This window comes from Lycium barbarum, chromosome 4 (assembly GCF_019175385.1).
Source record: "Lycium barbarum isolate Lr01 chromosome 4, ASM1917538v2, whole genome shotgun sequence".
Classification (NCBI taxonomy): Eukaryota; Viridiplantae; Streptophyta; class Magnoliopsida; order Solanales; family Solanaceae; genus Lycium; species Lycium barbarum.
Genome location: NC_083340.1, coordinates 76,768,846 through 76,913,024, shown reverse-complemented (window position 1 = coordinate 76,913,024; position 144,179 = coordinate 76,768,846).

The following is a 144,179-nucleotide window of genomic DNA, read 5'->3' as shown; positions in this document are numbered from 1 at the left end:
TTTCGAGGCCGCGGGTGGATTCGTAGGGCGTCTTTTTGTATGTATGCATGTTTTGTTTTGTGTTTTTGAGGCCTTGGATGAAATGTGGGGGTGATGGGGGGAAAATTGACAGAAAATCGAGCTCACTGCCCAAAATACACTGCTGTGGTGGTGGGAGTACCGCTGCAGCGGTACCTGTAGCGGTGGAAGCGGTCAGCCACTCCCTCTTAGGGCCGCTGTGGTGGGCCATTGCCCGCTACGACGATGCCGCTATAGCGGGGTGGTGACCGCTATAGCAATGAGCAGATTTACTCTCGATCCGCTATAGCGGTGGCTTGGCCGCTATAGCGGGACCGCTGCAGCGGTGTAGCGACGGCTACAACGGTCGACTGGAAGGTAGAATAGGGTTTTTAATGCCTTAGTTTTACATTTTCATTCATAACACACCAACATACTTCCCAACAAGCACCTAGAGTGGATTTTCAAGCTAGGGCAAGTTAACCTTGAGAGGTAAGTCTCTTTGCTTTCCATTCTACCATTCCATTACCTCCGTTATTGTAATCATCTTCATGGGTCTTTAATGGTGAAAGTGCAGTAGGAACCCTAGAATATTAATAAACCTTCTAAACTTGATGAGTTGGGATTATTACCGAGTATTTATCATTTAAATGGATTGATTAGTTGTTATTTGTCATAAATTGAACATTTAGAATCATAAACTAAGTGATTTGAGACCTAGGGTTCTATAAAAATGGTGTCTTTGCTATAGAAAATTGTTTGTAATGGGAATGTTTGATAGAATGTTGTATAAATTGATGATAAATGAATACTAAGGGCCTTGATAAGTTGTTTATCACCTAGAAAATCATCCACCCTTGGAATGGGGAAAGGGAACGACATTCTTGCTTTGGTGTTTGTAAATTGAGCAATATGACTCATTGAGCCTTATATTTTTAGACAATGAACGTATTGAAGCTTTGATGAAAGGAAAGGATGTAGCAGAGTAACCTGTGCGTTCCAGGTCTACTTTGAGGTAGGTTACAGTTTACTTAACTTAGACTTTGGTTAGTTGATTGTATGTTTGGTGATCTCCGTAGGAAGAAGCATGTCTAGTTTTCATGCATGGTATTATATGGTTTAAATTCCTACGTGATTGTGATTGATTGATTGTGTAGGCTGCGTGCCATTATTCCTGTGTGATTAAATCTACAATGGATGTGTTGTGATGAGAAGCTAATATAATCTTCTCAAGGATATTGTGACATGAAATGATGAGTTGATTCTTGGTATTGGAGAGGTAAGAAACACTGTCCTGCAAGAGGTATGAAAAGGCACTCATGTGACCTAGATTATGGGCTCCTGGTCCGAGGATCATTCCAGAAACGAGAGGTACTATGATATGTCCCGTGACCGAAGTTTGTTCCGGGGCGGTGGTTTGTGCTCGGGTCCGAGGGGTATTTCAGAATGAGTGATACATGGACACCATGGGTCCCCTACAGGTCATGGCTATTGAGCTAATACATCAGCTAGCATGTATGTATAGTGCGTGCGGTTATTGTGGTAAATTTGTTTCCGTTGTTGACTTACATGATTGTGATGCTTGATATCTTGGTGACTGATTGTGATTGTTCTTGGTTGACTTGCTGTGATTTATTGATGTTCCTGACTGTTGACTGGCTTGTTTTATTCTATTGATTTTACGAAATATGCATGATACTAATCTTAGACGGCCTATGATGCTTACCGGTACATAGTGTTTGTACTGATACTACCTTGCTGCATTCTTTGAGTGCAGATTTTGATATAGAGACCGCTGATCGTTCTCACATCTAGCGTGGAGGATATTTGTTAATGGATTTTGGCGCGAGCTTCTACCCATGCCAGGCCGCCCGAAGATCTTCTTGCTTTGATGTCTTTTCGTACTCTAGACATTATGGATTACTTACTTGTTAGACTTCAAATTCTTAGGCATGTTTTTGGCTTAGAGTCATGTACGATGACTTTCGGATTTTGGGGATTGTAATAGTTGGAACTTCCACTCTTACTATAGTATTTATGGCATGATGTACTTGTTCTTTTGTTGTTAAATGAGTAATAATTGTTTAGCTTGATTAATATAAAACCGGATTGAATGGATAGCAGTTTTGAATGTTGGTTCGCCCGCTAGGATTTAGATGAGTACCAGTCACAGCGGGTTGGGTCGTGACACTTGGAGAAAACCTTTTTCAACAAGTTACATAGAGTCTTATTGAATGTTTCAGCTAGACCGTTGGCGGCAACATGATACACAAAATTTTTATGCTGCGTGAAACCAAAGAGATCGCAAATTTTGTTTATCAATTTGTTATAAAAGGCTTGCCATTGTCCGTTATTATGTAATGAGGACTGCCAAAGCCATAGATGATATTTACTAGGATGAAGTTAGCAACATTCTACTTCTTTATTTCTTTTAGAGCGAAAACTTCAGCCCATTTTGACATGTAAACTTTGCAGGAAAGATGTACAAGTGTCCACTAGAAGATTTTGGTAACGACCCAACAACATCCAATCCCCAAGCGTCGAATGACCAAGACGTGACACTAGGGTGTAGTGCTTCGGATGGCTGATGTATAAAATTTGCATGAAACTAGCAAGCTTTGCATCTTCAAGCATAGTCCAACCATTCTTTCACCATCATTGGTCGACAATATCCCTTCTTTTTTATATAAAAGTGGAGCTTCCATCCAGATTGATGCGATCCACATACTACTGAATGTGCTTCTCGCAAAGCTTGGATTGCTTTATCCTCCCCCAAACATCGCAAGAGTACTCCCTCAACTGACCTTCTATATAAAATGTCTTTGTAGTAAAAGAAGCGAGGTGCATGATGACGGATTTCAGTCTTTCTTCTGGAATTTTCTAGTAATATCCCATAACTCGAGTAATCGATGATGGTTTGTCTCTAGTCTTCCTTCTCAGCTTTAGAAACAACAATACGGAGATCAAGCTCATTATCTATACCTTCATCTTCATTTGGCAGCGATACTACCCATTTTTGATATATAGTAGCTTGTGCTTGCTTAGGTAGAGTTAGCATTGAAGATAGAGCAGCTCAAGCATCAACTTTCTTATTTTCCGTCTTGACTTCATAGCTTTCTAAGAGTTTATTGATCACCAACTGAGTGTCACCAAAGACTTGTAACTGCAACTGCTTCATGTCACCAACCATTTCAAGTCCAAGCATTAATGCTTGATATTCAACGACATTGTTGGAGAAACATCGTGTCAAAGTAAAGGAGTATGGTAGAATCTCTGTCACGACCCAACCCCGTAGGCCGTGACTAGTGTCCGTGCTGGACACCCAAACGTACCCAATAGCCTAAACTAGAATATTAGCAGAATATATCAATACAAAAGTCAATTGGCGTTACTAGATATCGCATATGCACAGGTATAGTACGTGGAAGCCGATAGGGCCATCAGAGATCATAACAACCCAAAAGCATATACAGAACCCACATGCATGTCTACAGACCTCTACAGAACATAACAGAATCATAAGACGGGACAGGGCCCCATCGTACCCATGAATGGCGTACATATATACAATAGCAGAAGACTGTACCAAAATATAGGCTCTAAATAAAAGAGCGCTCCAAAATAGCAGAATAAGGTCCTATGCGGGCCGATCAGCAAACCTGTCGTCTGTACCTGTGCGGCATGAAAACGCAGCCCCCGAAGAAAGGGGGTCAGTACGGAATATGTACTGAATATGTAAAGCCGGAAGTACAGAAATAAAATCATAACCGGAACAGAAGGTACAGAAAAATGAATGTAATATCCAGAATGTCAAATGCATATTTTCAAACATAAAAAGTGTGTACAGAAACATATGCCATGTCGTATCCGGCCCCTACCAAGGGACTCGGTAGACAGAACGTGGTCACCCTCCCGACATTGGTGCCACAACACATAATGCTCAGAATAGGGAATAACCCGTAAAATAACATATCATATTAGATGGCCATATCAGATCATATCACATCATAATGTGTGTACATGGCACAGCATACTTCACAACCCATGTACATGTATACCTGCCCCCTCACATCGAGGCACGACGAACAATGCAGAGGAATACGCTTGACAACACATCCTGGCCCGGGCTCAGTGTGGGAAACATTGAGGCATCCACGAGTGGAGTAGTGGGAAACTAAATGCAATAAAATACCATATATATTTCCAGGGACTCAATGAGGCATATCGAATGACAAATCAAATCAATGAAATCGGACGGAATCATAGTAAGTGAATTTCGGATGTCATAATGGGTTACGGAGGCATAATCTTTCCGAGATCGTTTCCAAGATCCAAAATGATTTATAAGACGTAATGGAGTATTAAAAAATGACTTTTATTTAGTAGTTAAAGCATTTCCTTTAAAGCCGCTAAAAGACAAGTCATAAACACAAAAGGGTAAAATCGGAAATAGTGGGCCCACCTCGGGACAACCGAAGCGGTGGGCTCAAATTGCATATTTTAAGCTTATGGGGTCACCTATAGAGGTACTAGGGACATTTCATAACTTTCTAAACCATTTGTGAAAGTTTGCCTAATTCTTCCAACAATGCATACCTAAAGGGTTCAATTCTATTGAATGAAAAAGTGACAATTTCAAACGCGGATTCCGATGGACAGAATATATTCCGAGGCTCAAATCCGATCCTAGTACACCTAGGACATGCCAAAAGAAGAATCGGGATAGCTTTACATACCTTATATGCTCTTTACGCCTTTCCAAATTCAATTCTCGTTTCCTTCAAAATCTACAAATGGTCACAATTACCAAATGTCAATTTCAAGTCTTTAAGAATTCGATCTTAATTCATACTTGTCTACAGAAATTTGGGCAGCATCTCCCCTATACATATAGCGTCCCCGAGAATCTAACTCGGCCAAAACAATCAACAACAACCCAACAACAACACCAACAACAACAACAATCACTACAATTCACAATATAACACAACTAGTCTACTTTCCGACATAATGCAATAGTTTTCATTCCGACTTCACATTTTTAAATCAATACCAACATACTCATACTCATTACTAACCAGGATCATTACAATATAATTCGGAAGCATTTCATATCATTTCTACAATATATCCACAAGATATACAAAATACACAAACTTCCCACCAAAACCATAATTCATCCAAAACTTCTAATCTTTAACATACTTATTCATAACATGTTCCCATCTTCTAATTTCATCAAAAATCATCACAATTTGCACCTTAACAACTTCATTTCCATAATATCATAAAATCATACTAAGATGACATATTCTTCTACATTCCGTTTTAATGGCAACTTAAACCATTTTGCCTTCATTTACATTGCAAGGATCACCACAACACAACTAACATATTAAACGAAATTAATTCATTCCCATTCCTATTGCAATATACCACTCGGCCAATACATATATTTCCAACTTCAACCAAATTCATTCAACTTTCATTCTCAATATAAATTCCACCCTACACACAACTAGAATACAACATAAATCCAACTCACCATAGGTATACAACATATATACACACACGGCCACATACCATATTACATACCCACTTTGCAAACTTCCATTTTTCCATACTTTCAACTCATTTCTACATACCACAACACAAACAAACCTTCATAACATAATAAAAAGGAATGAATTCTTACCTTTCTCTCCAATCTCCTTCACTTGAATATGTAGTCAACTTGATGAACCAAGTGTTCCTTCTTCCAAAACAACTACACCAAGTTGTAAAGGACACTTAATTTAGAAGGGAAATCACAAGATAACAATTTTTGGGACAAGATTTTTGAAGGTGAATTCTTGGAGCTAGGGCCGAATGGCTCTTATTTTTGCTCTTCTTTGTATTGGTTTTTCTCCTTCTCACAATTCTCTTGAAAGTTCTATTAGATAAGGACCCCTATAAATTAATTGGCACATGGAAAATTAATTAAGGCCATGGGTTGGGCCTCACCATGGCCGGCCACCCCTTAAGCATTGGGCCTTAATTTTCATTCAATTATTTTGGCCCAATGACTTATAGGCCACATTTTGTAATTCCCGAAACTAATTTCAAAAATTCCAATTTTTGCCCTTGGCCTTCCTCGGCACTTCCACATTAATATTCTTTCACAACAACTCATGTGCTAGATGTAATCAATTATAACCTTATTTCTTACAAGTCACAATTATTTCTAATTTTCCAAATGTGCGAAAACACGGGATATAAGAATCTCTCCTTGAAGAGTTGTCACGACCCAGCTGGGGGCCGCGACGGGTACCCGGGGCTAACCACCGAGCACCGCTCGCTCTATTACTCACCTTACTCGAGTAATGCCCCTTTCATTTCTTTTAACTCAGGCACGGAAAAGTCATAGTTTATAGAGAAACATAAATACTTATATATATATATATATATATATATATTATATCAAAATAATAAGTACACATATACATGAAAAATGTGAGACCATACTACCCACACTGTGCATCTACGAGCCTCTGCTGACATATTGTACATATAGACGGAACAAGACTCCGTCTTGCCCAAAATGTATATACACCAAAGGAATAATCATAAGAACCTCCGAACAATGGAGTGCTTTCAGTCCGCTGTCAGCTCCTAAGAATCTGGATCAAGCTCGCCTCCCTGTTTACCTGTGGGCATGAACACAGCGTCCAAAGAAAATGGACGTCAGTACGAATATTGTACTGAATATGAGAGGCATAAATAATGAATAAAGACATTAATAGTATAATGAGAACGTCAATGTTAAACATCTGGACCCGACTGACATTCATAAATGAAATAATGCATGCTGTCTTACTCATACTTATCATCATAACATGTATGCATCATATGCAAGCTGCCCGTCCATATCGAAACGGTGTGATAATAAATAACATTAGCCGGCATCCAGGCCTCCCGCGTCCGGGGTACCATCTCATGCCGCCCACTAGTGGTGTCTGCCCATGCCAGAAGGTCATGGTGTAACCGTATAGCTGCCCGCCTCAGCGGTGACTGCCCGGCCAACTAGGCCCGGTGTGAAATGCTCATGCCATGCTTATCATAAAATAATCATAATAATGTGCTCATTATAACATACTTATCTTATCATAGTACCTGCATAAGAGTCGAGATTGACTTTACTCTATCGGGGTGACGTAAGGTCATGATCCCCCGATTACATTATGGAGCAATCATAGACATTCTGCCTCACCTTGAAAGAAATAGCACATAAGGTGAGTGTAGGCAATGAATAACATCATCATCATTCTAGCATCATCATATCGTGTCTCTTATCTCATATAAGAATTTATGGAAGTAGGCTTTTAACTTTTCGGAATATAGGAACTCATGAAGAAGATAGGGATTCGAGTTATAAGATTCATGCCGTTAGAAGGAAAGGAATAGCCTCACATACCTTGTCGCTTAGCTCCGTTATCGATCCCTTGTCTTCCTTCAAGGTCACGTCGTTACCTTCACGAGAGAATTGGACTAACATTAGTTAATCGACTTAAGAGAATATGTCACTATTTCTAGAGAAAATTGGGCAACACTTCCTTTATTTGTACTACTTTTCCCATCGTCTATATAAATTCCCAATGTTCACCACAACATCGACAATATTACAACCAACAACTATCATTTATATCTATTCACCATATTTCACCATTTCCCTCCAATTTTCCCACATTTATCCGTATAGCTCATTATTGTGTTCTTGCACCTTTAATACTTGTTTCATGATATAAACATCATTAATATCGTATTCGTAATCCTAACAATTCAACATTCATGATTCAATCCCACTATCATCCAATGATGACACTATTCATCTATTCAAGACCCATTTTCCGTGTCTTTCTACCATTCAAGCTTCCTAGCCTCCTAATACCTTAAATAACATGATAAAGTCATGAAACATACCTTAGATAATAGTTGAACAAGTCTTGAGTTGGAATGCTTCACTTTGGCCAAACCCTGGTTCCACCTTCTATGGAATTTCTTGCCTTAAATGATCCTTTTGATGTGTTCTTACACTAGGTTTTTGTGGATTGATGATATTGATCCTAAATTTCTACTTGAAGTCTTGTTTTGGAAGAGTATGGAATTTTCTAGAGAGAGAGAGGGTCGTGGAGTGAGAAGAGGAAATGAGAAAATGAAACTTGGATCATATTTTCATAAAATGCAAATCAGTCCCGATGCCATTTTACGGTCCATTATACGGTCTGTATAATGGACCGTAAAACTGATCGAGTGGCCACTCTTCTCTGTGTCAACTTGACGGTTCATTTTACGGACCGTCAAACCATTATACGGTCCGTATAACCTACCGTAAAACTCACCCTTCAGCAGTCTCTTCTGTGACACTTCTGCGGTTCATTATACGGCCGTAAAACTCTTTTACGGTCCGTATAGTTGACCGTATGACCCACCAGTTCACTGAATCTTATTTTCTTCACTTCGTTTCATCTCCGATCCTTATGGAACCTTCTTAACAATTGTTCAACACTTCGATACCAATCTACAGGACATTATCACTCGTCTCCAAAACGCCGCAGACGCTTTGTCCTTTGCTAGCCTACTCATTGTACACTAACGAAAAAATTTCTGAGGTGTAACATTCTTCCCCCCTTTTGGAACATTCGTCCTCGAATGTTAAATACTCGAGATTCTACAACAATTTCGCCAGAGCTTCCCTTGTAATCTGGCATGACTAACCTGTCACAGCAACCCAAAATATCATTGCCTCACAAGGCTACATCACAATATCAATACATCTATGGCCACACACGACCAAAAACATAAAAAAAAAAAAGCATACATACCTTATCTCGTCGACATTTCATCTTGAATCTCTTCCGGGGATTGGAACAAATGGGGGTACATAGATTTCATCTACTCCTCTGCTTCCCAAGTCATTTCTTCCCGATTGTTGTTCCGCCATAAAATTTTGACTGAAGCAACCTCTTTATTCCGAAGCCTTCGTACTTGTCTATCTAAAATAGCAATAGGCACTTCTTCGTATGTTAGCTTCTCCGTCACTTGCACATCGTCAACCGGAACTATTCTTGTTGGGTCTCCGATACACTTGCGGAGCATAGAAACATGAAAGACTGGGTGAACTGCTTCAAGCTCTGAGGGTAAGTCCAGTTCATATGCCACATGACCCACTTTACGGAAAACCCTATAAGGTCCAATATACCTTGGGCTCACCTTTCCTTTCTTGCCAAATCTCGTCACTCTCTTCATCGGTGATACTTTCAGGAACACCCAATCGCCAACTTGAAATTCCAAGTCTCGTCGGCGATTGTCTGCATAAGACTTTTGGTGGCTTTGGGCTGTTAGCAATCGATCTCAGATCACCTTAACCTTTTCTACCGCTTGCTGAATCAATTCGGAGCCTATCAATTGTGCTTCTCCTGTTTCAAACCATCCAACTGGAGATCTACATTTCCTTCCATATAAGGCCTCGTATGGAGCCATTTGAAGGCTGGAATGATAGCTATTGTTGTACGCAAATTCAATTAGCGGTAAGTGATCATCCCAGCTTCCACTGAAATCCAGCACACATGCTCGCAGCATATCCTCTAAGGTCTGAATAGTGCGCTCGGCTTGTCCATCAGTCTGCGGGTGAAATGCCGTACGAAGCTTTACTTGAGTGCCTAGACCTTCTTGAAAATACTTCCAAAAGTTGGTTGTAAAATGTGCCCCTCTGTCTGTGATAATGGCCAAAGGAATTCCGTGAAGTCGCACAATTTCCTTGAGATATAACCTCGCATAATCTTCGGCTGAGTAGGTAATCCTAACTGGGAGAAAATGGGTTGCTTTTGTCAATCTATCCACAATCACCCATATAGAATCATACTTCCCTCTTGAACGGGGTAATCCCAGAACAAAATCCATGTTAATGATTTCCCATTTCCACGTAGGAATTTCCATTGCTTGCAATAAACCTCCTGGCTTTTGATGCTCGACCTTTACTTGCTGGCAATTCGGACATTGTGCCACAAATTCTGCTATGTCCCGCTTCATGCCATCCCACCAATATATTAATTTAAGATCGTGGTACATCTTGGTTGCACCTGGATGAATAGAATACCGGGAATAATGTGCTTCATCTAAAATCCGTCGGCGCAAATTTGCCACATTCGGTACACATAGCCTGTCCCGATATCTAAGAATCCCATCTATGGAAACTTCAAATGGAGACTTTTCCTTTTCATGAGATAGATCTCGGTAGCGGCTTAACTGGGAATCTTCGTAGTGTCGTTCCTTCACTTCCATATTCAAAGATGAAACTGTGGGGTCATTGATGTCGATACTTGCATCACCCGAATCAATTGCACGTACACCGAGACTTGCTAGTCGATAGAGCTCACGAACCATTTCTCGCTTTCCCAGAGGAACTCCACACAAACTACCCATCGACCGACGGCTAAGTGCATCGGCTACCACATTTGCCTTTCCGGGGTGGCATAAAATATTCACATCGTAATCCTTCAGTAACTCTAACCATCGCCTCTGCCGCAGATTCAACTCCTTCTGTTTGAAAATGTATTGAAGACTTTTGTGATCCATGTAGATGTCAACACGTACACCATACAAATAATGTCTCCATATCTTCAAGGCATGAATAACCGCAGCCAATTCGAGATCATGAGTTGGATAATTCTTTTCATGCTTCCGTAACTGTCTCGAAGCATATGCAATAACTTTACCATGCTGCATCAATACGCATCCTAATCCGACGCCGGAAGCATCACAATACACAACATAGCCGTCCGATCCTTCTGGAAGAGTTAAGACCGGAGCTGAGGTCAACCTGTCCTTTAACTCTTCGAAGCTGCGCTCACAAGCATCATTCCATTGGAATTTGGCTGACTTTTGGGTTAGCTTTGTCAATGGGGCTGAAATAGATGAGACTCCCTCTACAAATCTTCTATAATATCCTACTAAACCAAGAAAACTACGTACTTCCGTAGGTGTTGTAGGTATTGGCCAAGTCTTCATGGCTTCTATTTTCTGAGTGTCAACTCGAATGCCGTCATCCAAAATAACATGACCCAGGAATGCCACAGAATTAAGCCAAAACTCGCACTTTGAAAACTTTGCATATAATTCCCGAGCTCGAAGAACGCCAAGAACAATTCTTAAATGATCTGCATGTTCCGATTCTGTGCGAGAATACACAAGAATATCATCGATAAATACTATCACAAAGAGATCCAAGAATGGCCTGAACACATTATTCCTTAAATTCATGAACACCGCCGGGGCATTCGTCAACCCAAATGACATTACTCGGAACTCATAGTGCCCATACCTCGTCCTGAAAGCCGTTTTGGGAATATCTTCTTCTTTAACCCTCACTTGATGATAGCCCATCTCAAGTCTATTTTAGAAAACCACTTGGCACCCTATAGTTGATCAAATAAATCATCAATCCTTGGGAGAGGATATTTGTTCTTTATCGTCACCTTGTTCAACTGCCTATAATCAATGCAAATTCGTAGGGACCCATCTTTCTTTCTCACGAACAAGACTGGTGCTCCCCACGGTGATGAACTGGGCCTAATGAAACCCTTCTCAAGCAAGTCTTTCAATTGTACCTTTAGCTCTTTCAATTCTGCTGGGGCCATCCGATAAGGAGGAATAGAAATGGGCTTGGTGCCCGGCAATACATCGATGGCAAAATCAATTTCCCTTTCTGGAGGAAGACCTGGTAGTTCATCTGGAAATACATCTGGGAATTCGCTCACTACCGGAACTGATTGAAAATCTAGTGGCTTTGCCTTGGTATCATGAACTCGAACTAAGTGACAAATATAACTCTTAGCTATCATCTTCCTTGCCTTAAGGTAGGAAATAAACCTACCCTTTGGAGAAGCTGTATTACCCTTCCATTCAAGTATGGGGTCTCCCGGAAATTGGAATCAAACTACTTTTGTCCGGCAACAAACATTAGCATAGCACGATGCCAACCACTCCATACCCATAATTACATCAAAATCTATCATCTCGAGTTCAATTAGATCAGCTTTTGTCTGACGATCACATATAACAACTACACAATTCTTATATACTTGTCTCGCTATCACGGGATCACCAACCGGAGTGAACACCTCAAAAGGTTTAATTGGCTCGGGTCTCACCCCAATACAATCAGCAATATACGGAGTAATATATGAGAAAGTAGAGCCCGGATCAATCAGAGCATATACATCACGGGAAAATATAGCCAATGTACCTGTGACAATATCTGGGGAGGACTCAAGATCCTGCCGCCCAGCTAGAGCATATACGCGGGGCTGGACAACACCTGAAGTAGATGCTCCCCCTCTGTCTCTACCTCTACCTGCTGATGTCTGGGGAATCTGTGCTATCGGGCGTACCGAAGAAGAATCCGCTGCTGAACCTGTAGGCTGAGTCCCAGCCCTATCTCTTGCTGAAGGACAGTCTCTCATCATATGACCAACTTGCCCGCAGGCATAACAAGCATCCGAGCCTTGACGACACTGCCCGGAATGCAATTTGCCGCACTGGCTGCACCGCGGTACTGGAGGTCTCCTATGACTAGAATCTCCCCTAAACTGAGAATATGGGGCCCTCAAACTATGGCCCTGTCCCGACTGGAAAGAACGATCAAACCTCCTATCTGAGAATCTGGGAGGCGCACTGGTCGCTGACTGACCTGAGTGCCTAGAATGCATCTGTCTCGGTCCCCCTCTATGCTTACTGCTCGTTCCCATAGATCTAGCCCTCTTACCTTGTCTTCGATCATTATCGCGATCACTCCTCTGCTGCTGTTGTCGTTCCTCAAGATTCTGAGCATGAGCCTGTATCCGGGAAATATCCATCCCGTCTTGCAAGGAGGCCGTCAAACAATCTCTGAACAGATGTGGCCCTAGACCACTCACAAATCTATAGACCCGGTCTCCCATGTCGGCCACTATAGTTGGAGCGTACCTGGCCAATGAATTGAACTGCATACTATACTCTCGGGCACTCATGCTTCCTTGCTTTAAATTCAAGAACCTGTCCGCTCTAGCTCGGCGGACCTCGGGTGGCAAGTAATGACGAATAAAGGCATCCACAAATTCTTGCCAAACGGGAGGTGGTGCATTCTCTCCTCTTGATGCCATCCAATTTTTGTACCATAACACCGCCACATCGCGGAGTCTATAAGAGGCCAACTCTACGGATTCGGTCTCGGAGGCATGAATAATCTTTAAGGTCCTCAACATTTCATCAATGAAGTTTTGCGGATCTTCATCCGGCTTCGACCCAAAGAATTCTGGGGGATTTAAGGTCATAAAATCAAGGGCTCTCGTACTAGCTGAATGATCACTTGGGCCCGCAATCTGTCGTTGTGCCTGAGCCGCAACCAATTGTGTCAATAAATGTATGGCCTCGGATACTTATTGACCCGAAGCACCTGGTGGAGGAATCGGAGCTCAGGCTCCTCCTTGCTCTTCTACATCGGGCACGACCTCATTTGGCGATTCACCTTCCTCTACATTCAGCGGAAGCTCTTGTTCTGCCTGCCTTTTTGTCGTAGCCTTGCCCTTCTGGGCGGCGGTAGCTTTTCTGTTATGTCCCGTGCTTTCGTATACTTGGAAATCGAGAAATAAACAAGACTTGTGTGTTATAAGGAAATATTTTTGATTTTGGTGAATATGACTATGTTGGTTGTGGAATCATTAATGTTAAGACATTGGGGAAGGCCGAGGGTAAATTTGGAATTTCGGAAATTGGTTTTGGGAATTATAAAACGGGACGTTTAATGAATTGGGCCAAGAAAAATTAGAACACAAAATGAGGCCCAAAGTTTGTGGGGTGGCCGGCCATATTGGCTAGGCCCAAGCCTTTTTAGTGATCATGTGCCATGCACATGATCTATATTTGGATATATATCACCTATGCCCCTTTGAATTATCTAGAAACCAAATCAAAAAAAAAAAATTGAAGAGCACCAAGAAAAGGGCTCTCGGCCGAGAACCATACAAGGAGAAAAAAAAATTCCATAGCCTTTGTTATTAATCCAAAAATCTTAGTTTCTACATAGTGGTGAAGTGCTCAAGACCCTCTTCAACGGGGTATAATTTGTTTGGCACAAGAGCGACGTTTGCGACAAGTCGGGTTTTCAAGAAAAGGTGAGAATTCTTCTACTTATGTGTTATGGAATTGATGTGAATATGTTAAGAATTGAGAATAGACGAGAATCCCGTAACTTTGATGTGTGAATGAAGCCATGGGTGTGTGTATATTTTGCATTGTGGCCGTGAGCCTTAGGAAGGAGAAGGAGTGTGAATTTGATCTTGTTTAGTTTGTATAATGTGTCGTTGTGACCTTTATGTCATAAATGATTGATTGATGAATTGGATTGGCGTTGGGAAATGATTTCGAAACGTTATCGGAACGTATATACCTTTGGTATATTTGTGTATATCATTGTACATCGTTGATGCTAAAGACTTTAAATGTGACATGTAGTTGATGTTAATGAATTCAGAATGAAACGACGCAAGTTAGAATGTTCGTCGTGACTTTTGATGTTTTGAATGAAATATGGAAAATAATGAATTTCGGGAACTTTCGTATATGGTTAGGAATATATTTGGGATGTGATTGAATGATCTTGAATGAGTAAATGAATATAATGATGTGGATATAGATTTGGAGTCTTGGAAGTTTGAATGAAAAGTTGCCAACTTGTGTACTAAAGTAGAACTTTGAAGCTAGAGTGGTTTGATTATGATTTGTGTTGTTGTTGATGTGTGGGCTGTTGTTGTTGATGTATTTTGAGCCGAGCTAAGTCTCGGGGGTGTTAGATTTATAGGGGAAATGCTGCCGAAATTTCGGTAGACAAAAATGAAGTTAATGGCATTTTTAAGCCTAAGAATCTCAATTGGTAACTTTGACCATTTGCAGATTTCAGACGAAACGGGACTTGACTTTTGGGAGAGCATACGACGTCTGTAAGGTATGTAAAGCTTCCCACTTCTTCGTTTGGCATGTCTTAGTATGCTAGGTGAATATTGGAACCTCCGGAGCATTTCTGCTCCTCGAAACCCGATCCACAGAAAAGTTACTATTCATTCAATTCAATTGAAGCCTAAGGGCTCTATTTTGGCTAGAATGCCACCAATCGTCCGAAACCTATCGAAATGTGGTCGGGTAACTTAGAAATGATTATGTATGAACTTTTGGCCCCTAAATGTTCGTAAATTATGTTCGCCACCTCAATTCGACTCGAGGTGGGCCCGCTAACCCCGAGACGCCCTATTTATCTTATTGGGCTGTCCTTTTGAATAAAGTTTGATATGATACTTTCGGTTTTGGAACTTCCTCCTACGAGATATGTTTTGAATATTATGATATGCTAAGTTACATTTTGAGCCATACGTAATATTTTGGAAACGTTTTGTGAAATGAAACTTTGTATCGACTAAGTATTCGATTATTTTGTACTATGAAATGACTTATGAGACTACTAAGTTTTGAAAGGCTATTTTGAAATATGAATTGCATTTGTTTGCTCACGACTCCGCTCGTGCTATATTATGACTTCGTTCACCGGTTCCCGGGCCGGTTATGATTCGTGCGCCTTACAATAATTCGGCCGTATGCTGTGTTACGGTTCCCGAGGCTTCGCCATAGGGCCGGGTTCCGTTTGGAGTTATACTGTGATATGGCTCGTGATGTGATACGCTCACCTATGTTTGTGTTCGGAGATACGGAGATTTGAAACCTTCTGGTGTTATGCTGTGTGTGGCGCCAGCGTCGGAGTGGCGACCACGTTCCTAAGCGTTTGCATGATTTCGTTTGCATTATGTATACGTATATGATTTTGATACGGATTTTGACATCCCGATTTGTACTCCACTTTGTTATCTGATTTGCTTTCAGTTTTGATCCATATTTCTGTACTCCGTGCTTTACATACTCAGTACATATTTCGTACTGACCCCCTTTCTTCGGGGGCTGCGTTTCATGCCCGCAGGTATAGACATTGGTGATCCTCCACTGTAGGCTTCACTTTCTGCTATTTTGGAGTACTCCTTCTAATCCGGAGTCCACTTTTGGTACAGACTCCTGTTGCTATGTATATACTCTGTACATTTGACTATTTGGGTACGGCGGGGCCCTGTCTCGCCATATGTCTTTGTTTTGAGTTCGTAGAGGCCTGTAGTCATATATGTGGGGCGAGGGTCCTATATATGTTTGTTTGATTTTGTTTTCTGGTCTTAAAGCGGTCCGTTTGGTTTGATGGCCCTAAATGGCCCTTATGCTTATGTTTGCACTTTCGACCGGCGATGTCTATTCCGCCGCTCAGTTTGTATTTGATATGGCATTTTGATTTGTGCGACCGCTTAAGACATATTTGATAAAGATTCAGTTTGATATGACTTTTATGAATTTTTGGAATATGCTCGGATTTGGTAAATGAATATGCGGTTTGGTCTGGGTACCCAGATAGGGTGCCAGTCGCGGCCCACGGGGCTGGGTCGTGACAAAAGTGGTATCAGAGCAGTTTGTCCTCGGAATGTCTACAGGCCGTGTCTCGTAGAGTCTTGTTTATCGATGTGTTGTGCACCACATCTATAAACAGGAAACTACAGGGCATTTAGGGTGTTACTTTCTTTGGAATCTTAGATCGTGCGATAGAGCTGTGCTATTAGGGTCATCCTAATCTGACCCGTTATTGTGTTTGCAGTGATGCCTCCGAAGAAGGCAACGGCGCCCCAGAAGGGCAAAGCGAGGATGGGAGAGACCAGTCAGGCACAGCGATCTACCCGGGCTCGTGTCTATGATTTGCCCGAGGTTGTGCCTCATTCTGAGGGGTCTGCTACACCCCCACTAGTACAGCCTGGAGCAGGACCTTCAGCAGCTCCAGAGGTCCGTGTACCCGCTCCTGAGGCTCCAGCTCCTCAGCCAGGGGCGGAGGATAGGACCCTGAGGGAGGTTGTACAGTTGCTGACTACACTAGTAGCAGGTCAGGCTCGCAGACGCGGGCGGAGGGACGATGATGACGATGACAGGCGGGACAGCCTGAGAGTTCGGGAGTTTCTATTATGTGGCCCTCCAGAGTGTTTCGGGTCTAAGCCCGACGAGGACCCCCATGACTTTATTCGGGGGATGCGGCGCTCACTGGACTTAGTCAGGGCCTCAGAGACCGAGTCGGTCGAGCTGGCTTCGCACAGACTTCGAGATGTTGCTGCCCACTGGTATGAGACTTGGGAGTTGTCTAGGGGAGAGGGTGCCCCTCCCACCACTTGGGATCAGTTTGTGACAGCATTCACCCGCCACTTTCTGCCCCCAGAGTTACGACGGGAGCGAGCTGATCGGTTTTTAAATTTGCAGCAGAGGGGTCGAAGCGTTCGTGAATATAATTTGGAGTTTGATTCCCTGGCCCGGTATGCACCTGCCGTGATAGCTGATATGTCTGATCGGATGCATAGATATGTTATGGGGTTGGATCGTTACCTGATTGACGGTTGTATGGTGGTGTCATTGTAGACAGATATGGACATTGCCCGTCTACAGGCCTACGCCCAGGGGATGGAGAACCGGCACCGAGCAGATCGGCCCCGCCGAGAGTATGATGGGTGACGGCCCAAGAGGGCCAGATCAGCGGGGTATCCTGGAGATTCTCTGGGCGGGCAGCCTCAGTATCAGTCCAGTGGATACTTCCCTCCGTTAGGCCGGGACACGCAGTCTGCTAATAAGCGATTGGATAGTGCGGGACCGTCTGGGGCCGGTCAGGGCCCCAGGGTGGCAGGTTCACAGGTATCCAGGGGTCCCAGCCATGCCAGACCACCCAGGCCCCGTTGTTCTCATTGCGGGAAGTCTCATCCTGGGGAGTGCTATCGAGCGATTGGAGCTTGTTTTTCTTGTGGTGGTCAGGGCCACTTTATGAGAGACTGTCCGTTGGCTAGCGGTTCTGGTAGTGTGGCTCAGCCGACAGGGTAAGCCGCCGGTTCATCATCTGCTCCATCTGTTGCACGCCCTGGAGGGCGAGGTATGCCAGCACCGGCAGGACGCGGTCGAGGCCGCGGTGGCGGTTCAGGTTCTAGCGGTCCCTCGAACCGCATATACGCTTTGACTGGTCGGCGTGACCCAGAGGCATCACCAGACGCAGACCCAGGTATATTACTACCCTTTTTCTGAATGAATATGTGCAATGATAGGTCTGTATTCTAGTATATTATGCGATATTCTCTTTCTGCGTGTCAGTAAAAGTAGGGTAAGGATCCGAATCAATGAAAATATTCGAGGCGGCTATCTATGCATGTAGGGGGCGAATATAAGGAGTTTGGCAGGCTAAAATGAGAACCACATAGCCAGGAGGGCAAACGACCTATTTGGGTCGGAGTGGGACTCGCTACGAAAACTTCCCGAAAAATTTGCTAAGACACCGTTTGGCCCTAAAATTTCGTGACAAAGGTCGTGCGGGGCAATTGATGGAATTATATCGGCCCTAACGCGTCAAAATGCATGAAAGTTCCGGGGTTAAGCGTGTTCAAGCCAGAACAATTCTGGGATGGGTGACCCCCTGGGAAGTAATGTAAAGTTTTTCATAAGTGACAGTGCGATAAATATAAATGGAAATTTGGGGTAACCAAAAGGTAAATAGAATGTGTGTGGAGTAATTAGTGCCCTTTCGGGAGTCGCGCAGAACGAGGCGGACTAAATGGGCAAAAAGAAAAGGTACAACATCGCTCAGGAGATTGAGCGAATTCGAATAACGGTCAGAGACGCTCGCCAGTAAGATATGAGTAAATGTATGTGTATGTGAGTATGTGTATGTGTATGTATGTATGTATGATTTTCGTTTGGTGCCCATGTGGGTTAAGAGCCGAGACCCGGCAACTAATGTTGTGGTAGACGGAAGGTTTTACTAAACCGAATACATGGAGCGAAGCGGGGGCGACGATCTGAAAGTTGTCAAGGGATAGGAAATCCCTAAGTACATTATAATTCAGTTTAGAATGACAATGTCTGAAAGAGAAAATGAGTATGGAGGGTAGGAAGATGGAAGGTAAGCAGTGTGAACAAGTGGAATCCTTGAAAGAGTCGATACGCGAGACGTAAGACAATTTGTGTGACAACTTGGCGGATAAGTTTACCAATAAAGGGGAAATTCTCATGGATTATTGGAGCCTTAACAGGAGCGATTTGATTCTAATTCGACATTCTATCTGTTGTGCTTCTGCACTCCCGATTCCGATAAGGCTTTGTCTAGTACGCCTCTGTATTTCTGAGCTCGATTATGTTCCCTTCTGATGAATCTTTGTGCGTCTGATTCTGGATACGTTTCTGTCTGGCACACCTCTGTATGTCTGACTCTGGATATAAATCCGTCTGATATGCTTCTGTGCGTTTGATTTTGATCACGCGTATGTTCGATACATTTCGGTCTGTCTAATCACGACTCTGTATGATACAATTCTGTACATTTGATTCTGATTTCAAACCTGTCCGATATGATCTTGTCTCCGATTATGAATCTGTCTGGTATATCCTCGTGTGTTTGATTCTGATTACGAATCCGTCTGATACGCCTTTGTACGTCTGACTCCGATCTCAGACTTGTCTGATATACTTCCGTACCTCTGATGTTGACTATGAATCCGTCCGATATGCTTATACGCGTCTGGCCCTAGTGTTGAATCTGTTTGGCATGAAGTGTCTGGTATGAAGTAAAGTGAGATTACGACGATGTGGTAAGAAACTCAGTAGTGTAACAAAGAAAATGATATTGACTATGATGTCTGGAAAGCGTTCGTTTGTTATAAGAATATATCTTATGGTTCGATGATTACGAGGGGTATGAGAAAATAAATCAGGAAGGCGTTTGAATCAGTGATGTGAAAATTTCCCCATGACGTGGTGAAAGGGGCCATGTCGGAAAATCAATAAAGGACATCTATAAAGAGAACCCTCCCGGAGTAGTATGACACCCCATGAGGTCAATTTAACATTCGAGGACGAATGTTCTAAAGGGGGGGAGAATGTTATGTCCCGTGCTTTCGTATAATTGGAAATCGAGAAATAAACAAGACTTGTGTGTTATAAGGAAATATTTTTGATTTTGGTGAATATGACTATGTTGGTTGTGGAATCATTAATGTTAAGACATTGGGGAAGGCCGAGGGTAAATTTGGAATTTCGGAAATTGGTTTCGGGAATTATAAAACGGGATGTTTAATGAATTGGGCCAAGAAAAATTAGAACACAAAATGAGTCCCAAAGTTTGTGGGGTGGCCGGCCATATTGGCTAGGCCCAAGCCTTTTTAGTGATCATGTGCCATGCACATGATCTATATTTGGATATATATCACCTATGCCCCTTTGAATTATCTAGAAACCAAATCAAAAAAAAAAATTTGAAGAGCACCAAGAAAAGGGCTCTCGGCCGAGAACCATACAAGGAGAAAACAAAATTCCATAGCCTTTGTTATTAATCCAAAAATCTTAGTTTCTACATAGTGGTGAAGTGCTCAAGACCCTCTTCAACGGGGTACAATTTGTTTGGCACAAGAGCGACGTTTGCGACAAGTCGGGTTTTCAAGAAAAGGTGAGAATTCTTCCACTTATGGGTTATGGAATTGATGTGAATGTGTTAAGAATTGAGAATAGACGAGAATCCCGTAACTTTGATGTGTGAATGAAGCCATGGGTGTGTGTATATTTTGCATTGTGACCGTGAGCCTTAGGAAGGAGAAGGAGTGTGAATTTGATCTTGTTTAGTTTGTATAATGTGTCGTTGTGACCTTTATGTCATAAATGATTGATTGATGAATTGGATTGGCGTTGGAAAATGATTTCGAAACGTTATCGGAAAGTATATACCTTTGGTATATTTGTGTATATCATTGTATATCGTTGATGCTAAAGACTTTAAATGTGACATGTAGTTGATGTTAATGAATTCGGAATGAAACGACGCAAGTTAGAATGTTCGTCGTGACTTTTGATGTTTTTAATGAAATATGGAAAATAATGAATTTCGGGAACTTTCGTATATGGTTAGGAATATATTTGGGATGTGATTGAATGATCTTGAATGAGTAAATGAATATAATGATGTGGATATATATTTGGAGTCTTGGAAGTTTGAATGAAAAGTTGCCAACTTGTGTACTAAAGTAGAACTTTGAAGCTAGAGTGGTTTGATTATGATTTGTGTTGTTGTTGATGTGTGGGCTGTTGTTGTTGATGTATTTTGAGCCGAGCTAAGTCTCGGGGGTGTTAGATTTATAGGGGAAATGCTGCCGAAATTTCGGTAGACAAAAATGAAGTTAATGGCATTTTTAAGCCTAAGAATCTCAATTGGTAACTTTGACCATTTGCAGATTTCAAACGAAACGGGACTTGACTTTTGGGAGAGCATACGACGTCTGTAAGGTATGTAAAGCTTCCCACTTCTTCGTTTGGCATGTCTTAGTATGCTAGGTGAATATTGGAACCTCCGGAGCATTTCTGCTCCTCGAAACCCGATCCACAGAAAAGTTACTATTCATTCAATTCAATTGAAGCCTAAGGGCTCTATTTTGGCTAGAATGCCACCAATCGTCCGAAACCTATCGAAATGTGGTCGGGTAACTTAGAAATGATTATGTATGAACTTTTGGCCCCTAAATGTTCGTAAATTATGTTCGCCACCTCAATTCGACTCGAGGTGGGCCCGCTAACCCCGAGACGCCCTATTTGTCTTATTGGGCTGTCCTTTTGAATAAAGTTTGATATGATACTTTAGGTTTTGGAACTTCCTCCTACGAGATATGTTTTGAATATTATGATATGCTAAGTTACATTTTGAGCGATACGTAATATTTTGGAAACGTTTTGTGAAATGAAACTTTGTATCGACTAAGTATTCGATTATTTTGTACTATGAAATGACTTATGAGACTACTAAGTTTTGAAAGGCTATTTTGAAATATGAATTGCATTTGTTTGCTCACGACTCCGCTCGTGCCTTATTATGACTTCGTTCACCGGTTCCCGGGCCGGTTATGATTCGTGCGCCTTACAATAATTCGGCCGTATGCTGTGTTACGGTTCCCGAGGCTTCGCCATAGGGCCGGGTTCCGTTTGGAGTTATGCTGTGATATGGCTCGTGATGCGATACGCTCACCTATGTTTGTGTTCGGAGATACGGAGATTTGAAACCTTCTGGTGTTATGCTGTGTGTGGCGCCAGCGTCGGAGTGGCGACCACGTTCCTAAGCGTTTGCATGATTTCGTTTGCATTATGTATACGTATATGATTTTGATACGGATTTTGACATCCCGATTTGTACTCCACTTTGTTATCTGATTTGCTTTCAGTTTTGATCCATATTTCTGTACTCCGTGCTTTACGTACTCAGTACATATTTCGTACTGACCCCCTTTCTTCGGGGGCTGCGTTTCATGCCCGCAGGTACAGACATTGGTGATCCTCCACTGTAGGCTTCACTTTCTGCTATTTTGGAGTACTCCTTCTGATCCGGAGTCCACTTTTGGTACAGACTCCTGTTGCTATGTATATGCTCTGTACATTTGACTATTTGGGTACGGCGGGGCCCTGTCTCGCCATATGTCTTTGTTTTGAGTTCGTAGAGGCCTGTAGTCATATATGTGGGGCGAGGGTCCTATATATGTTTGTTTGATTTTGTTTTCTGGTCTTAAAGCGGTCCGTTTGTTTTGATGGCCCTAAATGGCCCTTATGCTTATGTTTGCACTTTCGACCGACGATGTCTATTCTGCCGCTCAGTTTGTATTTGATATGGCATTTTGATTTGTGCGACCGCTTAAGACATATTTGATAAAGATTCAGTTTGATATGACTTTTATGAATTTTTGGAATATGCTCGGATTTGGTAAATGAATATGCGGTTTGGTCTGGGTACCCAGATAGGGTGCCAGTCGCGGCCCACGGGGCTGGGTCGTGACATTTTCCTTTTGGCGGCATTTTTCCTGAAACCATAAGACACACACTTTTAGGAAGGATGTAATCTTAGGCACGACTCTATCGCACGATCTCATGAGAAGAAGGATGGTCATTTTCCTAAATGCCCTGTAGCCTCTTGTTTATTAGCGTGGCGCGCAACACACCATACACAAGACTCTATTAGACACGGCTCGTAGATACTTCCTAGGACGAACTGCTCTGATACCACTTTTGTCATGACCCAGCTGGGGGCCGCGACGGGTACCCGGGGCTAACCACCGAGCACCGGTCGCTCTACTACTCACCTTACTCGAGTAATGCCCCTTTCATTTCTTTTAACTCAAGCACGGAAAAGTCATAGTTTATAGGGAAACATAAATACTTTTATATATATATATATATATATATATATATATATATATATACATATCAAAATAATAAGTACCCATATACATGAAAAATGTGAGACCATACTACCCACACTGCGCATCTACGAGCCTCTACTGACATATTGTACATATAGACGGAACAAGACTCCGTCGTGCCCAAAATGTATATACACCAAAGGAATAATCGTAAGCACCTCCGAACAATGGAGTGCTTTCAGTCCGTTGTCAGCTCCTAAGAATCTGGATCAAGCTCGCCTCCCTGTCTACCTGTGGGCATGAACACAGCGTCCAAAGAAAATGGACGTCAGTACGAATATTGTACTGAGTATGAGAGGCATAAATAATGAAGAAAGACATTAATAGTATAATGAGAACATCAATGTGAAACATCTTGTTATATCCTGCATTTTCACATATTCGGAAAAATTCGAGATAATTTTGACTTGTAGCGAATAAGGCCGTATTTGGACTTTACTTATTGGGAACGTGACGGTTATGGAAACATTGGTGCGGAAACATCGGGGAAGGTCAAGGGCAAAAATTGGAATTTCGGAGATTGGTTTCGGGAATTACAATTATGGTCTTTAACTAGTTGGGCTAAAAAAAAAGAGAAAACAAAGGCCCAATTTAAATGATGGCCGGTTATGGAGGGAAATAAAATGGGCCAAGCCCATGTAATAATTTAATTAGGTTATATAAAGCAAGGGCTACTAGTCTTGAGCACATTTTAGAAGTTTCAAGACCAAAAAAAAAAAAAAAGTTGAGAGCAAGCAAAGGGCCAAGGGTTTCGGCCAAGTGGAGAAAAAAAATAGTTCATCTATCTTTGATCCAAAAATTCAAATCTTCTTGTATTTCTACTAATCTCAAGGTGCTCTTCAAGATGATATAATTATTTTGGCAAGAAATTACCTTTTGCGGCAAGTGGAAGAATTGAGAAAAGGTAAGAGCTTTGTCATTTTTATACTATGGAAGATATATATATGTTGTAACATGTGTAAAGTGCATGAAAATCTTGGAATTTTGGTGTAAGTGTGTGTGTATGTGTGGCCGTGTGGTAACTTGTATGAAGGAATATGAATTAAATTATTTAGTATGTTAATTGTGTTGTTGTAGTCTTGAGATGAAAATGGAAGGTTAATGGTTCTAGTTGGCATGAGAAAATTGTTGTTAAGTGGTTGTCGGAAAGTAGGTGATTTTATTATCGTTTATGATATTATGGAAATGAAGTTGTTAAAGTGTGGATTGTTGTGGTTGAGTATGAATTTGTAAGTAGAAAATGAGTTGTGATGGTTTTGTTGTATATGTAAGAGTTTTGGATGGAATATGGAATTGATGGAATTTTTGAATATTGGATATATGGCTTGGAATATTCTTGGCCTATGTTTGAATGATCTTAAATTAGTGTATGAATACGAGAATGTCGATATTGATTTGAAAATGCGAAGTTGGAAGGAAGGTTATGAAATTATGTTGGAAAGATATCTAGTTATGCTCTATTGTGTTTTATATGATAATTGTTGATGTTGTTGGATTGTTGGGTTGCTGTTGTTGATATATTAGGCCGAGCTAAGTCTCGGGGATGCTATATGTATAGGGGAAATGCTGTCGAAATTTCGGTAGACAAATATGTACTTAAGTTTGGATTCTTAAAAGCTTGAAATTCATATTTGGTAATTGTGACCAAGTGTAGATTTTGGAGCAAACGGGATTTGAGTTTGGGCAAGCGTAAGAAGGGCGAAAGGTATGTAAAGCTCACTCTTTCCTTCTTTTGGCATGTCCTATGTATACTAGGTCAAGACTTGAGCCTCGGGAACAATTCTGTCCATTGAAACCCGAGTTTGATTTTGAATACTATTCGTTCAATGTAATTGAACTATAATTCTTACGGTTTGTTGGAAAAGTGTCTAAACATCCATAACTTCCACAAGCGTATTCGGATTGCTTTGAAACTTTCTTGGATGACTCCATAGAGTCCAATGGTTGTAATTTATATCCGCCACCTCGACTTGACCCGAGGTGGGCCCACCAGTTCCGAAACTTCCTTCGCTTGTCTCACTTGAGCTATTCTTGTATGATATAAAAGTAAGTATTCTGATATACGATTCTTGTGTGATGCATGATTCTGGCATGTGTGACTTATGTTTGGAAAGTAATAAAGTTGACACTTGTATTATTGTGCACACTGTGTGGTATTGACCGCTGGACCCCTGACCGCGGTGTGTGCGACATTGACCGCTGGACTCCTGACCGCGGTATGCCGCACTATGTGATGTTGACCGCTGGACCCCTGACCGCGGTATCTGCGACATTGATCGCTGGACCCCTGACCGCGGTATGTCGGGTTTGGGATACTAACCGCTGGACACTTGGTCGCGGTATGTGTGATAGTGACCGCTGGACTTTTGGTCGCGGTAATTGTGTGTTTGATTTTCTGTGTGTATGAGACGGAGATGTTTTTCAAAAGAAAGCAAAGTATTTTGACATTTTGATTGTCGTATTTGTCTTCCGGAACCTTATGTATGATTTGTACGTCAGATGCACACTTTGGTATTCTGGCTATTGTGCTCACCTTCTGTACATTTTACTTCGGTTATGTCTTCATTTTCTGTACTTCATGCTTTGCATACTCAGTACATCTTTCGTACTGACCCCATTTCTTCGGGGGCTGCGTTTCATGCCCGCAGGTACAGATTCACGTTTTAGTGACCCACCGGCGTAGGATTTCCCTTTTGCTGTTCGGAGTGCTCCCTTTGTTCCGGAGTCGACGTTTTGGGTACATACTCTTCTGATGTATATGTTTATGTTTATTCAGGGTACGGCGGGGCCCTGTCCCGCCATCTGATTCTGTTGTTCCGTACTAGAGGTCTGTAGACATAGACGTGGGTAATGTACAGTTTTGTTTGGACGCGTTGTGTAAATTATGTTTGGGCGGCCCATCCGCCGTGGCGGCCCTATCGGCCGCGTGCATGTATGTTTCGGTACGTTATGTATAGTATGATAGCCTTGCGGGCTTCTATGCAGTATATATGGTTGTAGGCACCAGTATGGAGCCATGTCTGATATTCATTTATATACGAGTCGTCTGTATGCTGAATTTGGTAAATAAGCGCGTAGGGGAGCCCAGTTCGGGCACTAGTCACGGCCTACGGGGATGGTTCGTGACACATCTGGACCCGACTGACATTCATAAATGAAATAATGCATGCTGTCTTACACATACTTATCATCATAACATGTATGCATCATATGCAAGCTGCCCGTCCATATCGGAACGGTGTGATAATCAATAACATTAGCCCGCATCCAGGCCTCCCGCATCTGGGGTACCATCTCATGCCACCCACTAGTGGTGTCTGCCCATGCCAGAAGGTCATGGTGTATCCGTATAGCTGCCCGCCTCAGCGGTGACTGCCCGACCAACTAGGCCCGGTGTGAAATGCTCATGCCATGCTTACCATAAAATAATCATAATAATGTGCTCATTATAACATACTTATCTTATCATAGTACCTGCATAAGAGTCGAGATTGACTTTACTCTATCGGGGTGACGTAAGGTCGTGATCCTCCGATTACATTATGGAGCAATCATGGACATTTTGCCTCACCTTGAAAGAACTAGCACATATGGTGAGTGTAGGCAATGAATAACATCATCATCATTCTAGCATCATCATATCGTGTCTCTTATCTCATATAAGCATTTATGGAAGTAGGCTTTTAACTTTTCGAAATATAGGAACTCATGAAGAAGATAGGGATTCGAGTTATAAGATTCATGCCGTTAGAAGGAAAGGACTAGCCTCACATACCTTGTCGCTTAGCTACGTTATCGATCCCTTGTCTTCTTTCAAGGTAACGTCGTTACCTTCACGAGAGAATTGGACTAACATTAGTTAATCGACTTAAGAGAATACGTCACTATTTCTAGAGAAAATTGGGCAACACTTCCTTTATTTGTACTACTTTTCCCATCGTCTATATCAATTCCCAATGTTGACCACAACATCCACAATATTACAACCAACAACCATCATTTATATCTATTCACCATATTTCACCATTTCCCTCCAATTTTCCCACATTTATCCGTATAGCTCATTATTGTGTTCTTGCACTTTTAATACTTGTTTCGTGATATAAACATCATTAATATCGTATTCGTAATCCTAACACTTCAACATTCATGATTCAATCCCACTATCATCCAGTGATGACACTATTCATCCATTCAAGACCCATTTTCCATGTCTTTCTACCATTCAAGCTTCCTAGCCTCCTAATACCTTAAATAACATGATAAAGTCATGAAACATACCTTATATAATAGTTGAACAAGTCTTGAGTTGGAATGCTTCACTTTGGCCAAACCCTGGTTCCACCTTCTATGGAATTTCTTGCCTTAAATGATCCTTTTGATGTGTTCTTAGACTAGGTTTTTGCGGATTGATGATATTGATCCTAAATTTCTACTTGAAGTCTTGTTTTGGAAGAGTATGGAATGTTCTAGAGAGAGAGAGAGGGTCGTGGAGTGAGAAGAGGAAATGAGAAAATGAAACTTGGATCACATTTTTATAAAATGCAAATCAGTCCCGATGCCATTTTACGGTCCATTATACGGTCCGTATAAATTTATACGGTCCGTATAATTGACCGTAAAACTGATCCAGTGGCCACTCTTCTCTGTGTCAACTTGACAGTTCATTTTACGGACCGTCAAACGATTATACGGTCCGTATAACCTACCGTAAAACTCACCCTTCAGCAGTCTCTTCTGTGACTCTTCTGCGGTTCATTATACGGCCGTAAAACCCTTTTACGGTCCGCATAGTTGACCGTATGACCCACCAGTTCACTGAATCTCATTTTCTTCACTTCGTTTCATCTCCGATCCTTATGGAACCTTCTTAACAATTGTTCAACACTTCGATACCAATCTACATGACGTTATCACTCGTCTCCAAAACGCCGTAGACACTATGTCCTTTGCTAGCCTACTCACTGTACACTAACGGAAAAATTTCCGAGGTGTAACAAGAGTGAAAAACACCATACTAGCACCAGCTCCACCATATTGTGCAGTAGTATCAAAGTACATCTTCCACCGAAGTTGACTTTTAATAACCATTGCATATTCATCGGGAAGTTCATCGATTAGCTCCCAATCATCAGGTATCGGGTGATCTGTCAAGAAGTCCGCCAATGCCTGTCCTTTTATAGCCTTTTGAAGGATGTATGTAATCTCAAATATTGAAACTGGAGGTGCCACATTGCTAGATGATCACAGAGGGTTGGGTTTGGCCTTACAAACTTGATGGGATTTGCTGTGGAAATAAGGTGACAAATATGAGCTTGAAAGTAGTGCTTCAACTTTTGAATTGAGAACACTAGTGCCAAACACAAATTTTCAACTGGCGAGTAATCCAGCTAATTTGGTGTCATCATTGTTCTCAAGTAATAAAGAGAGTTTTGTCTCCCTTCACTATTCTCTTGGGCCAATAGTGCTCCAACCGACCTTTCTTGTGCTGAAATGTATAGTATCAATGGTTTTCCCTGTACAAGGGCTACTAGAGTTCGAGGCTTAATTAAATATGGCTTGATACTCTCGAAGGCATCAGTACATGTTTCTTCCGCTTGAAAGGAGCATCCTTCTTTATGAGATGGCTGAATGGTTGGCATCTTCCAGCTAAATTCCAGATGAATCTCCTAATGTATGCTAGCTTCCCGTGCAGACTTTTTAACTTATGAATATTTCAAGGCTCGGGCATTTTCAAAATCGCATCAACTTTGGCTTGATCAATTTCAATTCCCCAATGTCGAACAATGAAGCCAAGGGACTTTTTAGAAGTAACTCCAAAGGCACATTTCAATAGATTCATTCGAAGTTGATATCTCCAAAGTCACTCAAACACCACTTTTAGGGCTTGAAGTTCTTGATTTTACCACCAAGTAATATACATAACATTCAAAATTTTGTGGAGCAAGTCATCAAAAATATTCTGTATAGCCCTTTCTTACGTGTCACTGTTGGGTTGCACGACCTACTTCCTATCCTATGGAGTATCCAATTTTCGCCTATAGGATGGGACATGTTACTCTACTTGTTCTATGCTTATGTCTTGGAGAATATAAATTGCAGGTAAGTAAAGAACACAATGATTTTTAAGTGGAAACCATCCGACTCACAAGGGCGATAAAAACCACGACCTATAACTCTATAGTATTTAGCACAAAACCCACTACAATGCTAAACCTCTGCGAATTCAAGTTTCAGAGTTTGTAACTTATGAACTAACCTCTAATCCGTATCTCACTAATCTCCCTAGACTAGTAAGCAACCTTCAAGTCAATCCCCAATTTGAATTTGAGTTAACAATGTTTTTTTATCTAAATGTAATGTTTCTAATAAAGCGGATAAATATACAACTCGATAAACAACCTAATAGAAAAATCTAGACTTGAGAACTGGAAAACATTGGACAGTAGAACGTCTCCTTCAATCTTTCTTCATGTACAAAGGACGCTCGCCTATGAGGACTAAGATCCTGATTTTTCCTATTTCCAATATGGTTCTTCTTTGTTTCATTTGTCATGCCCTAAACTTGGGAAGGCGTGGCTGGCAGCCGGTGCCATACTTGACTCCGAGCGTACCACTCTATAACCGTAAACTGTGGAGGTAACCCTCAACTTAGGACGACAGGGCCTGGCTGTAAACAGACAATACCAATCAAGGCCGACAATGCCATATCCTGAGTTATCTGAAGATAACATCTATCTCATCTGAAGGGTAAACACACCCAAAAACATATATACATCACTGTGTAGGCTGATGAGGCCGCCATGAATGTCTACAGATAGGAATACCAAAAGATCATATACAAGGGCCGAAATGGCCACTAGACTGACATACAAACATACAAGAATAATCTACAAGCCTCTAAAAGATAACATAACTTTACTGTGGCCAGGATAGGGCCTCGACCTACCTATTAAGTCTGTATACACATAAAGACTCACAAAAATCTAAACCTGGTAGCTCCCGATGAAGTGGAGCTTACCAATCAAGCTGATATCTAGCTCTGTCTACTGGGGTGGTCTATCCGGCTATCTATCAGAATCTGTAAGCATGAAATGCAGCACCCCCGGCAAAAGGGATGTTAGTAATAAATAATGCACTAAGTAAGTAAGGCAACTGAATAACTGAAAGCTGAAACTGAACTGATAAATCTAGTAAACTGAAAGTCAAGGAATACTATGGAATATACTTGCCTGCTCTGACTCAACATTTAAACATATAGCTCTAATAAGACTAACCGGCCACATATGAAGCTTAGTGTAAAGGATACTCTCTCTGGCTGTATAGATCGGGCATAAGGATACTCTCTCTGACTATATAGGCCGAACATAAAGACATTCTCTTCGACCATATAGGCCGGCCATAAGAATACTCTCTCTGACCATATAGGCCAAGCATAAGGATACTCACTCTAGCCATAAAGGCTAGGCATCAATTTGTATAAATAAAGATATAACCTCTGTATATCATGTGTATTAACAAAAACGTACAACAGTATATCTATAATCTGCTATCTCACTATCAACATGAAGTAGACATAAAGTAGATAGGAACTCTCTCATCGACATGATGGAATATACGGAAAGGGTAACACCTATTGATATAAGAACTCTACGTTATACGTCTCTCATATATGATTCGTCTAACTCTCTCTTATTATGGATTGATGCTAACAAAAGAATAGATAGCCATTACATTCCTCTTGTTGTCTATACGAACACAACAACAAACTCAATTCGAGTATTACTTTAACCTATAACAATGATAATACGTTCGTCAACTTAAAGAATATTAGTGTAAGGTATATATCAAATGATAACTAGTCTTTAAAAGAATCGAGAAGCATTCCCCCTACTTCACACACATCCACAACTCCACCACAAGATCAACAACATCAATCAAAAGTTACAATCAATACCCCTGAAGTTTAGTCATGCAGCAACCCAAAAACACATTCAAAACAGCCCAATATACATGAATATACCAACATTTCTATACACTTTTTTCATGGCTTTCATCAATAACAATTACATCTACCTTTCATTTGAACATTCATCAAAATAGTCCACAACCCCAACAACAACAAGAATGTTGTATGCGGTATATCTTTCGTATTTTCTTATCAATCGACTTGGCTAAGACTTGGAAAAGCTCAAATATATGTAGAAAGGCTGAGATCTTACCATTAGAACACAAGAGCCTTCCTATATGGAGATTACTTCACCTTGAAACACTTTTCAAATTCAGCACAAGAAGAAGACCTAGGATTTAACAAATACCACAGAACTTTTAACGCTTGAATCACTTTAGTTATCTTTGATTCCACCTTGGATTTTCTTAGGATGGCTTGGAGAGGGTCTTAGGTGAGTGAAAGGTCTAGAGGAATGGAAAAATGAAATCAAAACTGATCCAAACGAATTATATACAAAAAGGTAACTTGAATCAACCTGGATCTGTGTTCGGGTCTGCATCGCAGATCACCATCTGCGGACACAGAACCTAACACATTTCCAAGCAGAAATTCCCCAAATTCTTGGCTCCAAATGTGTCACGACCTAACCAGAGGGCCATGAAGGGCACTCGGAGCTAACATACCAAGCACCTCTATGCATACATCTCATAATCATTTTTGGGTGGACCATAAAGATAGTGTTACACCTCGAAAATTTCTCTGTACTTGTATGATGAGTGGAATGATGAAAAGTTGAGTGAATGATGTTTTATTAAGTCGGGAATGGCTAATTAAGAATTTTTGGAAAATAAGAAAGTTGCGGAAAAGTTTCTGTCCAGTGGTCGTATACGGCACTATATGGCCCGTAAAGTGATTTACGGACCGTATAGTGCAATCGTCCTCCAGCTTGTCAAAAATCCCAACTTTCTGTAAATGTTGAATATGGTTAAATACAACCCAGTTTACGGGCTCGTAAACTGGTTTACGGACCCTAAACCAGGTCGTAAACTACCATGTCCATCAGCCAAAACTTTCTATCTTTGAAATGGTTAAATACGACTTGGAGGACGGCCCGTAAACTGGTTTACGGACCGTAAACCTCAGTCGTAAATTGCCATACTCCCCAGCCAAACTTTCTGTTTTTGGAATACTTAAAAACGACCACAGTGGACGGACCGTAATTCAAAATACGGTCCGTATATGGTGGTTTATGACCACTGTTCATCCCGACAAAAATTCATTAAAGATCAGATTTTGTGATTTTTAAAAGGGACTTAAGCCTCATTTCACGTCATTATTCATCCAACAACTCAAGAGACCTCAAGAACATTCCAAATAATTCCTCCACAAGAATTCAAGAGAATTAAAGGGAATATCAAGACCAACAACACTAATTTCATGGAATCAAGTTTAAGAACACCATAAAGGATCATCTAAGTGAAGAAATTTCAAAGAAGGTGGAACTAGGGTTTTGGTTAAGTGAAGTATTTCAACTTAAGGATCGTTCAACCATCATCCAAGGTAAGTTTCATGATTTTTCCATGTTGCTTGAAGTATTGGAGAGCCTAGACACTTGAAATGTGGAAGAACATAGAAATGGGTCATTATTGAGTGAATAGTGACATAAATGAATGATAGTGGAATTGAATTACGAATGTTGAAGTGTTGAAGAGTACAAATACATTATAAACAATGTTTATATCATGAATCAAGCATTAAATGCATGAAAACGCAAAGACGAGTCATAAGGCTAAATATGGGGGGAAATTGGAGCAAAATGGTGGATTTTGCTAAATTTACGTAAATGACGATTGTCGATGACGATATTGCGAATAATATTATGAATGTTGGAGTTGAGATAAAACATGAGAAAAATGGCATGAGCGAATGAAGCGTTATCCAACTTCTCCTAGAATTTGCGACGCATTCTTATAGTTAGTTTACTAATGGTGATACGAATTCTCTTATGAAGGTAACGAAGTGATATCGACGGAGAAAAAGTGAGCGATATCTTAGCTAAACGACCAAGGTATGTGAGGCTAGTCCTTCTTTCCAAATGGCATGAATCTTTTAACTTGGATCCCTATTCCTTTCATGAGTTCTTGCATTCTAAGAAGTTAAAAGCTTATGTCTATGAATGTCTATATGAGATAAGTTATGTGATATGACGACACTAGAATAATGATGATGTTATTCCTTGCCTACACTCACCTTATGTACTAGTCCTTTCAAGGTGAGGCGGAATGTCTATGATGGTTCCATAATGTAATAGGGGGATCACGACCTTACGTCACCCCGATAGAGTAAAGTTGATCATGAGTCTTATATACGCATTATGATAAGATAAGTATTTTATGATAGGTATATTACTATGAGTATTTACATTAAGCAAGTCATGACTACATTCACACCGGGCCTAGTTGGCCGGGCAGACACCGCTTCGGCGGGCGGCGATACGAATACACCACGACCTACAGGCATGGGCAAACACCACTAGTGGGCGGCATGAGATGGTACCCCGGACGCGGGAGGCCTGGACGCGGGCTAATATTATTGATTATCACACCGTCCCGACATGGACGGGCATCTTGTATATGATGCATACATGTCATGATGATGAGTATAAGTAAGATAGCATGCATTACTTCATTTATGATTATCAGTCAGACCCAGATGTCTCATGTTGATGTTATCCTCATATTATTGATGTTTCCTTTCATTATGTATGCCTCTCATACTCGGTACAATATTCGTACTAACGTTCTTTCTTTGGACGCTGTGTTCATGCCCACAGGTAGACAGGGAGGAGAGCTTGGCCCAGGTCCTCAGTAGCTGTCAGCTGATAGATAGCACTCCATCGTTCGGAGGTGCTTATGGCTATTCTTTTGATGTACATTCATATATGCATATTTTGGGCATGACAGAGTCTTGTTCCGTCCATGTATTCATTATGTTAGTAGAGGCTCGTAGATACGCAGTGTGGGTTAGATGGTCTCACAAGATGTTTTCATATGTATGTATATTATTTTGATGGCCAAGGGGAAAATGTATATAAAGTATTTATATTTTGATTAAATATGATTTTCCTACAATTGGTATGTAAAATTGATAAAAGAGGATTAAATGAGCATGATAAGTTAAGCGGTGCTCGGTAACCAGCTCCGGGTACCCATCGCGGCCCCTAGCTAGGTCGTGACAGATAGCTCATGGGTATCATAATCTGCAAGGACATACAACACAACGTAACGGCACATCTCTATATACTACTCAACAACTATGCCCATCATCGCCAGCCGACAAGGCTACTAAAAGAATATACAAGAATATGAACCGGTAGGGATATGAAACGTCTAACTGTACACACATGTCTACGAGCCTCTACATAGAATACAAGTAACCATAAGGACTAATACCAAATAGACTGCAGCTCCGCAGTAACTGAAGTGCTCCTGAGAATCCGCTGATAACACACCTACGGATCTGATCCGTCTCTCTGCCTACCTGCGAGCATGAGCGCAGCGTCCACAAGAAAGGACGTTAGTACGAAAAGTGTACTGAGTATGTAAGACATGAATAACAACATAACAAGAAATATGAAATATAACATGAGTTAAAGAGATAACCTGCACATTTGATTGCCTTTTGAGGCTAATATCATGCATGCTTAGCTTTCTTTTTAAAAAAAAACATTTTTCATACATATATAATGTAATAGTGTTGCGGAGCGTGCAGCGATCTATATATCATATCATCATTATATATGTTACCGCGGAATGAACGGCCCGATCCATTTAACCATATATCCCGCGTCCAGGACGATATCATAGTATACTAGCTGATCAGGTGGTTATGCATATATAACGCCTCACCTTTCCCCATATCCCATATATACATATATAATATAAGTAGCATGAATGAGAGCCCAAATAAAAGCTACTACTTTAACAGAGTGCATAAGGTCGGTGACCTCCGATTTATATTATAGAACAATAATTATCGCTATATCTCACCTTGAAGAAACAAGTAACATAAAGTGAGATCAACAACAATGAATAAAATCAAGAAAGTCATGAAATAAACTCAATAATCTCATAATAGCATCAAAACCATCAGGTTTGGAATCTCCAAAAATGGATTAATCATCATTATGATTACCATAATGGGACATACTTATCTTTAGCATCATAAGAAACTCTAAGAATCATGAACTTCTAGATGTTTGGGAACAAGGATGTTATGGAAAATATGTACGGAATCATAACATAGGAATCATGCCTTTCGAAAGAAAGGGACAAACCTACCATACTTTTTGGGTCTCCTTAAATACTTAACTCTTATCCTCTCAAGCTTGTAAATCTATATCTAAGAGAATTCATATGATTGTTAGGCTTATCGTCATATGCTTGTCTTAAGCCTTCAAATTAAATCCCCTTAGAATATGCCGAAATTCGGGCAGTATTTCCCCTGTATTATCTACTTCCTCCAAATTCCAAAACAACACCTAAACATGATTAACAACATCAAACGTAATGTAATAATTATACTACATGACAAACGTAGACAAATCTGTCCGAAACTTCCTTTGAAAAGCAGTCCATAGGCCAACAACATAAACATATATATATCTACGACCTTTATGCCATGTTTTCCCTTACTTTAAAACATTAAAATCTTCAAAAGGTACGACTTAATATCAAACTCAAGATGAAAAACATACCTTATAACTTGAAGAACTTCACCTCACACAATTTACCCTAAAGCTTATCCACCACAACTTCAATTAGAAGTACAAACAAGCTCCTTCCATGAACTAGTTAAGGATTTTATGGCTTGATCTTCTCTTGATGTGATTTGGAATGGTTTGGAGTGTTGGAGAGAGATCATAGGGTCTAGAAGGTTCGGTTTCGGTGAAAATATGAGCCCCAAAGGCGTGGCCCTTCTTTGATTCGTCAAGATTCATTGTTAATCTTACAAACCCGAGCTTAATTTGGTGTAGGAACTACTAAATTTGCTATGTTTTGGTGTAAGGATATAGGATGAATGTTGTGGGAGGTTCTAGAGAAGTGTGGAGATGAGAAATGGTGAACAAATAGGTGATTTAGGTGACTTATGGGGTATATATAGTAGTCCAATTCAGTTTGGAAAAATGAGGTGATTTAGATGACTTAAGGGTTATATAATAGTCCAATTCGGTTTGGGCTACTGGGCCAAAATTGGTGGGCCTTTTTAAGTGGCTTTTAGAGTTTCCACGTAGGTTCGCGAGCTTCTGGCAGTCCATTTTAAAATGCCCATAACTCCCTACTCCGATGTTATATTGACGAACGGCTTGTTGCATTGGAGACTACACTCGATGAACTTATTTTTAGGCTCTTGAATCACCTCAATACTCCTGATATACCTCTCTAAAGTTGACCCAAAATTTCTATCCAAAATTCTGCAATAATTTTCCAAATTTTTGACAAACTTATTTTCTTCGATTTGCTTGATTCCGAAATCTTCTAAAACTTTCCATACATAATATTTATCATTAATTATACTTTATAGGGGTCATGTCCTTTGGTTCCAAGGTTGTCCTTCCTGTTACGACTTACGAGATTATAATTCATCCTTTACTTCATTGTTACGTACTTCCCATGGCTTGTACCTTTCAAAACTTCACGGGACGTCTCCGATACTCCATTAATATGGTGAAATATGTGGTGTGCTCATGCTATTAAAGTGCGAGGTGTAACATCCTTCCTCTCTTAGAAATATTCATCCTCGAATGTTGTAGCTTGCCAGCTTACGATGTTTTCATTGATTTCTTGAAATGGTCATCATCCTTTATACCCTGATCTTCATACTTTTATAAAATGAGCTCATCAATCTTCTTCCATGTTCTCCTAACTCTTTGTCGAACTCATCCATTAGTTTCATATCCTCATGTATGTAACTGGTGGTCAACTGATATCCAGCTATCGCCTTGTTCTCATTAAGGTGGTCTTGGCTCATGATTGCTACGGCTCTCTGTCGATCTTGCGAGTATTCTTAATTGTGGTATCCTTTTTACTTGCTTTTTATTTCTCTACTAGTGAACAAACTCTCTTGTTTAGATATGGCACCTTTCCTTGCTTACTTCTCTAGTGCTATTTTAGATTATCCCTTTTTTTGTACTAGTCGACCTTATATACATACCATATCATCTCCTTTTAATTCCTTGGTTGGACCCCTTAATTCCTTACAATATCATCCTATTCATATTTGAACTTTTCCCCCAATTTCCTCTTCTCAATTTTAACATAATTACAAAATAAACTCATGAACATGGAACTGAGATAAAATCCTACTTAATCGTAATTTCCTTTCAATACAAGTATGCTTCGCTCCTTAAGTCCTTGGCTCTCTTATACCGGTGACTAATTGAAACTTAAACTAACCTCCATTCTTCTTCGGCTCCTTATCGTTGTCCTTGCACCATTCTGTTGGCCATTTCATCATGGGGATTGTTTATATAGTTCTATGTCATACACTCTCACAATTGATAACCGGCTATTTGGAATTTCATGACTTATGGGGTACTCTCTAATCTCAGGCAATACTGTTGTCCTGCTATCCATAAGCACACTATCTTCCTTTCCTTTGAAGATTATTGAACTTCCTATAAATAATCCTCTTTTAAAGCTTTCATCTATTCTAGTGCTACAAGTTCTTTTTAGTAGTCCCGATTATCCCTTATACTTATCCCTGGTCACATGCGGCCTTTCTTACTCCTTTTGTTACCCCTTGTAGCACTTTACTGCATATCTAAATGTACCTCAAATTTCTTCGGTGCGAGTGATTCGAGTCATACTCCGGAATACAACATATTGCATTGGCGAAACTTATTCTCCTTTCCATATTTGTCTCATGATATACTTGCATTTAATCCATTCTCACTTTTCTTTAGCACATTCTTCACATATCGGTTCATCTCGAATTTTGGCTCGTTCAATCCAGTATATTTCCTTCTTTTGAGCTTGAGAATATTATAGTTCATCTTAGAATTGAATTTGTTCTTCCCCCCTTTTAAAGGATGTTCTCATATACCAGTAACCTTCGAGTATTAACCGTCTTTGATAATCATCTGGCCGACCTTAGTGATCCTTCAACCCTTCTATTCCATATAATGTTGGAGTTCTTTTCATCGCATGGTTTAATTTATTTCCTTTTTTTTTGGCTAGTTGAGTTGTTGTATCAAATCAAAATGCTTATACATATCGGATACAATTCAGATGCCTTCTTTATTGACTTTTCACTTCTACCTTTCATGACTAGTAATTCCCTAGGCTAAGGAATTAATGGGGACATCGAAATTCATTAGGCCCCTTATGGAGTGTCCGACTATACCACTCTTCTTTAGCTCTAGTGTTCCTCCACAACTATCTTCCTAATATCCTTGAAATCCTCCTTACTCTAGGTTCCCAATTCCAATTTATGTCTATACTATACTATTAAAATTTGATATTCCACACCATCCATTCCCACGACTCGTCCTTTCATTAGCTTAGCTCATTTTGTCCCTTAATTATTTTTAACTACTTGTTTGCATCACATCCATGCATCATAGTCCTTCTAGTGTTATGTCGGTTCTTGTTCTTATCATGAAATCCTCACAAAGTACACCCTTTTTCTTTCTCCTTTCATCGAGTCTTCATCTTCCTTTAAGATACTACAACTTGTACACACACACACACACACATACACACACACACTCACACACACACACACACATATCTCGAATTTTCTAGGTTTTCTTCACAATCATATCTTTGTATCTGTCACACAATCATTGTCTTATAATTTGAATTTGTTTTCCTTTGGGCAAGCCTGCTGACTCATTAATCTTCTCCTTGTTGTCGGCGACCACATAATTCCCTTTCACCATTTCGTTGACACCTCCTCCTTCCTTTAGTCCTCATAGTTTATTTTGTTTTCTTTTACTCATAAAACGCCTGTTTCCATTAGTGTCACAACCCGTCTAGAGGGCCGCGACGAGCGCCCGGTGCTAGCCCACCCGGGCACCCCTTGACTTACACTTAAGCTTACATCTAGGTGAGCCACATAATTAAACACATAATTCTACTCATTCATCATGCTAGTCCCATTGGACGACAATGCCTTTATATCATAATTGGTACCTATGCCACGTCAACGTACATGAGCCAACAAGGCTATCAAAATGACATATAAAATATAGGCCGACAAGGCCAGACATATCTAACCATATACACGTGACTACGAGCCTGTAAGAAGAGTATAACACATCACATGGGCGGGACAGGACCCCGCTATGCCCATAATTATATACACAAAAAAATAAGTACCCAAAAGCTATGGCTCCGAATGAAATGGAGCTCTGCTATGTAATCTCTGAGAAAGCACCTATGGATCAAGCCTGTCTCCCTGTGCACCTGCGGGCATGACACAGCATCCACAAACAAAAGGACGTCCGTACGAAGAATGTACTAAGTATGTAAAGCATGATCAATATCAATATAGAAGCATAAATAGCAACATAAGAAATAGCATAGAATGGGAGATGGCAATATCATCGTCATATGCACTTACTTGCCTTTCTTAGGAACTTTCCATTTCTAATACGTGTTTGTAGTACATACATCATTATCCACATTCATAATAGTACCCGTTCCATATTTGTGCTCGTATTCGTATACATGCCCCTTATTCACATTCATATACATAGTCATATCATATTCGTATTCATATCATATACATAGCATTTACATAGCATACCCGACCACGTAGGATCGGTATCTCATACATACTTGGCCAACCAAGGCTCAAGGTTACTCATACCTGGCCCTACCAAGGCTTTAGGGTTACATCTACTTGGCCCTACCAAGGCGTCAGGGTTGTCCGTACCATCTGCAGAGGTGTGCACGCGTTACGTAATCATATACATACTTATTTACATATCTTACCCGGCCTCATAAGCTCGGGGTTCCATAATAGTCGTACATAGATACATATACATCATGGCTTATAAGCCTCTTTACTATTAACATCATTATCATCATCGTCATCGTTATCGTCATCGTTATTACCATTATCATCGATATCATTATCACTATTATCGTCATTTACCACATCTATCTCTATAGGCTTACTCGCCATACGAGGGATTAGTACAATCGTAGCGAGTCAAGAATCGTGAGCTTACACGCTCGGAAGATCAAATCATTTGAAGGATATCATAGCCTCATAGAAGATTTAGACGTTTGGCCAGAGAAACATGCCTTATAAAAGAAGGGTTAGCCTTACATACCTTTTCCGTTCAACTACTCTACACTTGCGCGCTCTCCTCCAATGCTAGCGTTTCTACCTTCATTGAAGTCATACTATCATTAGAATCGATAGCTATCATATATGACTAAAGCTAGAGAAAATCGGACAGCATCTCCTTTATTTATACGACATTCCTCCATAACGTATATCAACTCTCAAACGTCAACGATACATTCACAATACCATAACAATAGTCATTATTCATCCACATTATCCACATTTCTCAATTTACTTTCGATCACTTACATCTATGGCTATAACACACGACTATGTCCATTACTGTACATTACTCATCTCATGTTCTCCACATCATTTATAACACATTTGCATCACAATACTTCAAGATTCATAACTCAATTCAAACTATTTCTCAAAATGACACTATTCCATATTCATGACCCATTTTGCCATACCTTTCTACAGTCCAAGTATTTCAACTCTTAAATACCTTAAACAACATAAAAAAAAATATCATGAATCTTACCTTAGATGTTGTAGGAACAAGCCTTGGTTGATAATACTCCACTTGAGCAAAAACCCTAGTTTACCTCCATGAGATTTCTTGACTTTGAATGATCTTTGATGGTTTTCTTACACTTGATTCACTTGGTTTATGTTGTTGATCACCAAATATCCTTGAATTCTTGTGGAATATATGTAGAGAGATGTTTTAGAGAGAGGGGGTGTGAAGTGGAAGTGAAATGAAATAACCTTGGTCCCTTTATTTAATTCACCAAAAATCTGCCCCGACCACTTAAACGGACCAACATACGGTCTGTATAATTTATATGGACCGTATGTCTGGCCGTATATTTGGTCCAGAAACTTTTTGCCTTTCTGGGATGATTATACGGTCCCAACCATACGGACCGTATAATTTATACGGCCAGTATGTTTGGCCGTATAACCCCCAGTGGTTCCGAAGTTCGTTTCGTCGATTCGTTTGATCTCCAATCCTTATGGAACCTTCTTAACACTTGTTCAACACCTCAATACCAATCTAAGGGACATTATCACTCTTCTCCAAGTCATCATTTAGGCCTTGCTAACTCGTTACTCGTATTTCCTTTCCGATATCTATCGTATGCCTTGCCTCATCTTAGCCAACTTTCTCGTCTAACATCGGATGCCCTTGAAATCTCACTTAGGGTCATCAAACGTTGTTTCTTACTTATGGAAATATCGTATACTCGTACTCCTCACTAGTTCATTCACTTGCGTACCAACGGAAGATTTTTCGAGGTGTAACAATTAGTCATTCTTTACTCTTAGCTTAGGAGACTTTGGAGTGTTTCGTTACGAGTGCGAATCCTTTTTGATGCTAAAAATCTCTTCTTGGGGTACTTTCTTCCCTTAAATAGGCTTACCAATCATGGGTTAACACCCATTCTCCTAGTTAAATCTCAGGAGTTTAAAATTTCATCGTCGCTCTCATAAGACCTGTTTATTTCTACTCAAGGATGCACCTTTGTCCATTATTTACAACCTTCTTGGCTCTGGTTATGAAGACGTATAGGTTGGTTCCGGGGTCCTCACATTCATCCTTTGTCACGTACAACATTACTATATCTCCCGTTGATTTATTTAAATTTGATCCTATTATCTGCTTTCCTGCTTTCATCCTAACCTTTTCCTCAAATATATTACCTGATTCTCAATTGGTATACGTTTTTCTTGTCCAAGTTTCTCTCCCCTTCATGATATCATAACCTTTTTTTCCTAATGCCAGTGCTTACATATTTGGTCACGTTACCGCTATCTGACTTTAATTCCTGAGAAAACCCAATCCTAATTCTCTCTATAGCTCTTGCTACCTCAATTTTTGACATACAGCACAATCAATACTTTTAACATGTCGCAAAATCAATAATAAGGGTATACATAATACTTGATGTAGCACCTCGTGACGTATCTTTTTATCTCTTTTCAACAACTTTTGTTGCGAGATATCCCGTTGCCATTTGATTTTGTCCTGAATCTATGGCTTTAATACATCTCCCCTCTCTTTCTGCCCAGCTAGCCAGACTCATACCTTGCGATCATTTCGAAATTCTAATTGTAAAGGTCATATGCTCCTAATTTCCCTCGGGCTATTCTGGTTTCTCATTTTTTTTTCATATGTCTAAATATGTAGGTCTTCCTAGTATGTCTTTCTACATCCTAACTGTAAATCCCGGCGATATAACTTTACTGAAAAATCTTTACTCGTACTTGTACCCTGTCTCTTTGTCTAAGATAATCAACCTCGCATCCTTTACTTTCCTGTAGCAACTGAATCGATCCTTGCGATATTTTATCTTCACTTGTACACCTACTCTCTTCTCTCCTTACACATAAACTGACATCGCACCTAATTTCTCTATCGTCAAATAACCTTCACAACACCTGTCTAAAAAAATTGAGGTGAATTCTTCTTATAAGGATTGGATAGAAATACAACACATATTCCTAAGGTTGATACAATCTCTACTTCCTTCGTTGGCCAAGAAACATCACATTTAGAAGTTATATAAACAATCCAGAAGACAATCATAATTGCAATTCAACTTACCTAACCATTTCTCATTCTTGAGTTCAAGGTCATCATAATACCCGATGTAACTCGGCCATAATGATTCTCAGAATAGTACCAACTATCAAATACTCAAAATCCCCTTGAGGTCGAATGAATGGTGACTTCTGAATCCCAATGTAAACTCAAATCATATAGGAAAGTCTGATAAAATGAGTCTGCGTGCCTGTCATCAACCTGTTCTGATCTTATGTATATATATAAACTTCTAGAGTAAAACTTTCCCCTACTCGTTAACTTTCTTTCCCATATCAATATCTTTTCGTTATCTCTTACTCACCAATCTATAAATCGTAATACTGCATTTAAATTCTTTGTGTCAACTTTCCCTATATCTTCAATGAGTCTCAATTCTCCGAAATCTCGAATGCAACTCATTCCAGGTCCTTTAATTACTCATCATTTTTCCCCTCCAGGGTTCTTCCCTTAAATTAAATTACAATCGTTCTAAAACTTCTTTTTGAAATCTTCTCATAATTGTTCATTCAATCATAACTTACCAAACATCCGATGGTCACATTTTCCCTTCATTCTTTCTCTATAGCATAGACATTCAATCAATTCAATTTGTAAAAATTTCGGTAGAGTTTCCTCTATACTTCTTACTGCCTCATTCCTTTCATAGTATCAACTTCAATTCTCATAAATTACCTCATAGCAGCATAATCAACTTCTTATCCATAACCAAAACATTTAGGGTTAGAATCAGGGACATCACATCCTATAATTTAGCCCTACGGCACGATCTATGATGAGAAGGAAGGGTCAATGATTCCTAAATGCCCTGCAGCCTCTTGTTTATCGGTGTGGTGCGCTTCACACCCATAAACAAGGATATACTGGACACGGCTCGTAGACACTCCCTAGGACGAACTACTCTGATACAACTTTTGTCACGACCCAACCAGAGGGCCATGACGGGCACCCGGAGCTAACATACCGAGTACCTCTAAGCATACATCTCATAATCATTTCTTGGTGGACCATAAAGATATCGCATGGATACCATAATCTGCAAGGACATATATCACAATATAACGACATATCTCTATATACTCCTCAACAACTATGCCCATCATCACCAGCCGACAAGGCTACTAAAATATTATACAAGAATATGAACCGGTAGGGTTATGAAATGTGTAATAGTACACACATGTCTACGAGCCTCTACATAGAATATAAGTGACTATAAGGAATACCAAATAGACTGCAGCTCCGAAGTAAGTGGAGTGCTCCTGAGAATCCGCTGATAACGCACCTACGGATCTGATCCGTCTCTCTACCTACTTGCGGGCATGAGCGCAGCGTCTACAAGAAAGGACGTCAGTACGAACAGTGAACTGAGTATGTAAGGCATGAATAAATACATAACAAGAAATATGGAATATAACATGAGTTAAAGAGATAACTTGTTCATTTGATTGCCTCTTGAGGCGAATATCATGCATGCTTAGCTTTCTTTTAAAAAAACATTTTTCATACATATATAACATAATAGTGTTGCGGAACGTGCAGCGATCTATATATCATATCATTATTACATATGTTACCGCGGAACGAACGACCGAATCCATTTAACCATATATCCCGCGTTCGGGACGACATCATAGTATACCAGCTGATCAGGTGGTTATGCGTATATAACGACTCACATTTCCCCGTATCCCATATATAATATAAGTAGCATGCATGAAAGCCCAAATAAAAGCTACTACTTTATCAGAGTGACGTAAGGTCGGTAACCTCCGATTTATATTATGGAACAATCATTATCGCTATATCTCACCTTGAAGGAACAAGTAACATAAGGTGAGATCAACAACAATGAATAAAATCAAGAAAGTGATGAAATAAACTCAATAATCACATAATAGCATCAAAACCATAAGCTTTGTAATCTCCAAAAATGGAATCATCATCATCATCATTATCATCATGGGACATACTTATCTTTAGCATCATACGAAACTCTAAGAATCATGAACTTCTAGCTTTTTGGGAACAAGGATGTTATGGAAAACATGCATGGAATCATAACATAGGAATCATGTCTTTTGAAAGAAAGGGAAAACCTTAACATACCTTTTGGGTCTCCTTAACTGCTTAACGTTTATCCTCTCGAACTTGTAAATCTACAACCAAGAGAATTCATACTATTGTTAGGATTATCGTCATATGCTTGTCTTAGGTTTTCAAATTAAATCTCCTTAGAAACTCCCGAAATTCGGGCAGCATCTCCCCTGTATTATCTACTCCCTCCAAATTCCAAAACAACTCCCAAACATCATTAACAAAATCAATCATAACGTAATCAAGATACTACATGGAAAATGTATACAAATATGTCCGAAATTTCCTTTGAAAATTAGTCCATAAACCAACAACATCAACATATATATATCTACGACCTTTATGCCATGTTTTCCCTTACTTTAAACCATTAAAATCTTCAAAAGATATGACTTAATATCAAACTCAAGATGAAAAACATCCTTATAATTTGAAGAACTTCACCTCACACAATTCACCCTAAAGCTTATCCACCACAACTTTAATTAGAAGTACGAACAAGCTCCTTCCATGAGCTAGTTAAGGATTCTATGCCTTGATCTTCTCTTGATGTGATTTGGAATGGTTTGGAGTGTTGGAGAGAGCTCATAAGGTCTATACGGTTCGGTTTTGGTGAAAATATGAGCCCTAAAGTCATGGCCCTTCTTTGATTCGTCGAGATTCGTTGTTAATCTTACAAACCCGAGCTTCATTTGATGTAGGAACTCCTAAATTTCCTATGTTTTGATGTAAGGATATTGGATGAATGTTGTGGGAGGTTCTAGATAAGTGTGGAGATGAGAAATGGTGAAAATGAGGTGATTTAGGTGACTTAAGGGGTATATATAGTAGTCCAATTCGGTTTGGGCTAATGGGCTGAAATTGGTGGGCCTTTTTAAGTGGCTTCTAAACTTTTCACGTAGGTTTCTAGCAGTCCGTTTTAAAATTCCCATAAGTCCCTACTCCAATGTCGTATTTACGAACGGTTTGTTGCATTGGAAACTACACTCAACGAACTTCATTTTAGGCTCTCGAAACACCTCAAAACGCCTGATATACTAGGAGATATACCTTTATGAATTTGACCCAAAATTTCTGTCCAAAATTCTGCTAAATTTTTCCAAATTTTCGGCAAACTTATTTTCTTTTATTTGCTTGATCCCGGAATTTTCCGAAACTTTCCATACATGATATGCATCATTAATTATAATTGATAAGGGTCATGTCCTTTGGTTCCAAGGTTGTCCTTCCCGGTGACGACTTACGAGATCATAATTCATCCTTTACTTCATTGTTATGTACTTCCCATGGCTTGTACCTTTCAAAAATTCACGGGATGTCTTTGATACTCCATTAATACGGTGAAATACGTAGCGTGCTCATGCTCTGAAAGTGCAAGGTGTAAGAAAATGCTCCCGCCATCTGCGAGGCATACTCGCAGAACCCTCCCTCAACTTACTAAACTTCGACGAAATGTATTCCCTTATATTCGTTTAACCTCTAACCTTTACAACCCTTACCTAACACTCACTTGTTAGACATCGATTAAGTACTTATAACCTCAAGGATAATCTCCTTCTCAAAGTCTACGTTGATCAATTTATGAGGAAACTCAATGTACAAAAGTACGAGGTATAACATCCTTCCCCCCTTAGAAACATTCGTCCTCGAATATTAAACTTCTAGAGGTCTACATAAATTTTTAACAGAGTCTCCCCTGTAAGTGTACTACTACCGACCTGCCACGCAACTAGAAAATGCAATACAAATGCCACAAAGGGTCACAATAAGTAACAATAACTCTTGGCCTCACACGAAAAATAAATTTAAATATCAATAATCAAAATCATGGCACTCACCTCATGCTAAACAACTCTATATCTATAAGTGCGATGGTGCCTCGGTCAGAATATCATTCAAAATCTGAAATAGGTGAGGATATCTAGACTTTATATCTTTTTTAACTTCCCAAGTAATCTACTTGATATTTTTATTTCTCTAGAGCACTTTCACTGACGCCACATCCTTGGTCCTCAACCTACAAACCCGATAATCTAGGATAGGAACTGGGACCTCCTCATATGATAGGTCTTCTGTGACCTGAATATAATCTACTGGCACAACTCGGCAAGGATCTCTGATCCATTTTCGAAGCATGGATACATGGAAAACTAGATGTACTGACTCTAAGTTTAAAGGTTGATCTTGCTCATAGGCCACTTGTCCCACTTGGTGAACTATCCTGTTAGGCCTGATATATCTACGGCTAAGCTTGCCCTTCTTACCGAACCTCATGACACTTTTCATCGGTGATACCTTTAAGAACACCCACTCATCAGCCTGGAACTCCAGATCTCGTCGTCGAATATCTCCATACGACTTCTGGTGACTTTGAGCTGCTAATTACCTCTCTTAGATTAGCTTAACCTTCTTTATCGACTGCTGGACCAAATCAGGTCCCAATAACTATTTTTCACCAACCTCGAACTACCCAATGGGAGATCTGTATTTTGGCCCGTATAAGGCTTCATATGGAGCCATCTGCAAGCTGGAGTGATAGCTATTATTATATGTGAACTCAATAAGTGGTTAGTGATCATCCCAGCTCCTTCTGATATCCAGTGCACACGCTCATAACATATCCTCGAGCGTTTGAATAGTATGCTCAGCCTGACCATCTGTCTGCGGGTGGAAAGTCGTATTGAGGTTCATCTGCATCCCTAAACCTTTGTGGAAGGATCTTTAGAAGTTAGCTATATATTGTGCCCCTCTATATGAGATAATGGATAGTGGGACACCATGGAGTCACACTATCTCTCTAATATACAATCTCGCATAATCCTCAGCTGTATAAGTGGTTCTGACTGGCAAGAAGTGTGGTGATTTTGAACGTGTGTCAATGATTACCCATATACAATCAAACTTACACCGGGATTGGGATAAACCTGTAAAGAAATCTCTATTGATCGTTTCCCATTTCCATGTCGGAATCTCAATATCCTGTAATATCCCACCGGGCTTCTGATGCTTAACTTTCACTTGCTAGCAATTAGAGCACTAGGCAACAAACACAGCTATATCTTTCTTCATACCATTCAACTAATAAATCTCCTTAAATATTGTGGTACATCTTCGTCGACCCTAGATGAATAGAATAATGGGAATAGTGAGCTCCTGTTATAACCTGGTGACGTAGCTTTGCAATATCTAGTACAAACAACCTACCTCAATATTTGAGGACCCATCTCCCGTTACCTCAAAGGGTGACTTTTCTTTCTGCGGAGCATTGTCTCTAAGCTGTAATAACATTGTGTAATGACTCAATTGGTTGTTATAATGATAATGACCCTTTTACCCCTGTTGACCCTTTCCCGAGGTTATCGGGTGGGTTTGGAGTGACTTTTGGAGGTTTGAACCTTAAAGTGGAATTCGTTTGACCTAAAGTTGACTTTTGAGTAAATGGATCTTTTCAAAATTCCATCAATTTTGAGAGGTCTAGATAGTCATTTATGTCACGACCCAAATTACAGGCGTGTGGGCACCTACCATATTACTACCTAGTAGGCGAACCCTTACTAACCAACCCAATATTCAAACAATTTTATTAACAATGAAATACTTAGTGATCACAATTTAAAAGTAAATACTCATAATGACTCTATTATTGATACAACAAAACTGAAATCCCCGGGATCTACTCTAGGCAGGTACAAGAGCTTATATTACACAAGGATCAAACACAATAAACGACACAGCTACCGCCTGGAATGAGATGAGTAAGACTGTAAGAAGGTGTCCGGTAATCTACAAGGAGAAACTTCAACTTATAACCTGAAACACATCTACACCCAAAAAGAATGTAGCAAGAGTAATATCAGTACACCACAAGTACTGGTAAGCATCATAGGTCGACTAAGATTAGTTCATGCGACACAATATAAAATAAATAAGATAAATAGATAAGATCATGTACGCCCCCAATACTCCCAATATGAACGACTACGGGGGGGCGAACTCATCTCTCTAACTTCTGACTATTCCGGTTCCCTTATTACCACAATAGTAGCAGCTACCCGACTAGACAAAGTGTATTCCTATTTCGTATTTCCCTTAGGGGAAAATAATTAAGTCTTATCCCCTCAATTACTCTAACGTCTACTTCCTGATTATTAGCCTTAGAGCTTTCAATCTGGTTCACTCGCTAAGATATGATGAATCCACGGAACATACTCATCACACTTCCACCAAACACTAGAACTCTCTAAATCCATCAGACTAAATGCAGAGCTCCGAAAATTAATAATTCATTCTTACGCCAACACCTTTATGAATCATTTGAACCCCTCAGACAGTACAACACAACTATAAGAGATGCACAATGCAAATGTGATAGAATGAAAACATGTAAATATGAGGATATGAAGGTATGAAATATAATGCCATGCAATGCGGTGAAATGACCAAACACACACTATACATACATACTAACTAGTGTCATTGCCCAGTAGTCATGACCTGCAGCGGACCCATGGTGTCCATGTACCCTCGTTCCAGATTCACTCCTCAGACCTGAGCCACACTCAAGGCAACATCCTCACCCCCGGTCAAATGTGCCTTTTCATAGATGTAAATATATTTGCCTTTACATAGCTTCCAATGATCAATTATCAAGTAGTACCTCATATTCATCCCAACTCATCCATAAGCCGCATAGCATAACTAATACTTACTCACACCTTCTGCTCCATGCATTATTCCATAACCACACGCAAATATATGCAACGATGCAAATGAATAAATCAATGTCATGAAGTATGCCATTGACGGGCTTACACTATCATGCCTTTGCTTCAACTCACCCAATGCAACCCTTTTTATTGACAAGAATGAACAGCCGAATGAATATTGCAACTAACTCAGCAATTCAATGCAGAAATGAAATATGCCTTGGAATAATTATGCTAACCTACAGGGTAACCTTCCTTAATAGCGACAAGTGATCTCTCCCAAATCCATAATACACAGACATTAACAAAACTTATAACTTAGTATCCATTTATACACTCGCTGTTATATCCATCCGGACTCCGTGTCCAAAGACCTAATAATGTTTTTTCCTGTTAATTCTATATGTATATATGACTCACTAATAAAATTCTAACTCAAGTAAACTATAACCTACCTCGATAACGACAAGCTATTCGAACTTCCATGAAGTATGCACACTTCTAGCCTATATCCGAAATTCGCGAGGGATGATAGTTGAAGGGAAAGATGTGAAGAATGTTGGAGAAGCCTCCTTTTCTTGGGGTCAAGGGGTTTTCTTTATGTAAAACCTAATAGCAGCCTTGGAGGATCTTTTATTAAAAAAGAGGGTGAAATATAAAACTAAGTATGGAAAAAAGCGCATTCTGGTCCATGACGTCCGCTGCTGCGAACGTCAGTTTTGCTATGGCGAGACTGCGGCGGCGGCACCATGTCTGATGTGGCGAGACCACTGTGGCGGTATTCTGTCCATTGCGGCTAAACCGCTGTGGCGGTGTTGTGTCCGCAGCGGCGGACCAGGCTCACCCGCGCCCACAATTTTCAACTCTTTTCGAAACTGATTTTTTCCAGTATTAATCATTTAAACACCCCATAGGGCTTACCATTTAAGATCGTAGGCCTAGATTGAGCACGGGTTCGCAAAGTATTAAATAACGATCGGGCGGGTCGTTACACCAGATACCAATTAAACCACCGTTCGTCCCTACCCTAGAAGGTAGGATTTTGAGTTATCGTCGCAAAAAAGGAAAACTACAACACGGGTGGAAAGTGCACGGCCCACTACAGTGGTCAGTGGACCGCTATAGCAGTACTGCTGCAACGGTTATTCCACCGCTGCAGTGGTACACGAGCAGATTTAAAAGTGGGGTGATTCAGTTCACCCCTCACTTCCCATAGTCTCCATAACCGAAACTCTCCCACTCCCGGCAAAAATATCTCTCCTTATTCATCTCCCTAGACCTCTTATATCCCTCCCCACTTCCCTTTTAAACACCTTACCCTCCCCATTACTCATTAGACCATCCAAATACTAAGGAAAAGAAGAATTTCTCTATAGCCCAAGGTTCATTTCTGTAGCAAAAGCTTGCATATCTCTAACTATTTCAAGGTATGTACTCCTTCTCATTGTCCCACAACTTGATTATGGCTTTTTATTTCGAAATTTCCATGCCTAAGTTGCTAAATTAGAGCACAATTTTGGTCCTTTGAAACAAGGGTTTTTGGTTTCTTGGGGTAGGTAGTTCTTGGTCATGGAAAGTTATTTCATCATTCACACTGTCCTAGCATCACTTACTACTAAAGATATGCTTAAAATGAGGTGGTTTATATTAGGGTGGGGTTGTTTGGTAGAGGTGCATTTTTTTGATGATTTTGCTCAAAATTTTAGTGCTCATTGTAGTTGGAATAAGATGTTATAAGTTGTGAAAGTCATGCATGCTATCATAGTACTTGATCTTTGCCAAAGATGTGGAAACTATGGGGAAATTTTGGGTTTTCTAAATTTTGGGTTTTCTAAATGTGGGTTTATTCATCTAATGCTATTTTATCAATTTTATACTCAAAGCATAAGGAAATTCATCTTTCATTTCAAAACATAACTAATTTTATATGCACAAGTGGACGAGATCACCTCCTTGTCTACCTGTGGGCATGAACACAGCGTCCAAACAAAATGGACGTCAGTACAAACACGGTACTGAGTATAAGAGGCATAAACAATAATATTATCACGTCGATGAAATAAATGAAGCATCAATAAGGAACATCTGTATCTGACTATTAAATAGAAAGGAAGTGATGCATGCTGGTTTACTAATAATCATTATCATATCATATATGCATAAATATATAAGCTGCCCGTCCATATCGGATCGGTGTAATAATCATTAGCTTGCGTTCAGGCCTCCCGTGTCCGGGGTATCATCTCATGCCGCCCACTAGTGGTGTCTGGCCATGGTGTATAGCTGCCTGCCTTAGCGGTGACTGCCCGGCTAAATAGGCGCGGTGTTATATCATCATCATAATAATGTGCTCATCATAGTGCATGCATAAAGACTCCAGGACAACTATGCTTTATCGCGGTGACGTAAGGTCGTGATCCCCCGATTTCATTATGGAGCACTCATTAACATCCTGCCTCACCTTGAAGGGGATAGTTTATGAGGTGAGTGTAAGCAATAAATGACATCATTGACGCTTTAGGAACATCATATCATGAACATCTAGAACATCTAAACTTTAACTCATTACCTTGTGTAGTTATTTAGGAATATAGGCTCATATCTTTTCGGAACTTAAGAGATTCACGGAGAAGAAAGAAAGTCATGCTATAGGATTCATGCCATAGAAAGAAAGGACTAGCCTCACATACCTTTTGCGCTTAACTAATCTATCGTTCGCTTGGTTTCCTTTAATGCCCACGTTTCTACCTGCAAGAGGAACCGCATTAACATTAGTTACTCGGCTATAAGAAAATTTCACTATTTCTAGGGAAAATTGGGCAGCACTTCCTTTGTTTATATTATTTTTCCCACATTCTATATCAACTCCCAAGTTAATAACAAAATTCACAATATAGCAACAGCAATCATCATTTATCTACACTTACCACAATTCACCATTTCTCTTCGATTTCTCCACAATTATGATTATAACTCGTTATCGCGTTTTCTCATATATAATACTTATTCCATGGTCTAAATGTCACTTATAACATATTCACAATCACAGCATACCAACATTCATGATTCATCCCAATCACTATTCAACAATGACACTATTCACACATTCATGACCCAATTTCTATGTCTTTCAACAATCCAAGTGTTTCAACTTTTAACCACTCAAACCATATAAAAGGGTCATAAAAATCACCTTAGATGATGGATGAACAACACTCAAGTGGAGCTCCTCTTCTTACACCAAAACCCTAACTCACTTCTCTTGAGCTTTCTTGGCTTAGATGAACTTTTAATGGGTTTCATACACTTGATTACATGGATTTGGTGTAGTAAATCCTAGTTTTTCCTTAGTTTCATTTGGATGAATGATGGAGAAGGTTCTAGAGGGTTCTTGGAAAGAGGAGAGTGGAAGATGAAATGAAATAAAATGAAAGAGGGATCCTTATATTAATTCATGAAATCAGTCCCGACCGAGATGTACGGTGTGATCGACGGAGCGTCGATTGGATCGACGGGGCGTTGATCTGATCGACGAAATTAAATTTCCAGTGAGCAATTTGTCGTTTTTTTCAGTGAGTAATCTGTCGTTTCTTTTCATTCGACGGTGAGAAGAATGGTCCGTCGAACTGATCGACGGAGCTTCGACCTGTTCGTCGTATGGTTTTCGCTCCAGCTCAATTTTATGGCACGATCGATGAAGCGTCGACTCGACCAACGGTACAAAGAACGACCGTCGAACCCCCTTTCACAGAACTATGGTGAAGTTTCATTTAACGAGCTTTTCTCCCTTGACTTTAACTTCTTTGGAATCTTAATTAGAATTATTAAGTATCCCTTCTTACTTGTAGGGACATCATGTCCACCTTAACTCACGTTAGTCTCTTCACCGCTCAGCAAACTCAAAGTTTCGAGGTGTAACATTCTTCCCCCCTTCTGGAACATTCGTCCTCGAATGTTAAGTACTCAGGAATTCTACAAAAATTTCGCCAGAGTTTCCCCTGTAATATGGCGTTACGATCCTATCACAACAACCCATAATAATCTACCTCACAGGGCTACAACACAGTAAAACTCTAAGAAAGAATTACAAAAGCTCTCGAAGATAGGGGATATAATATCTGAGTAATGATGGAAATAGGGGTGTTCAGATACTTATTATTACACTTCATTTACTACATACATACCTTATATTGTTGGCGTTTCATCTTGAACCTCTCCCGGGGGTTGGAATAAGTGTGGATACTTGCATTTCATTTTCTCTTCCGCTTCCCAAGTCATCTCTTCTCGATTGTTATTCCGCCATAAGACCTTAAGTGAAACCACTTCCTTGTTTCGAAGTCTTCGTACTTACCTGTCTAAGATGGAAATGGGTACTTCGCTAACTTTTTTGTCACTTGTACATCATCTATTGGAACAATTCTCTTGGTATCTCCAACACACTTGCGGAGCATTAAGACATAAAAAACTGGGTGAACTGATGCAAGCTTCGAAGGAAAGTCTAATTCATAGGCTACTCGGCCCACCTTACGGATAATTTTATAGGGTCCAATGTAGCGGGGACTCAATTTTCCTTTCTTGCCAAATCTCATCACCCCTTTCATTGGCGACACCTTCAAAAATACCCAATCATCAACCTGAAATTCCAAGTCTCGCCGGCGATTATCCACATAAGATTTTTGGCGGCTTTGGGCTGTCAACAATCGATCCCGGATCACTTTGTCTTTTTCTACTGCTTGCTGAATCAATTACGGGCCTATTAGCTGCGCCTCTCTTATTTCAAACCATCCAATTGGGGACCTACATTTCCTTCCATATAGGGCTTCATACGGAGCCATTTGGATACTGGAATGGTAGCTATTGTTGTAAGCAAACTCAATAAGGGGTAAGTGATCATCCCAGCTACCACCAAAATCTAATACACATGCCCGTAGCATATCTTCCAAAGTTTGAATAGTACGTTCAGCCTGTCCATCAGTCTGTGGATGAAATGCCGTGCTAAGCTTCACCTGGGTACCTAGACCTTCTTGAAAGGACTTCCAGAATTTGGCTGTAAACTGCGCTCCTCTATCTGTAATAATGGATAGTGGAATACCATGAAGTCGCACAATTTCTTTGAGATATAACCTCGCATAATCTTTTGCTGAGTATGTGATCCTGACTGGAAGAAAATGAGATGCCTTTGTTAATCTGTCCACAATTACCCATATAGAATCATACTTGCCCCGAGAACGGGGCAATCCTATAATAAAATCCATATTTATAATTTCCCATTTCCATGTAGGAATTTCTATCGCTTACAATAACCCTCCTGGCTTCTGATGTTCAATCTTTACTTGCTGGAAATTTGGACATTGGGCTACAAATTCTGCTATGTCTCTTTTCATACCATAACACCAACATATCACTTTGAGATCGAGGTACATTTTTGTTGCACCTGGGTGAATAGAATACCGAGAATAATGAGCTTCTTCCAGAATTCGTCGGTGTAACTCTGCAACATTCGGAACACATAGCCTGCCTTGGTATCTAAGAATCTCATCCATCAAAGTTTTAAATGGAGATCTCTCTTTTTCATTAAGTGTGTCTCTATATTGGCTCAGCTGAGGATCTTCATACTGACGCTCTTTCACTTCCACATTCAGGGACGAAACTGTGGAATCATTAATACCAATACCTGCACTACCTGAATCAATTATGCGCACTCCAAGATTAGCTAGCTGGTAAAGCTCATAAATCATTCCTTTCCTTTCTGGAGGAACTTCACATAAACTACCCATTGATCGGTGGCTAAGCGCATCAGCTACTACGTTTGCCTTTCCGGGGTGGTACAAAATGCTAACATCATAATCTTTCAATAGTTCTAACCACCAGCTATTTCGCAGATTTAACTCCTTCTGTTTGAAAATATACTGAAGGCTCTTATGATCTGTATAGATATCAACATGCACACCATACAAGTAATGTCTCCACATTTTCAATGCATGAATAACCGCAGCCAATTCGAGATTATGAGTTGGATAGTTCTTTTCATGTTTCCGCAGCTGCCTTGAAGTATATGCAATAACTCTACCATGTTGCATCAATACACACCCTAGTCCAACACCGGAAGCATCGCAATACACAACATAGCCATTTGGTCATTCTAGGAGTGTTAAGACTGGAGCTAAGGTTAATCTATCTTTCAACTCTTGCAAGCTGCGTTCACAAGCATCATTCCATTGTAATTTAACTGACTTCAGGGTTAGCTTCGTCAATGGAGCTGAAATAGATGAAAAGCCCTCTACGAATCTTCTATAATAACCTGCCAATCCCAGAAAACTATGAACTTCTGTAGATGTCGTAGGCCTTGGCTAAGTCTTTACCGCATCAATTTTCTGAGTATCAACTCGAATACCGTCATCTGAAATAACATGGCCCAGAAATGTTACGAAATTCAGCCAAAACTCGCAGTTTGAAAATTTTGCATATAATTCTCGAGCTCGAAGAATTCCAAGTACGATACGCAAGTGATCTGCATGTTCTGGTTCTGTGCGAGAATACACCAGAATATCATCAATGAATACTATCACAAACAAGTCCAAGAGTGGCCTGAACACATTATTCATCAAATTTATAAACACGGCCGGAGCATTGGTCAACCCAAACGACATCACCCGGAATTCATAGTGGCCATATCTTGTTCTGAAAGCAGTTTTGGGAATATCTTCTTCTCTAACCCTCACTTGATGATAACCTGACCTCAAGTCTATTTTAGAAAACCACTTGGCACCCTGTAGTTGATCAAATAAATCATCAATCCTGGGGAGAGGATATTTGTTCTTTATCGTCACCTTGTTCAACTGCCTATAATCGATGCACATTCATAGGGAACCATCTTTCTTTCTCACGAACAAGACTGGTGCTCCCCACGGCAATGAACTGGGTCTAATAATCACTTTTCAAGCAAATCTTTTAATTGCGCCTTTAGCTCTTTCAATTCTGCCGGAGCCATTCGATAAGGAGGAATAGAGATAGGCTTGGTGTCCGGCAACACATCAATGGCGAAGGCAATTTCTCTCTCTGGAGGAAGGCCTGGAAGTTCATTTGGAAATTCATTTACTACCGGAACAGATTGGAAAGTTGGCAACCTTGCTTCGGTATCATGAACTCGGACTAGATGATAAATGTAGCCTTTGGCTATCATCTTTCTTGCCTTGAGGTAGGAAATAAACCTACCCTTTGGAGATGTTGTATTACCCTTCCATTCAAGCACGGGTTCTCCTGGAAATTGAAATCGAACTACTTTCATCCAGCAATCAACATTAGCATAGCATGAGGCTAACCAGTCCATACCGATATTCACATCGAATTCTAACATTTCAAGCTCAACTAAATCGGCTTTAGTTTGGCGATATCACACAATTTTTATACACTTGCCTAGCTATCATGGGATCACCAACCGGAGTAGATACCTCAAAAGGTTTGATTGGCTCAGGTTTCACCCCAATACTACCAGCAACATACGGGGTAATATAGGAAAAAGTATAACCCGGATCTATCAAGGTATATACATCATAGGAAAATATGCATAATGTACCTGTAACCACATCTGGGGAGGACTCAAGATCCTATCGATCGGCTAAATCATATATACAGGGTTGAGTGGCACCTGCAGTAGGTAATCCCCCTCGGCCTGCTGGAATCTGAGGAGTCTGCCCTATCGGACGCATTGAAGAGGAGCCAGCTGCTGATCCTGTGGGTTGAATCCCCACTCTACCGCTTGTCGATGGGGAATCTCGCATCATATGCCCAACCTGGCCACAGGCATAACAAGCATCCGAACCTTGGCGACACTGTCCGGAATGTAGTCTACCGCACTGCTGCATCGCGGTACTGAGGGTCTCTTCTGACTATAATCTTCCCTGAACTAAGAATCTGAGGCCCTCGAACTCTGACCCGGTCCTGAACGAAAGGAGCGATCAAATCTCCTACCAGTGAATCGAAGAGGTGCACTAGTCACCGACTGGCCTGAATGTTGGGAATAAGTTTGCCTCGATCCCCCTCTATAATCACTGCCTGCCCCTATAGATCTAGCCCTTTTGCTTTGCCTTCTATCAATATCACGATCACCTCTTGGTGGTGGCTGTCGTCCCTCTAAGTTCTGGGCATGGGCTTGTATTCGGGAAATATCCATCCTTTCTTGTAGTGAAGCCATCAAACAATCCTTGAACAAATGTGGCCCCAAACCACTCATAAATCTGTGCACCCTATCTCCCATATCGGCCACCATAGTCGGGGCATACCTAGCCAAGGAATTAAATTGTAGGCTATACTCCCGAGCACTCACATTTCCTTGCTTCAAAATTTAGAAATCTCTCCGCTTTAGCTTGGTGGACCTCGGGTGGAAACTAATAGCGAATGAAGGCATCGACGAATTCCTGCCAAACGGGAGGAGGCACATTCTCTTTTCTCGATGCTATCCAATTATTATACCACAATACCGCCACATCTCGGAGTCTATAAGATGCCATCTCCACGGATTCAGTCTCGGAGGCATGAATAATTCTCAATGTTCTCAACATCTCATCAATAACACCTTGCGGGTCTTCATTCGGCTTTGACCCAAAAAACTCCGGAGGATTCAAACTCATAAAATCGCGGGCTCGGGTACTAGCTGACCGATCACTTGAACTCATATTTTTCCACTGTGCCTGTGCGGCAACCAATTGTGTCAATAAATGGATGGCCCCGGTCACTTGTTGACCCGAAGCAACCGGTAGAGGAACTGGAGCTGAAGCTCCTCCTGGTTCTTCTACATTGGGCGGGGTGGAGGAAGTATTAGATAGGGCCTCATTATGTGACTCTCCCTCTTCTACATCCGTTGGCAGCTCTCTAACTACTCGTCTGTTTGTCGTAGTCTTGCCCTTCTGGGTGGCTGTAGCTTTTCCCTTTGGCGACATTTCTGAAATCACAACACACTATTAGGGATGGTAAAATCTTATACACGGATCTGTCGCACGATCTCATAAGAAGAAAGATGGTCATTTTCCTAAATGCCCTGTAGCCTCTTGTTTATTAGCGTGGCGCGCAACACACCATAAATAAGACTCTACTAGACACGGCTCGTAGACACTTCCTAGGACTGAACTGCTCTGATACCACTTCTGTCACGACCCGACCAGGGGCCGCGACGGGTACCCGGGGCTAGCCACCGAGCACCGCTCGTTCTATTACTCAGCTTATTCATCTAATTCTCTTTTATCAATTTTATACTCAAAGCATAAGGAAATGCATCTTTCATTTCAAAACATAAGTACTTTTATATGCACAAGCCTTTTGGTCATTGAAATAATATATATAAATATATATATATATATATATATATACATGTTAGCAATGTCATGAGACCATACCACCCACACTGCGTATCTACGAGCCTCTACTGAGTACTAGACATATGGACGGGACAGGACCCCGTCGTGCCCAAAACATACATGTACATAAAAGGATAACCATAAGCACCTCCGGAACAATGGATTGCTTTCAAACAGCTAACAGCTCCTACGAGTCTGGATCAAGATCACCTCTTTGTCTACCTGTGGGCATGAACACAGCGTCCAAACAAAACGGACATCAGTACGAACATGGTACTGAGTATGAGAGGCATAAACAATAATATTATCACGTCTATGAAATAAAGGAAGCATCAATAAGGAACATCTATATCTGACTGTCAAATAGAAAGGAGGTGATGCATGCTTGCTTACTCATAATCATCATCATATCATATATGCATAAATATATAAGCTTCCCGTCCATATCGGATCGGTGTAATAATCATTAGCCTGCGTCCAGGCCTCCCGCGTCTGGCGTATCATCTCATGCTGCCCACTAGTGGTGTCTGCCCATGCCATCTGGCCATGGTGTATAGCTGCCCGCCTTAGCGGTGACTGCCCGGCCAAATAAGCGCCGTGTTATATCATCATCATAATAATGTGTTCATCATAGTGCATGCATAAAGACTCAAGGACAACTTTGCTTTATCGGGGTGACGTAAGGTCGTGATCCCCCGATTTCCTTATGGAGCACTCATTAACATCCTGCCTCACCTTGAAGGGGATAGTTTATGAGGTGAGTGTAAGCAATAAATGACATCATTGACGCTTTAGGAACATCATATCATGAACATCTAGAACTTCTATACTTTAACTCATTACCTTGTGTAGCTATTTAGGAATATAGGCTCATATCTTTTCGGAACTTAAGAGATTCACGGAGAAGAAAGAAAGTCATGCTATAGGATTCATGCCATAGAAAGAAAAGACTAGCCTCACATACCTTTTGCGCTTAACTAATCTATCGTTCGCTTGGTTTCCTTTGATGCCCACGTTTCTACCTGCAAGAGGAACCGCATTAACATTAGTTACTCGGCTATAAGAACATTTCACTATTTCTAGGGAAAATTGGGCAGCACTTCCTTTGTTTATATTATTTTTCCCACATTCTATATCAAATCCCAACGTTAATAACAACATTCACAATATAGCAGCAGCAATCATCATTTATATACACTTACCACAATTCACCATTTCTCTTCGATTTCTCCACAATTATAATTATAACTCGTTATCGCGTTTTCTCATATATAATACTTATTCCATGGTCTAAATGTCACTTATAACATATTCACAATCACAGCATACCAACATTCATGATTCATCCCAATCACTATTCAACAAAGACACTATTCACACATTCATGACCCAATTTCTATGTCTTTCCACAATCCAAGTGTTTCAACTTTTAACCACTCAAACCATATAAAAGGGTCATAAAACTCACCTTAGATGATGGATGAACAACACTCAAGTGGAGCTCCTCTTCTTGCACCAAAACCCTAACTCACTTCTCTTGAGCTTTCTTGGCTTAGATGAACTTTAATGGGTTTCATACACTTGATTACATGGATTTGGTGTAGTAAATCCTAGTTTTCCCTTAGTTTCTTGTGGATGAATGATGGAGAGGGTCCTAGAGGGTTCTTGGAGTGAGGAGAGTGGAAGATGAAATAAAATAAAATGAAAGAGGGGTCCTTATATTAATTCATGAAATCAGTCCCGATGGAGATGTACGGTGCGATCGACGGAGCGTCGATTGGATCGACGGGGCGTTGATCTGATCGTCGAAGTCGTTAAATTTCCAGTGAACAATCTGTCGTTTCTTTTCATTCGACGGTGAGAAGAACAGTCTGTCGAACTGATCGACGGAGCGTCGACCTGTTTGTCGAATGGTCTTCGCTCCAGCTCAATTTGACGGCATGATCGATGAAGCGTCGACTCGTCTAACGGTACAAAAAAAGACTGTCGAACCCCCTTTCGCAGAACTACGGTGAAGTTTCATTTAACGAGCTTTTCTCCCTTGCCTTTAACTTCTTTGGAATCTTAATTAGAATTATAAAGTATCCCTTCTTACTTGTAGGGACATCATGTCCACCTTAACTTACGTTAGTCTCTTCACCGCTCAGCAAACCCAAAGTTCCGAGGTGTAACAGTTAGGTCGGAGGGTTTTTTCGCTGGAGAAGGTTGGTCCGCCGCCTTCGCTACAGCGGTGCTACTATGGCACTAGGGGTTTCGCTGGCACGGATAACTGACTTTGGAAGATGTCCGCTGTAGTGGACACCTGCCTACTGTAGCGAGCCTACCATAGCGCTGAAAGCATCGCCATGGCGGAACCTTGTGTGTTGTGGCGGTCCTTCTGCCGCTATGGCAGCTTCATCGCAGCGGTCATCCTACCGCCACAGCTAAGCTGCCTGAGGCAAAATCTTATAAACCAAAAATAGACTGGGTTTATAACTTATTCATGCATGTTTTACCACTGTCTAATACTAGTGCCACAATATTCTAACTCAATCCTCCCTTTACAGGTCAACTATCTCATTTTGCTATGGAGAATCCACAACAACAACAACAATAACAACAAGAAGCACCTGCTGCCCCCGCCTATGTTAGGTTTGCTTCGCATGTGTGCAAGAGATGCTACATGGAGCAGTAGACCAAGGGTCTACTTCATGAGAGGGCCTCTGTCATGGATCGGGTGGAAGAGCTGGCCCCGATATTTTATCAACTCCTACATCAAATTGGTTGGGGTCCATTGGCCGAGGATCCAGGAGACATTAATTGCAACTGGGTTAGAGAGTTCTATCCCATGCTCGCTACTGTTTATTGGACTGCTCCGGAACTTGAGATCACTATTCGAGGGGTCAACATAATGGTTGGTGCGGAGGCAATCAATGTTGTTCATGGTCTACCCAACCCTTCACAGGCTGAGTTGAGGGCCAAGGACCATGAGGGGAATGAGCCTTGGTTGGTGAGGACGTTGGTATAAGAGTCTAAGAGGAGGTAGACCACTTATGGTGTCACCCGATCTGCTATCAAGAGCAGTCACTTTACTCCCGAGGCTCGGAGGTGGCTGAACCTCATTGTCCAAAGGGTTCACCCTTCGAGTAACATTACTGATGTCACCTAACCCTGGGCCCTTATGGTTTGCTTGAATTCTAGATGGTGTACTAGTGAATGTGGGGATGCAGGTGATTGAGGAGTGGCGGGGTTTCATGGCCAAGGTTGGATGAGATGAAGGGTTATCTGGATGCTCAGACCAAGATGGGGGACGCTTTGGATGCCTTGCAGGGCGCTTTTGGATCTTTGACCCAGGCCTACATGGATCTCTTGGATAACTTGGACTGGGAGAAGAAGAAAATTTGGGCTAGGGATAAACTGTTCGTAAGGATGTTGAAGGGCGTCAAGAGCCTTCTGAAGATTCTAGTCCCGAAGGAGAAGCACCCCAAGGCGACCACTCGAGATGTCCTATTGTTCTCCTTGTTGAGTACGTCCAGGCTTGGCAGCGAGGATTGTTGCGACTCAGATGCCGGAGGTGACGAGGCGACCAGTAAAGGAGTGGCTTAGAGATTCCCCCCCCCCCCCCCCCCCCCCCCACCTTTATATCAACTTGGTTATCATTTTCCCTTGTAAGGCTTGTTGTTAAGACAATTTACTGCTTTTATTTGTTTGGGATGTTTAGATAATTTCTTTGTTGTTTTTTGTTCGGGTGCCCTGATTTAAGGGAACTCGTAAGACAATTGCCCTAGTCAGGCGGATGTTTCTATGTAGGTATTTGCTTTGAAATTCGGCTTTTCTTTGATTTTCGTTGATAGATGAACAGATTGGGAAAACATGGAACAAGGAGGGAGGCCACTAGTCTATGGCGCCGCTGCGACGGTCAATTGACCGCCGCAGCGAGAGCGCTATGGCGGGGCTGGTCTCGCTATAGCGATACTGGGAAAAATGTTGGGTCCTCTGTAGCGGATGATGATCTGCTATGGCGAGCCCGATGTAGCGGCTCCCACACCGCTGCAGCGAAGCTACAGTGCCAGTGGGTGAATTTTTGGTGCCCGCCAACTCAGGTCACGCAAGGCTCATTCGTTTGCTTAGTGCATACAAACACGAATTTCACCGAACGGGTACGAACACATTCTCGACTTACTAATCTTCGTAACACATGTACGCAATTCATACCACTTAATACCGGCAACATGATTTTCATCTATCCATACACTTAACACACATACATACCACATAAGATCTTCCTTGGGTCATTATAATTAAACACCAATTGGGATCGACAGATACCAATTCGCCAGTCAAGATACCAATTGGATTCAACTAAGAGATCGAGTGTTGGAGTAGCACGATAGAATAAATGAAGGGAAACTTTTAGATGTCCTATAGCCTCTTGCGGATAGGCACGGGCGTCATCGTACAATTCCATAAGTGTCTACTAGACATTTGCTCTTGTACTTGTGAGACCGGTAACCTTGGCTCTGATACCAACTGTCACGACCCAAATTACGGGCCGTGCGGGCACCTACCGTATTACTACCTAGTAGGTGAACCCTTACCAACCAACCTAATATTCAAACAGTTTTATTAACAATAAAATACTTAATGATCACAATTTAAAAGTAAATACTCATAATGACTTTGTTATTGATACAACAAAATTGAAATCCCTGGGATCTATTCTAGACAGGTACAGGAGCTCCTATTACACAAGGATAAAACACAATAAACGACACAGCCGCTACCTGGAATGAGATGAGCAAGGCTGTAGGAAGATGTCCGGTAATCCACAAGGATAATCTTCAACTTATGACCTGCAATGCATCTACACCCAAAAATGATGTAGTAAGAGTAGAGTCAGTACATAACACATACTGGTAAGCATCATAGGTCGACTAAGATTAGTACAGGCAACACATTATAAAATCAATAAGATGAACAGATAAGACCACGTATGCCCCCAATACTCCCAATATGAATGACTACGCGAGTCCAAACTTACCTCTCTAACTCTTGACTATTCCGGTTCCCTTATTACCACAATAGCACCAGCTACCCCACTAGACAAAGTGTAGTCCCATTTTGTATTTCCCTTAGGGCCAAATAATTAAGTCTTATCCTCTCAATTACACTAACGTCTACTTCCTGATTATTAGCCTTAGAGCTTTCAATCCGGTTCACCAAGATATGATGCATCCACAGAACACACTCATCACACTTCCACCAAACACTGGAACTCTATTAATCCATCAGACTAAGTGCAGAACTTTGAAACTTAATAATTCATTCTTACGCCAATACCTTTATGAATGATATGAACCCCTCAGACAGTACAACACAACTATATGAGATGCACAATGCAAATGTGATAGAATGAAAACATGTAAATATGAGGATATAAATGTATGAAATACAACGCGGTGCAATGACCAAACACACTGTACATATATGCTAACTGGTGTCATTGCCCAGTAGACATGCCTGCAGGGGACATATGGTGTCCATGTACCCTCATTCTAGATTCACTCCTCAGACCCGAGCTACACTCAAGGCCAGATCCTCACCCCCGGTCAAATGTGCCTTTTCATATATGTAAATATATTTACCTTCATATAGCTTCCAATGATCTATTATCAAGTAGTAACTCGTATTCATCCCAACTAGACAATGAGCCTCATAGCACAACTGATACTTACTCACACCTTCCGTACCGTGCATTATTCCTTAACCTCACGCAAATATATGCAACAATGCTAATGAATGAATCAATGTCATGAAGTATGCCCTTGACGGGCGTACACTATTATGCCTTTGCTTCAACTCACCCAATATAACCCTTTTTATTGACAAGAATGAATAGGTGAATGAATATTGCAACTAACTCAACAATTCCATGCGAAAATTAAATATACCTTGGAATAATTAAATATACCTTGGAATAATTATACTAACCTACGGGGCAACCTTTCTTAATAGCGACAAGTGATTTCTCCCAAATCCATAATACGCAGATATTAACAAAGCTTAGAACTTAGGATGCATTTATACACTCGTTGCTATCCTAATTACTATATATATGTACAACTTCTATTAAATTATGAACATGTCCGTTCGAACTCCGTGTCCGAAGACCTAACCATGCTTTCTCCCATCAATTCTATATATATATATATATATATATATATATGTATACGACTCACTAATCAAAGTCTAACTCAAGTAAACTATAACCTTCCTCGATGACGAGCAGCTATTCAAACTTCCATGAATTATCCACCCTTTTAGCCTTTATCCGAAATCCGCGAGAGATGATAGTTGAAGGGAACGATGTGAAGAATGTTAGAGAAGCTTCCTTTTCTTGGTGCTAAGGGATTCTCTTCATGTAAAACCTAATAGCAACCTTGGAGGGTCTTTTATTAAAAAAGAGGGTGTAATATAAAACTAAGTATGAAAAAACGCACAATGTGGTTCGTGACGTCCGCTGCGGCGGAAATCAGTTTCGCTATGGCAAGACCGCTACGGCGGCACCATGTCTACTGCGGCGAGAACGTTGTGGAGGTATTTTTTCCGCTGCGGTGGACCAGGTTCACCCGAGCCCATGATTTTCAACTCTTTTTTAAACTAATTTTTTCCACTATTAATCATTTAAACACCCCACAGAGCTTACCATTTAAGATCATAGGCCTAAATTGAGCACATGTTTGTGAAGTATTAAATAATGATCGGGCGGGTTGTTACAATTTATGAGTTGGTAGTGTGTTCCGTCCGATTCACAACGCAATTGGCAGCGTTTTGGAACTTGGGTTGGGAACTTAGCTTTAGGCCGTTGGGAATTGACTTAGTCAAATAGACTTCCATTAGGAAATTTGAGGCCACGGGTGAGCTTGTAGCTCATTTTTATGTGTGTTTGCATGTTAGTTTTGTATCTGTGGGGCCTCGGGTGATAGCCGGATTTTTGGTTGAAATTGGTGAAAACCAAAACTTTCTGATTCTAGTGTAGGCACTGCAGCGGTACTATAAATGTCGTAGCGGTCTCGTCCATATAATTTGATGAATTCTATTGTTATATTCCTTGTTGTTAAGCTTATTTCTTTAATTATTAATAGTTAATTTGAGGATTGAAGAATTAGGGTTCATACCCAAATTTGGGTGTTTTAATTTAAATCCTAATTAGGCTTAATCTTGAGTTGTTTTAGCAAATTATTAGTCACCTAGTTCTTTAATTGCATGTTCTATCTTTCAATTTCTCGTTTTACCCTTATGGGCCTGTTTTCCCAAATTCCTTGGGTTAGAATTTTACCTAACAAGAAGTATAGCAATATGGGTTTTTTTATTTGTGGTTTTTAATGTAGAATTCGATTATGAATAGGCTTTGAGTACTTGGAGGCGCTACGAAAGGCAAGGCCAAGGTATGACGGTTTGTGGCTCCTGTTCGGCTTTTCAGGTAGGTTACAACTTACCTTTTGGTTAGACTTCGATTAGCGGATCATATGTATAGTTAGTGATTGTTGGAGAAAGCATGTAAACCTTCGGGTATGAAGTCGAGATGGAATGTTTAAGATAGTATTGTTGTTGACTTGGGCTTGTCGCCTTATTGTGTTCTATTGAGTTGTTGATTAATTGTGAGTTTCTGGTTCATCGCCACTCGATTAATTCTAGAGTTAATGCTTAGTGATTACTTGTATGTTGGAAAGCATAATTATCATGATTGAGGTTGTTGGAAAGGGGCGAAGGTTTATGATATTGATGTTGTGAGTGAGATTTGCGTCCATGTGTGGCAACATTGATTTATATATTCTTGTTGGCATTGTTATCATGCATTAACTCATTTATACATATTTTGGGATCCGGTTGTGCACAACAAGACTTGGATCAGGTTGCATGTACCGCAACACTGACTGGGATCGAATTGCAAGTTCCGCTACACTGACTATTGGATCGGGCTATGCATTCCACAGCAGGTACATGGAGTTAGTGGTCCCCCTTGGGTTTTGGCCATCGAGAAGATGAGATATTCTGCCCGAAGCGTGTCTGTATCATTGCATTTGCATTGCATTATTCTCATACTTACTTAAGAAATTGTTTTGGACTTGTTGGTTGATCTTTGGTGATACGAGTAATTGTCAGTGGTTGTTGAGATTGTGTTTCAGACTTATTGTGGAGTTTGAGGTGATATACTAGACTTGATGATTTGGTACCCGATTCAATATTTGGACTGTGTTGAGTTCATGCCTACTTTTTCAGTGTATTTCTTATATATACAATTTTTTAACTGTTGTTAGCCCATGATGCCTACTCAGTACTGTGGTTTGTACTAATACTACCTTGTTGTACTCTTTCTATGAGTGCAGAGTACGCTGTTGGAGAGTCGTCTATTCCTCAAGGTTGATCCCGAGGCTTCCAATCAGAGTTTCTAGGGTGAGCTTGCTTGATGGATTCTACAGCCCGAAGATTCTTCAGTTTACTTGTCTTTTCTATTTTCGAGACAGTATTTCTATTTGGAGACATGTTGACTATTCCAAACTTGTATTATTATTAGCTCTTGTACCATTCAGACCAGATTTTGGGATGGATGTATTTCCGCACTTGTAGTATTTCCTATTTTTGCTAGACCTATTATGCTATTATTATTGGGTGTTGACTTTACTATTTTGCTAATGGTTATTAATTAAGGGACGGGTTTACCTACCGAGGTAGGAAATGGTAGGTGCCCGCACGTTCCCCAATTTGGGGCGTGACACATGGGATCCTCGTACTGACGCTCCTTTACCTCTGCTACCAAGGATGGTACTACTGTATCCTAAATAGTAACTTCGGTGTCGCTTGAGAACCCCCAGGCTAGCTAGCTGATGGAGCTCTTGAGCTAACTCTCTTCTCTCAGTCGGTAAATATGATAAGCTACCCATGAATCTGGGAGTGAGGGCATAAACTACAACATTAGCCATCCCTAGATGGTACAGAATATCAACATCATAGTCATTCAATAGCTCAAACCATCGTCTCTGATGCTAATTCAATTTCTTCTGCTTGACGATATACTAAAGGCTCTTGTGATCTGTATAGATATCAACATGAATGCCATATAAGCTATACCTGCAAATCTTAAGCGCATGAACCATTGTTGCCAACTCTAAATCCTGGGTCAGATAATTCTTCTCGTGCTTTCTTAGCTGTCTCGAAGCATAGATAATCACCTTACCGTGCTACATCAAAACACAACCCAACCTGACGCCTGAAGTGTCACAATACACAGCATAGCCTTTTGATCCCTCTGGAAGTGTTAGAACTGGTGCTGATGTCAATCTGTCCTTTAACTCTTGGAAACTCCATTCACAGGCATCTGTCAGTTGGAACTTGGTTGCTTTCTAAGTCAGCTTCGTCAATGGTGCTGAAAGAGAAGAAAACCCCTCTTCGAATCTCCTATAATACCCTACTAAACCCAGGAAGCTATGAACCTCCATTAGAGTCATGGGGCTAGGCCAAGTCTTCACGGCCTCTATGTTTTGAGTATGAAGTCTTATGCCCTCGTCTGATACAATGTGGCCAAGGAATGCCACGGAGTCTAACCAGAACGCGCTCTTAGAGAACTTAGCATACAACTTCTGATCCTGAAGAACCCTGACTACAACTCGCAAATGATCTGCATGCTCTGCTTCTGATCGAGAGTAGAGTAGAATGTCATCGATAAATAAAATCACGAACAAATCTAGAAAGGGCCTGAATACACTATTCAAGAGGTTCATTAATACCGCTGGAGCATTAGTCAACCCGAAGGTCATGACAAGGAACTCGAAATGACCATATCTAGTTCTGAAAGTTGTCTTCGAAATATCTTTCTCCTGAACTCTTACTTGATGATTACTAGACCTCATATCAATCGTCAAGAAGCACTTGGCACCCAGCAACTGATCAAACAAATCACTAATCCCCGGGAGTGGATATTTTTTCTTTATTGTTACCTTATTCAGCTGCCGATAATCAATACACATTCTCAACAAGCCATCTTTCTTTCTTACAAACAATACTGATGCACCTCACAGTGAAGTACCTAGCCTAATGAAGCCTTTCTCGAGCAATTCTTTCTGCTGCTCCTTTAATTCTTTCAACTCGAGCGGAGCCATTCGATAAGGAGGGATCGATATCGGCTGAGTATCCGGCAACATATCTACAGAAAAGTCAGTCTCCTGCTGTGGTGGAACACCTTGGAGTTTATCTAGGAACACATTGGGAACTCATACCACCGAAACAGACTAAAGAGTCCGCTGTTATGCCTCTCCATCTTGAACCCGGACAATATGATAAATACAACCCTTCGTGATCATCTTCTTTGCTTTGAGATAGGAAATAAACCTACCTCTCGGCGTAACCGTATTTCCCTTCCATTCTAGAACTGGCTCCCCTAGAAAATGAATTGTGACAATCTTTGTCCAACACCCAAAATTAGCATACCAACGCGCTAACCAATCCATATCCATAATAACATCGAAATCAACTATCTCTAACTCTATAAGATGTGCTGAGGTCTGACGATTACAAACCACTACTGTACACCCTCGATAGATTTTTGTAGCAACAAGAGGCTCACCAACTTGTGTAGATACAAGAAAATGGCTCCCTCAATAACTCAGGTATTATACCAAATTTCCCCGCAACAAACGAAGTGACAAAAGACAAATTGGAGCTCGGATCTAACAATACATAAATGTTATATGAGCAGTCAGTGTACATGTCACAACATCTAGTGATGACTGCAAATCCAGACTACCCGCTAAGGCATAGATATAGTTCTGGGCACTGCCTGAACCGGAAGCTCTGCCTCTACCAGCTGACGACTGTGACCTGCACCCTAAAGTTGTACTGACGAGGATGACCTCACTACAAAACTAGTTGGCTATGCCATGCCACCCTACTCTCTTTGTGGGCACTCTCACATCACATCGCCCAGACGGCCACAAGAGTAACAAGTATTAGAACCATACTGACATAGCCCCCAATGTGTCCTACTGCAATTATCACAGTGCTGCGTCTAGGACTGTAACGGTTCACATTTTTGTGGGTGGGGTTAGCACTAGGTAAAGCTACTTCGATATCGTTGGTGCTCTTTCGCTCTTTGTTTTAAAAGAGTCGCCACCTAATTTTGGTGTTTATTTCCTGAAAAAGTCTATCATTTTTTGCATATCATTTTTTGAAAAGAATTAAATATATTCCCTTCACATATAGGGTATTTAGATTCGGACGTATAATATCAGGATACAATTAGTTCCTTTCATATATAAGGATAATGTTATTTTTTTTTAAATCTTCCAAAAGTTTGGGATAAATGAATTCGTTCACGCTTAGACTCACACATGGTCCAAGTTAGTCCGTTTAGCACGTTTTTAGGACACCTTTATTTAAGACTTTTTTTATTATTAAAAAGAGTAGTTGGTGCGAGTTTAATTTATAAAGTTTGGGTTCATATAATAAAAATTTATTATTTTATGATCCTGCAATTTTATCTTAAAACATGATTGCTTATAATAAAAACCATTTGTCATGGGCTTAGGCCCAAATTACGACCTCTCTTATATAAAATGATTAAGGTTTGTTTGGTTTTAGCCCAAAATCTCTCATTCTTGTTTTAGTTCCTGGACTAAGCCCAAAACATATTTGTCTTTCTTTTTCTTTTTTTGTGAAATTTTTTGCTAAATGGGGCCTAAAGTATGACCCATTTGGTTTGGACCTTAGCCCTCAAAACTCTATGGTTTGCTTTAGTTATCTCTAGGAAAAAATAACGTGTATATTTCAATATAAGTGAATTACACATACATATACCTAAAACTATTTTTTATCTGATTTTAGTTTAAAAGGACAGAACTCATTTTTGTAAAGCCCATTATTTACACAGTTCTGAAAAACCCATACTCTCGTATGATTTTTAGTTTAAAAGGACAAAACCATTTTTGTAAAGCATATTATTCACACAGTTCTGAAAACCCATTTTTTCGCTTGGACTAAAATGGGACTTTTGAAAAGACTGAAACTTAACTGGAAAAGCGTTTTTCTTAGTTTTGCAAAGATAAAGTCCAATTTGAGGAAAAGATGATAGCAACGCATTATTTCTTGTAAAGATGGGACTAATCCTTTTATTTCTCTTACTACACTAGCCAGTTTTATTCTTTTTGTAAAACGTTTTACACTAATCCGGGTATTTAAAATCGTGTTGGGGCCTAAGGTCTAACTAAACGGCATATGCACCGTTCACCTAAGATACCTAATTCAAATGTAAAGGATTCCAATAATAATGTGAGTTTATACAAATACAACATTTCAACCAATAAAAGGAAAATTTGTACGCTGAAATTAAAGGGGAAAAGGAGATAAGTTAGGGGTGTACCAAACCCCTTAAAAATCCATTTTTACCCATGGTTGGGCCTTCGTGCCATTTTCACTCATGGATGGGCCTTCAATAATAATAGCTTCCTTTTCTCGGACTCAATAGTTTTGAAAGAATATTCCTGTTGGGCCTTTGGCCCAACAGGCTGGTTGGACTCTGGCCCAAGTGGTCGTACAGTAGGAGGAAAAAAGAAAAGGAATTGGATTAGTATAGGTTTAGTGGATCTAGTACTATCAGAATTATACATACATATATATGTATACATATACATCCTCCATTTTGGATCTATGTTTGATGGACCTAATCGTAATATAACCATACATATATATGCACATACATACACATAGACATCCCCGTTTGATTGCAAGTGCACAACTAAGGACTTAATTATATACTATTGCTTCACTGGAGAACATCAAATCACACCACCAATGGGAAACGGTTGTCACCACCCTTATTCCCGACACCGCAAAAGTTCCAAGGGGTTTCATGAACCCCAGTGTCACGACCCAGCTCCGTGGGCCTCGACTGGTGCCCTATTTGGACACCCCAAACAGACTTACATACTAACTCGTCATATTCTAATTTAACTCAGATTTCATATTAATCATTTTAAACAGATCTGAAATTAAATATTATCTTAAGCGGTCGCGCGTGCAAAGATATCATATCAAAGCCAAAAGGGGCGGCGGAATACACATCACCGAATGTATACACAGATACAAATATATGGGCCGCCATGGCCGCCATAACAGACCAGACCGCGTTAAGACGCAAATCATAAACAAAGCAAACACATATAGGACCCACGACCCACATATATGACTACAGGCCTCTACAAATCAAAACGGAAACATATGACGGGACAGGGCCCCGCTGTACCCCAAATAGTCGAATATACAGAAACATATACATGACAGAAGATATATACCAAAAGATGGGTTCCGAATCAAAAGGAGCACTTTGTAGTAGCAGAATGTGTGGCCTACACTGGCGAATCTCGAACCTCTGTACCTGTGGGCATGAAACACAGCCCCCGAAGAAAGGGGGTCAGTACGAAAGATGTACTGAGTATGTAAAGCATAGAATACAGAAATCCAAACCATAACTGACATAAAAGGGTACAAGAAGTAAATACCGAACTAGTACATCAATGTCCGTGCTGAAAATATATGTATATATAATGCAAATACAAATCATGCATAAGGCTCAGGAACGTGGTCACCACTCCGACGCTGGTGCCACAACACAACATACTCCAGAAGGTTTCAAATCTCCGTACAACCCCGAACATAACATATCATCGCAACATATCGTATCATCAAAACATATCATAAGCCATATCACAGCATAACTCCATAAACGGTACCCGACCCTATGGCGAGGTCTCAGGAACCGTAACACATCATACTGCCGAATATGTCATAATACGCACGATCACAAAACCGGCCCGGGAACCGGCGAATGATATCATAGTAGTAGGCACGAGCAGAGTAGTGCGGAAACCATATGCATATACACAATTAAATTCCAAGACTCGACAAATAAATACATATACATATATATTGAGATCAGAAAGCTCAAAGCAAGTATCGAGTCTGTCGGAATTAGTATATAAAAGGTGTGAGCCTTTAGATTTATAAAACTTTTGAAAAATACCTCATAGGCCATTTCCTGAAAATTTAGTATCATTCACATTAAGGAGCTTTCAAATAACTTATGGAGCAAATCAAACGGAGTCTTAAATTCATAGGCAAAAGTCCCTTTTTTATATCATACAAAAATAGATCAAGTAAGATAAACGAAGGAAGTCTCGGGACTAGTAGGCCCACCTCGGGTCAAGTCGAGGTGGCGTACGAAATTTACAAACATTAGACCTTATGGAGTCATCCATGAAAGCTTAGGAGTGATTCGGTCATGTTTATGAAAGTTACGAACGTTTGAACATTCTTGTCACGACCCAACCCCGTAGGCCGTGACTAGTACCCGATCTGGGCACCCAAACACATATATCCAATGCTATCTCAACTGTTATCAAACACATTCAAGTATAAAGCAGAAGCCGTCAAGGCTATATTTCAAATTTAGATAATTTCCAGAAAAATTTTGGCAGAGTTTCCTTTGTTTTACAGACTATCCAAAATAACCCTGCGCACAGAAAATACCAACAAAGGCCACACCGGCCAACAAAGCAACATATAAACATATGCGGACCGGCCGCCGCGGCGAATGGGGTCGCCCCAAACACAACATATACACACATCCGTACAGAAAGACCCTAACCCACAAACATGTCTACAGGCCTCTAACAGACATACAGAGTCATATGACGGGACAAGGCCCCGCCGTACCCGGAGTTGCCATACATACAGAATATACAGAAGACAGAAGATATATACCAAAAGTACACGCTCCGGACCAAAGGAGCTCTTCAAAATAGCCGAATCTGAGCCCTAGACTGGCGGCGTATCTTCAGGTGCGTCTGTACCTGCGGGCATGTAGCGCAGCCCCCGAAGAACCGGGGGTCAGTACGAAAAATGTACCGAGTATGTAAAGCAGAAACATAACAACCATAATCATAGCATGAACCGGAAGCACATAAGTATAACGGACAGAACCATAAATCAAATGGACGGACAGAATTATGGTCCAGACGGACGGGCAGAATCACAATCCATACGGACAGGCGGAATCAGAATCCATATCAGACAGACAGAATCATAATAGGGCACAGGAACGTAGTCGCCACTCCTGCCTTTGGCGCCACAACATATCATATTTCAGAAGATTTCATATCTTTGAACATCTCCGTCACATAACACATCATATCATAATCACGGTAACCCCGGGGAAAAATCACACGCCGGGAAACCGGGCACATCATACTTCGTAACATATACACGGTAACCGGGGACGGACATATACCACAGTACCCCGGAACCGGACACATCATACTTCAGAATTCATACATGGGACCCGGCCCCCGACAAGGGACTCGGTGGCCCATCCGCACGACATAAACCGGCCTGGGATCCGGTGAAAGGGATCATAGCACATGCACGAACTGATTAATGAGAAACCACATACATACAGATCATTATACAGACCCAATCAAATTGAGGTAGGCCATATGGCGAGTCAAATCAGAGTATTCGGATAGTGTTCATAATACGCGCCTATATCCTACTTGGGAAGGCACGACAGATTATCACCGAAATCAGATTTCCAGATATCAGAACCATTTCGTAGGATTTATATAAAAATAGTCATATCATGATCAGAATAATAGTCCAGATGTTACTTTTGAAAAACGGACAGGAATAAGGCAATTTAGGTCATACAAAAGGTATCGGGGCTTCATGGGCCCACCTCGGACCAACCCGAGGCGACATATGTAAATTACTGATAATAGACCTTATGAGGTCATCCATAATCATTTGGAAGTATTCCGACTCCGTTTAGGAAAGTTTTATACAAAAGTTCACTTTAGGGACAAGTTATAAGGGAAATGATTCAATCTCTCTGAAGGAATTGGAGCGGATTTTGCATCTCGAATTCCGAGGAACGGAGTCGTACTTAAGGCTCGCGGCCGAGCCTATTACATTCAGAACATGCCTAAGAATGAAGGGGCAGGCTTTACATACCTCGATTGCGCCTTATGCTCGCTTAGCTTCACTTCCAATTTCGTCCAAAATCTACAAATGGTCATGTTTACCAATTGTCAAATTCAAGCCTTAAGAATCCAAATTTTATTACTTGCCTACCGAAATTTCGGCAGCATTTTCCCTATACATATAGCCTCCCCGAGATTCAACTCGGCTCAACACAACCAACAACAACCCAACAACAACATCAACAATTTTCATAATTCACAATATACGCAATTAGTCTACTTTACGACATAATGCAATAATCCTCATTTCGACTTCACACTTCCAAATCAATACCAACATATGCTGTAAAACAGCCCGCACATTATTTTCCAAATTTTCCCAACCAACCAATTCGCGATATAACTATTTAATAATTTTATTTCCGCAAAGAGGTCAAAATTAACACTAACAACATCAATAACAACATCCTCCACATTCTACAAGTTAAATACATTTGTTTTCATCCAAAATTTTCTTCAAACCCCATTCTACAATTCAGCCATACCAACAAACGAATTTATCACGTTATTTCTTCGTTCTAATCCGTTAAAACTCTAAATAAACTTGTTAACAATAAAAAAAAAGCCTTATTCATACCTTAAGTGCACAGCCACCACGTCCACCCTCTTATTTTTAGTTGATTTTTAGCTCAAATCGAAGGCAACGCGACGTAGAACACTTTTCTCTTCATGGGCTTCGGGATTCGGGGCTCCGATTTTGGTCAAAAATTGATTTTTTTTTCTCTAGGCTCTCCTCTCTCTTTTTCTCTAGAGTTTTCCAGGTTTCTTGATCTGAAAATGAGGGAGAGAAACTGATTTTTTTCTATTAAAAGCGTGGGTAATGGGCCTGACCCGAATTGGAATCGGGTTGGGCCCATTTCACTGCCCAGCTTGACCTTTCGACCTTAAAATGTCCATATCTCCTTGTACCGATGTCGCCTGGGAGCCCACGGCCTACCGTTGGAAAGCTATTTCAATTATCTACAACTTTTATTTCTGGGCGTTTTCCCAAATTCCAAACGTATAATGCCGTTTTTACCCCTCCAAGTCAGGTCATCCGAAAACATTTTCTTAAAAATATTCGTTTGGAGGGCTTCCACTTTGATTTGGCCCCAGGGCCCTTCACGGGTTGTGTTTAACTTTACATATACGATTCATATAAATTTTCACATGTCCCAAAAAAATCTTGATGTGTGGGCCCCACCGCAGCTTACAAATAATTCGACGTTCGAAAATGCAGGATATAACATTCTCCCCCCCCTTTAGAACATTCGTCCTCGAATGTTCGATTGACCTTAGGGGGTCTCGTGACAATTCGGGGAGGTTCCTTTCTTTCCTTCAAAATTGCTTTCAACGTTACGATTGCCATCAACATCTTTCACCTCTTGTCACACTTCTCGGTTCCTTACAACGTTATCATAATTTCACGTTACATCAAACAGGTTCATAACTAGAGCCAGACGCACAAAAACATATCGGACAGATCCATAATCAGAGACAGATGTACTACACTATGTCGGACAGATTCGTAGTCGGAGTCAGACGTATTGAATTATATCAGACAGATCCACGATCAGAGTTAGACGTACAGAGATGTACCAGACAGATTCGTAATCAGAGTCAAACATACAGAGTTATATCAGACAGATTCATATCCCGAGTCAATCGGACAGAGGTGTATCAGACAGAAACGTAATCGGATTCAGAAGTACAGAGGCGTAATAGACAGAGCCTTATCAGAATCAGAGGTGCAGAAGTACAACAAACAGAGTTTTGATTAGCATCAAACCACCCCTATTAAGGCTCCAGTGATCTACGAAAATTTCCCTTTGTCAACATTTCATTATTCACCCTGACAATTATACCACGGATTATCTCGTCAAAATCTGTTTACTCATTCACAAACTTGTTCGTCAAGTTGTTATACAAATCGTCTTACGTGTCGCTTGTCGACTCTTTCGAAAGTTTTGCTTAATCGCATCTCTTATCCTTCATCTTTTCTAATATCCACATTTATATATATATATCATACTTACACTTGTGAAAAATTTTGTATTACTTCCCAGGGGGTCACCCATCCCAGAATTGCCCTGGCCCTAGCACGCTTAACCTTGAAACTTTCATGCATTTTGACGCGTTAGGGCTGGTATAATTTCGTCGACAGCCCCGCACGACCTTTGTCACATAATTCAGGGCAGATCGGGGTCTTAATAAATTTTCGAAAAATTCTCAGAGTGGGTCCCACCCCGGGCTAAACCATACAATTACCATATCGCCCTTCCGAATTATCAATGTCTATCAGGTTAACAATTACCTTGCTCTTATTAATACCCAGAAGAAGAAAATCACGTAATATGATAAAGTATAGACCCATTCATACACATATCCCTCAAGAAAAGATCACTAACATACCTGGGTGTGCGCTTGAAGACGCTCCTGGGTCCTGCCGGCCGGTCAAAGCAAATACGCGGTTCGAAGGACCGCTGTAACCAGAAGCTGCACCTCGACCTCGGCCACGACTCGCTGGTGCTGGCGCTGGTACTGGTGCTCCCCGCCCTGTGGGGCGTATGGCTGACGAAGGAGAAGACGAGCCAGCAACTGACCCGGTAAGCTGGGCTGAACCACCTGGACCACCCCTATACGGACACTCTCTCATCGTATGGCCTTGTTGGCCACAAGAAAAGCAGGCACCAGTGGCACGATAACACTCACCAGGGTGACGCCTCCTGCAATAAGGGCACCGAGGTATGGATGGCCCCATCTGACTGAAACTCCTATTTACTTGCGAACTCGAAGCCATGGAGTTCTGTCCCGAGAACTGTGGGGGCGTACTGTATGCTGGCTGGGACGAATACCTATTACCCTGCCGCTGAGAAAACTCACTCTGAAATCCCCCTGAGTACCCGGCCGATCTGGCTCTCTTAGGCCGGCTCCCGTCATGGCCCCTATCAGGCCGACGTTCCCTACGCCGGTCCTCCATTCCCTGGGCGTATGCCTGCACCCGGGCAACATGCATCCCTGGCTGAGAAGCTATCGCCAAGCAACCATCGATCAAATAAGGGTCTAGCCCCATCACATACCGGTGCACCCTATCGGCCATGTCGGCTACTATAGCGGGTGCATACCTAGCCAACGAGTCGAACTATAGGCTATACTCTCGAACACTTCTACCGTTCTGTTTCAGATGCAAGAATCGATCAACCCTGGCTCTCCGTAGCTCTGGAGGTAGAAAATGATCAAGAAAGGCCTTAGTAAACTCAGCCCATACTGCTGGGGCAGCATCGTCACCCCTGGATAGCTGCCAGGACTCATACTAGTTCGCCGCTACTTCATATAACCGATACGAGGCCAATTCAACGGACTCAGTCGGCGACGCCTTAATCAACCGTATCGTGCTCTCCATCTTTCTAATAAACTCCTGGGGGTCCTCTTCGGGTTTTGTCCCGGAGAATTCTGGAGGATTACATGTCAAGAACTCACGAGCCCTGGAGCTTTCATATCTGTCCGAACGACCACCCCCAAATCCATGCCTACGAACCTGCTCCGTCATCAGTGTGGTCAATAACTGAACCGCATCTCGCATAGCCCTGTCCTCCGCCCCTAGCTGTGGAGCTGGAGGCTCGGGCACTGGAACCCTGGGAGCTCGCGGTGGAGCCGCCCTCTGATCAGCAGCTGCTGCTGCTCCAATCTCCTCTGATAAGGGCGGTGTAACAGAGCCGGCTGACAGGGGCTCATCCTCAAGCGCTAACCGCGCACTGGCCCTGGTAACTCTCTGGGCCCGACTGGTTTCTCCAACCTCCACCCCCGCTTTGCCCGTCTGGGCAGCTGTTGCCTTCTTCGGAGGCATCGCTGAAAACATAACAAATCGTCAGGAGGGGATCATTCTACTAATACAGTTCTATCGCACGATCTAATATTCAAAGAAGGGTAACATCCTAGATGCCCTGTAGCCTCCTGTTTATAGATGTGGTGCACAATACACCGATAAACAAGACTCTACTAGACACGGCCTGTAGACATACCGAGGACTAACCGCTCTGATACCACTTCTGTCATGACCCAACCCCGTAGGCCGTGACTAGTACCCGATCTGGGCACCCAAACACATATATCCAATGCTATCTCAACTGTTATCAAACGCATTCAAGTATAAAGCAGAAGCCGTCAAGGCTATATTTCAAATTTAGATAATTTCCAGAAAAATTTTGGCAGAGTTTCCTTTGTTTTACAGACTATCCAAAATAACCCTGCGCACAGAAAATACCAACAAAGGCCACACCGGCCAACAAAGCAACATATAAACATATGTGGACCGGCCACCGCGGCGAATGGGGTCGCCCCAAACACAACATATACACACATCCGTACAGAAAGACCCTAACCCACAAACATGTCTACAGGCCTCTAACAGACATACAGAGTCATATGACGGGACAGGGCCCAGCCGTACCCGGAGTTGCCATACATACAGAATATACAGAAGACAGAAGATATATACCAAAAGTACACGCTCCGGACCAAAGGATCTCTTCAAAATAGCCGAATCTGAGCCCTAGACTGGCGGCGTATCTTCAGGTGCGTCTGTACCTGCGGGCATGTAGCGCAGCCCCCGAAGAACCGGGGGTCAGTACAAAAAATGTACCGAGTATGTAAAGCAGAAACATAACAACCATAATCATAGCATGAACCGGAAGCACAGAAGTATAATGGACAGAACCATAAATCAAATGGACGGACAGAATTATGGTCCAGACGGACGGGCAGAATCACAATCCATACGGACAGGCGGAATCAGAATCCATATCAGACAGACAGAATCATAATAGGGCACAGGAACGTAGTCGCCACTCCTGCCTTTGGCGCCACAACATATCATATTTCAGAAGATTTCATATCTTTGAATATCTCCGTCACATAACACATCATATCATAATCACGGTAACCCCGGGGAAAAATCACACGCTGGGAAACCGGGCACATCATACTTCGTAACATATACACGGTAACCGGGGACGGACATATACCACAGTACCCCGAAACCGGACACATCATACTTCGGAATTCATACATGGGACCCGGCCCCCGACAAGGGACTCGGCGGCCCATCCGCACGACATAAACCGGCCCGGGATCCGGTGAAAGGGATCATAGCACATGCACGAACTGATTAATGAGAAACCACATACATACAGATCATTATACAGACCCAATCAAATTGAGGTAGGCCATATGGCGAGTCAAATCAGAGTATTCGGATAGTGTTCATAATACGCGCCTATATCCTACTTGGGAAGGCACGACAGATTATCACCGAAATCAGATTTCCAGATATCAGAACCATTTCGTAGGATTTATATAAAAATAGTCATATCATGATCAGAATAATAGTCCAGATGTTACTTTTGAAAAACGGACAGGAATAAGGCAATTTAGGTCATACAAAAGGTATCGGGGCTTCATGGGCCCACCTCGGACCAACCCGAGGCGACATATGTAAATTACTGATAATAGACCTTATGAGGTCATCCATAATCATTTGGAAGTATTCCGACTCCGTTTAGGAAAGTTTTATACAAAAGTTCACTTTAGGGACAAGTTATAAGGGAAATGATTCAATCTCTCTGAAGGAATTAGAGCGGATTTCCATCTCGAATTCCGAGGAACGGAGTCGTACTTAAGGCTCGCGGCCGAGCCTATTACATTCAGAACATGCCTAAGAATGAAGGGGTAGGCTTTACATACCTCGATTGCGCTTTATGCTCGCTTAGCTTCACTTCCAATTTCGTCCAAAATCTACAAATGGTCATGTTTACCAATTGTCAAATTCAAGCCTTTAAGAATCCAAATTTTATTACTTGCCTACCGAAATTTCGGCAGCATTTCCCCTATACATATAGCCTCCCCGAGATTCAACTCGGCTCAACACAACCAACAACAACCCAACAACAACATCAACAATTTTCATAATTCACAATATACGCAATTAGTCTACTTTACGACATAATGTAATAATCCTTATTTCGACTTCACACTTCCAAATCAATACCAACATATGTCGTAAAACAGCCCGCACATTATTTTCCAAATTTTCCCAACCAACCAATTCGCGATATAACTATTTAATAATTTTATTTCCGCAAAGAGGTCAAAATTAACACTAACAACATCAATAACAACATCCTCCACATTCTACAAGTTAAATACATTTGTTTTCATCCAAAAGTTTCTTCAAACCCCATTCTACAATTCAACCATACCAACAAACGAATTTATCACGTTATTTCTTCGTTCTAATCCGTTAAAACTCTAAATAAACTTGTTAACAATAAAAAAAGGCCTTATTCATACCTTAAGTGCACAGCCACCACGTCCACCCTCTTATTTTTAGTTGATTTTTAGCTCAAATAGAAGGCAACGCGACGTAGAACACTTTTCTCTTCATGGGCTTGGGGATTCGGGGCTCCGATTTTGGTCAAAAATTGATTTTTTTTTCTCTAGGCTCTCCTCTCTCTTTTTCTCTAGAGTTTTCCAGGTTTCTTGATCTGAAAATGAGGGAGAGAAACTGATTTTTTTCTATTAAAAGCGTGGGTAATGGGCCTGACCCGAATTGGAATCGGGTTGGGCCCATTTCACTGCCCAGCTTGACCTTTCGACCTTAAAATGTCCATATCTCCTTGTACCGACGTCGCCTGGGAGCCCACGACCTACCGTTGGAAAGATATTTCAATTATCTACAACGTTTATTTTTGGGCGTTTTCCCAAATGCCAAACTTATAATGCCGTGTTTGCCCCTGCAAGTCAGGTCATCCGAAAACGTTTTCTTAAAAATATTCGTTTGGAGGGCTTCCACTTTGATTTGGCCCCAGGGCCCTTCACGGGTTGTGTTTAACTTTACATATACGATTCATATAACTTTTCACATGTCCCAAAAAAATCTTGATGTGTGGGCCCCACCTCAGCTTACAAATAATTCGACGTTCGAAAATGCAGGATATAACAATTCTTTCCAACAAAATGTCAAAGTTCTAATTCAATTATACTGAATGGAATAGTGCTAAAAGTAAACTCGGATTTCAATGAACAGAATATTCCCCGAGGCTCAAATCCAAACCTAGTATATCTAGGACATGCCAAAAGAAGAAAAGGTGGGGCTTTACATACCTTACTTGCGTCTTACGCTCACCCAAACTCAATCCCCGTTTCCTTCAAAATCTAAAATTGGTCATAGTTACCAAATGTGAATTACAAGCTTTTAAGAATTAAATCTTAAATTCATATTTGTCTACCGAAATTTCGGCAGCACTTCCCCTATAAACTCAACATCCCCGAGAATTTACTCGGCCATAATATCAACAATCAACACCCATAACAATCCCAACAACATCAACAACCACACTAAAACACATTCAACATATTTATTCTTCTTTGTTACATAATGCAACACTTCCATTCCAACTTCACACTATCAAACTAATATCAACATTTTCCATATTCATTAACTAACTCGAGATTACTCAAACATAATTCAATAGTATTTCAAACAATATTCAAGGATTCAAGCCATCCTGCCAATTCCCTATTCTATCCGAAACTTCTACAAGTGCAACAAAACTACCAAATCGCATTGTTTTCTTCCAAGTTCATTAACAACAACCATAATTCACATTTAGAATCTTACTTTCATAATTACATAAAAATTATATAAAAATCACATAATTTCCCATAACGACCTACAACCAATTTCAATACCGACTCGAATCGTTAAACCTTTATTTACGTCGTAAACGCCACAACGAGACAACTAACAAACTAAATGAACTTTACTTCACCTCCCCCTTCACTCCAAACCACACGGCCATTCACACCCTCACACATACACACGGCTATGCACACACACATCACAATTCCAAAATTTTCATTCAATCCTAATCATCCTAACATATATACCTCTTCCATAACATAAAAGAATAGAATCATACCTTTCCTTCCAATTTCCACTTGCCGCAAACGTAGCCCTCTCGCTTAACTAATTATACCACGTTGGAAAGCGTCCTGAACTTAATAAGAATTCAAAAAGAAAGAGATTTTTAGGATCACAATTGAAGGACTTGGAATTGTTTTTTTCCTTGGGTTCGGCCGAATGGCCTTGAAATGCTCTCAATTTTTTTTTGTGAGTTTTTCTTGAAGCTTCTAAGTGATAAGGCCTCTTAATATAAATTTAACACATGGGATTTGAGGGCATGGGCTTTCCAGGTCTCGCCGGCGGTTATCCGCATAAGATTTTTGGCGACTTTGGGCTATCAACAATCGATCTCGGATCACCTTGACTTTTTCTACCGCTTACTGAATCAATTCAGGGCTTATTAGCTGTACTTCTACTATTTCAAACCATCCAACTGGGGATCTACACTTCCTTCCATATAAAGCTTCATACAGAGCCATTTGAATACTGGAATGGTAGCTATTATTGTATGCGAACTCAATCAGAGGTAAGTGGTCATCCCAGCTACCACCAAAATCTAGAACACATGCTCTTAGCGTATCCTCCAAGGTCTGAATGGTACGTTCGGCTTGTCCATCGGTCTGCGGATGAAATGCCGTGCTAAGCTTCACTTGACTACCTAGACCTTCTTGGAAGGACTTCCAGAACTTGGCTGTAAACTGTGCTCCTCTATCTGTGATAATGGATAGTGGAATACCATGGAGTCGCACAATTTCTTTGAGATACAACCTTGCATAGTCTTCCGCTGAGTGTGTGGTTCTGACTGGAAGAAGATGAGCTGCTTTTGTTAATCTGTCCACAATCACCCATATAGAATCATACTTGCCTCGAGAACGAGGTAACCCCACAATAAAATCTGTGTTGATCACTTTCCATTTCCAGGTAGGGATTTCTATTGCTTGCAATAATCCTCCTGGCTTTTGATGTTCGATTTTCACTTGTTGGCCATTTGGACACTGAGCTACAAATTCTGCTATGTCTCTCTTCATGCCGTCCCACCAATATATCAACTTGAGATCATGATACATCTTAGTTGCACCTGGGTGAATAGAATACCGAGAATAATGCGCTTCTTCTAGAATTCGACGGCGTAACTCCGCAACATTTTGCACACATAGCCTGCCTCAGTATCTAAGAATTTCATCCACAGAAATTTCAAATGGGGACTTCTCTTTTTCATGAGATGTGTCCCTATAATGGCACAAATGAGGATCGTCATACTGACGCTCCTTCACTTCCATATTCGGGGATGAAACTGTAGGATCAGTTATATCAATTCCTACATTACTCGAATCAATTACACGTACTCCAAGATTAGCTAGTTGGTGGAGGTCATGACCCATCTTTTTCTTTCCCGAAGCAACTTCACATAGGCTTCCTATTGATGGGCGGCTAAGCGCATCAGCTACTACATTTGCTTTTCCGGGGTGGTATAAAATGCTCATATCATAATCTTTCAATAATTCCTACCACCGCCTCTGCCGCAGATTTAACTCCTTCTGTTTGAAAATGTACTGAAGACTGTTGTGATCTGTATAAATATCGACATGCACGCCATACAAGTAATGTCTCCATATTTTTAATTCATGAATGACTGTAGCCAATTCGAGATCGTGAGTTGGATAGTTCTTTTCATGTTTCCGCAGCTGTCTCGAAGCATAAGCAATGACTCTACCGTGCTGCATTGACACACATCCTAACCCAACACCAGAAGCATCACAGTACACCACATAACCATCTGGCCCTTCTGGAAGTGTTAAGACTGGAGCTGAGGTTAATCTGTCCTTCAACTGTTGGAAGCTGCGTTCACAAGCATCATTCCATTGAAATTTAACTGAATTCTGGGTTAGCTTCGTCAATGGGGCTGAAATAGAGAAAAATCCCTCTACAAACCTTCTATAGTAACCTGCCAGTCCCAGAAAACTACGGACTTCTATAGGCGTCGTAGGCCTTGGCCAAGTCTTCATAACTTCAATTTTCTGAGTATCGACTCGAATACCATCATCTGAAATAACAAGGCCCAGAAATGTCACAGAATTCAGCCAAAACTCGCACTTTGAAAATTTTTCATATAATTCTCAGGTTCGAAGAATTCCAAGAACGATACGTAAATGATCTGCATGTTCTGATTCTGTGCGAGAGTATACTAGCATATCGTCAATGAATACTATCACGAATAAATCTAAGAGTGGCCTGAATATATTATTCATCAAATTCATAAACACTACCGGAGCATTACTCAACCCAAACGACATCACCCGGAATTCATAATGGCCATATCTTGTTCTGAAGGCTGTTTTGGGAATATCTTCTTCTCTAACCCTCACTTGATGATAACCCGACCTCAAGTCTATTTTAGAAAACCACTTGGCACCCTGTAGTTGATCAAACAAATCATCAATCCTTGGGAGAGGATATTTGTTCTTTATTGTTACCTTGTTCAATTGCCTATAATCGATGCACATTCGCAGGGAACCGTCTTTCTTTCTCACGAACAAGACTGGTGCTCCCCACGGTGATGAACTGGGTCTAATAAACCCCTTCTCAAACAAACCTTTCAACTGTGCCTTTAGCTCTTTCAATTCTACCGGAGCCATTCGAATGAGGAATAGAAATAGGTTGGGTATCCGACAACACATAAATAGCGAAGTCAATCTCTCTTTCTGGAGGAAGGCCTGGAAGTTCATCTGGAAATACATCCGGAAATTCATTCACTACTGGAATGGATCGGAAAGTTGGCGACTTTTCTTCGGTGTCATGAACTCGGACTAAATGATAAATATAGCCTTTAGCTATCATCTTTCTTGCCTTAAGGTAGGAAATAAACCTACCTTTTGGAGAGGCTGTATTACCCTTCCATTCAAGCACGGGCTCTCCCGGAAATTGAAATCGAACCACTTTCATTTAGCAATCAACATTAGCATAACATAAAGCCAACCAATCCATACCCATAATCACGTCAAAATCTAACATTTCCAGCTCAATTAAATCAACTTTGGTCTGACGATCGCATATCAGAATTACAAAATTTTTATACACTTGTCTAGCTATCATAGGATCACCAACCGGAGTAGATACCTCAAAAGGTTTAATTGGCTCAGGTTTTACCCCAATACAACTAGCAACATACGGAGTAATATAAAAGAGTGCAGAACCCGAATCTATCAATGCATACACATCATGGGAAAATATGGATAATGTACCTGTAACCACATCCGCGGAGGACTCAAGATCTTGTCGTCCGGCTAACACATACACACGGGGTTGAGTGGCACCTGAAGTGGATACTCCCCCTCTGCCTCTACCTAGACCTGTTGGCACCTGGGAGTCTGCCCTACCGGGCGCACTGAAGATGAACCAGCCACTGATCCTGTGGGCTGCACCCCACCTCTGCCATACCTTGAGGGACAATCTCGCATCACGTGCCCAGTCTTTCCACAAACATAACAAGCATCTGTGCCCTACCGGCATGGCCCCGAGTGTAATTTCCTGCACTGGTTACATCGTGGAACTGGTGGTCTCCTCTGACTATAATCACCCCCAAACTGAGAACCGAAGCTCTTGAACTCTGGCCCTGTCATGAAGGAAAGGAGCGATCAAATCTCCTATCTGTAAATCGTGGAGGCGCACTAGTCACCGACTGGCCTGAGTGTCTGAAATAAGTCTGCCTCGATCCCTCTCTATAATCGCTACTTGCCCCCATAGATCTGGCCCTCTAGCTTTACCTTCTATCAATGTCACAATCACCCCTTTGCGGATGTCGTTGTCCTTCTAAATTCTGGGTATGGGCTTGTATTCGGGAAATATCCATCCCATTTTGCAACGAAGCCGTCAAACAATCCTTGAACAAATGTGGCCCTAAGCCACTCACAAAGCTATGTACCCTATCTCCCATATCGACCACCATAGTCGGGGCATATCTAGCCAATGAATTAAATTGAAGGCTATATTCCCGAGCACTCATATTCCCTTGTTTCAAATTTTAAAATCTATCCACTCTAGCTCGGCGGACCTCGGGTGTCAAATAGTGGCGGATGAAAGCATCTACGAATTCTTGCCACACGGGAGGAGGCGCATTTTATTTTCTTGATGCTAGCCAATTGTTATACCACAATATCGCAACATCTCAGAGTCTATAAGATGCCAACTCCACAGAATCGGTTTCGGAGGCATGAATAATCCTCAATGTTCTCAGCATCTCATTAATAAAACCTTGCGGGTCTTCATTCGGCTTTAACCCGAAAAACTCCGGAGGATTCAAACTCATAAAATCACGGGCTCTAGTACTAGCTGCCCGATCACTTGAACTCACATTCTGCCGCTATGCCTGGGCGGCAACTAACTGTGTCAACAAATGAATGGCTTCGGTCACTTGTTGACCCGAAGCGACCGGTGGAGGAACTAGAGCTGAAGCTCCTCCTTGTTCTTCTACATTGGGCGGGGTGGAGGAAGTATTAGATGGAGCCTCATTATGTGACTCGCCCTATTCTACATTCATTGGCGGCTCTCTTTCTACCCGCCTTTTTGTTGTAGTCTTTCCCTTCTGGGCGGCGGTAGTTTTTCTCTTTGGCGGCATTTCTGAAATCATAGCACACTATTAGGGAGGAGAAAATCTTATAAAACAACTCTATCGCACGATCTCTTAGGATGAAAGATGGTCATTTTTCCTAAATGCCCTGTAGCCTCCTGTTTATTAGTGTGGCGCGCAACACACCATAAACAAGACTCTACTAGACACGGCTCGTAGACACTTTCTAGGACTGAACTTCTGTGATACCACATTGTCACAACCCGACTAGGGGCCGTGATGGGTACCCGGGGCTAACCACCGAGCACCACTCATTTCCCTACTCGTCATAGTCATTATACACTTCTTTACCATTCATATACTCATAGTCATAAGACAATCATTTTTCATTTGAAAACATAATTAATTTTTATACACATAAGCCCTTCGGCTATCAGAATAATACACGTATATACATAATAGCAACGTCGTGAGACCATATAACCCATACCTACGTATCTACGAGCCTCTACTAGAGTGCTAGGCATAAGGACGGGAGAGGACCCCATCGTGCCCAAACTATACCTATATACCCAAAAGAATGATCAAAGGCACCTCCGGAACAATGGAGTGCTCTCAAGTCAGCTAACAGCTCATGACTTATGATTTCTCTATTAGGTTCGTACGACCTCATGACTTATGATTTCTCTATTAGGTTTGTTTCATTCATGCCTTACATACTCAGTATAATATTCGTGCTGACGTCCGTTTTCTTTGGACGCTGTGTTCATGCCCACAGGTAGACAGGGAGACGGCGCAGACCTTTAGGAGCTATCAGCAAATTTGCAGGAGCACTCTATTATTCCGGAGGTGCTAATTAGGTTTATACTTTTATGTATATATATATGTATAAGTATTTTGGGCACGACGGGGTCTTGTCCCGTCCATATGTCTAGTACTCTAGTAGAGGCACGTAGATACCTATGTGTGGGTTATATGGTCTCACAAGGTCACTACTGTATACACGTAGATATATGTACATTATCTTTTAATAGCCAAAGGGCTTATGTATATAAAAGTATTTATGTTCTTTAATGAAAATGATTTTCTTATGATTATGAGTGTATGAATGAAAAATGAGGCTTAATGAGTATGATGAGTAGTAGAACGAGCGGTGCTCGGTGGTCAGCCTTGGGTACCCGTCACGGCCCCTAGCTGGGTCATGACAGAAGTGGTATCAGAGCAGTTCAGTCCTAGGAATTGTCTACGAGCTATGTCTAGTAGAGTCTTGTTTATGGTGTGTTGCGCGCCACATCAATAAACAAGGGGCTACAGGGCATTTAGGAAAAATGACCATCTTTCTTCTTATGAGATCGTGCGATAGAGCCGTGTATAAGATTTTATCCTCCCTAATAGTGTGTTGTAATTTCAGAATGCCGCCAAAGGGAAAGGCTACAGCCGCCCAGAAGGGCAAGACTACGGCAAAGAGGCGGGTAGAAAGAGAGCCTCCGATGTATGTAGAAGAGGGCGAGTCACATAATGAAGCCTTATCTAATACTTCCTCTACCCCACTTCATGTGGAAGAACAAGGAGGAGCTCCAGCTCCAATTCATCCCCCGGTTGCTTCGGGTCAACAAGTGATAAAGGCTATCCGCTTATTGATATAGCTAGTTGCCGCCCAGGCACAGCTACAGGGTTCGGGTTCAAGTGACAGGGCCGTTAGTACTAGAGCTCGCGATTTTATGACTTTAGATCCTCCGGAGTTCTTTGGGTCAAAGCCGGACGAAGACCCGCAAGGCTTTATTGATGAGATGTTGAGGACATTGAAAATTATCCATGCCTCCGAGACTGAATCCGTGGAGTTAGCATCTTACAGACTCCGGGACGTGGCAGTCTTATGGTATAATAATTGGGTATTATCAAGAGGAGAGAATGCACCTCCTCCGGTTTGGCAAGAATTTGTAGATGCCTTCGTCCGCCACTACTTGCCACCCGAGGTCCACCGAGCTAGAACGGATAGGTTCTTAAATGTGAAACAAGGAAATATGAGGGCTCGGGAGTACAACCTTCAATTCAATTCGTTGGCTAGATATGCCCCGGCTGTGGTGACCGATATGGGAGATAGAGTGCATAGGTTTGTGAGTGGCCTAGGGCCACATTTGTTCAAAGATTGCTTAACGGCTTCATTGCAAGACGGGATGGATATCTCCCGCATTCAAGCCCATGCTAAAAATCTAGAAGAGCAACGACATCCGCAAAGGGGCGAGCGTGATATGGATCAGGGGCCAAGTAAGAGGGCCAGATCCATAGGTGCTGATAGCGACCATAGAAGGGGATCGAGGCAGACGTATTCTAGGCAGTCAGATCAGTCGGTGGCTAGTATACCTCCACGAGTTGCAGACCAGGGGTCCGACTTCTCTAGTCATCCCGGACCGGATCAGAGTTTCACCGAGTCGGGCTCTCGGTATAGGAGTGATTCAGGCTAGAGGAGATCATCTATACCACAATGTACCCAGTGCGGTAAGCTACATTGGGGACCATGCCGATTGGACTCAGATGTTTGTTATGTTTTGCGGCCAGTCAGGTCACATTATGAGAGAGTGCCCGTTTCGAGGCGGTAGGCATGCGGTTCAGCCCGTAGGATCAGCAGCTGGTTCTTCTTCGGTGCGCTCGGGAGGGCAGACTTCCCCGGTTTCGGCAGGTCGAGGTAGAGGCAGAGGGGGAGGAACTACTTCAGGTGCCACTTAGCCCCGTATATATGCTTTAGCTGAGCGACAAGATCCAGAGTCATTTCCCGATGCCGTCACAGGTATATCTGTACCTTTGATAATGTGTGAAAGGAGAAATAAATATTTATCATATTAAACAAGTATGAATTGAGAGGTTTTATGCTATGTAGCGATGGTAATCGGTAAAGTACGATATGTGGTATTAACAGTTTATATATATATATATATATATTCTTGAGGATAGTATTGATCCACCACTGGTAATCTTTATGAAATACCTTTAGAAATACTACCGATAAGACTTAAAGGGGATTGTGAGGATGATGCTACACAAGCTTTAAGGAGGTAGGGTGTGAATGGTAGAACTTCCAAGATAGCAGTTGCTAAAGAATAGCAAAAAGATAGGGTCAGGTAGAAAAAAAAGTAAGAGAGTGACATGCGCTACCGAGCAAGGTAGTTATTGATGAAATCTTCCTTATCGTGCAGACTATATTGTCAATATATTTTTATGAAGATGTGAGTGTGAGGAAAATGTACGAGACATGAGTTATAGCACTTTAGAAGTTACCACTACAGGATTATCGAGTTAGAGGTACGAGGCTGCATAATCAATAAAGGACATAAGAGATGACCTAAAAGAATTTACTGTACGATGAAAAGGGAATGGGAGAGATGTAAGTTAAGAACCAAGCTTGAAAAGGGTATGTACGTTTTATTTTCATGTTTTTGGGTCGTGTGTGGCCATAGATATGTTGCTATTATGTTGTGGCCCTGTGAGGCAATGATATTATGGGTTTTTGTGACAGGGTGGTAGTACCATATTACAATGGAAACTCTGGCGAATTTTTCGTAGAATCCCTGCTGACTTAACATTCGAGGACGAATGTTCCAAAAGGGGGGAAGAATGTTACACCTCGGAAATTTCTCCGTGAACGTACAATGAATAGATCAACAAAGAGTATGAGTGTACGATGTTTTACTAAGAAGGGGATGACTACTCATGAGTTTTGAAAATGCGAAAGTTGCAAATTTGCACTTCAGCCCAGTTGGTCATAAAATATAATACGGCCCGTAAAGTGGTTTACGGACCGTAAAATGCTATCGTCCTCCAATATACAAAATTCCAACTTTCTGTCAAATGTCTAAATGGTTAAATACGACTCAGAATACGGACCGTAAATCGAAATACGGCCCGTAAACTGTGACAGTAAACGACTATGACTCCAGCAAATCTTTCTGGTTCTGTTATGCTTAAATACGATCATGAAGGACGGACCGTAAACCAGAATACGGCCCGTAAACTGGGTTTACGGCCACTTTGCACTTCGACTACTGTTCATAAAAATCAGATTTTAAATTAAGTATAAGGGACCCTTTTTCATTCCATTCATTTCATTTTCACTCCACACTTCAAGAAACATCTAGAATACTCTCTAATATTCCTCCACAAGAGAAGCAAAGGAAAATCAAGATCAACAACACTAAAACCATGGAATCAAGAGGGTGAGACTCATCAAAGTTCATCTACACCAAGAAATTGCAAAGGAAGTGAAGTAGGGTTTTTGGCATATAAGAGTATTGCTACTCAAGGCTCATTTCTACCACATATAAGGTAAGTTTTATGACTTTCTCATGATGATTGAAGTATTAATACGTTGAAACACTTGGATTATAGAAAAGTGTAGTAAATGGGTCATGAAATATGAATAGTGCCATAGTTGAATGATAGTTGGATTGAATTATGAATGTTGATGAGTTGGGAGTATAAATATGTTATAAATGACGTGTAGACCATAAAATAGGTGTGATATATGAGAAAATGTGATGATGAGCTAAAACCCGTAAATGTGGAGAAATTGGAGAAAAATGGTGGAATGTGGTAAATGTAGATAAATGACGATTGTTGATGTGATATTGTGAATGTTTGGTAGTTGAAATGAAACATGGGAAAAGTAGTAGAAACAAAGGAAATGCTGCCCAATTTTCCCTAGAAAATAGTCACGCGTTCTTATAGTCGATTAACTGACGTTGATGCGAATTCTCTTGAAGGTAAAGACGCGAATATTGAAGAGGAACGATCAAGCGGTAGAATATCTAAAGGAAAAGATATGTAAGGCTAGTCCTTTCTTTCCAAGGCATAAATCCTATGATATGATATTATTTCCATACACTTCCATGGCTTCCTTATATTCCGGAACCAAGAGCCTATGTTCATGGATAGCCACGTGAGATAAGAATAGGAGACATGTTATGAGCACGATAATGGAGATGATAAGCATAAGACTAAAGATTCTAGTGTTCATGGTATAATGTTTAAACAAAGACATTAACTACGATCTATTGGTAATGCTTAATGTATACACTCACCTTATATAACAATTCCTTCATGGTGAGGCGGAATACCTATGAATGCTCCATAATGTATGCGGGGGCTCTCGACCTTACGTCACCCCGACATTGTTATAGATTGTTCATAAGCCTCAATGCATGTATAGGCGATCCTTCAAGAGTATTTCCCATAGATGATATCCAGGTGACAGAGGAGTTATCTTACGAGGAGCAGCCTATAGCTATACTGGATCGTCAGGTGAGAAGGTTGCGTACTAATGACGTGGCTTCTGTTAAAGTATTGTGGCGAAACAATAATAGGGAGGAAATGACTTGGGAAGGTGAAGAGGAGATGAAGAAGAAATATCCTCACTTGTTTCCTATGCCTAAAGGTAATCTAAACTCCTCGTTGATTATATTGATTGGTAAATAAATTTATATGTGACAACTATGAAAGAGACTCCCCCGAAGTGCTTATAAGACCCTTAAGACCGATTTAACATTCGAGGATGAATGTTCTAAAGGGGGGAAGGATGTTATATCCCGTATTTTTGTACATCGAGATATTTTAAGCTAGTCGCGACAAGTTAAGGACAAGACTATTTTGGGATCCGATACAGGCATTATGAGTTTAGAGTGATGTCTTTTTGGTTGACCAATGCTCCAGCGGTATTTATGGATTTAATCAACCGAGTGTTCAAACCATTCCTTGATATGTTCGTGATTGTATTTATCGATGATATTCTGGTCTATTAACGTTCAGAAGAGGAGCATGAAGATCATTTGAGGATGGTACTTAGGGTGCTCCAACACCAGAAGTTGTATGCTAAGTTTTCTAAATGTGAATTCTGGTTGACTTCAGTAGCATTCTTGGGGCATATTGTTGGAGCTGATGGTATTCGGGTAGATACACAGAAGATGGAGGTTGTAAAGACTTGGCCTAGACCTACGACACCTACTGAGGTATGCAATTTTCTGGGGCTAGTAGGATATTACAGGAGATTCGTAGAAAATTTTGCTTCGATTTCAGCGCCTTTAACAAGGCTAACTCAGAAGGCAGCTAAGTTCCAGTGGACTGACGTATGTGAGCAAAGCTTCCAGTTGTTGAAAGACAAGCTGACTACGGCTCCAGTTCTAACTCTTCCAGAGGGACCAGATGGCTATGTTATTTATTGTGATGCTTCAGGTGTTGGATTAGGTTGTGTATTAATGCAGCATGGTAGGGTTATAGCCTATGCTTCCGGACAGCTCACGAAGCACGAAAGGAATTATCCTACTCATGATCTGGAGTTAGCAGCGGTAATTATATGGTGTTCATGTTGATGTTTATACGGATCACAAAAGTCTCCAATATATCTTTAAGCAGAAAGAGCTGAATTTGCGACAGAGACGGTGGTCAGAGTTACTAAAAGATTATGATGTCGATATTCTATATCATCCAGGGAAAGCAAATGTTGTAGCAGATGCTCTTAGCCGTAAATCTATGGGTAGCTTGATAGATGTGCAACCATAAAAGAAGGAGATTGTTCGTGAGATTTACCGACTAGCTAACCTTGGAGTCCGTTTGGCTGATTCTGGAGATAATGGAGTTTCTGTTCGAGAAGTCGCTAAATCCTCTATCATAGAGGCGGTAAAGGGACACCAGTATGAGGGCCCTGTTTTTGCACGGTATAGAGATACAGCTCTTCCAAAGGAGGAGGCCCCGTTCGAAGTTACACCTGACGGAGTGCTACGATATGAAGGCAGACTATGTGTTCCTAAGGTTGCAGGGCTACGACAGCAAGTTATGGAAGAGGCACACTATGCCTGTTATTCTGTTCATCCAGGGTCAACGAAGATGTATCATGACCTCAGATGTTTATATTGGTGGGATGGCATGAAGAAGGACATAGCGGAGTTTGTTGCTCAGTGCCCGAATTATCAACAGGTTAAGGTCGAGCATCAGAAGCCTGGTGGGTTATTACAAGAGATAGATATCCCAACTTGGAAATGGGAAGTAAGTAATATGGACTTCATTACAGGTTTACCTCGCACTCCACGGAAGTATGACTCTATATGGGTTATTGTGGATAGGCTGACAAAATCAGCCCACTTCCTCCCAGTCAGGACTACTTACTCAGCTGAGGACTATGCAAGGTTATATATCAGAGAGATAGTAAGACTCCATGGGGTTCCCACATCTATTATCTCAGACAGGGGAGCTCAGTTTACAGCTAACTTCTAGAGATCACTCCAGAAGGGATTGGGAACACATGTGAGTCTTAGCGCAGCATTTCACCCTCAGACTGACGGACTGGCCGAGCGTACTATTCAGATGCTAGAAGCTATGTTGCGAGCCTGTATCATTGACTTCAGAGGTATCTGGGATGATCATTTGCCACTTATTGAGTTTGCTTATAACAATAGCTACCATTCCAGTGTCCCGATGGCACCGTATTAGGCCTTATAGGGAAGGAAGTGCAGGTCACCTATTGGTTGGTTCGATATTGGTGAGACTAAGTTAATCGGCCCAGACATGATTCAACAATCAGTTGATAAGGTGGAGCTTATTTGGGAGAGGTTATTAGTAGCCCAGAGTCGACAGAAGTCATATGCAGATAATCGACGTCGACACTTAGAGTTTCAGGTTGGTGATTGGGTGTTCTTGAAGGTGTCACCCATGAAGGGTGTAATGAGATTCAGCAAGAAAGGGAAGCTTAGCCCGAGGTACATTGGGCCTTATCAGATTATTCGTAGGGTAGGCAAGGTTGCCTATGATTTGACCTACCATCTGATTTGGAAGCAGTACAGCTGGTCTTTCACGTATCAATGCTTCGTAAATGTATTGGTGACCCTTCTAGAGTATTCCCTGTAGACGATGTCCAGGTAACGGAGGAGTTGTCTTACGAGGAGAACCCTATAGCTATACTTGATCATCAAGTTAGAAGGTTGCGTACTAAAGATGTGGCTTCCGTCAAAGTATTGTGGCGAAATAATAACAGGGAAGAGATGACTTGGGAAGCCGAAGATGAAATGAAGAATAAGTATCCCTACTTGTTCCTTATGCCTACAGGTAACATTAATCCCTTACTTGATTACATTGATTGGTAGATAAGACTATATGTTATTATGGCCCTGTGAGGCATCTGTTGGTTGCTAAATGCAGGTTGGTAGGTATAGCGATAGAGGAGACTTTCCCGAAACTTTAATAATACACTATAGAACTAGTTTAACATTTGAGGACGAATGTTCTAAAGGGGGGAAGGATGTTATATCCCATATTTTTGTACGATGGATTATTCGTAATCTAATCCACATAATTTCAAGGACAAGATTATTTTTGGGATATGAGACAAGGACTTTTTAATCTCGATTTTTAATAGTGCACAGTTTGCTAGTTAATAACAATTATTGTAGAAATATTAGTGAAGATTAGGGGTTAATTAACCATGATTAGATTATTAAGTGGCGATTAAGGATTAATTAGCCTACTTAGTGTATTAAGTGGGCCCCACCAAGCATAATAATTATAATCTGATCATGAATAATGGCATGCCATAGTGGGGCACGTGTAGAATTATTGGGATGCCTATAAATAGCATAAGATGACTCATTCGTCACAACTTCTTCATCACAAATCCTTGAAAAGCAAATTCATCACAAGCCATGGCAGCTCACGGCCATGGCTGTTCATGACCAAGCTTAAGATCTTGATGGCAAAAAACTAAATTCCTAAGGTGTTCCACACATTCAAGGTGAGCAGCAACGTAAATTTAATCCTTGGGACAGCAAGAACACTTGTAATTTTAATCCACAAATTCAGCAACGTTGAGAGGCCAAGCTTGCGAAGGTAAGGTTTAATTCTCTCCTACATGTTTTAGAGATGGTTTGGTCTTTATATAATTTGGTGGATGTGGAATTTGATGCAAGAAATTATGTATGTTAATGCTAAGGTTCTGTTTGGGCCGTGTTGGAGGATAACTCTTCTGTTACTGGTAGACAAAGGATATACAGGTGCATTCATGAGGTATTACAGGATTGTAGGCACTGCTATGCGCAAGTACATTGCTGATATACACAGATATACAACTGATATACATGGAGTGTTGGCCAACTTGTGCATCAAGGGATCAAACTTGGGACATATCTTGGCTGACAAGAGGAAGAACAACGTTCACAAATGCATAATAAATGGGATTAGCAGTTCATTTACACAAGTTTTAATCTTTCACCACTTTCTTATTTTAGCAATTTCTAGTGCCATTTTAAGTTATCATATAAAACTTAGGTTGGTCCTTAGTTTAATTCTTGCATTTTTAATAGCCATTTTGGCAATCTCTGTAAAGACTTATTAATTGTTGTTTTGAGAAAAATTATAAAATCAGCCCTAGGCTTACAAGCCTAGTGGAATTTATAAAAAAAAATGTAATAATGGTTGATTAATTGTGATTAGTGTTGTCGTTATGGTTGTCATTGATTACATGATGAGAGTGAAGTAATTTGATATTTAAGGTAATAATTGTATTGTATTTGAGAATGATCTGGTTATGTTCAAAGGAATGGAAATAAAGTTATAAGTAGGTATATGTGTTGTTGTTCTTGTTGAATTGGAAGACTAAGTGTAGTTAAGATTATGCATTGTGTTGTTGTAATTGTTGGACTGTTATAAGGTCATTTCGATGAAGTGTTGTGGTTATAGATTATTAGGAGTAACTTGAATATGTCGTAGTCGTTATGGTGACTATTGTCGAATGTTGTAATGTGTGGGCTGATTTGGAATGTTGTGCGGGCTGTTTCGGGGTATTCTTGAATCTTGTTCTGGTTAGTCTTGATATAGTACTTGGACGTGTGGTGGTTGATGTTGATTTGGTCGTTTCATAGTTGGCTTGAATGTGAGGGAAATGAACAATATAGGGGATGTCACGACCCAGCTAGGGGCCGTGACGGGTACCCGGGGCTGACCACCGAGCACCGCTCGTTCTACTACTCATCATACTCATTAAGCCTCGTTTTTCGTTCATAAACTTATAATCATAAGAAAACCATTTTCATTAAGGAACATTATTACGTTTATGTACATAAGCCCTTTGGCTATCAAAAGATAATGTACACGTATCTACATATATACAGTAGTGACCTTGTGAGACCATATAACCCACACATACGTATCTACGAGCCTCTACTAGAGTACTAGACATATGGACGGGACAAGACCCCGTCGTGCCCAAAATACTTATACATATATATATACACAAAAGTATAAATCTAATTAGCACCTCCGGAATAATGGAGTGCTTCTGCAAATCTGCTGATAGCTCCTAAAGGTCTGCGCCGTCTCCCTGTGTACCTGTGGGCTTGAACACAGCGTCCAAAGAAAATGGACGTCAGTACGAATATTGTACTGAGTATGTAAGGCATGAATGAAACAAACATAATAGAGAAATCATAAGTCATGAGGTGAAGGAAAAACCTGCACGACCTTTAAGGATGAATATATTTCATACATATATCACATATACATAATCGTCGTACATGAATCATCATAGCGTATACATCATTATGTCATATAATTCATCATCGTAGTACCGTAGCTTCTCATACACATAAAACATTATTCGTATTCGGCCACGTAGGGCTCGACAATATCCGTATTCGGCCACGTGGTGGCTCGACAGTATCCGTATTCGTCCACGTAATGGCTCGACAATATCACATACATATCTTCCGTATTCGGCCACGTAGTGGCTCGACCATATCGCATGCATCATATAAGGATCAATATATCTCATCAATATCATTACCATTTCTATAGCATATCTCTTCCCTTCATCTCACATGAAATCCTTATGAACATAGACTCGTAGTTTCCCGAAACATTAGTCATAGGACATGCATTGAGGCTTATGGACAATCTATAACAATGTCGGGGTGACGTAAGGTCGAGAGCCCCCGCTTACATTATGGAGCATTCATAGGTATTCCGCCTCACCTTGAAGGAATGAGTATATAATGTGAGTGTATACATCAAGCATTACCAGTAGATCATAGTTAATGTCTTTAGCTTTGTTTAAACATTATACCATGAACGCTAGAATATTTAGTCTTACGCTTATCATCTCCGTTATCGTGCTCATAACATGTCTCTTATCCTTATCTCACGGGGCTATCCATGAACATAGGCTCTTGGTTCCGGAATATAAGGAAGCCATGAAAATATAGGGAAATAATATCATATCATAGGATTCATGCCTTGGAAAGAATGGACTAGCCTTACATACCTTTTCCTTTAGCTATTCTACCGCTTAATCGTTCCTCTTCAATATTCGCGTCTTTACCTTCAAGAGAATTCGCATCAACGTCAGTTAATCGACTATAAGAACGTGTGACTATTTCTAGGGAAAATTGGGCAGCATTTCCTTCGTTTATACAACTCTTCCAATATTCTATATCAACTCTCAAATATTCATAACAACATTCTCAGTATGGTAGACAACACTCATCATTCGTTTTCAATATCCGTATTTCATAATTTGTCTTCAATTTCTCCATAATCATGGCCATGGTCCATTGTTGCATTTTTCTTGCATAGGACACTTATTCCATGTTCTAAATGTCATTCATAGCATTTCTATAATCACAATTTATCAATGATCATGGCTCAATTTTACTATCATCCAACTGTGACACTATTCACTCATTAATGACCCATTTCTTACATCCTTCTATAATCCAAGTGTTTCAGCTCTTCTATACCCTAAATAACATGTAAAGGCCATAAAACTTACCTTAGATGTTGTAGGAACTAGCCTTGAGTGGTATTGTTCTTCTTGCACCCAAAACCCTAGTTTGCTTCTCTTGAAATCTCTTAACTTGGATGAACCTTGATGGGTCTCATACACTTGATTCACATATATTTTTTATATTGATCTTTGATTTCCTTTGTTTTCTTGTAAGTGAAGAGTGGAGAGTATTATAGAGGTTTCTAGAGAGAAATGCCGTGGAGACTTAAAATCTGATCTGGAATGTACAGTAGCTGAAGTGTACAGTGGTCGTAAACCCAGTTTACGGGTCGTATTCCAGTTTATGGGCCGTATTTCGTGGTCGTATTTAAGCATATCAAAACCAGAAAGGTATGATGAGGATCATGGTAATTTACGATCGCACCCGTATTTCATTTTACGGTCCGTATTCCAAGTCGTATTTAACCATTTGAACATTTAACAGAAAGTTGAAGTTTTGTAAGTTGGAATACGACCTGGCAGTTTACGGGCCATATACCACTTTACGGTTCGTATTTCATTTTACGACCGACTGGCCAAAATGCAAATCTGCAACTTTTTTTTTCACATTTTCAAAACCTATGATTAGTCATTATGGAGCATAACCTATCTCTTCTTACAATTTCCTTTGAGGCCTTACTTAGGGTCGTCAAACGTCATTCCCTTCTTGTTCAAACATCATATACCCATAGTCTTCGTTAGTCTATTTGTTGTACGTTCACGGGGAAATTTTCGAGGTGTAACAGGGGAAATGCTGCCCAATTATCTAGAAATAAGCTACTAACATTGAAGTACGTTTTATGCCTTTCCGTAAGCTTAACCATAGTTCTTAACGTCTTAATATAGGTTGAGATACTTCGAGCAGCGTATACGTATTGTATCACGGATAAGCGTTAAAGATATGTAAAGCGATCCCTTCTTTCTTTTTGGTATGATCTACGTGAGACAAACAGACGATGAATGTATAAGCTCCAAAGAAACTCCTATTCTTAGAGACACTAGGATAGCTAATGTTCTTGATTTCCAGAACCTATTTAATTATGTTTTGATACATGTCTACGATTCTTGAAGTTCTATTTGATATATTCCATAGTGACATTCGAAGGATACTTGACATGACCATTGTCTTTGATTTTTAAATGATAGTTCATTTTGATTATTCTATCGAGTCACTGATATAACTTATTCACCTAGTCCCATAATGGGCCGGATATGGTATATGATATAGACATGTATGATTTTCATATCGTAAGGCACAGGTGCATTGGTATCTTTGATTATCACACTTGCCTTCTATAATCGTTTATGCAGTTGTGATTTTCCTTATTGCATTACATGATTTATACACTCAGTACATATTTCGTACTGACCCCCCTTTCTTCGGGGGCTGTGTTTCATGCCCGCTGGTATAGATACTCGATTTGGTGATCCTCCAGCTTAGGACTTCTGCTCAGCTGTTTGGAATGCTCCATTGTTTCGGAGCCTAGATATTTTGGTACAGATCTTCTAAATAGACTTATATATATCCAGGGGTACGGGGGGCCCCTGTCCCGTCATATTTCACTCTTGTACTCTTAGAGGTCTGTAGACATATGTGGGTTGTATATAAGTTTTGGTCAGCTGTGTCTATATGGTTTTCTTGGATATCCCCGTGTATAGTGGCAGCCTTGTCGGCTTGCGTATCGTGTTATTATTATGCTTTAGATATCCCCGTGTATAGTGGCAGCCTTGTCGGCTTGCATATTGTGTTATTGTTATGCTATGACTCCTCAGGAGACAGGTCTATTATGATATATGGCGTTTGAGCCTATAGCTTGTCCTTGCACATTTCCATGTTGCCTTAGTTTCCATTTGACTATATTGGACAGGGTCGAATATGAGTGTCCAGCTCGGACACTAGTCATGGCCCATGCGGTTGGGTCGTGACAAAAGTGGTATCAGAGAAGTTCATCCTCGGAGTGTCTACAGACCGTGTCTAGTAGAGTCTTGTTTATCGGTGTGTTGTGCACCACATCTATAAACAGGAAGCTATAGGACCTTTAGGATGTTTCTTTTCCTTCTTACTCTAGATCGTGCGATAGAGCTATATTATCAGGATAATCCCTCCCTAACAAATTATTGTGTTTACAGCTATGCCTCCAAAGAAAGCGATAGATGCCCAGAAGGGCAAATCGGTAGCAGGAGATACTAGCCAGACTCGGAGAGTTACTAGGGCCCGTGCCCAATCTATGCCTGAGATTGCACTTCAGTCGGCGATTTCTGCTACACCGCCACCTCCAGGGGAGCTTAGGGCAACAACAACTCCAGATCAGGGGGCAGCTCCACCGCCAGCTCCCGAGGCCCCAGTACCTGGGCCTCCAGCTCCTCAGCCGGGAGTGGAGGATAGGGCCATGAGAGATGCAGTTCAGCTGCTGACCAGATTAGTAGCAGGGCAGGCTCGCAGGCACGGACTAGGAGTTGACCATATGGATAGATCTGATAGTTTAAGGGCTCGTGACTTCTTAAGTTGTAATCCTCCAGAGTTTTTCGGGTCCAAGCCCGAGGATGATCTGCAGGAGTTTATTCGGCAGATGCAGCGTACATTGAGGATAATCAAGGCTTCTGAGACTGAGTCTGTTTAGTTGGCTTCGTATCGGTTGTGTGATGTAGCTGTTAATTGGTATGAGTCGTGGGAGTTATCTAGGGGCGAGGGTGCTCCTCCAGCAGTGTGGGATGAATTTGTAGAGGCTTTCCTTGGCCACTTCCTGCCTCCAGAAATGAGGTGAGCTAGAGTTGATGGATTCTTACATTTGAGGCAGAGTGGCAGGAGCGTTCGAGAATACAGTCTTGAGTTTGATTCATTGGCTAGATATGCACCTACTATTGTAGCTGATATGGCTTATAGAGTGCATCGTTATATGATGGGTCTGGATCGTTATTTGATTGATGGCTGTCTGGCAGTAGCTCTTCAGCCAGGTATGGATATGTCTTGGGTACAGGTATATGCATGGGGGGTAGAGGATCGACACAGAGGGCGTCAGCCAGATAGAGATTACTACAGAGGCAAGCATAAGAGGGCTAGATCGGCTGGTTATCCTGGTGAGTTTCGAGGCAGGCAGCCTCAGCAGTATATTAGATATTCTTCCCAGCCAGCACGGAGTGCACCCCCACAATTCACAGGTAGGAGATTTGACAGCACAGGGTATTCAGGAGCCGGTCAGAGCTCCAAAGCTTCAGGTTCGCAGATGAATAGAGGTTCGAGTCAGTGGAGGCCACCTTTGCCTCGGTGTTCTCGGTGTGGTAGGCTCCATTCTGGGGAATGCCGGCTTGCTACAGGTGCTTGTTTTTCTTGCGACTGTCAAGGCCATATTATGAGAGAGTGTCCGTATGGAAGCGGTCCAGGTGGTGTGGCTCAGCCCACTGGATCGGTTGCTGGTTCGTCTTCTTCTGTAGCTATGCGCCCTATGGGACAGGGTATTCAAACACCAGCAGGCCGTGGTAGAGGTCGTGGCGGAGCTTCTAGTTCTAGCGGTCCTTCGAACCGCATATATGCCTTGGCCAGTAGACAGGATCAGGAGGCGTCACCGAATGTGGTTACAGGTATATTATCGATTTTCTCTCGGGACGTATATGCACTGATAGATCCAGGCTCCACCTTATCATATATATCTCCCTTTGTTACTAGTAGAATCAGACTAGAACTTGAGTTGATAGAACCATTTGAGGTAGCTACACCGGTAGGAGATTCTGTTATAGTAAAGCAAGTATATAGAAATTGTTCTGTGATTACATATAGTCGTCATACCATGGCAGATCTGATAGAGTTAGATATGACGAAGTTTGGTGTTATTATGGGTATGGATTGGTTAGCTTCTTGTTATGCTAATGTTGATTGTCGAGAAAAGATAGTCCGATTTCAGTTCCCAGGGGAGCCGATTATAGAGTGGATGGGGAATACAGCATCGCCGAGGGGTAAGCTTATTTCATACCTCGAGGCAAGGAAGATGGTTAGAAAGGGTTATATTTATCATCTGGTTCGTGTGCATAACCTGAAAGCAGAGGTACCGACTCTTCAGTCAGTCCCGATAGTGAATGAATTTCCAGATGTATTTCTAAACGAACTTCCAAGTCTTCCTCCTGAGCGAGAGATAGAGTTTACTATAGATGTATTGCCAGATACTCAGCCCATATCTATTCCTCCTTATAGAATGGCACCTGCAGAGCTGAAGGAGTTAAAGGAGCAGCTGATGGACTTATTAGAAAAGGGCTTCATCAGGCCTAGTACGTCACCTTGGGGAGCACCGGTATTATTTGTGAGAAAGAAAGATGGGTCGCTGCGGATGTGTATCGATTATAGGCAGCTGAATAAAGTAACAATAAAGAATAGATATCCCCTCCCCAGGATAGATGATCTATTTCACCAGTTGCAGAGTGCTAAGTGTTTTTCGAAGAAAGACTTATTGTCAGGCTATCATCAGGTATGGGTGAAGGAGGCAGATATTCCGAAGACTGCATTCAGGAACCGATATAGGCATTATGAGTTTAGAGTGATGTCTTTTGGGCTGACCAATGCTCCAGCAGTATTTATGGATTTAATGAACCGAGTGTTCAAACCATTTCTAGATATGTTCGTGATTGTATTTATCGATGATATTCTGGTCTATTCACGTTCAGAAGAGGAGCATGCAGATCATTTGAGGATGGTACTTAGGGTGCTCCAACACCAGAAGTTGTATGCTAAGTTTTCTAAATGTGAATTCCGGTTGACTTCAGTAGCATTCTTGGGGCATATTGTTGGAGCTGATGGTATTCGGGTAGATACACAGAAGATCGAGGCTGTAAAGACTTGGCCTAGACCTATGACACCTACAGAGGTATGCAATTTTCTGGGGTTAGTAGGATATTACAGGAGATTCGTAGAAATGTTTACTTCGATTTCAGCGCCTCTAACAAGGCTAACTCAGAAGGTAGCTAAGTTCCAGTGGACTGACGCATGTGAGCAATGCTTCCAGTTGTTGAAAGACAAGCTGACTACGGTTCAATTCTAACTCTTCCAGAGGGACCAAATGGCTATGTTATTTATTGTGATGCTTCAGGTGTTGGATTAGGTTGTGTATTAATGCAGCATGGTAGGGTTATAGCCTATGCTTCCCGACAACTCAGGAAGCACGAAAGGAATTATCCTACTCATGATCTGGAGTTAGCAGCGGTAATTCATGCCTTGAAGATATGGAGGCATTAATTATATGGTGTTCATGTTGATGTTTATACGGATCACAAAAGTCTCCAATATATCTTTAAGTAGAAAAAGTTGAATTTGCGACAGAGACGGTGGTTAGAGTTACTAAAAGATTATGATGTCGATATTCTATACCATCCAGGGAAAGCAAATGTTGTAGCAGATGCTCTTAGCCGTAAATCTCTGGGTAGCTTGACAGATGTGCAACCCGAAAAGAAGGAGATAGTTTGTGAGATTTACCGACTAGCTAACCTTGGAGTCCGTTTGGCTGATCCTGGAGATGATGGAGTTTCTGTTCGAGAAGTCGTTGAATCCCCTATCATAGAGGCGGTAAAGAGACACCAGTACGAGGACCCTGTTCTGGCATGGTATAGAGATATAGCTCTTCAAAAGGAAAAGACCCCGTTCGAAGTTACACATGACGGAGTGCTACGTTATGAAGGCAGACAATGTGTTCCTGAGGTTGCAGGGCTACGGCAGCAAGTTATGGAAGAGGCACACTCTGCCCGTTATTCTGTTCATCCAGGGTCAACGAAGATGTACCATGACCTCAGATGTTTATATTGGTGGGATGGCATGAAGAAGGACATAGCGGAGGTTGTTGCTTAGTGCCCGAATTGTCACCAGGTTAAGGTCGAGCATCAGAAGCCTGGTAGGTTATTCTAAGAGATAGAGATCCCAACTTCGAAATGGGAAGTAATTAATATGGACTTCATTACAGGTTTACCTCGCACTCCACGGAGGTATGACTCTATATGGGTTATTGTGGACAGGCTGACAAAATCAGCCCACTTCCTCCCAGTCAGGAATACTTATTCAGCTGAGAACTATGCAAGGTTGTATATCAGGGAGATAGTAAGACTCCATGGGGTTCCCACATCTATTATCTCAGACAGGGGAGCTCAGTTTACAGCTAACTTCTGGAGATCAGTCCAGAAGGGATTGGGGACACAGGTGAGTCTTAGCACAGCATTTCACCCTCAGACTGACGGACAGGCCGAGCGTACTATTCAGACGCTAGAAGATATGTTGCGAGCCTGTATCATTGACTTCAGAGGTAGCTGGGACGATCATTTGCCACTTATTGAGTTTGCTTATAACAATAGCTATAATTCTAGTGTCCAGATGGCACCGTATGAGGCCTTATATGGAAGGAAGTGCAGGTCACCTGTTGGTTGGTTCGATGTTGGTGAGACTAAGTTAATCGGCCCAGATATGATACAGCAAGCTATTGATAAGGTGAAGCTTATTCAGGAGAGGTTATTAGCAGCCTAGAGTCGACAGAAGTCACATGCAGATAATCGACATCGACACTTATAGTTTCAGGTTGGTGATTGGGTGTTCTTGAAGGTGTCTCCCATGAAGGGTGTAATGAGATTCAGCTAGAAAGGGAAGCTTAGCCCGAGGTACATTGGGCCTTATGAGATTATTCGTAGGGTAGGCAAGGTTGCCGATGAGTTGGACCTACCATCTGATTTGGAAGCAGTACATCTGATCTTTCACGTATCAATGCTTCGTAAATGTATTGGTGACCCTTCTAGAGTATTCCCTGTAGACGATGTCCAGGTAACAGAGGAGTTGTCTTAAGAGGAGAACCCTATAGCTATACTTGATCGTCAAGTTAGAAGGTTGCGTACTAAATATGTGGCTTCCGTCAAAGTATTGTGGCGAAATAATAATGGGGAAGAGATGACTTAGGAAGCCGAAGATGAAATGAAGAATAAGTATCCCTACTTGTTCCCTATGCCTACAGGTAACATTAATCCCTTACTTGATTACATTGATTGGTAGATAAGACTATATGTTATTGTGGCCCTGTGAGGCATCTGTGGGTTGCTAAATGCAGGTTGGTAGGTATAGCGATAGAGGAGACTTTCCTGAAACATTAATAAGACACTATAGAACTAGTTTAACATTCGAGGATGAATGTTCTAGAGGGGCGAAGGATGTTATATCCCGTATTTTTGTACGATAGATTATTCGTAAGCTAATCGATATAAGTTCAAGGACAAGATTATTTTTGGGATTGAGACAAGGACTTTTTAATCCCGATTTTTAATAGTGCACGGTTTGCTAGTTAATAACAATTAGTGTAGAAATATTAGTCAAGATTAGGGGTTAATTAACCATGATTAGATTATTAAGTGGAAATTAAGGAGTAATTAGCCTAATTAGTGTATTAAGTGGGCCCCACCAAGCATAATAATTAAAATCTCATCATGAATAATGGCATGCCATAGTGGGGCACGTGTAGAATTATTGGCTGCCTATAAATAGCATAAGATGACTCATTCGTCACAACTTCTTCATCACAAATCCTTGAAAAGCAAATTCGTCACAAGACCAAGCTTAAGATTTTGATGGCAAAAAACTAAATTCCTAAGGTGTTCCACACATTCAAGGTGAGCAGTAACGTAAATTTAATCCTTGGGACAGTAAGAACACTTGTAATTTTAATCCACAAATTTAGCAACGTTTAGAGGCGAAGCTTGCTAAGGTAATGTTTAATTCTCTCCTACATGTTTTAGAGATGGTTTGGTCTTTATATAATTTGGTGGATGTGGAATTGGATGCAAGAAATTGTGTATGTTGATGCTAAGGTTCTGCTTGGGCCATGTTGGGGCTGTTCTAATGTAATAATGGTGGATTAATTGTGATTAGTGTTGTCGTTATGGTTGTCATTGATTACATGATGAAAGTGAACGAATTTGATATTTAAAGTTATAATTCTATTGTATTTGAGAATGATCTGGTTATGTTGAAAGGAATGGAAATATAGTTATAAGTAGGTATATGTGTTGTTGTTCTTGTTGAATTCGAAGACTAAGTGTAGTTAAGATTATGCATTGTGTTGTTGTAATTGTTGGACTGTTATAAGGTCATTTCGATGAAGTGTTGTGGCTATAGATTATTAGGAGTAACTTGAATATGTCGTAGTCGTTATGTTGACTATTGTTGAATGTTGTAATGTGTGGGCTGATTTGGAATGTTGTGCGGGCTGTTTCTGTCACGACCCAACCCCGTGGGCCGTGACTAGTGCCCGAGCTGGACACCCAGACGTACTCACTTACCAGAATCGGCATACACTGACTTATACAGATACAAAGATCAGATGTCGTCTTAAGCGGTCACATATATCATACAAATCATACAGAAGCCACCAAGGCTATCGTAAAACATATCGCCCAAAATATATACATACGTATTCATACATACAAGCCGTTAAGGTTTACATAGCATATGGAATCGCTTAAGAAGCATATCACACAGACATAACCAAACAATAACGACCCATGACCCACATACATGTCTACAGGCCTCTAACAAAGACAACAGAATCATATGACGGGACAGGGCCCCGCCGTACCCTTAAATAGTCACACATACATAAATATGTACAACAGATGGTTCTGTACCAAAAGTATGGGCTCCGGATCAAGGGAGCACTTCAAACAGCAGAACGGATGTCCTAGGCTGACGGATCACCGTAACGAACGTCTGTACCTGCGGGCATGAAACGCAGCCCCCGAAGAAGAGGGGGTCAGTACGGAATATGTACTGAGTATGTATGGCATGAAGTACAGTACAGGGGATCATAGCCAAAATAGAAACTCACCAGAACCAGTCTGACTGTTAAAATCATCAATACGTTTCCTTTATGAAATGAAGTCGTGTATTTCAAATCATGAATCATACACACACACACACATACACACACACACACACACACACACACACACACACATATATATATATATATATATATATATATAACGTGTCCCGGCCCTTTAGTGAGGGACTCGGTGAATAAGGTCATGCATGTCAACATCATATATCATGTATACATATAACGTGTCCCGGCCCTCTAGTGAGGGACTCGGTGGATAGAATCATGCATGTCAACATCATATATCATGTATACATATAACGTGTCCCGGCCCTCTATTGAGGGACTCGGTGGATAGAATCATGCATGTCAGCATCATATACCATATATACATAACGTGTCCCGACCCTCTATTGCGGGTCTCGGTGAATAAAGTCATCATATGCCATCCTGGCCGCCATCCCCGTATCATCATATCATCGTATACATATACATATAACGTGTCCCGGCCCGCAAGTGAGAGGGACTCGGTGAACAATGCAGTGGAGTACGCACGAGAACATATCCTGGCCCGGGCTCAGTGAAGGACATACTGAGGCTTGCACGAATAGAGTAGTGCGAAACCATATGCACATAAATCAAGACTCGATAGACAAGTATACTTACCGACACCTGAAGGCTCAGAAAAAAGTTTCGGGTCAATCCGACTTAGTATAAGGAAGTTATGGGCGTTTTAAGTACAGAACCTTCTACGAACGTTTCAGAAGCCATTTTTGGAAAATCAAAGCAACAATCATGTTAGGTACCTTTAGGATATCGCTATGACGCAAATCAAATAGAGCTTTTGGAACCATATGTACGTATCAAAATATATCAAAGACTCAATGGAGTAAGCAGACGTGCTATCATTTGAAAATCAAGACATTAGTCATATCAATTATCTCTAGAATGCCATTCGGAAACATATCAAATAGATCTTCAGATATCATAGATACGCATCAAAACCATATGAAATAGCTTGTGGAAGTCAAGAATATTAGCCATCCTAGTGGCTCTAAGAATAGGAGCTCCTTTTAAATCATACATATACGTCGTATGTTTGTTTCATAAGGATCATGCCAAAAGAAAGAAAGGGTAAGCCTTACATACCTTGCCCGCTTCCTACGCTAATCCGAACTTAAGTCTTTGGCCTCGCAAGATCTACAACAATATTCGTACATACAAAACATTAGCCATAAACACTTAAGAGTCCAATTCTAAACCAACACTTTATTTACAGAAATTTCGGTAGCATTTCCCCTGTAAATACAACAACCCCGAGAATTCAACTTGGCCAAAAATACAACAACAAATCCGAGAATTCAACTCGGCCAAATTATCAACAACAATACCAGTAGTCAATTCAAAACGCATTCCAACGTTAGCAACATTCTTTCTACAAGCTTCAACGGCGTTTCACTTACATTCAATTCATATTTGCTCACATATTCAAGTACTAATCCGAAACCATTCAAACAATATTCAAGAACGCTTCAAACAATCCGCACAATATTCAAAATAATCTAACCGATATTCCACTCCACCCGAAACCTTCCAAATTCAACAAGAACAATAACAACACATTTCCTTCTTTCAAATTCATGAACTACACCAACAATTCACACACTAACAACATTATCTTCCATAAATACAAGAAGACTATATTCAAATTACATTTGCTTCTACAACAACTCTCCAACACTTACAACTTCAACTAAAATCATCAAACTTTCATTTTCAACATAGAATCCACAACAACAACAACCAAAACACTAGATAAAATTGATTCATTCTCTTCTATACCACACAACAACCACACGGCCACAATACTATATATACACGGCCACAACATAACATCCATATTTTCATAAATTTCATCCATTTCTACATACTACAACATACACAACCATACATAACATATAAAATAAGATTAATTCTTACCTTTTTCCCTTAACTTCTCACTTGGCTATGATTTGTAGCTTGCAAGAATAGATGTTTTACTTGCTCCAATGACTACTTCACTTTGCTAGGGACCTTCCAATTGGTGGTTTAACTAGGAGAAAATAATTTTGATCAAATTTTTTTCCAAGGTTCTTGTTTAGTGGGTATGGCCGAATGGCCTTTTAATTTTTGCCTTCTCCAAGTTTCTTGAGTCTTCCAAGTGGAGGTGATAATATGATGACTTAGTCATCTTTGGTCTTATTTATTAAACCTTCATGTGGGCCTAAGCCCACTACATGTTGCACGGCCCACTTGCCCTTTTGTGCAAGACTATTATTTTTTTTTGTATTTTGTCTTGCAATTCATGAAAAATTATTCTCCAAATTCCGAATTTGCCCTTAGCTTTCCTCAATATGACCATGAACCATCTTGTGAAATTCCCTTTTTGCCCCTAGCCTTTCTTAATTTTCCATACTAATAATACTTACAAGAAACTTACGCATTAAGTCAAAACCGGAATATAGCCTTTTCTTTAACTTATCGTAGTTATCTTGAAATATCCAAATGTACAAAATGTGGGATATAACAGTTTCGGGGTATTCTTGAATCTTGTTCTGGTTAGTCTTGATATAGTACTTGGACGTGTGGTGGTTGATGTTGATTTGGTCGTTTCATAGTTGGCTTGAATGTGAGGGAAATGAACAATATAGGGGAAATGCTGCCCAATTGTCTAGAAATAAGCTACTAATGTTGAAGTACGTTTTACGCCTTTCCGTAAGCTTCCGTAACTAGTGCCCGAGATGGACAATCGTACATATTTATTAGCCAAATCTACTTGCGTTTAACCTATTAAGGATTTTCATGCATACTAGACAATATATCTTTTAAATCATTACTTATGACATCGCACACAAACCGGTTAGACTGTCGTAGTGTAGGGAAGTGCCAAACGTAAACCATATTAACATAACTGAACAAATACGACCCATGACCCACATACATGTCTACAGGCCTCTAAGAGCAGCAACAGAATCACATGGCGGGACAGGGCCCCACCGTACCCTAATTAGACATATAGATAGATACATACATACATATTCACAACAGAAGGGTTTGTACCAAAAGTATAAGCTCCAGAACAAGGGAGCACTTCAAAGCAGCAGAGTGGATGTCCTAGGACGATGGGTCACCGTAACGAGCATCTGTACCTGCGGGCATGAAACGCAGCCCCCGAAGGAAAGGGGGTCAGTACGGAGTATGTACTGAGTATGTAAAGCATGAGACACGGCAAACAGAACCAAAAACGGAATAAAAGTACAGAAAGTAAGTGCACTATTCAGAATACCAAATGCTTACTTTAAAACACAAATCATGCATGTCAACATCATATATCATATATACATATAACAGATCCCAGCCCTCTAATGAGGGACGCGGTGAACTGAATAATCATATGTCATCCTGGCCGCCACCCCCATATCATCATATCATCATATACATATATACATATAACAGATCCCGGCCCTCTAACGAGGGACGCAGTGAACAATGCAGTGGAAGGCGCACGATAACAGATCCTGGCCAAGGACTCGGTGAAAGATACATTGAGGTATGCACGAGCAGAGTAGTGAGAAACTGTATGCACATAAATCAATTTTTAAGACTCGATAGATAGGTACGGTAGCCGACACTTGAATGATTAGAAACACGTTTCGAGTCAATCCGAGTTAGTATAAGAAAGTTACGGACATTTTAGTACCAAAACCTTTACGAACATTCCAAAGCAATCCAAGACGGTCTACGAAAGTTAGGGACATTAATGCTTACAGAACCTTTTTAGGAACAGAAACCCTTTATGCTTACTCGTTAATCGATCATATAATAAACTCGACTATACTGAGTATACTCATACCAAATAGTGAATATGAATCATAAACAATCTCGGAATCAAAGAATAGAGTTGCCCCAAGGTGCATATCATGCCTTATTTGGCTCTAGGACATACCAAAAGAAAGAAAGAAAGGGTAAGCCTTACATACCTGTTCCGCCTCCTATTAGCTACGCTTATTTGTCCGAGCTCGTAAATCTACATTCGAGAGGATTCGCACTAAGTTAGTCTCCGTATCACACCCTTATTTCGAGTTTCAATGTAAACCATTTTATATTCTATCGAAAATCGGGCAGCATCTCCCCTGTTTATATGCCTAGCCCGAATTCTCAATTCAGCAACCAACAATAACAATAACAATACCAACATTAATCATAATATCTCCAACTCCAAAATATTCCATAGAACAGCCCACACACTGTTTTCCAACTTTCATATATAATCAACTCAATATACGATCATTTAACCACGCTTTCTTCGTGAATAAACCGGTATTAACACAAATAGAAATAGATTCATACCTTTCTCCCTTTAATATTGCTTTATCTTCACTTTTCCACGCTAATTTTAGGCCACCACACATCGCTATGCGATTCTGCAGCGAAAACTATACGCTATCCGGACTGGAATTGGGAAATTATACCTGGTTTGGGCCAAAATTTGGTGGGGGAAATTTGGGGGAATTTTATGGAATATTTGGGATGTTTTTAGTGTGTTTTTGGCTGAAAATGAGGGGGTCTCCCCCTTTTTATAATGGTTTGGTTCTGCCTGAACCGACAATAAATTCCTTCAGCGCGATCGCGCCACCTTTGGGAGCGTTCGCGCTGACCTGATTTTCTGACTGGACCTTCGTTCAGTAAAACAGTCATAACTCTTGATCCCGATATCGTGTGAGGGCCCACGACCTATGGTTGGGAAGCTAATTGAATTATCTATAACTTTCATTCTTGGTACATTTCCAAATTCCAAACTTTTAATACCTTTATTTCCTCTTGAAGTCAGATCACCCGAAAACGTTTTCTTAAATCGTCTTTTTTGAGGGCCTACACTCATTTTTTTGGCTTATGGGTCCATCTTAGGACTTGCTCAACTTTCCATATACTATTCCTATGTCTCATCATATGTCCTTTTCGTCAAATAACATGTGAACTAATTTACACCATATGGTCTCCAAATGTCATATATATGTTATTATTACCTTCTTATAACACAACCTTCATTCCGAACTTGATTTTCATTTTTTTTTCAATTTTTTTTTGTTCCGCGCGTTCGCGCCACGTCGGGGCGCGTTCGTGCTGTATTGGCCCTTTGGCCTTCTGCGCGTTCGCGCCACTCCCTGACGCGTTCGCGCAGACCATTTTCTTGGCTTGCCCATCCAACTTGTAATGTCCATATCTCCTTACCCCGATGTCCGATTGAGGAGCCGTTTTTTCCATTGGAAACTAGACTTCCCGAACTTCACTTTAAACTTTTGTTTTACTTAAAAACCCTCAATATACTAGAACATATCATTTCTTCCAGTTAGACCAAATTTTCGTATCAGACCTTGCCTAACTTTCTTTCAAAGCCTCGGAAGCTTACCCTCCTTAATCCTTGCGTAACTTTACTCTTCCTTTGGCCCATACTAAGCCGTCTACAGTTTTGGTAACACGAAATTTTTCCGGGGTGTAACATCCTTCCCCCCTTAGGAACATTCGTCCTAGAATGTTCAAACTAGTCTTGTAGTCTATCCATAATCCTATTTTGTTATTGTTTTGCCGCAATACCTTAACAGAAGCCACGTCTTTGGTACGTAACCTTCTCACCTGACGATACCGTATGGTTATAGGCTGTTCGCCGTAGGATAGCGCCTCTGTCACCTGGATATCATCTATGGGAATACTCTGGAAGGATCACCAATGCATTTGCGGAGCATAGGCACATGGAAGACTGGATGCACCGCTTCTAAATCAGATGGTAGGTATGATTTACAGGCGACCTTGCCTAACTTATTACAGTATCCTTCGTACTCCCATATGTTCTTCCTACTTTCACCCTTATCTTTCCTTGGTCTATTCCTCTTTTTGTCCCATACTACCACACTCTAGTCCTTTTACAGATCTATCCTTCGAATTTCTACTCGAATAGTCTCATGCTTTGCCCGTCGTCTCTCTTAGAGGCTTTACTTACCCATATTCCTTTCTTTCGACATTATCGACACTTTGGATCTCCTTCCCCTCCACGTACTCACTTTCTTTCTGTTCCTGAATATCGTTGTATTAGGACTTTCCAGCCTGAACCAGTAATGGAACCGGTATCAGTTTACCTGTAATATCTGTACCATATTTTTCGTTTTGTTTCTTGAACTCCGTTCAATTAATGTCTTCCATATATCGCAGCACCGGTTGTTGGGATTCACATACCGATCGATACAGTCATAAATGGGATATCATATGCGTACATATATGTCCACCATCCTCTCGCTTACAAAATATTTCCCAACGCTATTCAAACTCACCCTAATTCCAGAGCTGCGATGCACCTTCTTCCTCTTTACCGGTCTAGTCCGCCCCAGCCTACGCGACCTCTCTAAGGTTTCTAACCACTCCGCATACTCTAATTTCCTTTTGGTTACCCTAATTTCCCATTTGCCTCTTATATCTACATTTCTGGAACCTTTAGTGCACTTCCCAGGGGGTCACCCATCCTAAAAATTCTCTCGCCCTAGCACGCTTAACCTCAAAACTCTGATGAATTTCGGTGCGTTAATGCTGGTATAATTGCACCCACTTCCCCGTACGTCCTTTACCACGTTATCTAGGGCAAGTCGGTATCTTAACAACTTCCAAAATGTCCTCGTAACGTGTCTCCCTCCGATCTAGAGAGGGTCTTTTACTTTTCTAACTATACAATTACCGTGTTAGCCTGTTACATCCTCAATATTCACTTTTCATCTGTATGTATGGCTACCTCAAACGGTTTTATCGATTCGGATTTTATCCAGTTCTACTGGCAACCTGGGGGGAATATATGATAAAATAGAACCTGGATCTGTCAAAGCATATACATCTCGGAAATAGATTAATAATATACCTGTAACTACATTTGGTGACGCCTCCTGGTCTTGTCGGTCGGCCAAGGCATATATGCGGTTCGAAGGACCGCTAGAACCGGGAGCTCCACCACGACCTTTACCGCGGCCTGCCGGTGTCGACATACCCTGCTCTGTAAAGCGCATAGCTACAGAAGGGGAAGATGAACCCGCAACTGACCCAGTGGGCTGGGCTGAACCACCTGGACCGCCCCTAAACGGGCACTCCCACAAAACATGGTCCTGACGGCCACAAAAAAAAAGGCACCCGTAGCACGATAACACTCCCCTGGGTGAGGCTTCCCACAGTAAGAGCACCGAGGCATGGGTGGCCTTGTCTGACTGGAATCTCTGCTCACCTGCGAACCCGAGGCCCTGGAACTCTGGCCTGCTCCTGAGTGCCCAGTACTATCGAATCGCCTACCCGTGAACTGTGGAGGCGTACTGTGGGCTGGCTGAGAAGGATATCCGCTATGCTGCTGCTGAGGCTGCCCGCCTCGAAACTCCCCGGAATAACCAACTGATTTAGCCCTCTTGGGCTTGCCCCTATCACGATCTCTATCGGGCTGGAGCCCTCTGTGTCGATCCTCCATTCCTTGTGCATATACCTGCACCCGAGCAATATCCATCCCAGGCTGAGATGCCACCGGCATACAGCTATCCACCAGATAATGATCCAACCCCATCACATATCGGTGCACCCTGTCAGCCATATCGGCTACAATAGTGGGTGCATATCTAGCCAAAGAGTCGAACTCTAAACTGTACTCCTGAACGCTTCTGCCCCTCTGTCTCAACTGTAAGAATCTGTCCACCCTAGCTCACCGCATCTATAGAGGCAGAAAATGGCTAAGAAAGGCTGCTGTAAACTCATCCCACACCGCTGGAGGAGCACCCTCGCCTCTAGACAACTCCCAGGACTCATACCAATTAACAGCTACATCACGCAACCGATATGAAGCAGCTCGACAGACTCAGTCTCAGAAGCTCTGACTAACCTCAGCGTACGCTGCATCTGTCGAATAAAGTCCTGGGGATCCTCCTCGGGCTTTGACCCGTACAACTCCGGGGGATTACAAGTCAAGAAGTCACGAACCCTTAAGCTGTCATGTCTATCAGCATAATTACCTCCTCGCCCGTGTCTGCGATCCTGCCCGGCTACTAATCTAGTCAGCAACTGTATTGCAACTCTCATCGCCCTATCATCCGCTCCTGGCTGAGGAGCTGGATGCTCGGGCGCTGGAGCCTTCGAAGCTAACAGTGGAGCCGCCCCCTGATCCATAGCGGCAGCGGCTGCTGCTCTAGGATCCTCTGATGATGGCAGCGTAGCAGAGCCCGCTGACTGGGGCATAATCTCGGGCATAGTCTGGGCACGGGCTCGAGTAACTCTCCGAGTCTGACTGGTCTCTCCTGCTACTGCTTTGCCCTTCTCGGCAGCTGTGGCTTTCTTCAGAGGCATCGCTGTAAACGTAGCAATTTATTAGAAAGGAACCATCCTGATAATACAGCTCCATCGCACGATCTAAGATCGAAGGAAGGGTAACATCCTAAATGTCCTGTAGCTTCTTGCTTATAGGTGTGGTTCACCACACACCGATAAACAAGACTCTACTGGACACGGCCTGTAGACATTCCGAGGACGAACTGCTCTGATACCACTTCTGTCACGACCCAACCCCGTAGGCCGTAACTAGTGCCCGAGATGGACACTCGTACATATTTATTAGCCAAATCTACTTGCGTTTAACCTATTAAGGATTTCCATGCATACTAAGACAATATATCTTTTAAATCGTTACTTATGATATCGCACACAAACCGGTTAGACTGTCGTAGTGTAGGGAAGTGCCAAACGTAAACCATATTAACATAACTGAACAAATACGACCCATGACCCACATACATGTCTACAGGCCTCTAAGAGCAGCAACAGAATCACATGGTGGGACAGGGCCCCACCGTACCCTATTTAGACATATAGATACATACATACATACATATTCACAACAGAAGGGTCTGTACCAAAAGTATAGGCTCCAGAACAAAGGAGCACTTCAAAGCAGCAGAATGGATGTCCTAGGACGACGGGTCACCATAACAAGCGTCTGTACCTGTGGGCATGAAACGCAGCCCCCGAAGGAAAGGGGGTCAGTACGGAGTATGTACTGAGTATGTAAAGCATGAAACACAGCAAACAGAACCACAAACGGAATAAAAGTACAGAAAGTAAGTGCACTATTCAGAATACCAAATGCTTACTTTCAAACACAAATCATGCATGTCAACATCATATATCATATATACATATAACAGATCCCGACCCTCTAATGAGGGACGCGGTGAATAGAATCATCATATGCCATCCTGGCCACCACCCCCATATCATCATATCATCATATACATATATACATATAACAGATCTCGACCCTCTAATGAGGGACGCGGTGAACAATGCAGTGGAAGGCGCACGATAACAGATCCTGGCTCGGGACTCAGTGAAAGATACATTGAGGCATGCACGAGCAGAGTAGTGAGAAACTGTATGCACATAAATCAATTTTTAAGACTCGATAGATAGGTACGCTAGCCGACACTTGAAGGATTACAAATACGTTTCGGGTCAATCTGAGTTAGTATAAGAAAGTTACAGACATTTTAGTACAGAAACCTTTACGAACATTCCAAAGCAATCCGAGACGGTCTACGAAAGTTAGGGACATTAATGCTTACAGAACCTTTTTAGGAACAGAAACTCTTTATGCTTACTCGTTAATCGATCATATAATAAACTCGACTATACTGAGTATACTCATACCCAATAGTGAATAAGAATCATAAACAATCTGGGACTCAAAGAATAGAGTTGCCACAAGGTGCGTATCATACCTTATTTGGCTCTAGGACATGCCAAAAGAAAGAAAGGGTAAGCCTTACATACCTGTTCCGCCTCCTATTAGCTACGCTTATTTGTCCGAGCTCGTAAATCTACATTCGAGCGGATTCGCACTAAGTTAGTCTCTATATCACACCCTTATTTTGAGTTTCAATTTAAACCATTTTATATTCTATCGAAAATCAGGCAGCATCTCCCCTGTTTATATGCCTAGCCCGAATTCTCAATTCAGCATCCAACAATAACAATAACAATACCAACATTAATCATAATATCTCCAACTCCAAAATATTTCATAGAACAGCCCACACGCTGTTTTCAAACTTTCATAAATAATCAACTTAATATATGATCATTTAACCACGCTTTCTTCGTGAATAAACCGGTATTAACACAAATAGAAATAGATTCATACCTTTCTCCCTTTAATATTGCTTTATCTTCACTTTTCCACGCTAAGTTTAGGCCACCACACGTCGCTATGTGATTCTGCAGCGAAAACTATACGTTATCCGGACTGGAATTGGGAAATTATACCTAGTTTGGGCCAAAATTTGGTGGGGGAAAGTTGGGGGAATTTTCTGGAATATTTGGGATGTTTTTAGTGTGTTTTTTGGCTGAAAATGAGGGGGTCTCCCCCTTTTTGTAATGGTTCGGTTCTGCCTGATCCGACATTAAATTCCTTCAGCGCGATCGCGCCACCTTTGGGCGCGTTCGCGGTGGCCTGATTTTCGGACTGGACCTTCGTTCAGTAAAACAGTCATAACTCTTGATCCCGATATCGTGTGAGGGCCCACGACCTATGGCTGGAAAGCTAATTCAATTATCTACAACTTTCATTCTTGGTGCATTTCCAAATTACAATCTTTTAATACCGTTATTTCCCCTCGAAGTCAGATCACCCGAAAACGTTTTCTTAAATCGTCCTTTATGAGGGCCTACACTCATTTTTTTGGCTTATGGGTCCTTCTTAGGACTTGCTCAACTTTCCATATACTATTCATATATCTCATCATATGTCCTTTACAAAACTCCGACATGTGGGTCCCACTTAGCTCGCGGCAGCGAGGGCTTTTCGTCAAATAACATGTGAACTAATTTACACCATATGGTCTCTAAATGTCATATATATGTTATTATTACCTTTTTATAACACAACCTTCATTCCGAACTTGATTTTCATTTTTTTTTCAATTTTTTTTTGTTCTGTGTGTTCGTGCTGTATTGGCCCTTTGGCCTTCTGCGCGTTCGCGCCACTCCCTGACACGTTCGCGCAGACCACTTTCCTGGCTTGCCCATCCAACTTGTAATGTCCATATCTCCTTACCCCGATTTCCGATTGAGGAGCCGCTTGTTCCATTGGAAACTAGACTTCCCGAACATCACTTTAAACTTTTGTTTTACTTCAAAACCCTCAATATACTAGAACATATCATTTCTTCCATTTGGATCAAATTTTCGTATTAGACCTTGCCTAACTTTCTTTCAAAGCCTCGGAAGCTTACCCTCCTTAATCCTGGCGTAACTTTACTCTTTCTTTGGCCTATACTAAGCCGTCTACAGTTTTTGTAACGCGAAATTTTTCCGGGGTGTAACAGTAATGTGTGGGCTGATTTGGAATGTTGTGCGAGTTGTTTCGGGGTATTCTTGAATCTTGTTCTGGTTAGTCTTGAGTACTTGGACGTGTGGTGGTTGATGTTGATTTGGTCGTTTCATAGTTGGCTTGAATGTGAGGGAAATGAACAATATAGGGGAAATGCTGCCCAATTGTCTAGAAATAAGCTAGTAACGTTGTAGTACGTTTTACGCCTTTCCGTAAGCTTAACCATAGTTCTTAACGTCTTAATATAGGTTGAGATACTTCGGGTAGCGTATACGTATTGTATCACGGATAAGCGTTAAAGGTATGTAAAGCTATCCCTTCTTTCTTTTTGGCATGATCTACGTGAGACAAATAGATGATGAATGTATAAGCTCCAAAGAAACTCCTATTCTTAGAGACACTAGGATAGCTAATGTTCTTGATTTCCAGAACCTATTTCATTATGTTTTGATACGTGTCTATGATTCCTGAAGTTCTATTTGATATATTCCATAGTGACATTCGAAGGATACTTGACATGACCATTGTCTTTGATTTTCAAATGATAGTTCATTTTGATTATTCTATCGAGTCGCAGATATAACTTATTCACCTAGTCCCATAATGGGCCGGATATGGTATATGATATAGACATGCATGATTTTCATATCGTAAGGCACAGGTGCATTGGTATCTTTTATTATCGTACTTGCCTCCTGTAATTGTTTATGGAGTTGTGATTTTCCTTATTGCATTGCATGCTTTATATACTCAGTACATATTCCGTACTGACCCCCTTTCTTCGGGGGTTGCGTTTCATGCCCGCAGGTACAAATACTCGATTTGATGATCCTCCAACTTAGGACTTCTGCTCAGCTGTTTGGAATGCTCCATTGTTTCGGAGGCTAGATATTTTGGTACAGATCTTCTATATAGACTTATATATATCCAGGGGTACGGCGGGGCCCTGTCCCGTCATATTTCACTCTTGTACTCTTAGAGATATGTAGACATATGTAGGTTGTGTATAAGTTTTGGTCAGCTATGTCTATATGGTTTGCTTTGGATATCCCCGTGTATAGTGACAACCTTGTCGGCTTGCGTATCGTGTTATTGTTGTGCTTTGGAATTCCCCGTGTATAGTGGCAGCCTTGTCGGCTTGCATATTGTGTTATTGTTATGGTATGACTCCTCAGGAGACAGGTCTATTATGATATATGGTGTTTGAGCCTATAGCTTGTCCTTGCACATTTCCATGTTGCCTTAGTTTCCATTGGACTATATTGGACAGGTTCGGATATGAGTGTCCAGCTCGGACACTAGTCATAGCCCATGGGGTTGGGTCGTGACAACAGTTTCTGTTACACCTTTGAAAAACTCCCCATTAACGTTCAGTGAATAGGCTAACGAAGGGCACGACGTATACAATATTTCGATAAGCGAGAAATAGCATTTGATGATCCTAATCGAGATTCAAAGACATTTGACGTAAGGGAAGAGGGTTGTCAAGGAAGGGCCAGGTATATGCTATGTATCGGAAGACGATTTACGAGTAATGAGTTAACGATGTCTTAAGGATGTTTTGGAGAAGAGTTACAACGTCCCTTAGGTTGGTAACGAGATGTTAATCAAGTGTCAAGGAGGTTCCATAAGGATTGGAGATCAAATGAGTCGACGAGAACGAGTTTCGGAGAACTGGGCATTATACGGCCAGACATACTGGCCGTATAAAACATACGGACCGTATGTCCAGCCGTATGTCTTTCCCATAATAAGGGTCTTCACTGGACCAAACATACGGCACGACAGACGGCCCGTATAAAATGTACGGACCGTATGTTGGTCCGTATGTTTCGGTCGGGACAGATTTTTAATGTTGATATAAAAACCCCTCTCTCTCATTAATTCATTTCATTTCCACTCTCCACCCTTCAAGAAACCTCTAGAGTTCTCTCCACTCCCCATCCACAAGAAACCAAGGAAAAACCATGATCAACTATACCAAATCCACAAAAATCAAGTGTAGAAAACCTATCAAAGTTCATCTAAGCCAAGAAATCCCAAAGGAAGTGAGTTAGGGTTTTTGTGCAGGAAGAGAATTCCCACTCAAGGCTTAATCATCCATTATCTAAGGTGAGTTTTATGATCATTCCTTGTTGTTTAAGGTGTTGAAAGTTAAAAACACTTGGATTGAAGAAAGATATAGGAAATGGGTCATGAATGTGGGAATAGTGACATTGTTGGGTAAAGGTTTGGATTGAGTCATGATTATCGATATGTTGTGATTGTAAATATGTTATGAATGACATTTAGAACATGGAATAAGTATTATATGTGAGAAAATGCAACAATGAACTATCACCATGATTATGGAGAAATTGGAGTGAAATTGTTATATATCCCGTATTTTTGTACGTTGGATTATTCAAAAGCTAATCGACATAGGTTCAAGGACAGGATTATTTTTGAGATATGAGACAAGGACTTTTAATCCAGATTTTAATAATACACGGTTGCTTATTAATTACAATTAGTGGAGATATTAGTGAAGTGGGATTAATTGACCATGATTAGAATATTAAGTGGGGATTTGTTACATCCCGTGTTCTCATGCGCTGGAAAGTGTGCGAGTTAAATTGTCACACCCTAATTTTGATAGGGCATGATGGGCACCTGACCCCATACTCAGAGCCGAGCGAACCCCTTTAACTCTCGTTATGTTCATAACCTCACTGGACTCTTAAGTTACGAAATGAAATGCATAATAGAAATTTGTCAAAACCATTCTTTTCGTCGTTCTCAAGTCAAGTAAAATCTGTAATCATATGGAATTTGTAACATAAAGCATAATGGTACGTCGGCTTGCAGAGCCGCTTACAAGGCTGACATCCTATACACGTGACTCTGTCTGCAAAGTCTCTAACATCAATCAAGATACCATAATCAGGAATACTCTGACTCGGCAACACTCCAGAAGGAAATGGAGCTCGCCAATCCAGCTGGGTCATCTTCTAGCAATGTCCTCTACTCATCTGTATACACCTGCGTGGCATGAAACGCAGCGCCCGAAGAGAGGGAGTCAGTACGGAATATGTACTGAGCATGTATGGTTACACATTTTTCTTGTGCTTTGCCCGTCGTCCCTTTTGGAGGCTTTTCTCAATCATGTTTCTTACTTTTCACTTTTTCCGACATTTTGATCTCCTTGCCTTCCATTTACTCACTCTCTTTCTTTTCCAAATATTGTTGTATTAGAACTTTCCAATCTTAACCTGTAGTGAAAATAACATCAGCTTACCTTGCAACACTTGTACCATTTATTTTTGTTGTCACTTGAACTTCGGCACCCTTGCTCGATTGATGCCTTCAACAGACCACTACGCCGGTTGCTGGGGGACCCATACTCATTGATACAATCACATGTGGGATATCATACGCATTCATATATATGTATATATAATTACTACCATCTCTTCTACAAAATATTTCCAAACGCTATTCAAACTCATCCTAATTCTAGAGTTGTGATGCACTTTCTTTCTCTTCACCGGTCTAGTCTGCCTCGTCCTACGCGACCTCTTAAGGTTTCCAACCATTCCGTATACTCTAATTTCCCTTAGGCTACTCTAGCTACTCATTTGCCTCTCATGTCTGGATTTATAGGATTTCTTGCACACTTCCCAGGGGGTCACCCATCCTAAGATTTCTCTCACCCCAACACGCTTAACCTCGAAACGCTGATGGAATTCGGTGTGTTAATGCTGGTATAATCGCATCCACCTCACCGCATGACCTTCATCACATAATCTAGAGCAGGTTGGGGTCTTGACAACTTCCGAAACATTCTCGTAACGTGTCTCTCTCCGAACTAGAGAGGGTCTTTTACTCTTCTGACTATACAATTACCGTGTTGGCCTTTTAAATCCTTAATATTCACCTTTCACCTATGTATATGACTACCTTTCATCCTAGATCGCCAGATTCCCATTCGTGGAGAAGCACCTGGGTCGCCGTTACTTGTAAATACTCGGTTATCAGCCTCTTTGGATTTCCGCTCACCATTCTTATATAATAATCTACAGCAGAACTCATTGGTGGACTTTCCTTGAATCGCCCAATAGACCCTGCTCCTACTAAACCTCGAATGTAACCCATTTTAATCCTTCGAACTGCTAATCGTCCTTCTCACAATCATTCTTCATGTCATGCCAAATCAATGACTCCTCTAAACAACACATCCCACTTATTGTTTGTTTACGATATTTCCTTTCCACGCTTCTTCCTGTTAGATGTACCTAACTAAATGACCTGATTTTGAAAAATTCTGGCAGAGTCTCCTTTACAATTCTCACTACCCAAAACCTGCATGCAACAATTACCAGCAATGCTTCACAGGGCATATATATACGACATATTCCAACCACCCAAGGCCTCCAATTTCAGGTAAAAGAACAAAAATATCAGAACTTATCTCTGTGACTTCCCATATCATCACTCACCTTCTCCCATCGATACTGTGCTTCCGCTGAGATCAAAGGTTAGTATAAGAAATCTCATTTCCTATGACTTGGATCTATCGCACGATCTAAGACAGAAAGAAGGTCAATAATTCCTAGATGCCCTGCAGCCTCCTGTTTATAAGTATGGCCGGCTTCACACCCATAAACAGGACTCTACTGGACACGACTTTGCAGACAACCCCTAGGACAAACTGCTCTGATACCAATTTGTCACACACTAATTTTTATAGGGCATGATGGGCACCCGACCCCATACTCAGAGCCGAGCGAACCCCTTTAACTCTCGTTATGTTCATAACCTCACTGGACTCTTAAGTTACGAAATGAAATGCATAATAGAAATTTGTCAAAACCATTCTTTTCGTCGTTCTCAAGTCAAGTAAAATCTGTAATCATATGGAATTTGTAACATAAAGCTTAATGGTACGTCGGCTTGCAGAGCCGCTTACAAGGCTGACATCCTATACACGTGACTCTGTTTGCAAAGTCTCTAACATCAATCAAGATACCATAATCAGGAATACTCTGACTCGGCAACACTCCAGAAGGAAATGGAGCTCGCCAATCCAGCTGGGTCATCTTCTAGCAATGTCCTCTACTCATCTGTATACACCTGCGTGGCATGAAACGCAGCGCCCGAAGAGAGGGAGTCAGTACGGAATATGTACTGAGCATGTAAGGCATGAAATACAGTAAAGAGGATCATAACTAAAATGGAGATTTTTCCAGAAAGAAGTATGACTGTTAAAACATCAATACACTTGCCTTTTGAAATGAAAATCATGCATGTCAACATCATCTATCATATATACATATAACGTGTCCCGGTCCTCTAGTGAGGGACTCGGTGAATAGAGTCATCATATGCCATCCTGGCCGCCACCCCCGTATCATCATCTCATCATGTCATCATATCATCATATATATATATATATAACCTGCCCCAGCCCTCTAGTGAGTGACGCGGTGAGCAATGCAGTGGAGTACGCACGAGAACGTGTCCTGGCCCGGGACTCAGTGAAGGACATATTGAGGCATGCACGAGCAGAGTAGTGAGAAACCATATGCATATAAATCAATTTTTAAGACTCGATAGGTAAGTACACTAATCGACACTCGAAGGATCATAAACACGTTTCGAGTCAATCCGAGTTAGCGTAAGAAATTTATGGACGTTATTCATGGCAGAAACCTCTATAAACGTTTCATAGAAATCCGAGACCGCCTATGAAAGTTAAGGACATTAATCCTTATAGAACTCTTTTAGGAACAGAAACTCTTTATGCTTTGCTCGTTATTCAATCATACGATAGACTCGATTATACCAAGTATGCGAGTGTCAAGAAGTGAATAAGAATCGTAAACAAGCTCGGAATTAAAGAATAGAGTTACCCCAAGGTGCGTGTCATACCTTACTTAGCTCTAGGACATGCCAAAAGAAAGAAAGGGTAAGCCTTCCATACCTTGTCCGCTTCCTAAGCTAATCCGAACTTAAGTCTCGGCTTTCCCAAGATCTACAACAACGTCAGAAGATATCAAACATTAGCTATAGGTATTTAGGAACCCGTTTCCAAGCTAGCAATTCACCTACAGAAATTTGGGCAGCATTTCCCCTGTAAATCCAACAAACCCCGAGAATTTAACTCGGCCAAATCATCAACAACAATACCAACAACCACATTAACAACTTCAACAATTATCTCAAAATGCATTCTAACATTAGCAACCCTTTCTACATAATTCGACGACATTTCATTTACCTTCAAGTTAACCACAACCACCCAACTTACAATCTTCCAAACTCAATAAGAACAACAACAACATATTCCTCGCTTCTATGTTCATGAATTATACCAACAACCACACGTTAGCAACATCATTCATACAAATATAAGAAACCATGCTAGTGTCACATTAACTTCTTCAACAATCCCACAACGATTACAACTTCATTTCAAGCCATCAAACCTTCATTTTTATCATGGAATCCACAACAACAACAATCAAAATACTAAATAAAATCAATTCATCACATCTTACCAACATAGCCCCTATTCGGCCACAACCAACACACACATATTTCATGAATTTCATCCATTTCTACATACTACAACACTCACAAACCATCCGTAACACATAGAAAAGGAGATTAATTCTTACCTTTACCCTTCCACTTCTCAATTTAGCTAGGGTTGGTAAATTGCACAAATGAATGCTTTGCTTGCTCCAACAACTACTCCGCGTTAATAAGGGCCTTCCAATTGGTTGAAATGCTAGAAGAAAATTATTTTTCTTGATCAACTCCAAGGCATCAAATTTTTCTAGCCATGGCCGAATACTACTATATTTCTTTCTTGAAGTTTTTTGAATGGTGAAGATGAAGAATATGTCTTGCTTTGTAATTAATCATCTATATATATATATATATATATATATATATACACATAGCCCATGAAAGGTGGACACATGCCCTCACTCATGGCTTGAGTTAATTGGCCAAGCCATGGGTGGGTCCCACTTGAGCCACACGGCCATGGTGGCTATTGTCATGAACCTTCTTGATTTCTTTTCCCTTCTTACTCCTAGCCTTTCTCAATATTTCCATACCACTAATAACCAACTTGTGTATTAAAATAAAATCGGATGGAAAATAATAGCCTTGCCCTTAACTTATCGCGACTATCTTGAAATATCCAAATGTACAAAATACGGGATATAACATCCTCCCCCCCCTTTTGAACATTCGTCCTCGAATGTTGAACTGATCTTATGGGGTCTTATAACATTTCGGGGAGATCTCTTTTATAGCTATCACATACAGTTCATTCATCAATCAACATATCCGCTTTAGAAATTTAAATTACCTGTAGGCATAGGGAATAAGTAGGCATACTTCTTCTTCATCTCTTCTTCGGCTTCCCAGGTCATCTCCTCTCTGTTATTGTTTCACCACAATACCTTGACAAAAGCCACGTCTCTGGTACGTAATCTTCTCACCTGACGATCCAGTATGGCTATAGACTGTTCCTCATAGGATAGCTCCTCTGTCACCTGGATATCGTCTATGGGAAACACTCTGGAAGGGTCCCCAATGTTTTTACGAAGCATAGACACGTGGAAGATTGGATGCACTGCTTCTAAATCAGATGGTAACTCTAATTCATAGGCGACCTTGCCAACCCTACGGACAATTTGATAAGGTCCAATATACCTTGGACTAAGCTTTCCCTTCCTGCCGAATCTCATTATACCTTTCATGGGTGACATTTTCAGAAATACCCAATCGCCAACTTGGAACTCTAAGTGTCGACGTCGATTATCGGCATATGATTTCTATCGATTCTGAGCTGCCAGTAACCGTTCCTGAATGAGTTTCTCTTTATCAACTGGCTGCTAAATTATATCTGGGCCGATTAACTTAGTTTTTCCAACATCGAACCAACCGATCAATGACCTGCACTTCCTGCCATACAGGGCCTCATACGGCACCATCTGGATGCCAGAATGGTAACTATTATTATAAGCAAACTCAATAAGTGGTAAATGATCATCCCAACTACCCTTGAAGTCAATAACACAGGCTCGCAGCATATCTTCTAGCGTCTGAATAGTATGCTCGGCCTGTCCATCAGTCTGCGGGTGGAATGTGGTACTAAGACTTGCTTGGGTCCCCAATCCTTCTTGAAATGATCTCCAAATGTCATATATGTGTTCTTGTGCTCAGGTAATATAATCTTCATCCCCAATCCTTGTATAACTCTGCTCTCCCTTGAGCTCATACTGAGCCGTCCACAGTCTTGATAGCGCGAAATTTTCCAGGGTGTAACATCCTTCCTTAACTCTTTCATTGCTTCCAGTCATTTTCTTCCACTTCTTGTCCTCATGTACATGGTTGGAAATTAACTAGCACCTCGCTCTCGTTTTTCCTAAAGTATTGTAGTCCTGCTTACCATGCTATAAATATTCATCGGCCTTTAAGTATTCTCTTTTTCTCGCTCCTTGTTTCCTTGATAGTGGGAAATCACCTTGCTTATATACGACATACTCTTTGTGTTTATCTCTCTGGTACCATCTCGGGCTATCCTTTTTATACCTGTTAATCTTAGACATACACTGCATCGACTCCCTGTAGTTCATTAGTTCGACTCCCTGTTCTTTTACGTCTTTGTCACTATCCCTTTTAACCTTGCATTCTAATTATTTATCCAATCATGACTTTGCCGCTAGTGGGCATAATGGCTGCGTTTCTTAAACTATTCCAATCAGTTCCTTTCCAAGACCCCGTCCATTGATTCAAAGTACGTATATACATAATCTTTCTTCACCTTTTACTATCCTTTACAATACAGTTACACTTATGGCAATTCATAATCCGAGTTCAACTAATTTCATAGCTCTCAACATCTATCAATACAACCCTAGAAGCATAGGACTACGGAAATTCTTCTATTATGACTCTCTTGAGACGCAAGTAGACTTATCTTCAATTTCCTTGTATCGGTGATCATTTTCGTAAGTTGTTATTCCTTGTTGGCTTTCTGGTGTGACCTTCTTACAATTGTGGTTGGGCATGGATTCGCGTTGACGGTTCATATAATTTCATAGCATATGCTCACATATTCAGTATAATTAGTGGTCCATGAACTATTTTTCTAATATCCGGTGAAATATTTTATTTTCATTCGTAGGAGCAGCGTTCTTTCTTTCCTTCAAAATTTTCCAAACTACCAATCGTTGTTCCTTTTATTACAATTGCTATCCTTTCTGGTGCAAAATTTCCTTTTGTCGTCATCCCTAGTATCCTTCACGTTCGTCATCCTCTCTATCACCCTTTTTGAATTTAGCTTAAAGACCTTTCTTGCTCTTTTCATTACCCTTTAAGACATGTTGCTGCGCACTTAGGTACGGCGCAAATTTGCCCGTTATGAGGGATTCAAATCATAGTCTAAACATATCATAGTTCATGTCGGCATGAAGCATTCTCTTAAGGTGTTTTCCATACTTTCTCCTTAGGTCTGCCTTATGGTACACTTATTGTCAATTCGTTTCTACTTCTTTCAGGTATCCTCCTGATATGCCGGGATGTTTTGAACTCTGGCCCCGAACTAATAAATTTTCCTCTTCTGGACCTTGAAAATGTCGTGATTCCTTTTAAGTCTAATATAATATGTTCTTCCCCCCTTATTAAGGAGATCCTTATAAGCCAATAGTCTTCGAGTACCCTCGTCTTCGATAATTATCTACCGCCCTTCACTATCTTCTTAAGGTCGGGGTTCCGTCATCATATGGTCTGACTTGTCTATCTTCTTGCTACTTACACTCTCGTATTTAATTAGAATACTTATAAGGGTATCCAATTCTGATGCCTTCTTTTTCGTCTTTCCATACCTCTGCCTTTTATGACTAACGGTGTCCTGGACTCACAAGTTCATGGGGACGTCGAGATTCACTATGTTCTTTTATGAAGTCTTCGATTATACCTTACTCCTCGTCTTTCTCTGCGTATAACATATCGAAAACTTCTTACCATAAGTTTTTCTTTCATTCGCGCCTATATCGTCATTCTTGTCAATATTCCTATATATTTCCATCCACTATTAATCCTTTCACCCATTTAGCTCACTTACTCATAATTCTTCTTAACTACGCGTTTATGTTGCCGCTGTGCATCCATGTTTTTCGAGCGTCCTGCTACTTTCGCTCTTGGCAAAGAATTCTTGCCGTTTACACTCTCTCTGTCCTCGTTCATCGAACCTTTAATTGTCTTTATAATGCTACGGCCGAGCGGTCTCCCATGCACGTTCCTTGCATTTCATTCCATTTCCTCTATAATCAAATCCCTCGTTCTTCACATGAATTCTCATTCTATGCCATTAATTTTCTAATCAATCGTGTCGACTCATCATCTTTGTTTTTATCTCGGTGAGTAATCGGTTTCCTACCGCTAACTCGTTAAAGTATCCTTCTTACTCTCATGATTAGAGATTTTTAGTTACTTTCCTCCTAAATACTCTCCTTTCCCTCAATCAGCCCATTGGTACACCCTTCCCACTTTCATTCTTAGCCTTCCTTGGGTTTCTTCCTCCTCGAGCACCTTTCTCCTCTTGTTATTTGTAGTATCGGTTCTGAAGTCCGTGAAATATTACTTTAAACGCGCAAATTCGTTTCATTTCTAAGTCATGTTTTTTTAGGAAAGCTTCTCTATGTCCGATGCTACCACATCAATATGGTTACACATTTTTCTTGTGCTTTGCCCGTCGTCCCTTTTGGAGGCTTTTCTCAATCATGTTTCTTACTTTTCACTTTTTCCGACATTTTGATCTCCTTGCCTTCCATTTACTCACTCTCTTTCTTTTCCAAATATTGTTGTATTAGAACTTTCCAATCTTAACCTGTAGTGAAAATAACATCAGCTTACCTTGCAACACTTGTACCATTTATTTTTGTTGTCACTTGAACTTCGGCACCCTTGCTCGATTGATGCCTTCAACAGACCACTACGCCGGTTGCTGGGGGACCCATACTCATTGATACAATCACATGTGGGATATCATACGCATTCATATATATGTATATATAATTACTACCATCTCGTCTACAAAATATTTCCAAACGCTATTCAAACTCATCCTAATTCTAGAGCTGAGATGCACTTTCTTTCTCTTCACCGGTCTAGTCTGCCTCGTCCTACGCGACCTCTTAAGGTTTCCAACCATTCCGTATACTCTAATTTCCCTTAGGCTACTCTAGCTTCTCATTTGCCTCTCATGTCTGGATTTATAGGATTTCTTGCACACTTCCCAGGGGGTCACCCATCCTAAGATTTCTCTCACCCCAACACGCTTAACCTCGAAACTCTGATGGAATTCGGTGTGTTAATGCTGGTATAATCGCATCCACCTCACCGCATGACCTTCATCACATAATCTAGAGCAGGTTGGGGTCTTGACAACTTCCGAAACATTCTCGTAACGTGTCTCTCTCCGAACTAGAGAGGGTCTTTTACTCTTCTGACTATACAATTACCGTGTTGGCCTTTTAAATCCTTAATATTCACCTTTCACCTATGTATATGACTACCATTCATCCTAGATCGCCAGATTCCCATTCGTGGAGAAGCACCTGGGTCGCCGTTACTTGTAAATACTCGGTTATCAGCCTCTTTGGATTTCCGCTCACCATTCTTATATAATAATCTACAGCAGAACTCATTGGTGGACTTTCCTTGAATCGCCCAATAGACCCTGCTCCTACTAAACCTCGAATGTAACCCATTTTAATCCTTCGAACTGCTAATCGTCCTTCTCACAATCATTCTTCATGTCATGCCAAATCAATGACTCCTCTAAACAACACATCCCACTTATTGTTTGTTTACGATATTTCCTTTCCACGCTTCTTCCTGTTAGATGTACCTAACTAAATGACCTGATTTTGAAAAATTCTGGCAGAGTCTCCTTTACAATTCTCACTACCCAAAACCTGCATGCAACAATTACCAGCAATGCTTCACAGGGCATATATATACGACATATTCCAACCACCCAAGGCCTCCAATTTCAGGTAAAAGAACAAAAATATCAGAACTTATCTCTGTGACTTCCCATATCATCACTCACCTTCTCCCATCGATACTGTGCTTCCGCTGAGATCAAAGGTTAGTATAAGAAATCTCATTTCCTATGACTTGGATCTATCGCACGATCTAAGACAGAAAGAAGGTCAATAATTCCTAGATGCCCTGCAGCCTCCTGTTTATAAGGATGGCCGGCTTCACACCCATAAACAGGACTCTACTGGACACGACTTTGCAGACAACCCCTAGGACAAACTGCTCTGATACCAATTTGTCACACACTAATTTTTATAGGGCATGATGGGCACCCGACCCCATACTCAGAGCCGAGCGAACCCCTTTAACTCTCGTTATGTTCATAACCTCACAGGACTCTTAAGTTACGAAATGAAATGCATAATAGAAATTTGTCAAAACCATTCTTTTTGTCGTTCTCAAGTCAAGTAATATCTGTAATCATATGGAATTTGTAACATAAAGCATAATGGCACGTCGGCTTGCAGAGCCGCTTACAAGACTGACATCGTATACACGTGACTCTGTCTGCAAAGTCTCTAACATCAATCAAGATACCATAATCAGGAATACTCTGACTCGGCAACACTCCAGATGGAAATAGAGCTCGCCAATCCAGCTGGGTCATCTTCTAGCAATGTCCTCTACTCATCTGTATACACTTGCGTGGCATGAAACGCAGCCCCCGAAGAGAGGGGGCCAGTACGGAATATGTACTGAGCATGTAAGGCATGAAATACAGTAAAGAGGATCATAACTAAAATGGAGATTTTTCCAGAAACAAGTATGACTGTTAAAAACATCAATACAAGTGCCTTTTGAAATGAAAATCATGCATGTCAACATCATCTATCATATATACATATAACGTGTCCCGGTCCTCTAGTGAGGGACTCGGTGAATAGAGTCATCATATGCCATCCTGGCCGCCACCCCCGTATCATCATATCATCATGTCATCATATCATATATATATATATATATATAACCTGCCCCGGCCCTCTAGTGAGTGACGCGGTGTGCAATGCAGTGGAGTACGCACGAGAACGTGTCCTGGCCCGGGACTCAGTGAAGGACATATTGAGGCATGCACGAGCAGAGTAGTGAGAAACCATATGCATATAAATCAATTTTTAAGACTCGATAGGTAAGTACACTAATCGACACTCGAAGGATCATAAACACGTTTCGAGTCAATCCGAGTTAGCGTAAGAAATTTATGGACGTTATTCATGGCAGAAACCTCTATAAATGTTTCATAGAAATCCGAGACCGCCTATGAAAGTTAAGGACATTAATCCTTATAGAACTCTTTTAGGAACAGAAACTCTTTATGCTTTGCTCGTTATTCAATCATACGATAGACTCGATTATACCAAGTATGCGAGTGTCAAGAAGTGAATAAGAATCGTAAACAAGCTCGGAATTAAAGAATAGAGTTACCCCAAGGTGCGTGTCATACCTTACTTAGCTCTAGGACATGCCAAAAGAAAGAAAGGGTAAGCCTTGCATACCTTGTCCGCTTCCTAAGCTAATCCGAACTTAAGTCTCGGCTTTCCCAAGATCTACAACAACGTTAGAAGATATCAAACACTAGCTATAGGTATTTAGGAACCCGATTCCAAGCTAGCAATTCACCTACAGAAATTTGGGCAGCATTTCCCCTGTAAATCCAACAAACCCCGAGAATTTAACTCGGCCAAATCATCAACAACAATACCAACAACCACATTAACAACTTCAACAATTATCTCAAAATGCATTCTAACATTAGCAACCTTTTCTACATAATTCGACGACATTTCATTTACCTTCAAGTTAACCACAACCACCCAACTTACAATCTTCCAAACTCAATAAGAACAACAACAACATATTCCTCGCTTCCATGTTCATGAATTATACCAACAACCACACGTTAGCAACATCATTCATACAAATATAAGAAACCATGCTAGTGTCACATTAACTTCTTCAACAATCCCACAACGATTACAACTTCATTTCAAGCCATCAAACCTTCATTTTTATCATGGAATCCACAACAACAACAATCAAAATACTAAATAAAATCAATTCATTACATCTTACCAACATAGCCCCTATTCGGCCACAACCAACACACACATATTTCATGAATTTCATCCATTTCTACATACTACAACACCCACAAACCATCCCTAACACATAGAAAAGGAGATTAATTCATACCTTTACCCTTCCACTTCTCAATTTAGCTAGGGTTGGTAAATTGCACAAATGAATGCTTTGCTTGCTCCAACAACTACTCCGCGTTAATAAGGGCCTTCCAATTGGTTGAAATGCTAGAAGAAAATTATTTTTCTTGATCAACTCCAAGGCATCAAATTTTTCTAGCCATGGCCGAATACTACTATATTTCTTTCTTGAAGTTTCTTGAATGGTGAAGATGAAGAATATGTCTTGCTTTGTAATTAATCATCTATATATATATATATATACACATAGCCCATGAAAGGTGGACACATGCCCCCACTCATGGCTTGAGTTAATTGGCCAAGCCATAGGTGGGTCCCACTTGAGCCACATGGCCATAGTGGCTATTGTCATGAACCTTCTTGAATTTTTTTTCCCTTCTTACCCCTAAACTTTCTCAATATTTCCATACCACTAATAACCAACTTGTGTATTAAAATAAAATCGGAAGGAAAATAATAGCCTTGCCCTTAACTTATCGCGACTATCTTGAAATATCTGAATGTACAAAATACGGGATATAACATAAATGATATTAGTAACAGACACGAGGTTTTTCCCCAAGCTTATAGGTGGTTAAAGTGATGGTATACATGTATAATAAGGATTAGAATTTAAACAAATAGAAGAAAATAAGTTTCGCCAAGGTTCGAAATTTATTTGAATGAAATGCGGTCCAAGCTATAATATCCCATATTTTTGGACTAGGAAATTGGACCGTCCAACATGAGTAAATTTACTCGAGCCCGGAGAATTTGATCATACTCAAGCATGAAGCGAATAACTTGGTATATACAAGGGATGAAGTCCCGAAATAATTTAAGATGAAAAAGTGTGACGACGATTACTGGAAATAATATTCTATGTGTGGCAATTGAGACTATGGACTAGAGCCATGTCATATGAGCATAAGAATGAGTATATGGAGTATGTTAAAAGTGGTTTATGTTTAAGTGAATCGTGATCAAGAAATTAATTATGTGTGCAATTGGTTAAATGGAAATTGTAGTGGAAATAATAAAAAATAATAATAAACACAATTAGTTGAAGTGATGAAGTGGCATTACTTTTTTTTTCTGCCACACGGCACCATAGGGGCTAAGAATGTAGTGACTAAGCACTAACTATAATGGGTGGCATCATTATAATATTTGAAAGGTGGTGAGAGGGAGTGGAGACCACGGCTAAATGAAGATTGATATGCATTAGGTCTTTTTTTCCTTTGAGAAAGGTAGTTTAGGTGGAGAAAAACGTACAAACACATATTTCTTTCAAAACAATAAAGCAACACAAAACCGCACCTTCATTCTAAAAATTAAAAATAGAGCGACATTTTTCTCATTTTGGAGAGTAATACCAGCGTTTTTCTACCTCAAGAATGCCAGAAACGTGTAATTCGCATCAAGAACAACACGCAGATTTCGCGCACCGCTTCGATCTCGTTGTTCCGTTTTACCGCGTTGTTGAATCCGGGCTTTCTTCAAAGTGAAGTAAGGTGGAAAAAGAGTACTTCTTTGCATATAAGGTAAGAAATCCTCTCTCCTAGATGTATTTGAATTATCCGAGTCGTATCTACGTTGCTAGATAAAAGAATTATGAAAACTATATCGGAAATCGGATAAATTGTTATTGTTATCATGTGGGTTGTTTGGTGGTTGTTATGAAATGTTTTGTGGGCTGGAATATCATGGGATTGGCTGTAGTTGTTGTTGTTATGTTTGTTGTTATACTATGTATGTACGGAAATAAAGAAGTATATACAAGCATCGGTATAGGAATTTATATTGGGCTGTTTTGGAAGTGATTTAGGAATGGATTTGATTCTATTTGATTATGTATTTGTTAATATTGTTATTGGTATTGTGATTGATATTTTGGCTAAATTGTGCGAATTGATGAAATAAACCCGAACTTGAGAATAAAATCGTCACTTGGAAAGAGTTGAGTTTGTGGGTTGTTTTCTCGTTATAATCATATGGTATAAGGATAGAATTTGTAGTAAATGACTTCCTTATCTTATTGATAATGTTATTAGGTTAAGAAAGAAGCATACAAATGGTGACATGGGTTGTACAGATCCTACTTCAAGCTTGACGATCATTATAAAGTATTATGAGGTCATTATGGATATATATGTTGTGTTGTTGAGATCTATTTTTGTCATTTTGGTTGTTATTGTGATATATGGAATTGGGGAGATGCTACCTGTTTCGTTTTAGGATCAAATTATTAATTGATATACACGATATACGAAAGCCATCTAAAGTCGTACATGTATTTCCTTGTTATAGGATTAGCATCAGCATTAAGACGAGTTCGTTTTGGGTTTATATTGGCGACTTAAGGTATGTAAAGCTAACCCTTCTTTCTTTTTGGCATGAACTTTAATAAACAAACAGACGATGAGTATATCACTCCAAAGAAACTCCAATTCTTAGAGACACTAGGATGGCTAAAGTTATTGATTTCCAGAACTTACTTCATTATGTCTTGATACGTGTCTATGACTCCACCCGTCCTATTTTGATATAATCCATAGTGACATTCGAAGGGTACTTGATATGACTATTGTCTTGATTTTCAAATGATAGTTCATTTTGATTATTCTATTGAGTCTCAGATATGATTTAGTTTGCATATGGTTGCTCACTACTCTGCTCGTGCATCCCGTAATATATCTTCTACCGAGTGCCGAGCCGGGTATGTTTTCATGCACAGCATCACAGCATTGTTCACCAAGTCCCTCACTAGAGGGCCGGGTACAGTATATATATATATATATATATATATGTGTGTGTGTGTGTGTGTGTGTGTGTGTGTGTGATAATATGATTATGTGATTATGGCGCCGAGGATGGTATATGATGACTTTATTCACCGAGTCCCATAATGGGCCGGGTATGATATATGATGTTGATATGCGTGATTTACATTTCATAAGGCAAGTGTATTGGTATTTTGATTGTCATACTTGTCTCCTATAATCTCTATTTGAGTCATGATCCTCTTTATTGTATTTCATGCTTTATATACTCAATACATATCTCATACTGACCCGCTTTCTTTGGGGGGGGGGGGGGGGCTGCGTTTCATGCCCGCAGGTATGGATACTCGATTTGGTGATCCTCCAGGCTAGGATTTCTACTCAGCTATTTGGAGAGCCCCATTGTTCCGGAGCCTATCTTATTTTGGTACAGATCTTTTGATGTAGACTTATCTGTAGACATATGTGTGGGTTGTGAATAAGTTTTGTTCAGCTGTGTCTATATGATTTGCTAAGGATATTCTCGTCTGTAGTGGCAGCCTTGTCGGCTTGCGTATCATATCGTATGTAGTGGCAGCCTTATCGGCTTGCGTATCATATTGGTATGTAGTGGCAGCCTTGTCGGCTTGCGTATCGTATTACGTTTTGATTAGTTGTGATTCCTCAGGAGATCTTGATATATATGACGTTGTGAACCTTTAGTGTTTTTGCAAGTTTCCATATTGTCTTTAGTTTCAGTCTGACTATATCTAACAGGTACGTATATGAATGATGATTGTTGTTTGCGATATTGTGAATGTTGTTGTGAATGTTTGGGATTTGATATAGAATATGGGAAAAGTTGTATAAACAAAGGAAATGCTGCCAATTTTCCCTAGAAATAGTAAGCACGTTTAAGTAATCGACTAGCTAATGTTAATGCGAATTCTCTTGATGGTAAACGACAGGGACATTAAAAGAGAGCAAGCAAGCGATAGATTAGTTATATGAAAAAGGTATGTGAGGCTAGTCCTTTCTTTCTATGGCATGAATCCGATGGCATGATTTCTCCTTCTTCTCCATGAATCCTCTATATCCCGGAATGCAAAGAGTCTATGTTCATGCATAGGTACATGAGATAAGAGATACATTACGAGCCCAATAACGATGATGATAAGCTTAAGTCTAAAGATTCTAGAGTTCATGATATGATGTTCCTATGTAGTTAATGATGTCATTTACTGTATACACTCACCTTATGTGCTAGTTCCTTCAAGGTGAGGCAGAATACTTATAAATGCTCCATAATGGAATTGGGGGTTCACGACCTTATGTCACCTCGATAAAGTATAGTTGTCTTTGAGTTTCTATACATGCATTATGATGAGTACATGATGATGACATTACACCGCGCCTATATGGCCGAGCAGACACCGCTAAGGCGGGCAGCGTATACACCATGTCTAGATGGCATGGGCAGACACCACTAGTGGGCGGCATGAGATGGTACCCCGGACGCGGGAGGCCTGGACGCAGGCTAATGATTATCACACCGTACCTATATGGACGGGCAGCTTATACATTTATGCATATATGATTTGATGATGATTATGAAGTAAGCCAGCATACATTATTCGTTTTATAATTAACAATCAGGGACAAATGCTCCTTATTTCATTCTTCCTTTATCTCATTGACGTATTATTATTATTATTTATGCCTCTCATATTCAGTACAATGTTCGTACTGACGTCTATTTTCTTTGGACGCTGTGTTCATGCAGGTAGACAAGGAGGTGAGCTTGATCCAGACTCGTAGAAGTTGTTAGCTGACTTGAGAGCACTCCATTGTTCCAGAGGTGCCTTTGATCATTCTTTTGTGTATATATGTATATTTTGGGCACGACGGGGTCCTGTCCCGTCCCTATGTCTAGCAGGTGTGGGTAGTATGGTCTCACAATGTTTCTAATGTATATGGTTATATTATTTTGATAGCCGAAGGGCTTATATATATATATATATATATATATATATATATATATGTAAAGTGATTATGTTTCCAAATGAGAAAATGACTTTCTTATGATATGAATATGATAAGTAAGGGAATGAGTGGTGCTCGGTGGTTAGCCCCGGGTACCCGTCACGGCCCTTAGTCGGGTCGTGAAAAAAGTGGGATCAGAGCAGTTCAGTCCTAGGAAGTGTCTACGAGCCGTGTCTAGTAGAGTCTTGTTTATGGTGTGTTGCGCGCCACACTAATAAACAGGAGGCTACTGGGCATTTAGGAAAAATGACCATCTTTCATCTTAAGGGATCATGCGATAGAGCTGTGTTATAAGATTTTCTCCTCCCTAATAGCGTGCTATGATTTCAGAAATGCAGCCAAAGGGAAAAGCTACAGCCGCCCAAAAGGGCAAGACTACAATGAAAAGGCGGGTAGAAAGAGAGCCGCCAATGAACGTAGAAGAGGGCGAGTCACATAATGAGGCCCCATCTAATACTTCCTCCACCCCACCTAATGTAGAAGAACAAGGAGGAGCTTCAGCTCCAATTCCTCCACTGGTTGCTTCGGGTCAACAAGTGACCGAGGCCATTCATCTATTGACACAGTTAGTTGCCACCCAGGCACAGCGACAAAATGTGAGTTCAAGTGATCGGGCAGCTAGTACCAGAGCCTGTGATTTTATGAGTTTAAATCCTCCGGAGTTTTTCGGGTCAAAGCCGGATGAAGACCCGTAAGGTTTTATTGATGAGATGCTGAGAACACTGAGGATTATCCATGCCTCCGAGACTGAATCTGTGGAGTTGGCATATTATAGACTCTGAGATGTGGCGGTATTGTGGTACAATAATTGGCTAGCATCAAGAAAAGAAAATGCGCCTCCTCCCGTATGGCAAGAATTTGTAGATGCTTTCATCCGCCACTATTTGCCACCCAAGGTCCGCCGAGCTAGAGCGGATAGGTTCTTAAATCTAAGGCAAGGAAATATGAGCGCCCGGGAATATAGTCTTCAATTTAATTCGTTGGCCAGATATGCCCCTACTATGGTGGTCGATATGGGAGATAGGGTACACTGGTTTGTGAGTGGCTTGGGGCTACATTTGTTTAAGGATTGTTTGACGGCTTCGTTGCAAGATGGGATGGACATTTCCGGAATATAAGCCCATGCCCAGAATTTAGAAGGACAACAACCCCTGCAAAGGGATGATCGTGATATTGATAGAAGGAAAAGCAAGAGGGCCAGATCTATGGGGGTAGTCAGTGATTATAGAGGGGGATCAAAGCAGACACATTCTGGACACTCAAGCCAGTCGGTGACTAGTGCACCTCCTCGAATTACGAGTAGGAGATTTGATCGCTCCTTTCGTTCAGGACAGGGTCAGAGTTCGAGGGCCTCAGATTCTCAGTTTGGGGGAGATTATAGTCAGAGGAGACCACCAGCACCGCGATGCAGCCAGTGCGGTAGATTGCATTCCGGACAGTGTCGCCAAGGTTCTGATGCTTGCTATGCTTGTGGTCGGGTTGGGCACATGATGCGAGATTGCCTGTCGATGAGTGGTAGAGTTGGGGTTCAGCCCACAGGATTAGCGGCTGGTTCCTCTTTAGTGCGCCCAGTAGGGCAGACTCCCTAGATTTCAGCAGGTCGAGGTAGAGGTAGAGGGGGACCATCTACTTCAGGTTCCACTCAGCCCCGTGTGTACGCTTTAGCCAGACGACAGGATCTTGAGTCCTCCCCGGATGTGGTTATAGGTACATTATCCATATTTTCCCATGATGTGTATGCTTTGATAGATTCGGGTTCTACCTTGTCTTATATTACTCCGTATGTTACTGGTTGTATTGGGGTGAAACCTGAGCTAATAAAGCCTTTTGAGGTATCTACTCCGGTTGGTGATCCCGTGATAGCTAGACAAGTGTATAAAAATTGTGTACTTGTGATATGCAATCGCCAGACCAAAGCTGATGTTATATCCCGATTTAAATTAGTGCACAATTTGCTTGTAAATTATAATTAGTGTAGAAATATTAGTGGAGATTAGGGATTAATTAACCATGATTATATTATTAAGTGGGGATTAATGATTAATTAAGTTAATTAGTGTGCTGGATAGACCCCACTGCAACATGGCCAAATCTGATTGGTCAATGCCATAGTGGGACACGTGTTTAATGGATTGGTTGCATATATATGTCATTTGATGACTCATTTAATTACAAATTCATCTTCACAATTTCTTGAAAGGAAAAATTCATAACACGGCCATGACATCTCACGGCCATGGCAGTTCATGGCTAAACTCAAGATCTTGATAGCAAAAAAAATTCTAAAAGTTTTCTACACGTTCAAGGAGGCAGCAACCTTAAGGTTTAAATTGAATTGAGGAAGAAGAAGTGATGCAATTGGTGCAAGTGAGTATAAGATTTGTCCTAACTAAATTAAGGTAAGATCTTCTCTTTTTATGGTGTAATTGGAGTAGATGATGTTGTAATTGAGAGATTAACTCTTATTAGGTGGAATTGGATGCAAGGAATTGTACACGTTAATGTTAAGGTTCTGTTTGGACCGTGTTGGGGTTGTTCCAATTTAATAATGGTGGATTAAGTTTGATTAGTGTTTTCGATATTGTTGTATTGTATTTGAGGGTAATTTGTTTATGTTGGAGGGATGGAAATATAGTCATAGATAAGTATAGGTGCTGTTGTTCATGGCAATATTATGCTCTTTTCCCTGTATTTGTAATTTTGCGAAGTAAAGGTCAAAAATTGTATTTTCGATGTTGTAGTCTTGGTGAACTGTTTCGAGCTTGTTATTAAAATGATATTGAAGTAGTTTTCTTGTACATGGATGGTAGTTGATGTTGTTGTCGTGTTGTTGCTGATGTGGCTCATAAATTTGGAAGAAAACAAGTGTATAAGGTCTCATATATGAAGCGTATGTTGGTCTGTTTGGTGTATAATCTTAGATGTTAACGATTTGAATTGAAAAAGGATTAAGAGAGGTTATTGGGTTGTTATCGTTGTTGTTGGTATTGTTGTGCTATTGGAGATTTATTGGATGTTCGGGTTAGATGAATTATATAGAGGAAATGTTGCCCGATTTCTGTTAAGTTCTTAACTAATTAAAATACGATTCAAGAAGTATGAACTAAGAAGTGATTCACATAAGTGATTGGTTGTAGATTTATAAGTTTGGGAGGTCGTAGTTTATTAACAATAGTGCTACTCTCATATTAATAGGCTAAAGGGGCGACGAAGAATGTACAAGCTCCAAAGAAACTCCTTCTTTCTTTTTGGCACGACCTATGTGAGACAAACAGACGACGAATGTACAAGCTCCAAAGAAACTCCTACTATTAGAGACACTAGGATGGCTAATGTTCTTGATATCCAGAACCTATTTCACATTGTCTATGATTCTTGAAGTTCTATTTGATATAATCCATAGTGACAATCGAGGGGTACTTGATATGACTGTTATCTTTGATGCTCAAGTATTAGTTCATTCTACTTATTCTATTGAGTCTCAGATGATGATTTATTTTGTATATGGTTGCTCACTACTCTGCTCGTGCATGCTGTTAATATATCTTTCACCGAGTACCGGGCCGGGTATGTTTTCATGCACAGTTTTACTACATTGTTCACCGAGTCCCTCACTAGAGGGCCGAGTACAATATCTATATATATATATATATGATGATGATGTGATTATGGCGCTGAGTATGGTATATGATAACTTTATTCACCGAGTCCCATAATGGGCCGGGTATGGTATATGATATAAACATGCATGATTCTCATCTCGTAAGGCACAGGTGCATTGGTATCTTTGATTATCATATTTGCCTCTCGTAATCTTTTATTCAGTTATGAGTTTCTGTATTGTATTTCATGCTTTATATACTCAGTACATATCTCGTACTGACCCCCCTTTCTCCGGGGGGCTGCGTTTCATGCCCGCGGGCACAGACACTCGGTTTGGTGATCCTCCAGCTTAGGACTTCTGCTTAGCTGTTTGGAGAGCTCCATTGTTCCGGAGCTTAGACTATTTTGGTACAGATCTTTTGATATAGACTTATGTATATGTCCAGGGGTACGGCGGGGCCCTGTCCCGTCATATTTCACTCTTATACTCTTAGAATGTGTTGGTTGTATATAGGTTTTGGTCAGCTGTGTCTATATGGTTTGCTTTGGATATTCCCGTGTATAGTGGCAGCATCGTCTGCTTGCGTATTGTGTTATGCTGTGGTTAGCTGTGACTCCTCAGGAGACAGGTTTATGATATATGGCATTGTGAATCCTTCGTTTGTTTTTTTACAAGTTTCCATATTGTCCTTAGTTTCAGTTTGACTATATTTAACAGGTCCGTATACGAGTGTCCAGTTCGGACACTAGTCATGGCCCATGGGATTGGGTCGTGACAAAAGTGGTATCAGAGCAGTTCATCCTCGGAGTGTCTACAGACCGTGTCTAGTAGAGTCCTGTTTATCGGTGTGTTGTGCACCACATCTATAAAGAGAAAGCTACAGGGCATTTAGGATGTTACCTTTCCTTCTTACTCTAGATTGTGCGATAGAGCTATATTATCAGGATAATCCCTCCCTAACAAATTATTGTGTTTACAGCTATGGCTCCAAAGAAAGCGACAGCTGCCCAGAAGGGCAAATCGGTAGCAGGAGATTCTAGTCAGACCCGGAGAGTTACTAGGGCCCGTGCCCAGTCTATGCCCGAGATTGTGCTCCAGTCGGCGAGTTCTGCTACACCGCTACCTCCAGAGGAACTTAGAGCAGCAGCAGCTCCAGTTCAGGGGGCAGCCCCACCGCCAGCTCCCGAGGCCCCAGTACCTGAGCCTCCAGCTCCTCAGCCAGGGGCGGAGGATAGGGCCATGAGAGATGCAGTTCAGCTGCTGACCAGATTAGTGGCAGGGCTGTCTCGCAAGCACGGACTAGGAGTTGACCACGCGGATAGATATGATAGTTTGAGGGCTCGTGATTTCTTAAGTTGTAATCATCTAGAGTTTTTTCGAGTCAAAGCCCGAGGATTATCTGCAGTAGTTTATTCGGC